The sequence below is a fragment of the Athene noctua genome, chromosome 6, assembly GCF_965140245.1.
Source record: "Athene noctua chromosome 6, bAthNoc1.hap1.1, whole genome shotgun sequence".
Classification (NCBI taxonomy): Eukaryota; Metazoa; Chordata; class Aves; order Strigiformes; family Strigidae; genus Athene; species Athene noctua.
The window spans coordinates 13,193,014-13,337,192 of NC_134042.1; the positions used below are offsets into that span (position 1 = coordinate 13,193,014).

Consider the following 144,179-nt stretch of genomic DNA (forward strand, 5'->3'; position numbering starts at 1 on the left):
AAACAATCATGTAATTAAATTAGCATATTAGAATCCTATCTCCATGTTTAGTATTTAACCTCAGTAAGTTAAAATACTACTAAGATCGATGTCACATTAGGTCCCAAGTCTCACTTTTAGAGGAGGTATTAGCTCCTAGTTGCAAAAACTATTTCTATTTCTAAAACACTTCATCATATCACACCTCAGAACTAGATCGAAATTAAGAAATCCACATATTCTGGCACAGTTTTATGGCCCTGCACTGGACTTGCTCCACTAAGTTCCATCTTTCTTGTACTGGGGAGCCCAGAATTGGAGATAACACTCCAGATGTGACCTAACTGGTGCTGAGCAGAGGAACGATCAGCTGCCTTGGCCTGCTGGCAACACTCCTCCTGATGCAGCCCAGGATGCTGCTGACATTCTTTGCTGTAAGGTTGCACTGCTGGCTCATGGTCAGCTTGCTGTCCACTAGGACCCCAAGGTTCTTCTCAGCAGAGCTGCTTTCCAGCTGGTCAGACCCAGCATGTACTGCTGCCTGAGGTTACTCCTACTCTGGCACAGGGCTTTGTGTTTTCCCTTGTTAAACTTCATGAGATTCCTTTCTGCCCAGTTCTCCAGCCTGCCAAGGTTCCTCTAAATGGTTGCACAGTCATCTGGTCTATCAGCCACTCCTTCCATTTTTGTGTCACCTGCAAAGCTGCTGAGAGTCCACTGCAGTCTGTCATCAAGATCATTAATAAAGAAGTAGCACAGCGCCGACCCCAGTGGTACCCCACTAGTGACTTGCCTCCAGCTGGACTTTGTGCTGCTGGGTCCAAGCACTGTGCCAGTTTCCAGTCCATCTCACTGTCCACTTGTCTAACCCATAACTTTGTCTGCTTGTCTACAATGATGTTATGGGAGATGGTGTGAAAAGTCGAAGTAAACAACACCGACTGCTCTCCCCTCATCCAGCAAGCCAGTCACCTCACTGTAGAAGGCAATGAGATTGGTCAAGCATGGATTTCCCCTTCATAAATCCATGGTAGTTACCCCCAGTCATCCTCTTGAGCTTCATGTATTTGGAAGTGCTTTCTAGGATGATTTTCTCTGTCGACTTCCCAGGGACTGAGGTGTGGCTGACTGGTCTGTACCTCCCCAATTCTTCTTTCCTGCTCTTTTTGAAGGTAAGAGTGAAATTTGCTCTCCTCCAGTCTGCAGGAACCTCTCCCAACTGCTACAACCATTCAAAGACAATGACATGAGCCAACTCCCTCAGCACTCATGGGTACAACCTGTCAGGCCTCAGAGACTTAAGTATGTTCAGTTTGTTTCCATGCTCCCTAACCTGGCTTCTTCCACCAAGGTAAAGTCTACCTTGTTTCAGACTTTCCCTCTGGTCTTGCGGGTATGGGATTCCTTAAGGCTACTCGTACCAATAAAGACTGAGACAAGAAAGGCAACAAGTATCTCAGCCTTCTCCATACCACTTGTCACAGGTTCCCCATTTCCATTCAGCGCTGGTGGGCACACCTTTTTTCCCTGTCTTCCTTTTGCTGTTACAGTGTTGCAGAATCCTTTCTTCTTGCCCCTGAAATCCCTTCCCTTGGCTTCCCTAACTCTATCCCTGCAAGTTCAGAAAGCAACTGTGCTCCTTTTGGGTCATTTGCCCCTGCTTCCACCTCCCCTTCACTTCCTGTCAGAGTTCAGCCAGGAGCTCCTTGCCCATCCATGCAGGCCTCTTACCACCTGTGCTTCACTTTCTGCTTGTCAGGATGGACCCTTCTTCAGGTCTTCCCCACGCAGAGACAAGGCAATCCCCCAAAGAAACATCTTCAATAGCAGTCAGTCAACTCAGACAAATTTGAACTTTGCAGTAAATACTCCAAAACAACAACAAAAAAATGCTGCCAGGGAAAAGCTCTTCTGCAATCATATTGATACAAAATCAGCACCGACATAACAATATACAGTACTGTTCATGAAGTGTTTTCTTTCTGAGCATCTGTGTATTTTTCCTGGGTAACACTGATCTTTGTTGTGCCAGCTGGTGTTTCAATACAATCTCGTATCATTTTTTCATGCCTTAATTATGCCTTACATGTGCTTTTGCAACAGGCTTTGACCAACTCTTTAAATGAGCACAAAAAGTAACTTTTAGAAGAAAGTAATTCTACAGAAATCAGTCTGAAGCTCTTATGCTGGGAAATAAAGCAGCTACTCAAGACAAGAATCTTACCCATTAAATGTTGAATAAAAATAGCTACAGTGTTTAGGCCTCCAACAACTTTTAAGTATAAAATAATATAGTAAAGGCAGGATAAGTCAGGACCCATGCAACTTTTATTTTAATAATTAGACAAATACAGGAAAATTTGCAATAATCTATCAAAAACGTATCTTATCAAGAACCAGAAAGGTGTTTTAAAAAACATTCACATTCAATTCAGGTTATGTACAAACCAGTGTTTGTAAAAAAGAAAACAGCAAATGCTTTGAGTGTAAAAGAATTCTGTTCTACTTCACGTTTAGGCGTTCCCAATGACCAAGTTACCACTGAGATGCAATCACAGTGAAGACATGTTCCACAGTCTACTAAACTCGTTTCAACAGCATCATTGCCAAAAGTAATTTTTTTTTAATAAAGCATTTTGAGAAGTTTCCTCATACAGTACCGTTCATCGAAAATGTACTTCTGCATATTTAATTCTTGACTGCGCTAATGGCAGAACAGTTGTCATCTACAGGCCCAGAGTACATATAATATATATCTACATCTCAACAGGTACAGATATATATGTAGAGATCCAAAAAATACCAGTCTTCTATGCCTGAAATAGTCAGGTTCTGCTTTGTACATTGAGGAGATTAGCCATTTTTAGTGGAGCACAGCCCTTGATTATTTGGCTCAAAGAAGTCATCATCTGCCCAGCCAGAAGTATTCTGAATGTGTTGCAATATCATGTGCGTACCTTCAAGACTCACCTCACGAAGAAGACATTTGAACTTGAGTGCCACCATAACAGCCATACACAGATATGACAGCATCATACACCTCTCCTATAAGACCGGCTTCAAGGCCTTTTTTTTTTCTCTCTGGATTAAATCCCCCAACAGAAAAAAATATAAATAAAAAAAGATAAATGAAAGTTACTGGGTTTTAGGCAAATCTATAACTCGGTACTATGTTTTCTCATTTATTTATGTGAAGCTTAGCCAAACAAGGAAACTAACCATTGATGTAAACTGAAAGGGGAGAGAACGCTCTCCTAACACCCAGTTTCAAAGTATGAACACTGAAACAGTTACACAACAGTTACCAGTCAGTCTGCCTGGACACAAAAAAGATTGATCTAGCTACTAGGGTTACACAATAGTTCTTTAGATAGAACTACAGTCTAATGTGCGGTCATTAACGTATTAATTTAACGATAACAAAAACTCTCTCAAAAATGCAGACTACATACCAGAAGTCTTTCAGTTATACTAAGCTAACCAAGATGAAACGGTTCACGATCTCAAATTAGACTGGTGTTTCAAGACAAAGAGAAAGTTGACACAATCTTCACGCTTATGCAATGCAAACAAAAACCACTGTCAACTGAACCTTATGGTCCCAAGTACTGAGATGATCTTTAGTTGCAAGATCTCATTTGGAACATAAGCTACCATGACTTGGCAGAAGAGGGCAAATCTAGAAAATGTCATCTGGTTTTTGAAGGTATAGGTAAGACTTGGTAATAAGCACTGTACCTTAACATATATTGGTCTGGACTTGAAAAGTAATTTCCCCTCCAAATTTATTTTGACATTCAAATACACAAACTTGAACAGTTTCTGTGAATATAAATTTTATAGTCTCCACCACTGTACTCCACACTAGCTTACAAATTAAAACTTCGGGATAACAGAAGCAGCTCTGGGGAGTGGAAGACTGGCAATTTAGTGTTTGAAAATTCTGAGCTCTTCCTTGGGTTGCACATCTAACACCCATTCAAGTATGTGGAAAGGCTTTTGTGCATTTCTATAGATTCTAAAGCAACTCTTAATGGAGCTAGAGCTTCCATGGTGCATATTTAAGCCAAAAAACAAACAATAAAGATGACTGCTGCATTTAAGTAACAATTCTTAACCAAGAGTCAGCTCAGATATGCAGACAGATGCTAGTAATGCCAACTCTTAGCAAACCTGTTCTACACAATGAAACAATAGTTAGGATGCCCAATAAAACACACGGGAATTTTCTTAGATACAATGCTCAGGAAAGGGACAAGTTACAATAGTATAAAAAACCCGCTCCAAACAAACAAAAAAGCCCCTTAACACCTGTTTTAAGTCAGGCTTCATTGCAGCAAAATATAGAATAGTGATTTAAGCTAGAAAACACAAGCAAGTTTGACTTGAAAAGTCAGTGTAAGCAATTTTGATATGGTTAGTTTATTAATGCTATCCACGACGAATCAGCACACAAATGAGATGACTAAAAGTATTTTAGAGGAGACAAGACAATATATTTTATGAAAATGTAAATGCTAACACTGCAGTTAGCAAGTCATACCGGAAAAAAGACAGACATTTCCAAGGACAATCAAAGTAAGCCTTTCTTGGTTTTAAAGCAGATTTATACATCACAGCTTTCTTTCCCTTATTTGGGCAATGGTTGGTGAGCATCTGTGATGTCTCAGTCCTCTGAATCTATAGGCACTGAAACAAAGCCCCAGAAAAAAGGTAAAAGGAGCTTGCGTCAGGATTTTGACAGTTGTTCTACTTGGCAAGGACTCCAGTATCAAGATGCAAGTAAAAAGGAATGCCCATCAATAGTATCCACTCCCTACGCTTCCTTCAGAAAAAAAATTAATTGTACAGAGTAAGAGCCTACGGCAAAAACGACTTCATCTCACACAAGTCTCATTTCCAAGCAATTATTCATAAACGAGTTCTTTCAAATGAAGAAAGCAGAGTTTAGCAGTTTTAAGGTTTGAATCGAATCTTTTTCTTGTAAGATGTTCAAAATCTCGTATCTTCTTTTCAGTGATTTTGAGTTTCATTTCTCCAGTCTTCGGTTCCTCATGGGAGAGGTAATTAAAGTGAAGAGGCCCACAAATTCTGCTCCTTGGTAGCAATAAGTATGTCTTACCTCACATAAGTATCCTCACCAGTAAAGATACTGTACAAAAAAAAAAAATCCCGGCCCAATCTGAGGTGTTGGATAGTTGAAAGACCAGTTCTTCAGGTTAACAGAACTGGAAACCACATTTCTGAAGAGGAAAAAATTTAGTGATGCATTAGAAGTGCTACTAATAGCACTTTGGCCTCTAGATCTGGCAAACTAAACTCCATCTGGGATTGCTGCAAATGTCTACTTGTTTCGTAAGAATTTCAATAGAAGGAACATACACCAGCAATGCAGTCCGTGCTGTCAGTGACTATTCTCAAACAAAGGGTTTGAAATGGTGTTCTAGCAAAATGATTTGCAAGAGCACAAAGAGTAAGTCCTGAAATAGCTTTTTAATGTAGTTTATTAACCTTTCAGAATCTAAGATCCAAATTAGGACCTTATGATCCACTAATGCCAAATAATTCAGTTCAAGTCTAAATAGCTACATAAACTGGAGCACGTGTACAGAAGGTGCACTCCATGCTTGAGTATACAAAGTATTAAAACTGAGAAGAGACTCTAGTTCCAGTGTGGAAAAAAGAAAAGCTTTTAAATTTACTAAACCAAGCACGCTCAGGCACAGAGGCTATGAAGTGGTGGAGCACTCTTAGAGTGACAGTACTTTCTCCCTTTGTTGAATTGCTACAAAGTCCTTTCTCATTACACAAAGCAGAGTCAGGACTCCACTGTCAAAAAATCACTGCTGAAGAAGTTTGAATTGGGTTCTCTCTCTTCAAGCGGTTACAGGGACAAGTTCCGTGTGATTTGTCAGCTTCCTCTGTTAACATCAAGGAAGTCCTGAGCACCCTTAATGCTGTGAAAATAATCAACCTGTGGTAAGAGATCACATTGCTGGTGGAAGCATTAGCAATTTTCACACAAGGTGGTCCTTACCAGAGATATGTATATCAGATTACCTCTGATATAATAGCACCTGGTTTAGACCGGCCATCAGGAAGAAGTCACTTTCACACAGGAAAATTCATATGGTGCCCAGTGCAGCAGTTGTCTCAGGAAAAAACAGAACAAAACAAACCACCATCAGAGGAAGTTGTAATGATTCAGGCTTGGAATCTTGAGTATTAAACTTCAGTCTCACTTGAGAACTGAGGGGAAAACATTTTTCCTCCTCCCAGATTTGCTACAAATATCCACAGAATATCAGCATCAAGTGTGCTAGATATAAAACTGATGGAATGCTAGCTGGTCCATAAAGGGTTGCACCAAGTTATCTGTAGCAAAGTAAAAAACTAGCCCAAAGGTTATGGAGATTGGAAGAGCTGGTAAGGCCTTCTTAAAGATGGCAAGAAGCAGAAGTGTAAGGCACAGACCCTGAGGGGAAGAAAACAAACAGACAAACAAACAAACAAAAAACATAGGGAGAAATTAGGGAACTCTGACAAGCAAAAGACTATATATATATATAAAAATAAATTCCACAAAAATACAAGATATAGTTCATGCCTTCCTAAACGAAAGGCTTAAGTGACAGATGTACAACCAATGAAGACCACAGCTAAAGCCCTCATCAGTTTTCAGTCTGGCCACCAAGTAAACAAATTCCAAAGAAAAAAATGCAGCAGTTATGACTTTGTTCCTCCTGATGGACGATAGAAAATATCCCTGTTACAATATTACATTATACTCACAATTAATATGGCTACAAAACACGCTAAAGTTGTATTCCAGTCCCCGCTTGCTGTTGCAGAGGCTTTGCCAACAAGGACACTGTAGAAAATGAAGTCTCCTAAACCTAGCTTCACTCCTCCTGCAAAAGTGAATATATGGCAGCATTAAGTATCAGACCGCCTACTAATATTACATATATATATATAATTGTCAGAGAATAATATAGATTTACATTAAGTATCAACAAGACTGGCACCAATCTCAAATCAGTGATAAGCCATCTTGTTTCACAAGAGTTTAGGAACATTATACCACTCGATTCATTCATCCTAAAATTAGATTTTTTCTATATTCCTAGTCAGCTGTACATACAAATGCAATACATACAAACTCAGATACTTGTATTTGTTGGGGGGGTGTCCACTTTTGGTTCTCATGTCATATTCAACAGAATACTGAAGTACAATTCCTTTAAGATGGCTGAGGGAGGGGAAAACAAGTAAGTCCCTTTCAGATGATATTTTATTTGCCAGCTCGAAACCTATACCTAGCAAAATATTCCACTGCACTTCCAATTTTCCTACAGAATTCTTACTAAGGTAGTTCTAAAAAGCACTTGTGTAATTACAGAGCGTATTACAGAGGCAAAAACCCAACATACTTCGTCCAAGATGTGAAGTTCAGGAAAACTCATGAGTTAATGTCTTATTCTTTTAAATAGCAATTACCACCTTAGCAATAACTCCAGGAGCAGAATACTCAATTACTTCTGCAAACAAAATAATTAAGATTTCCTAAAAGCCAGTTCACTTTCTGAGCTTTTAGTCCAAGATACTGAGTCAACATCAGGTCACCAGCTGTTTTAATCTGGTGTACTGTTTCCTTTGTCACCTGATTATAGCCCGGACCAAAACTCACTTTAGAAATCTCAGAGGAACTCAGAGCATCAAAACAGAGGTGTATGCCTGGTTGATCAATGGGAAAGAAAAATAAAGGAAAAAGGGAAAAAAAACCCCCAAAGAGGCATCTTTCAGCAGGCCTCCAATATATGGTCTAGAACAGTGCATTAGTGAAAAGCTCCTGAGAACTAAAACACCCTTTAACTGCTCAAAGTTGGATGCTTGGATGCTTGTTTTCAGCGTGACGGGACAATAAGCAAAAGGCAACTGCTAGATAACTCCTTCCACACAGGAAAACTCTCCAAATTTCTAATAAGCCACTCCAAACTCCTAGTAAACTAATGCTGGCTGACAATTCTGACTGGATCACCGCATACCTGTCATTGCTATTTGCTACAGGAATACAGGAAGGAGAAAATTAATAGTCGGTTTTACAGTTAACTAACTAAAATAGCCCAACTGCGAAAATTTTTACATCTTAATGTTATTTTTCTAAGCTCTATAAATGAAAATGGATTTGCAACACACTCTGAATTTGGAGTTTTGGGGACAAAATAAACTCTAAAATTGTTCTTAAAGTAGAATTCTCTGTATTTTTAAACAGAGGAGCACCTGAGAATCAGAGGAAACAGTTGCACCTGCTAAATATGGCAGCATCACATGGGCAGAGCAGTTTATTAGACAGGCAGACCCTAATTTATTTAGAGCTTTGCAAATCTAATAGCAGCTTAAACTCTGACTGGAAATCATGAGTCTGTTAAAGCAGATATCTGAATATTGATGTCATATGCTCTCCAAAGCTACTGCAACTCAGCAAGATGCTGGAGAGCATGCAAGCCCACAGCATTCTGCATTCATTTCAGTCTCCAATTAGGTTTTAAACACTGCTTTCTACAGAGCGGACTACACCAGTTTTATCTTGAGGCAAAAAAACATTAATGACTGCATTTATTGGGCCTAAAATACAAAAGAGGTGATATACAGCAGAACACTGTGTGAAAAAGATCACAGCAAATGTAACTGACTGTATAATGGTCTGAAAGCCGCTTGTGCTATTAAAGGTTTGATTCTGTTATCAAACTGAAGACTAATTTGGCCAATACTACTCACTCCTGCAGCAAAACCAAAAGCCACCAAAAAGCAACTCTAAAATCTATTTCTATGAGACATGTCAGTATTGATCACGAGCAAGAGCAGCTCTTCAGCTTGCTATTAGCTCACAGCATACTGATTCTGTGCAGTCAGGGTGACTGAGACTGAGGCTAACTAGCTTCAGATTCACTAAGTCTTTCAGACACAGTACACCATACTCACGTTCTTCAGGGTCTTCGCTTGTTTGAGAGTTACTGGGTAGAGCCTGAACAGCAGCACGCGATTCAGGTGTTGACTCAATGGGTCCTATTCTATTGTCCCTTTGTTGCTGCCATTCCTGACTAAAGCCACCATCATCTGCTTCACCATCTTCATTCTGAGTCTGGTTTGCGGGAGCTCAAAGGAAGAAAGGCATTTAGATCTCTTTCAAAAATGTGCTTTCTAAAACATGACAGTCTCCCCACATGTAAGATCATGGAAAAATGAGGGAAAAAAGAGGTATTCCATAATATTTAGTAACATCTAACACTGGCACACACCATTACAAGACATTCTCACTTAGAATTTTAACACTTATTTAAACAATTAGGAGTCAACGTGCACTCTGCAGTCACAGCATCTACATGTCACACTCAAGTCCTAGTATTCAGGAGTACTTCAAGATAACAGAGGGGGATTTCTGTGGTGACCTAATTTAAAGATCACTTTTTAAGGAATAAACTCTCACCTAATATTTCATTAGCTTCTTTAGTCAACACTGACAGCTTAATTTTCCAGTAAATTAGAAAACTTAACTGAAAATTACATACACCCCTTTAAACATGTTAAATTCAGATACTCTGCTCTGCTTTAGTAATATGTGTAAACAAACAAACCCCATGTTTTTAAACACTAGCTGTATAGCCAAGAGGTCTAGACACACTTCTGTTTAATGCAAACATAAATGAGTTAGCATTATACTATATCATCCCAATTTGACAAGCAATTGAGCTCAGTCAATAGCTGTCTATTGAGAGTTATTTCACCACCAACATCCTTGATCCCAGAAAAATAAATGCAAGAACATTAACCGCAAAATAAGTAAACAATTTCTGAAGTCTTGACAGTTTCATGATTCCTAATAAGGCCCCCATGCTTTCACTCTTCTACAGCAACCAGGCCACTTAAAAAGCTGAAAAACAAGTCTCCATAAACATGTATACCAATAAAATGACAACTATAAAGGCTTGTCAAAGAAAAACTCACCTTGTTTATCATAAGTGGAGTTTTTGGAAGCTTTCCGTTGGGCTTCTGGATCTTCCTCAGCCATGTTCACTAGCCATATCATTGTTGCTATTAAGAGAAAAACAAACAACAAAACCCCCTCTGCATAGCTAATCATATCTTCAGATGTATGCAATTCTGAGATAGCATTGGCATCAATCCTTCTTTTTTTTGGATACAAGTATCTTTTGCAACAGGCTATTTTACTCTCATTAAAGCACAGTAATAGTTGGAACACAGCCAGTACCAGCTACAACATGCATTTACAGAATTGGCGAATAAAAGTTTTATTCTTACTAGATGTTGAAAAAAATGGCAACGCTGTTGCCAGAGAAATTACTTCTATATATGGGGCACACTTTGAAAATCTGAATCAATGAATTCTTTACTTTTTTCTATTAATCAGTTCTTTTATCTGCAAGTATAAAGGTCTATTAAGACTGGTACTGAGGTACCTCAATTCAGAGGCAGTATCTGCATCAAAGTTAATTGTTCTCTGGCCCCACCATCACAATGAATTCTCCAATGTGAAGGTAATGAAATACTGTCACACATAAAATGGTATATTTTAATTCAAGTTTGTGGTTTTTCAGTGTTAGCCTCTCCTCCCACAAAACAGAACAAGGGGCAGCTATGAGTAGTGTCAGTAAAACACAGCAAGAGTGACAGATATTTTAAAAAAACCCTTCTTCTCCACCGTAAACTTGCCCCTGGTCTGCCTACAGCACACTTCCAGCTTCCAAACACAGGCCTTTCCTGAGCACCAGTGGCATAATGATTTATGACTAATCTATTTCACTGTTTAGACATACCGTTATGACTAGCAACATGGAACTTCAGGAACAGTGGAACTATGTACTAATTGACACACAGGTCATAACAGCAATTTGCAGCTGCAGGGAGAAACGACCCATCGAAAAAAAAAACAAGCCCTGGAGAAAATAGTTCTGTAAACGAATCTCTTCCTGGCAATTTCTCCCTTTCCTTCTAGTAACACACAGGTTATTTAAGCACTGAAAGCTGATAAATATTTTCTGAAAACAAGTACTCCTTGTGAATAGGCTTAATTCACAGCCTACTGACATACTACTTTGGCCAAACCAAAGTGTATTACCATTTTTCCTGTTCGAATTGTGTAAGAAAACATGCTGGTTTTAATCTTGAAAGATCTTAGCCAGAAGATGTTGCACATTTTTGAGTCAGCAGTGAAAGGAAAACTAAGGCCCAAGTGAACAGGCTAAAAATTCCAGCTGACATGTTAAAACACAGAAAAATGAGAAAATCACTGCAGCTGAGTGATTGTAAGTGTAAAATATTTAATGAAATTTACTTACAGGAGTAAATAAGTGCTGGGAAGAGAGTTTCATTTCTCTCTTGAGCTGTTTCAACCAGCATACGAAGAGGACCTTTAGGACACAGGACAGCAACCAAATCTGAAAGGAAGAGTGAACAGATCTTATTATCACTGCAGACATACTTACAAGAAGGTTTTTCTGTAACACCTGCAGAGACCGTTAAAAAGATAAAATGCTACCCTGAGCACAGACTTATAAAAGCGCCATTGGCCACAAGTCAGTATCCTACAGGAACACTTTTTAATATTCTCCATTTACAATCTATTTTACATATTACTGTAATAATGTATACAAATTTAAAAAATGTGATGTTCCTCACTGAAGATATTATGCAACTGCAAATGCATCTGTGTCTGTATGTTAACTTACAAGTTGAAAGCACATAATTCACAAAAGCTACTATTGAACTAACATCTTGGAAATACCCAATCTTGCTTTCTATTATCAAAGTTTTTCTTAACCAAAGTTTAATGCTAAAACAAATTTTAAGACAACAGGTAAGGCTTATATAAGTTCTATGAAGTAGTCATGACTGCCAATTTATCCCCACTTAAAGAGGAAAAAAGTGAATGTGCACGTGAAGACGTAAAAAGATACAGATTTACTAAGCATTGTGGAAAAATGCTGTGTTTGCATAGATTTGAGAGGTGTTCAAAGCATATTTAGCGTAAGAAAGGAACAACAGTTTCTTGTTGCTTCTCTCAATTCTTGTTCATGGGACTGAAACTAGGTGAACAAGTAAAAATTAACTAAAAAGCCATCATTTACAGAATAGGATGACTGTAAAAGTTACAGATCACAGAAGAGTATTAAGGAAATCTGATCTATCAGATGCTCCATCTGCTTTCTCACCTGAACGTTGATGGTTTGTTTGTTAATGAAATCTGCTACTTCACAGACAACACCTCAGCTGCTTTTCCCTTGTCTTGCACATTTGGACAGAAAGCTGTAAAGGTTAATAGTATTAACCTTGCTACTACCTTTTGCAGCTGTCCACTCACTGTATGTCTTTCAAGGAATTTAAAAAAATTTGACACCAAAAGGAACAGCTTCACTGTCAGGAGCTGTATGCTGCACAGAGCAGGCCTTCTGCACCTGAGCTAACTGCCCTAGCAGCACTACTGGTCCCGCTCAAGTAAAGGACTCTTAGTGTGCTGTCACAGGCTTTGAAACTTACCTCCCCTTTACTCAAAGCCACTGCATTATGGTCTTGGAATGTGAGCTGAAGAGTGATTTCATTTTGCAATCACTGAATGAAGACTGAATGCTTGGAATACTCAGATTTGTTCCAGTCATATGAAGGGTGGCAGTGGGGAGGCAGGATGGGAAGGTTTTCTTAATGTGCTTTATGATCCATGAGCATACACACAAAGGAGATTTTTCTTCCCGCTGAAGAAAGAGGACACCTAAGGAGTACACTGACCTACCAGAGCCAATCAAATCTTATTAACCCTTGCACTTCTATAACTGGACAGATTCTCAGTCTTGATCATTATCAGTGACTTTCGGGTCACTAAGTGTGACATTCATCACACTTACATGGCTCCAAAAAAATTCAAGTTATGAGCATATCTTCATGGATAAACGTAGCTGTAATGTTCTAATTATGTCTAAGTAACTGGATTATAGTCTTGCCTACAACAGTATCTGAGATATACAGTGATCTTCTTACCAAGTGTCCAGTGCCCTCTAAAGCCTTATGAAAAAACTACATCTGGGTATCTCTGTCATCATTCTGAAAAAGTCTAATATGTGATAATTCAAATGAATTTTTTTTTTAATTTAAAAAAAAATAAAATCAAGGAAACAGACCTCACAAGTATATCCTTCTAAACATAAAGTAACTTTGATCAATGAAAACTGCCTTTAATTCTTCCTTGCTTCTTTCTCATTATATTACTAGGCATGGATTAGGGTGTTGTTTCTATGTCCATAGATTTGAGCAATTCACAGGTTGGGCAGATTTATACCTTTATGGGACTGTACTCAAACAACAAGCTCCTAAATTCTGAACACGCAATAGTTTTCCAAGAGTTCTTGTGGAAAATGAGAAGCCTCCACCTACACAGATGAGATCAAAATGGCAACACAGATCTCTGATCTCCTCCTCTCTTGAATTACTTCAATTCTCCTCCCCAAAGACTCCAGGAAGTCCAGAAAACACAAAGGAAGATGGCATCACACAGCCACACAAAGCCCTTAGCTGGGCTAAAAGGGACCAATCTCAGTTTAGATCATGATCTTATTTCTGAAGTTTGTAATCACCTTTGGATGATACCTCGCCACACACACACTTTTTCTTTTTTTAAGGTCCAGTCAGACAAACAAGAGAATCAGGGAATAGAAGAAATTGACACCATAATACCCGTTATTATGCCTCGCCCCAGACCTTACCATACACTGAAATGACAGCCAGGATAAGCCACGCAGTCCATTCAGGAAGATATTTAATGAACACCAAGGCCATGAGAGCACTTATCATAATGAGATACGCCTGCTGGAGCCGAAGTGGACCCTTCCAATGAATACAAATCATTCCCACAACACCGAAGTTCCAGATCATGAGTGCCACCGTAATGTAGTCCATGGCAACGTTATATGTCTTAAAAACCTCACTAAAAAAAAAAAAAAAAGAAAAAAGAGAATATGGACTGCATTTGCTCAAAACAATGGAAACAAGTTACAGATTTAAGCTTCAGAATATTATTTTTTTAAAAGAAAAATTTATTCAATGTAGTGGCACAAATGTAAAATTCTATCTCCAATTAGTATTAAACTATTCTTCACAAAAGGGATAATTTTACCACAGTTTTCTTCATACCAACTCTGTCACTTTTCTGAAAATTTTCCTTAATTTTCTATTTCCTTCTCAATCAAAGCAGAAGTTGACAGAAAAGGACACTACTGCAAAACAGTCATTTTGATTATGTTCATGATTTTTAGAAATCTGAAGAGTAAGAACTTGTGAGGTTATAATGGATCTCTAAAGGCAGGCAAACGGATCTCCCCCTACTTACCTGCTGCTTGTGGAATGGAAACACTTTACTAACTTAAAAGAAAGATATACATGGCTATTCTATTCTATTCTTCACCACAAACACTAAAGTAAAAAGCTATCTTTTTGGATATACAGTGTTATTCTGTCATACCAAATACTATAAACTACTTAAGACCCTCAGTAAGTAAAACCAAGATAGACAAATACATTGTCACCAAGTCACAGATGATTTCCATTGACCCAGGGAGAAATGGTTGTGATGCCTTTTTGCAGATTCTGCTGCTACCAACTCATCAAGCCACTAAGAATGTTATAATCTACATGATATGTTCCTCCAGGAAATTTTGTCTTCCATAGTTGCTCTCTGGCCTCTGAGATGTACAATGTTAACAGGATGTCCCTTACCACCGTTGTGTATAATTGGTCTACAAACTCCCTCCTCACTCACTGGACCTCCACAAAAGGAAACCAGCATGGCTGTAAGGCAGCAGGGCCAGGTGAACGGAAGCAGACTGTCAGGAAAGCCTTCAGTCTTTCTACCCACACATACTGATGGAAGACTGCCAGCTTCAACCCAAACCCGAAGAAGTGAGCCTGGCAACTTGTCTCCACCCAGCCTGCATGACACTTGTGCAGCACACACTGCCCTGTATTTCAAAAATCATTATTAAAGTTAAGAGAAAATAACTGACCAAAATAGGCATCACAGATCACTTTTGGCAAAAAACAGTGAAGGAACACTATTTTCTCCCCCTAGAGACCAAATTAAGTAAGCTTCTTCAAAGAGAAGTTACCTGTCATTAAGTGGTACAAAAATATACACAGTGTAATAATTTCATGGTATGACTCTTAATTACAAACTCTGATCAGGTCACTCATTTTAGAGAATACCGAGTATTGTGGACAACTTTTCTTGATGTTTGGATAAAGGCATGTTTCCAAAATTGAAAAGAAAAACATTTAATATATTCTGGTGAGAGAGTAGATTCTTTTTAGCTGATTTTTTTCTCCCACTACCATGCAAACAGCTTTTGCATATACATCCCACCACCAAATCCATGATGTAAACAACTTCCCTTGAGTCATATAGCTATGAAGAATTAAGTTATAAAAGGTATGCTAGCAGACTAAGCCACCCTGTGGAAGATACCTTATTATGGTGAAGCATGTGATGGACAGCTTCTGTACAATATCCGATGCACTATAAACCCATAAATATCTCTTTTATGTGTACTCTATGAATCTACATGAAACTAAAAATTTTATTGCAATAGCTTACTTGCTATCATTCTTCTCAAGATTCAAGAGCTAGTTTCAAAATAAATATACACATGAAAAATAGCATATTCATGCTTTAGTTCACTTACCCCAGGTAGATGAACGAGAAAAAGAAAAGCAGCAAAAGAGAAGAAATGATAAGCCAGCCATGGATCACCTAGAAAAAAAAAAAAAAAGATAATACAGATTTTGTTAAGATTTGTTATTTTAAAGGTAGTATCTACTTAAAAATGGTTTTAAGGTTATTTCCCCTTTTGAGCAAAGAAAATGATATTCAGATATCTCTCTCTTTGGTTATTACTAAATTCACATTTAGGCTATACACATTATTGTATTTCAATTTGCACTTAGGAATTTTAAGTGCTTTGTGGTCTTTCAATAGAGGTTCTCTACAATGTACTGTTTATATATTTTTAGGTCATTTTGATAACAGTGGCGTTATAACATAGCAGAAATATCCAGCATTAACACAGATGGAAAACATGATTCATTTTTGCACAATTAAGAAGCCTGCTCTGATTCTGGATCTTTTTTGTAATGCAGTTATAGAATTAAATGCCAGGACACTGAAAAACCTTCAGTGCTTAGCTGTTGGAATTCAGAATTAGCATGTCATTGATGAATGGCTATATAAGGATTCCTATATTATGTATCAATCATCTATAGACGTAATCCCTCATTTTTGATAAGAGAGCAGATACACATGCCCAATGATTTAACAAAAACCAGTTCAGGGCTGTTCTCAGCAGAGACACGCATAGATTTAAACTTGGAAATGACAGGTGCTCAGACTCTGCACTGACGAAAGTGCATACCATTCTTGTATATTACTGTGAAAAATTAAGATTGAAGAGCCCCATACCTGAGAACGAAACATACTTGTCATTTGTCAAATTCCTAGCACAGAATCTTTCACATAAAACCAGACCCAACATTTCAAGCAGGTAACCAGTCAGAAGCAATAATCTAGAAATTCAAGCTGCATAAGAAATCCTGCTTCAGACAGACACGCTCAGTGGGAAATCAACTGGTTAAATTAGCTATATATGTACACCAGATCAAAGTATTCAGAAACTGTTCAGAAATTGTGTTATCTATTTCTCTTCTGAAAGATGTATAGTAGAATGCACCTTACGTTATAGTTTTGAAATATTTTGCAAAAGTTAATTTAAAAGTAAGGCCCATACACACACAGACTAAAGGAATCAACACTTACATGAAGCAAACAGGACTCTGCAGCAAATTAAGAATCTAGCTATTACAATTAGTAATTTAGTGCATTTAGTCTAATACTAAATTGTCCATAAGCGTTTTTAGAATGCTCAGCAATTTTTGAAACATTCTTTTTTCTCATTCACACTCCCTGTCTTTCAAAACAGGTTCAAATTTAACCTTCAACCTAATAAAACCTGTCATTTAATTTGCTAATCTAACAGATTGGCTTTCCATATTTGCTAAGTGTAGTCTCAAAAAGACTTAAGAATTTCCCACATGTAATAAGCATGGTGCCTGTAAAGATGCTGCAGGAAAACTGCCAAAGTATGTGTCTCAGCCCATCAAACTGTCACCACTCACAGCAAGTGGGGAAAAAAAAATAAAATACTAAAGCTGAAGACTGATAAGTACCTGAAACAGAAAGCAAATTTCAAACAACTCAGATATACAAGTAGTTTTACAAGTAGTGACCTAACAAGAGTAATTTTATTTCTCTGTAAAACTATTTGAAACCATTTTAAGAAAATGGCAAAGAAAGTGGTGTCATTTCTTTTAGTAATAACATGACTTCTATCTCTAGTTCTTCTATTTGCAGTATAAGCTATTAAACTTTCTTACCACTTAAGAAAATAATGAGAATAGTAATGTTTCCTTCCATTAAAGAATATTAACAATGTCAAACACCAAGGCCACAGTCCAGCAAATGTTTACACGCACTCTGCATAACTACTGTCAACAGTACTAAAGGAGGTAGTTTCAAGAGTTGACGTAAATAGGTATTTTACACACAGATGTTTGTTTTATCCTCAGTATGTATCTCATTTGCTATAGCATTTTCCAGATCACCAGCCTCTTTTCATACAAGTAATTTTTCCAAAGTAGTTCTTGTAAATTCTGGCTAGTGTTTTCCTAGCAGAATACTGTGACAGGTTTGTTGCCTTCTAATTAAAGAATTTTCATTCTTCATTTGACAACAGCTTCAACGCTAATTGACTGTGGCACAGAGTTGGCTTTCTTGCCACAACTTGAACAAAAACTAAGGATTGCAGAATGCAGAGAATTAAAATGCACTACATCAGCCAGATTTTGGTTTGGCAGACTAAAACAATAAAGAAGATAAAGAATAATAAAATATGTTAAAAAGAAAAGATAGTCAAATACAATCACCCTCAAAGATGCTGTTTCTGTTTAGATTTAGGAGTTAGAATCAGGACCATGCTTAACTTACCACGTACAGAAGAAACACAGGAAACTAACAGCGGTTAAGCTGAAAGACTGTCTCCTTTCTTCAAAAATTTTCAGATAAAAATCTTGTGAAGATAACCAAATTATCACTACCGACTGGAGGCCTAACATTCTTTCATTCTAAGTTCCATCCCTTACAATCTACATGTACATTCTACATACAGAATCGCATGTAAAATAGAATTCAGTGGACAGGTTAAGTACAGCATTGTGGTATAGCAGCACAGAAATACTCTGTTAATAAACTGAAAAAAAAGTATTTCTTTTAATTAGCATAAAATGTAACTACAGGAAATTTCTGTCGTCTAATCATTCTAATTTTTCAGTCTCACCATTATTTTTGTAAGAAGAATGTGCAGTGCTTTGAAAGGTCAAGTGGGAAGCCAAAAATGTGAAAAGCTTAGTAAAAACTAGTTGGTGCCTTCAGCACCTGAGGAGAACCTATTGGCTGCCAAGGAACCTAGCTGAAGTACATCAGTTATTTGACTTAACTGGAATAAACAGAATTGACAGCTTAAAAAGATAACTTTGTTGGTTCAGATTTAACATCACACTGTGATAAAAGAGAAGGTCCATACTTTAAAAAACAGTATTCCAAGCTGTATCAGATCCAAGCAAAAAATCATCTCCCCAGTCGCTCCACAGATACTTCTGTAAAAGGGGTTTCACCCACAGCCATGAAGACCAAAACCATTTTTCACCTCTTAAAAACAAAATAAAGTAGAGCAAAGCTTTGTGTCAGCGCATGGATCCTCCTCCCTGTTCTACAACTATGAAACAGATTCAAGGTTCTGGCTGCATACTGGGAAGTTTTATTAGGCCGAGCCTTGTTAAATGGGTCATTAAGACCGAAAGACAACCAGGAATTTTCATGAATAACTCCTCCCAGACAGGTGACATTACAATTATTTATGCTAAGCCTGGACTTGCCTAGATTACATCACTATATGATTGCAGTCTTTCACAAAAGAGCCTTAGAGTCTCTGTGTTTGCTATAAGGATATTGCCTGGCGTGTACAGCCACACACACATCACACTGTTGGAAGACTTTTATATTGGGGACAGGGTGGGGAGAGGGGAGTCCTTGAAAAGCCCTCTGAAGTCCTGAATAGATTTCAAGTTGTAGGACCAGGTCTGTAATCTGTAGTTCTTGACCACCGGAAGACTTCAGTACATGATACATTTCACAGAACAGGAAGCAATGCCACCCTAATTCTGACTGACAAAACAGCCAGCAGTGTTAGCACTGGGCCTTTGCCTCCCTGCTGTATCAAAGGAACAGAAGCCTCAAAATCAAAACAGTGAATTGAATCACCAATTCTGCTACTTTTGCTCATTCATCCTTGATAACCCTTTATTTTGTTCCATCCTCTATAATCTGTACTAATAAATAAAACTAGAACAATTACTCGAGTCAATTATATTTATACTCACCTTGTAGCACCTGTATTTGTAAAGCACAACCAGGAGTATGGTCATGACAATGATAACGCTGATCATGATAGCTGCGTTGAGAATTGAATTCAGGGCTCTCTGTCCTACTGTCTCTGTCTCCTCTGTGAAAGGAGTGTAGATGCTACAACAACAAAGAGTCAACTGAAATATCCGAAACATCTGTGCATTCAGTGACATGTGAAGCCAACAGCAAATGAAATCGCAGTAATCTTTCAATTCAGAGCTGTAAAGGCAACAGCTGTTGTCTTTTGAAAGGTAGCATAGTATCATATTAGGCAAATTTTAATTTAAAAAAATAAGTTAATTAGAAGACCTGCCTTTCCTACATTCTTGGATTATTACTATTTTTTACTATGTCAAATAAAAACAAAAAACTGAACTCCACACTCTTTGATACAATTACTGACACTCTATGAATCGTCAGGCAATCGTCAGAGCTAGACCTCTCTAAGCACACCATCTAGTGGATTTACAATGAACGGTCCCCCAGTGATTTCAACAAAACAATGATGGGCTCATCCTGGCGAAAAAACTACTTAATTTGGGGTGGGGGGGCAGTGGTGGGGGAGAATAAATAAAATCTCAAGAAAAATAATGCTTTGATCAACAACTTTGAACAGTGAAAAATAATTTTGACATTCCTATATTATACAACCATTCAAAAGCCAAACACACTTTGAGTCATTTTATTTAAACATTTTCACAGTGCAACATTTAGACTGATTTGCTGCAGGTTCTAACAGGCTCAGTGTTCTTCCCTTGTCTCCTTTCTCTCAAATCAGCTTTCACTGAAATTGGGGTTTTTTTGGACAATATTAATATTTTGCAAAAAATAAAGAAAATAATATCCATACAGGAAACCTGCCTGGAAAGTTTCTGTAACTGCAACAGAGGTGAACCTCATAAAGCTACCTTCCTCTTGCATTTGAATTTCTTCACCAAACAGCACAGGCAAATCAGAACTTGGCATATATGCTACTTTATTTAAATGAGTAGCTTTTTTCAATTTCCAAAATCTTTGTATTCTAGCAGAGTACAACTGAAATGGCTTTGGCTCAGGATGGAGTTAATTTTATAAATACCACAGAGCACAATAAAGTATTAAAACGAGGATTAGGATCTGAACCAAACAGCAACAGCCAAGATGTTATCCCAACTGGTCACCAGACAGGCAACAAATGTCAATAGTATCACGAATATAGAATCTGGTTTTGGGAAGGAATAAAACAAAATTATCTTCAGGTTGATGGCAGGGAAAAGGGAGGCAAGAGAGAGTTCACTGCTTGAATTAGACTCCTGAAGAAATGGAGATTAAAGGAAACTATCTAAGTAAGTCCACTGAAAAGGGGAAAAAATTGATACATACAGCTGTCCATCCTTGCGTGTATAAAAGCTGACAGACTTGATGGTTGCAACAACGACCACCATGCAAAGTGTGACAGGTACAAACAACATAATCACATGTTTTGCTCCATATTTCAGTGTCAGCTCCTCATCTTCTTCTTCGTCTTGTTCCACCACTTGCTGAATGTTGTTTTGTGGCTGCCCATTGGTCTCGGAATCAGGATTGTCATTTCTTCTGCGCTCACTATTATCATGGCGACGTCTTTCGCTGTTGTCATTCTGCAATACACAAAAAACAGTTTCCTCAGCAACCATCCACAATCATATTCTCGTACACTAAGCTAAAGGGAAATATGTAAGGTAATATTTGCTGTCAAAAACACTTGCTGCAGCAAGGACTTAAACAGTAGTAATTAATTGCATCATGTAGTTATCAAAGAATGGGAGCACAGGACTATGTTAGAAGCATTTATATTAAAAACGGCAACAGCTGAAAGTAGACTGGTTGCATCTAACAGCCTATGAGACCCTTCCTTTGAACAGAATTAAAAAAGCTGAATTAAGACAGCTTCTGCCCTTGGTTCAAGCTACATCTGACACAAGGAGGCATGACAGTAGATTGCTCATAGCTTGACAAGAATTAACTGTATCTGTTCCTAGAAATAATGCCAAACAGACATTTATGACCCTAACTCCATGAAAATCCCAAGAAAATGTCTACTTTCCTTACCATGTTACTCTTACTACAGTGCACTAATTAGAATATATATTAAACTGGAGTTTCATGAGGTATTGTGTTTCCACATTTTTAGTGAGAAGAATGACACAGATCACACTCTGGTAATGCTCAGGTAATTCTCCGTCTTTATACTGAGGTCTGATCCAAAAGTTTCAGCATGATGAGCTACTACTCCACATCCTTTCACTGACATTGATGAAATTTCACCACTCTCGTCAACAAATATGAAAGAGCCTCTTAGCCTTTCTGATACTGCGACAAGAACCATCAAGGGTGTAATTTAAACACAGGGACAGAGGTAAACTTCCAATGGAATTAAGATTAACCGCAAGCAAAAACACAAACTGGGAACACCACCCACAAGTAAATGATCAGGCCTGCACTCCTGGTGTCACAGACTTTGGTCCCTCTCCAAGAAGCCCTGTCAGCAGGGGGCATTCAGCCTTCTATATGTTGTGTGCACATACAGAGAACACAACAGGAGAGTGAGCTGTTTCACCTGTTTTGGACTATAAAGAAACAAAACCATTTTATGTTCACCAGTTGCTCTAAACAAGCCCTAACATGCAACAGTTTACACAGACTACTATTTTTTTTTCTGTATTACCATGTCCAAAGTCAATGCTGTACTGTTCCCACTCCTCCCACTCAAGAGTTTTAACATAAAAGATGTACCACAAAGATTTTTGATTCCTTGCAAAATTAATTTCTTCAGAACTACTTAATTTACACAGTTCAATTTGAGTAAGTGCACTAAGGCAGCCTCAGATTAAAACATACAATAGACTGAAGGAAGATACCTTTTGCAACACCTTTAGAACATCACTCAGTTTTAGTAAAATTGCTCTAGACGTAAGATAGGGCATTGAAAATAACCTAATAAATTTCTGCTTAAGTACTCTTGTGCAGGTAATTTCTTCCTTCATCATGCAATGTTAAAGTCTCATTACCTGTTCTTAACAGCATTTCCCAACATAACTGCTGACTTTTATCTCATTAACTCACTGGAGTTTTTCGATAAATCAATAGTAATTTTGCAGATTCTTTATACAGAATTTTCCCAGCCCCACCCTCAGGAAAGTTAAGAAGTTACGTATACACTCAGGAACTCACAGTGGAGTTTTTAAAAGCACTTAAGTGACTAAGGAGTACAACTCCCTGGACTTTGAACGGCAAACACTGACACTGCTAAAACCTTTGTTGAAACTTTACACTTCCCCAACTCATGAAAAATTTGCTTTTACAAAACGTTACAAAGTAACAATACACACCAAACACTTTGCCTATTTACTCCTTTTCTGTAGTATCCTCAGGATCAAGCTCAGCAGGGTTTCAAGAACTGTCCTCTAAGAAAAATGGCTTTATTTTTCAAAAAGGAAATGATATAAGGGGAAAAAAAAGTCTTAATTAAACAATTAAAACTAGCAGACAACCAGATTTTTAAAATTAAAGTTTTAACCTTAATTTGAATTTAGTATCATTAACTTTAGGTATGTCCTGAAAAAGATTATGGGTTCAGTATTATTTCTAACTAAATGAAAGATGCATTATAAATCACTTGGCATTTTGCATAAAGTTCTTACATACAATTATTGAAAGTCAGATAGAAAAAAGAATATGGGAGAATGCCAATAAAGAGATCATGTTTAATTATTCTGAAATGCTGGCTGCAACTGAACCCCTTCCTGAACAGTTCAAATGTAATTATTTGTCACTTTGATACTAAGTCAACCACAAGACAACTATAAGCTTACCTGTCTAAAACTGCCTAAGACGATCATAACTAATACTATGTTGGAGACAATCAGAGCCCTGGAACATTTCACAAGTAAAGCAGACCTAGGTTTCTGCACACTTGCAGAATAAATTGCTCATTCTCTGTTGTAACAGCAGTCTTGCATGTGGGAGCACTTACCCCTATCTTAGGCACAGAAGTACAAAAAAAGAAAATAAAAATCCACAGCTTTGCAAAGCAAACATAAGAACAGTCAAAGGAAAAGCCTGATTAACTAGCACATCACTACAGAACAATGCAAAATCAAACATAAAGAGAAAAAATGAAGAAATTAGACCAAGCTGTGCCATTTTATTCCCTTCACTAGTTAGCAACAAAGACACAATCACAAAATGCCTTTACATACACAGTGCATGAAAACCAGCAGTTTTAAGACTTATCATCAAATAACCGGAGTTATAAGAGCTATTCTCTCATTCACTGTCAAAACTGGAAAAAAGTTGTCTTTCAGGCAAGTGTGCTGCTGAATGTGACATGCGCATGTCCCACTGCTTAAAAGAACAAAGTACACTCATATCCTACCTGATCAGTATTAAACAGAGCAGAGGCCAGGGACTCTTGCTGAAGTGGAAGCAAAGGAACAGACTCTTCACTTTCCTCAGACATAGTTAAAAGTGAAAATTCTGAAGCTAAAAAGTCAGTAACACCTGTTGTGATACCATAAGCAAACGTAAGTTATGAACTACGCGCTTTCAGGTGAATAAACAGTATCAAAAGCAAATGATAGTTTTTGGTTTGGTTTTTTTTTTTCCTATCAGGAAATTAGTTAATAGCAAACCCAGAGCAATGCCCTGGAACCAAGAGATAAAAAATTAGCATACTTGATTAACATTTTTTATTTATTAAATCCAGATTTATACATTGCAGCAAAACGCCATGCCTGATGGTGGGCACAGGCTTTACTAGGTCTCACATACATAATTTATGTTTAAAGGTCATTATACAGGGACAGATATTGAAGACTAGGCTGAACTCTTGGTGTGTGACTGGAAGAAGAAACGGCAAATTTAGCACTTAGTGATTTCACATGCTGACTGTTAGCCACAGAAGCTAGATAAACTGAAGCAGGAAAGGATTTTTGTACGTATGTACAAAACAAAAGCGGATGTGTGTAGGGGAGAAGAATAATTATAACTGTTGAAACTACACCTAGAGTCACACTTAAACATGGAAAGAAAAAAGCGCAAATAGTAGTTATTCATCAGTACAGTTTGTCAGTGAGAAGTAAATAGAACCACCCGTCTCCAATTGCTGGGAAGGAGCTGTTGTGTTAAAGAGTAATTTGGAAGAAAATAAACCCCCTTGCATCCCATCTTATCTTCAGATGTCAGAAGGGCTGGGGGCGTCTAGGTTCAGATTCTGAGCAATATCCAGTCTGTCACTATTAGTCCAGTCACGTTCAACTTACTGAACTATCATGACTAGGGATGCACTAACAGTGCACTCCACTTTCACCTTAGTCACGCTCCATGGGCTCACACGGCCAGACGAGTTTGGCAGCGGTCAGTGAGAAACTTTTACGGGTAGCTTAACAAACAGTGCAGTTTATTAAGGCAACAGAAGTACAGGTTCTTACGGATTGCCAGTGATAAATATACTGTCTGCAAAAGCACGTGCAAATATTGAGATTACAAATAATACAACATGTAAAATTTAAAAATGACTCTAAATAGAGAGATTTCCAAGTTTTCCGAGCAAGCACTCAGGATAGTCCAGTTCTTACCCAAAGGCGTCCCTGTGCGGGGGAGAAAGAGAGCTTCAGCCCATCGATTGATCCCAGGAGTCACAGGCAGTATCTTCCCTGACTTGTTCATGATGATACCTTCCCCCAACATTCCTCCTTTCTCAGGTTATTTTAATGCAACTTTTTATCTTCAAGGTGGAGCTTAAGTGATTCTAGTCATACATACCTTTAATATGATTCTCTCTGTAAGATTCTCTCGCTTCACTTTTAAAGGTATAGATTAACAAAAACTCAGGGCACAAGCTCAGTGAGGGGTGGTCACACTTTGGAGGCAGGTAGCCTTTGGGATGGAGATGTGTTTTGGTATTATAATGACATTATAATGAGCAAAGTTCACACAAAGGACAGCACTTTGTCAGAATATGACAGACTACTGGCCCGGGGTGGCAAATAGGCAGCTTATCAGTACTATAGTACACTGAAGTTCTCATCTCTGCTGTGATTCACAGAGCCTGGCCATGAAGCCTTCGGTCTGCTTCACCCTTCATGCTATTTTGCTGGCAGAGTTGTCCAGGGAACCCCTGTGGAACAGATTCCTTGCACACCAGTTGTGCTGCACCCTGGAAGCTTCTTTGATGTCATATCTTCCCTCAGTGTGTGAACGCTGTCGTGCCTTTAATACAGGTTTGATTTCTAAGTCAGCTCCAGTAATTATTCCACAGGAGCATCACCAAGTTTTCTGTAAGCATGGTGAGCCCACAAGTTTATTGCTGAGCTCTGCCTTTTTAATCTGCCAGAAGTGTTCAATGAAAGTTAATCTCCCACCTGTCCAAGATGAAAACAAACCTTTTTCACTCCCTCTGAAGTAAAAGCACAAAGTTCCACTTTCCTATTTTTAGTAACAGCTTCCATAATCAGTAAGGTCTTAAGTCAGACTGACTTCTTAATTTAAAATAAATTTTCATGGTTTATATTTTCGCTGCTACGGCAGGATGCTGATCTGAGATAAAGACAAGGATTTTTCAAAATTCTACTTAAACTGCTGGATTGTATAGAAGAGCTAGAGCAGGATCAAAATATTCTTTTGAATCACTGCCATAAACATCACTACAAGTGGCCCAGCTCACAAGAGTATTTCTGTGTCACATGGAAACCTGATATTCAAGAGCTATAGCAGGAACAAAGAACTGAGCATGACAAACCCAAGAGCCTGAGCACCACACCCAAGCAGATCACCTAAACTCGGTTTCACCCAAGCACATGCAGTATGAGTACAGTTTTTGTGACAATTATGTGTGGAAGTTTTTCAAAGTAATCATGTAAAACTTTATGGTTTGTGTTCCCCCTCCACCTCACCCCCCCAAAACTTCAAGAACTCTGAGAGGACCGCGTCAATTATTCACAAGTAAGACAAGGCAGTGTTGCTCTTTCTGCAGAGGAGTTGTCCTCCAGCCACAGCAACAACAAAACCCAGGCTTCAAGCTCTACCTAGACTAAAATTAACTCTATGACTGAGACACGTGTGAATCAAGCAGACCACAGCCAGGCTAGATCAAAAGAGCTCACTTAATCCTCTAAAGGTCAGTGTTTGACACGGGAGCACCCCTTCCCATTTTCTTATTTTTCTTAAGGGCTTGGTCACTCCAACATGACTTTATACTGGGGGAACTCTTATCTGTATGTAAAAACGTGCTTAGAACATCAAATATTTTACAGAATATTTCTTTCAGCACTGCTTATCACAACAGTCCAGATAAAGAAAAGTACTCCCAACAAACAGATATCTAGAGTTCGGAATTCTATTTTCACCCACACTCATTATTCGTCCTGATTTAACTGCTACCAGGTAATAAAATTGTTTGTTACATACGGTGTTGCTGAGGTGGTTATCAGGGAAGTTTTCTGTCAGCTGCCCATGCTGAAACTGGGGTAAATGTGCAGACAGTTCTGTCATTGGGGCTGTCCTCTGGAAATCACTTATTTCTACACAAAACGGATCTTTCCTCTTGAAATGCTGAAAGGAAAAACATGTGTAAAAAGCCTTTGTTCTTACATGACCAGGTTCTCCATACCCTCCCTACCCCATTTTTTAGAGTTCACACAGACCAAAGACAACTGCTTTCTCTCTATGATACCCAACGGTATCACATCTTCTAAGAGATCATAATAGGGATTTTCCAGTATAAAAATAAGAACATCTAGGCATTATCAAATTAGTTCATCAGCCACGGAAGTAAGCCAGCAACAAACTAATCATTTAAAACAGTTCGCCATTCTTTCTTGTGCAATAGATGAGAAGCACTGCATGTCTGTTCACAGCACAACATGTATATTTTTATCTCGGCAGAGTACAATTGCTCCAAGTTGTTTGGTTTTGGATTGCTGATAAGCTCAAGGGGAATCTTCAAGTAAAGATGACTGAGTTACACTTGATCATTTAAAATGTGGATATATCTTTAATACTGTAATGCCCTAAGAGTGACCTAGAGCTACACAAAATGGTATTTCAGCTGAGCCTCAAGAACCAGTGTGTATTCCTTTCCTCTAGTGGTAGGTTTTCTGTATCAGCTAAATGTACATAAACGTGTCATGTGCTTATAACAGCATTATACATTCTTCCATAGAAAAGTTACATGCTAACATTTTCCTATGCAAACATGAACGTGCTCCATAACAAAGGAAAATGAAGCGATGAAGCTCCAATAAAACGTGCTCCATAACAAAGGAGAATGAAGCGATACAGGGGAAAGAGGAAGAAGGGTGATGTAACTACGTAAGTTTTAGAAAAAATATAATTTTACAAAACAATGAGTAAGCCTAAATAAATCACTGGCTCGGTTACTCAAAACACAAGGAAGTGAATAAACCACTGCCTCAAGGGTGGAGTGCCAGTCCCCATTTCCATCCCAAGTGGCTCCTGCTCCTACCTTGTGCCAACTCCAGCACTCATCAGCCCTCTTTACAGTAGATCTTACTCACTAAAATGGAAGAAAACAAATCCAGGAAACGAAAGCAATAATATTTTTCTGCTGATTTATATACTCAGCTAATGTACAGAGGGATCTCAAAAAAACTCACACAAGGGAGGTCATCACAAAGAAAGGCCTCTCACTTTTGGCAGCAGCAAGCCACCAGTGCTGAAAGACAGCATCTTACTTAAAGAGACAGTTAAGCCTGTTTTAATCCATACTAAGGTACAGAAGGTGGTTTTTTACTTACAAATAAATACAGATCTTACAAGACTAGTGCATAGTGCTTATTAACTTCAGCAGGGATGTAGCTTGCTCTAAAGAGCCATTAGGAAGCAACACCAACTTAACACGTCTAATGGGAGCATACAAACAGTTTGCAACGTAGTATTCACTAGAATGTCTCTCTTCTATGTTTGTAATTAAAAATAAAGCGTATCTAATTTAAAAATATAATGAGATGTAAGATTAGATGAAAATAAATAGGCATTACATTGCTTTTTAAAGCTTTAATTTTGGGTTGGGCTAGAGAATATAAAAAATGTTGTTTTAAGGCTGCTATTGTTAAAAATTTCCAGTGACAGGGCCACCACAAAGGAAAAAGGAGAAGTATTTTTATCCAAATGTGGAGTATCAGAATGAGATTTTTCACATAGGAGCATATCAAAATTGTAGTTAAAATACAGAAGGGAAAAAACCCCCCACAAAACCAAAACACCAACCCAGAAAATCCTATTTAAAGACTGGTAAAGAAAGCCACCACAAGCTCACCAAACAGAAAAACAGCTACTGAGGAGCAGAGAGAAACGGAAGACAGGGAGGAGTAACTGACAGAAGAGTCACACCAAAGCTTGAATGCCAGTGTCTTAAAAAGGCCTCAAAGCTTACGGTCATTTAAAACAACCCCTTTTGAAAACTCAAGAGCTCAGAGAATGGACTCGGGTCATCTTCCCAAACAACTTTATTTTCTATTTTTAAATAAAAGAACACTCCCAAGTTTGAAAATTAACTATGAATGAAATAAATCTAGAAAAGAACTGCGCATAAACACACACAAACTTAATTTTTACTTGTTTTACCTGAAAAGGGACTATTTTTTTTTCTAGTGCAACTGTCCATATTAAAATAGCCTGTCTGAAACAGTTCTTCCTTACTTCCTTTGGCTTTCCTTCGCAAGAACAGCAGGAGTTACAACTGTAGTGTTCACGCACTTACAAGTAGCCTAACAAGTAGAGGTAACACGCAGGTAAGCTCTCCACTCGGAAGGGAAAGCGAAGGGAGTATCGACCAGCCGCAGGAGACGCGGGCCGGCCGGTTAACCCGTGTTTTCTCTCAGACAAGCAACAAGCGGCGGCCCCTGCCCCCCTGGGGCACGCCGAACGCCCGCCGGAGCTCGCCCTCAGCCCTGCAGCCGCAGCAGCTCGCCGCAGCCCGGGGCCCCGCTCTCCCTCGGCCCCCGGCCAGCCCGCACAAAGGCCGCGAGGGCGAGGGGGCCGCCGCCGCGGGCGAGGGTCAGGCCGCCGCCGCAGCCCCAGCCCGCTCGGCGTCCCCAGCTCCCCGGGCCCAGCGCAGCCCGACCGGCCGCACCGCGGGACCCCGCCCCGGCCCGCGGCGCAGAGCTCTCACAAACGCGGCCCCCGGCCGGCCCCGAAGGCTCCTGGCGGCCCCGCCGCCCGCCCGCGGGGCGCCCCCGGCCCGGCTCCGGGTGGCGCAGCGCGCCCGCCCCCCCGCGCCCCGCACGCTGCCCGGCCCGGCGGGTCCTTGCGCTCGCCCCGAGATGGCGGCGGCGGCGGCGTGCCCGGGGCTGCCCCGGCCCCCCGCAGGCGCGGCCGCTGACAAACGGACCTGCACGGCGCCCCTCCCGCGGGCTCCGGCCCCGGCTCCTCGCCGCCCCGCAGCCCGGCCCCGCTCGCTTCCGGCCCGCGCCCCGCCCGCCGCCGCGACCTCACTTCCGACGGCGGCGGCCGCGAAACGCCAGCCCGGGGGCGGGCGAGGGGCCGCGGGGAGGCGGCGGGACGCCGGCCGCCCGGCCCGGAGCAACGGCCACAGCGGCGGCTGTGCGGGCTTGGGGCAGCCCAGGCCCGGCGCCAGGCCCCAGGAGCTGCTGGAGGAGCAGGCCGAGAGGCGGCCCCGCAGCGAAAGCGCCAAGTAGCCGCCCCAGGGCCAGGTTAGGACCAGGCGGGCTGGGGCTCCCGGAACTTGAGCCAGGACTAGTCGTGCAAGGGAAGGGGGTGTTACCAGGGAAGGAGGGGGATTAGGAGAAAATACACTTCGTGGGTGTTTTGAATTCAAATTACATATAAACTAGCAATCCTGTTTCAAAATGGCCCCACAAAAAAGCATTACGAAAATAACTGGAAGGGATTTTTGCATTTTAAAATAAAAATATTAAAACTTAAGTGGCGCCTTTTCGGGAAGCTTCAAGTGGATCTGCAGCTCATTTGCAGAAGAAACAACAGCTATTTCAAACTTGAAACTTACCTTGCTATCCATGGTATTGGAAGAATGATCCAGAACGCCTTTTTGAAAGTGCATAACCTAACTGGGCTTCTAGTGTATAGGAAATTCTATGATACATGTGATCATTCTAAATATTAAGACAGTATAATCTGAGGGACCATGCCATTCTTTATGTTTGAAACAGACGTCGTATTTCACTATTCGACTACACTCCAGGAAGAGCTATGGGAAAACAAAGCAGCACAGAAGTATCACACGTAAAAGTTAGGTTTTACATAAGCATTTTGACACAAATACTGAGTTTCAGTAGGTCGTATGCATATGAAGTGCATTTTAAAACAAGCCATTTTTAGACCGAAAGTGCTGCCTAACCATTAACCAAATCAAACTGTTATTTTAAGAGGGGAACCAAACCAAAAACCCAACATGGACATACAGCTGTACCAGACTATTCTCTATTTATTACTGATGTCAGTTTGATCTACTATGAAATGCCTGTTAACAACAGCTTACACTGCTCACACTGCATGGCTGTGTACTGATTTATAAGTCTGCATGTACCACATCCAATGCTACTACACAGGAAAATGTACAGAACGTGAAAAATTGTGACCTTATTGTAACATAAAAGCCAAAAGCTTCCAGTTCTCAGTGTATCCACTTTCTAAACTACTACTCCTGCAGGCAGCTATCTAGGTCTAATACTTCCCTCTCAGTAATAGGAAAGTATTACTAGTAAGAAATAGGAATTCAGTAAGAAACTAAACTTACTGTTTGGGGCCTTCCCCTTGACCACATTTAGGGCCACAGTGATCTAGCTAGATGGTTATTTTTAGTGCAGGCTCCTGCTTAAAAAGAGAAGGGAGGAAGAAAACACCCAGAATTAGAAAGACCAAATCAGCATGTGAACAGGTTAAATACTCGAAGAACAAAAAAAGTCTTTTAGCAAATTAATGGGAACATAAGAAAATTTATCATTCTTGGTAATGGATCTTACTTGTTCATGGTTTCCCATTTCTTTTCAGTGAATATTAATGAAAACAATACTATGTATTTTGTACTCACATATTCCAAATAACACTGAATGGCAGTTACACAGAATCATTACCAGGAGACTAAGGGCAAGTTAGGTTAATGTGTAAAGCCTCATGCCACAGTAAAGTCCAGATCACTGACTAGTATATCCAGTTCTGTTGTATAAATATTGGTATTTTTTCCCCTCTATGCACTATGTGTAATTTTTGAAGTACCTTTCCATCACAGAATGGATCATACTATGGTATGCTGCACTGAATAGCCAGTGGCAACATACATACTTTGCTAATGGATCTCCTTGGTATACTCTGAATCTGTGCATTCACTAATGTAACTCACAGTGTGTATTAAATCACATATTCAGACAGTAAAGCGTTGTAACGTTGGCAAAAAGTCTTTTTCTACCCCAGATTTTCCAAGTTTATCTTGAAATCATTCTGCATGTTGAAAGGAAAAGTTAATGAAGGAAGGCTACTTTTTATATTAAGAACCCCTCAGCAATACGTAATTTGTGTTCTACCCCCCAGCATCACAGACACAAAACATATTGTCAATCACTGAGAATTAGTAACACTAATCTGAGTAAGAGGTAAACACTAGAAGTGACTTTATAAAGCAACATTTTGCATTCTGAAAGAGGAAAAATTGCCAAAGAACTTGCATAAGCCAAGCCAGAGATGCTATAATGAACATTCCTTCCTCCTTTCACTACTGAAAAAAACCTCAACTTCAACAAAATTATTTTTCTTAATATGTTACAGTTGCTTCCAAATACTTATTTACCTGGATATTTAACACTCCATCTTAAATTTTGTTTTCCTCACCCAGATGCCTTCAGTCTCCTTAGGAAAGGAGGAGTACAAGCTTATGTCCAATGTATAAATAATAGATGAATATACAGCTTTAGTTTTAAGGCAGAAGAAAATAAGATGAAGTTTCACAACTTGAGCTTTCACTGAAGAATCTCAACAATTATGTTAGGCAATGTGTCACATAGTGGCATTACAATGCATTTGTCACATCTGGCTTTACTACTACTACTGACAGAAAGAGAATGCCATATTAACAGGACAAAAAGCACTCAAAGTTCACTCTCCCTCTTCTCTGTATTTACTGCAAACACAGCAAGTTGTGGATTTATTTAGGATTTGGAGAATTTTTGGTAAATGCTGATGCAAAATCATAGGGGAAGAATGGGGAAGTAATTTCTTAGGGTTACATCAAGTTGCAGAAGAAAGAGGAAGGCTTTAGCATAGAAGTATGTAAAACAAAACAATGTCATGCAAACTCAAGCATAACATAAAAATAACATCTGAGCATTACACTTCAAGTTAGAAAAATAATGTTTTGTGGTGTGTAGTATTACAGGAATGAGAAAGAACATACTGGGATCACATCTGTATTTGCAGGCTTCTAGTCACCTGACAAAGCAGGAGGTAGTTTTAAAAAACCCCAACCCCTAATTTGGGAACACTTGTTGATTCAGAAAGCAGTGTTAAATATAATTAGCATGCTGCACAAGACTCCAAAAGAATGTCAGCCCTTAAATCAAATATATACATTTTTAATATCTGAAATATTTACATGGTGGAACCTTTACACGATCCCGTTTGTTAAGAACAGTGTTTTCAAGTGTCCTCTCCAGATACAAAGAACTAGTAACTCAAGGTCACAGTTATGTTTTCTGAACAGGTCAACCTGTATCCTTCAGTTAAATACAATATAGAGATACTGGAACACCTTTACTTAAATTGTTTTCTATTAAGAATTGTGTTTAAAAATTAAAAATGTTTTTGAGACAGTTTGCTCCCTGGAACACAGTCCTCCTGCAGTCAAAACAGTTCATAGCACATTATCGATTTGTCTTCTTACCCAGGTATGAGATAAAAATGCAGTTTACAGTACATCTCATCATTTATACCATATCAGCCTATTTATAAAAACCCATACAAACAAGGCAGGAAAATATCACCCTCTTTTTGTGGACAATAAACTGCTTACAGTAGAAAACAAAAGTAGGGGCCAGTTTAACAATATGGATAAAAACAAGACTTCTGCTTTGTTTGAAATCTTACAGTTTAGTTTTTGTCAACTGCTATGGTCAGTTACATCCAAACAGTTTTTTTTTTTCTAAATACTAAAAAAATGTTTTTAAAAATAATTTCTTTAAAAAAAAATGCATCTGATTGTTTTGAAGACAGAAGGGATAGTAGGGAAGGGCTAAAGTGAAATTGAGCAGAAGATACCCTAGGTTTTTATTTTTTAAAAAATTACTGAATCGAAGTCCTGCTCTTGTTTTAACTGAGCAAAGAATAAAAAAATTCCTGCAATTTGCACTTTCTAGGAAAGAAGCAGAGCATCTGCAAGAGAAGTTCCCAGCTTCATTAGTAATTCTAAATGGGCAACAATGTACCAAGACTACTGCTGGTTCACATCAGAATGAAAAATCTGAGGGAACTCCCTTTCCAGAGTCAGATGAGGGCACCAAATAACACAAAGCTGTTCTATGAAAGCAGCTCAAGTCACTTGTTTTTAAACTGTATTCTGATCATTCCTTAAATAAAAAGGGAGGGAGAGTATGCAAAAAACAAAAAGCACTTATAAATTTGCAGTAAAACAATTAGTCTTCATCTGTAATTGATATAGTTCCACATTAAGTGCAAATGTTTTGCAAAACAGGGGCTTTTTTTTTTTTCCTTAGTATTTACAAGAATCAGAGTAACATAACAAAGTTACCAGAGAGTGTGTACAGTAGCTGCAGCTTATAAAACATACCGGTAATTGTACCTTGTGAATTATAAAGAGAACCAATGCAGGATTCAGATAACTAACTGAGAAGGGTAAAGGGGGCCTCAGAGCAGAGGACAAAAAAAATTCACATTTTCTACATAAAAAAATACAGGTCTCAAGTCTCTGAGAACAGAGAAAATTCGAAGTCTTTGAGTGATGGGGGAAAAAAAAAAAAACCAACAAAATTGAAATGGAACCCTAGAAGCAAGGAGAGTGCTTTACTTCACTAGACCAATCTTCTTCGCTTCTGTCTCGTATATCAACAACCTCCACATTTTGACTATGAAAACTTCAGCTTCTTCATCTAGTACCTGTAGGAAATACACATTTTATCGATTATTTTTTAGATTAGGCATTCCAGCTATAAAGACTAATTCTAGATACATCAGAACCACAAAGTGGAGGTAGTGTAATCCAAGTTAAGCCTTTGAGGGAGGCACTGGATAAAACTTAAGTGAATTTGTCCATTCTGCATTTATCACCTGACTTGACTAGGCTCTGATTATATACTTGTATAATGCAGCTGTTGAGCACTAAGGATATCAATATCCTAGTCTCCAAAAGTGGCTTGGGAAGAGGCAGAGAAATGGCAAGCTTGGGAAGAATGTGAGAACAAACACATGTGGTACTTTCCCTTAGTTCTCTCCTAGTGTCTGCTCATTTTCAGCATGGAACTTCTTCGGATATTTACTAGATAATCTCTCAGTGCATTTCTCTTCCTTGAACTTATTATCCAGGCTTTTAATGAATCCATGCAAACTTTTAGCATGCACAACATCTCTTAGGAAGTTCCCCAAGTCACCTACTACTCACACCAAGAACAACCTACTAATTTTGGCTATAAATCTGGCTCCTCCCAACTTTGCCTCCAAGTTTCCTTATTGGAAGAGAGTCAATAATCAGTTTTAATTCACCTTTCAGTGTATGAAAACATAGTGAAACATTATTTCATAAAATTTCTCTTTTCCAACACCAGGCAAAAAAGAGCTTTTACTCTTCTAGAGAAAATTATGCTTTGCTCATCAATTAAACAGACCCATTAAACCACTAATTATAAAAATCTAGTTACAAGAATAAGAAGGGATAAAAGTTTATATTTCTGATGCAGTTCTGTTATTGTTGATTCTTACCTCTACTGTGAGGGACAGAATCTTTGTTCCACATTTCTGAATACTGAGAAATTCTGAACAGGGATCAGTAATTTCTACCTAGATGCTGTAACTGCAACATCATGCCTGTGCTAGCATGATCTGTTTAACCAAAACAGGTTTCATATCTAATGCATGTTTTCTATATATGTTCTATGAATGCCAAATATTTCTGTTACGGACTCCTACTGTTTCTCAGAATTGACTATTAGCTTCAGTATAATGTAGAAGGTGTATCAGTTACACAATTTCTGCTTACCATGGCAACATCATCCAATATGCTCTGTGGTGAGCTGTGAGCCATAACCTGAAAGAAACAAATGTTTTTAGACTGAAAACTTGAAGTAAACCATATAAACATATTTGGACAAAACCCAGTTACTTCTCAACGATTTGGAATGTTTTGCACATGCAAAAAGTATTTGCAGTTCATTAGTTCCCAGTATTAGCCAGGGCAATAATTAGTATTAAACCACATGAGATTCCATCATAGTGAGTGTGGTTTACAGCTAGTTACTGAGGAACAAATTCCAGGAAGCTCCAGAGATTCAACAGGTCTTGTATTTGCTGGTTATTTTTGCATCTCCAATTAAGCTCTCCTAATTTAAGGAATAAGGTCCCCTTCCTTCAACAATGAATTCCTAAAGAAGACAAAGGCAAAATTCTCCCTGTATCACTCTTCATAACTGAATTTTCTATGTGCCTGTTAAGTTTCCAATTCTTTTCAGGACCAGAAAATGTCATTTTAAAAAAAAAAATAAAATTTAAACTTAATAAATATTCAACCTCTGTTTTTCACTTTCTACTAACCACCTGTGCCACAAAACTATCACTTGCTTTGCTTCTCCTACAGTAGCCCTAAAAGATAAAATGAGAATAGCCATTATGAATGCAAGTACCATGAAAGCTAAAAAGTTTTTGAAATTCCCTATTGATGAAAAGCCATAGAGTTGTCATGACAGATTTAAAAAGGCAAGTTATTAGAATTTAGTTTGTAAGATGGAAGAAGCTACAAAGAGTTTAGTTTAAAGAAGTCATGCAACAGCTAAAAGGTACAGCATTAGAAGTCATTCTGCTAACTCTAAAACCTTGGTATTTGCTTACCACTAAAGAAACAACAACATCTAAAAAGCTTCTTAAGAAGTTAATCTAGTTAATCCAAAGACATACATAAAAATCAAGCTACTGGCTTTTTTTCCTGAAATCACACAAATCCTGTTTTTCAATTAAAATTGTTAATGGCCAATGAGATATTAACTCTGAAATCTAACGATAAAACTATCAGATAAAACAGCTGCTCTTTCCAACTGCTCATTTCTTTATCCAGTTCCACGTGTTTATCTAACAGATAACAGAGAGCATCTACCATGCACATATTGTGCATAAGCATGAAAGGAAGTAACTTGTAAAACATCAGAATACATATTGATTCCAAGTACACCAACTGTCTCGGATGATCAATATAACAGATTACAGAGAAGCTAAGAACAGACTGCCTTCAAATACAGATACTGCAGTCATTGCTGCAGCTTAGATAGGGATCAAAACCCAGACTTCACAAAGGAAGTGGAAGATATTAACCTTAGAACAAACAAAGTCAACTAGCGTGGCTTCTTCTTCACCAATATATTCTATTATTTTCTTGTTGATCCATGGTCTAATTCGACGTTCCATTAGTGTCTAGAAAAAGAAAAAAAAAACACAACACCATAATTTCCATAAATTTTACTGTCTTGAAACAATACTGCCAGATAGGCAGCTAGAAGACCCAAACAACTATTTAGCAGAAGATACATTTTGCTATCAATGAGATAACCCATAGCGATTTGGCAACTCCAAGTATTTCTGACTGCCATTCCAATGTGTTTCTACAGGATCTTTTTTTCCCCCTTCCATACAACTGCTAAACAATTTGTAGCAACAATTCAGGAGAGATCAAACAAAAATAAGCACGCATATTTCAGAGTAAGTACTAGATATGGACAAGGAATACAGTACTCAGGTTTGATTCCGTTTGACGATGATGCTCCAATTCACTGAGGTTCCAGGAACATTGTTTTTCTATTCTACTAGAAAAATCATGCTTTTGTGTGAATGGTTAAAAGAAATCAACTTACTGAATCCACAATTGACCAATCAAGAGGATAAGCAAAGAGCTCTGGTTTCGCTGTGGGAATCTTCTCAATGAGACTCTTAATATGTTTGCGTTTTTCTTCTGTATTGACACTGCCTTTGATATTGCTTTTATCTTCTTCTCCATAATCCAGGGGAACAAGTTTCCTTTTCCGGGGCACATCATCACTGTCTTCGTCATCAAATTTATTGAAAACACTATCCACTGCAAGCTTCTTCCTTTTTACAGCATTGGGCTGATTAGGACTATTGCAGGCACCTACAACCCAAAAGGCAGAATAACATATTCATAAACGGCAATGGAAACTAGTTTGCTCTTCACATGTTTCTTGAGAAGTACCAGTCTGTATGTTACATAAGTGTCTGTGAATGCCTAGCATTAGTGTTTTAATCTCTCAAACTCTGTTATAAAAATGGCTAAACAGGTGAAGATCTCAGAGTTTGTTCAAGATTTTTGAAAAATAGGCTTGTCTTTCTCTGCCCTGAAACCAGTTAGCACCTTGCTGAGGGAGGACTATAACATGAGTTCATACCTTAGCAGAGGCAGAGCACAGGAGTGAAAGGCTGCAATGAATCTAGTTGTAGAAAAAGCATTAATCAGTTAGTCTAACACCATACAGCCTTTCTTCATACAAAATCTAACACAGTGTGAGTTCAAACTGCAGCCCCAGTATAATTTAATCAAAATAGTAAATAACAAATGCACAAACCTTCTGGAATACAAATACCCTTAGTGCTGCTGCTCAGAAAAAAGTTTTTTTTAAAAACACCACGAAATAAGTACTGAGGATCTCTACACTCATGTTCCATTCACAATTGTCATCAATTCATTGTGTTATTCTAAGAGGAAAGAAAAATATTCTAATTTTCAGTTTTCCTCTTTTAAAAGAGTCTTTGTAAATAAACCTAAGAACTATCTACGGCTTAAATCTAACATATACTTACATCAATGAAAAGCAGCAATGAGCTTTAAAAGAGATATTTAGAGATTATTAAGATGAAAAAGCATGTGGAAATAACTAATTCCAGCTCAGAGCATTCCTAAAAAAATTAAGCCTTGAGGATGCCAAACCTTCTGTCCCTTTTTCCCCCTCCAGATTTTGGAAGAAGAGAGATCTACAAAAAAAATTATCATCTGGATAGGAGAATCAAGCACAGCATCTGGATAACAAGTGCTTGACATAAGTATGTCAAAACATACAATATATTTGGTAAACTGCATGGCTACTCAGCTTGGCATTTTTTCAGCTCATCCCATATGGAACATTAAAAAGAAAATGTAAACTTGCCCAATTTGAGGCTAAGTCCTATTTTGGGCCGATGCTCCTCCGGCTGCTGTTGATCAGGTGAATTTTCATGAGGGATAATAATGCCACAGGGAGATTCATCACCGGGTGTGTTAGGAGTTGCATTTCCACTAGCAGAAGAAACAGATGGGGCAGAACTGATGGGTCGTAAAGTTGGTTTAAGGCAGGGCTTTTGTTCAGGCTCCTCCTCCTCTTCCTCTGGCTCTTCTCTTTTTTCCTCTTTTTCTGCCTTTTCTTCCTCTTCCTCCTCAGACTCTGGCTCTTGTTTTATTTGTGGCTGCCTACGCCGCTCAGCCTCCTGCTCCATCTACATGAAACAGGCAATTAGCAAAAAAGAAGCTTTTTCAAAACCAGCACTGTTTGAAAAGAATATAAAGATCCTCTGTTTCCTAAAGAAGTCTCTTAGTCAAGAATAAATACATGAAACTACTGCCATTATAATCAGAAATACCGATTAATTCAAATTAATTTTCAAACTCCATCCAAACATAGATCTGGAAAGTTACTTTTTGTTTCCAGTGTTCTTACTGCATATCTGGACTTCTTTTTAAGAAAAAGTCAACAGAGCAAATATTAACTATCAAATCTCTTACACAGTTTTGCTCAGTACCACCAGAATACCAAAGGCTCTTTTTCCCGTCAGACCAAGAGCTACTTACCCTCTGGAGTTCTGCGTCTGGATCTGGGTGTCCTTCTGCCAGAAGGCGCTGCCTAATTTCTTCTAATTCTTCCTTCTCCCTTTTCCTATCCCGTTCATCTGCTTCCATCTCTTTCTCCCTGTCTCGTAGCCTCTTCTGAAGAGCACTACCCCTATAAAACATACGGATTTTGTACTTCAAAGAATGTTCCAATGAGAACCTTGTACCACAATACAAGAGATACCTGATCTGTATCAGGTATCTTCCACTAAATGAAAATAAAATTTGTAAGAGCATCTGGTGTCCTCTAGTTTTGTAACAGAAGAATCTAAGATACCAGTTCTCAACCTTACTATACAGAATCTTCCCCAGAACATTAAAAAAACGTAGACAACATGACTGCCAATCTTTTTAGAAAAAGAATCAAATTATTTCATAGGTTTTTACTTGACAAGAACCAGTTTTGCTAAACCAGTTTGATGCAAATTTTAATTAGTCTCATGCTGAAGGATCTTTCCCATCCTTTACAGAGTTAACAAGCTCGTTCTTCATGCAATTTAGAGCTTCCTTGTAGTGAACTGTTTACAGGCATGCTTGATCCCTTCTCCCTGCCTCCACCACCTTATTTTGGCATTACACTGACATCTGCTCCACCTCACCCACAAGATAAGTGATAGGAAGGAGCAGCTACTCCCAAGTATTAACCAAGTAGCAGTAAGGAGTTTCCCTTTTCCCTCTTGCACTTACTTATCAAGTGACACCAAAATAATTTAGATAATTATATAACCCTCACATCGATACATAATCAGTCAAAGAAACTCCATCAGCCTCTGCCAACAAACCCCACAATTGTGTTAAAATTAACAATGACAATTTTATTGTTAGGAATCAATACAAAGACATACCTGTAATATTTTGGATCATCTCTGTCATCATCATAATCTTCTAAGAACTCTTTTAACCGTTTGGCTTCTTTTGCCTGCAAGAAATTGAAATATAAGTGATGTTATGATTTCTGGTTTTCTTTCCAATAATTTAAAATTTAGTAATATTATTAGTAAGTTAATTTTCTACCGTGCTTCAAACTGAAAATATGGAGTTTCCTAGACAGAAATTGGTAAGGTTTTGGAATTGTATCAACTTCCAGGGATCTGTCACATGTTCAACACCAGATACTACATCCATTAGGTCCACTGGGATCATGTCTCTGATTTGCAGCCTACTGTTCCATTATTAGCATTTCAAAGTGTTTTTAAATGTTACACACACCCCTTTTTTTTTTTTTTTTTTCTCCTTACATCACAAAAGAAGAGGACCAAAGTTCCCGTTCTTCAAATCTATAAGTCTGGCACTGGATATTTTAACATGGCATCTTAAGCGTATTTTATCAGTACTGTTTTGTTTCAAGAGCTGTGCTTTTTAAAAAAGATTTAGTTAATGCACAGAAACAAATTTACTGGATACTTCCAGGATAAGCACTCTCCTGCTGTGTTACTAATCCAAACCACGTGGCACCGTATTAATGCACAGGTCTAAAACTGAAGGGGGTGAGGGTGATAAAGAGGACTAAAATGAAAAATTAAAAAAGAAAGCAGTTCTTTAAGGAGAATATAAATTAGGACATTCTAACCTGTATCAAAACAGTATCTTTAAACCAACAGTAAGATACTTCTATGCTAATGACAAGAAACAAATTACGATTATGGTTGTAAATGCACCATGAAATAACACTGCTCTCTGTAACCGTCATCTATAGCCAGCATCCAGGATCATGAATAGAAAATATCCTTGAGTTAAACATCTCCCTCAAGCATTTAGGGAAAATTAGATTTCACATAAACAATGTATTTTCTAATTATCTTCCTTTTTTTTTTTTTTTTTTTTCTTTCCTGCATCTCTTTGCATATTTTGTTTTGAAGCAATTCCCAATGCATCTCCTGCCTAGAACTCTCTAGCATCTTCTCTCCCTTCTCTGGGAGAATTATGAAGTGATCATAATTTAAAATAACTTTTTTGACTTCAGCACAAAAATATGATATTACAGAAGACTCTATCTTTCAAATGTGTCTTTTCAGACAAAACTTCAAAGTGTTACATTGACAACTGTGGTAATTTCACAACTAATGAACTAAATACACATTTACGAAGTGCTAGATATATTATAGAATACCGTATTACATATTATAGGAGGTTCAGACACATGAGCCAGTTAGAGGTAAAAAGACTGGTCTAGTTCCACCTGTATGACATAGAACATGTTGTAGGTTTTGCTACAAACCTGACACAAACACAGGTAACAGATATAATAGTGCACGACCAAACCACAGTATTTTGCAACTGCCTCCTACTTCTTTCGCCTTCACAAAACCAAGACACTAGGCTTTGTTTTCCAGACTCTCAATAGTACTCCCACTTATTAGACATCATCTATTTCAAGTCTATTAACTTTTTTTTTTTTAATAAAAACATACATGGTGTTTATACAAAATGAGAGCTCTACCACTATCCATAAAGAGAGCAGTAGAATGTTCCATTCTAAATTGGAACCAAAGAACAAGCAGGAAAAATTACAAGCCTTACCATTTCCCTCCTCCTTTCTTCTTCCCTTTCAGCCTCCTTTTCATATTCTCGACTCTTTTTCCGTTCCCTGATTTCCCAGTTCTTAAGACGCTACAACAGAAGAAAAAAAACACATACTCCAATCTCAGGAACGTTAAGAACAGTGCTACTACTCTGAAGTTAGTTTGGATTATTGTTTAAAATCAAGTGCATTAAAACTAAGCAAATTATTTGTTTATAATTTAAAACACTGGAATAAGAAGTCCAAAGTTTTTCTGACAGCGACTTAAATATTCTGCTCCAACTGATGTAGGGAAAGGATTAAGAAAAGGAGAGGGAGAAGGAATGATGTATTTTATAGAAGACTTATCACCCCTCAGAAACAATTTTCTCCTTAAGGAACCCTAGAAATCCCAACCCACCTCTTGATATGCAGCTTCTTTTTCCCGCAGTTTCCTCTCTAGTTTTCGGCGTTCATAGGCTTCTTCTTCATCTTCTTCTCGGTCTCTCTTCTTATCCTTCTCCCGTTCCCGTTCCCGCTCGCGTTCTCTTTCCCTCTCCCGCTCGCGTTCTCTTTCCCTCTCCCGCTCGCGTTCTCTTTCCCTCTCCCGCTCGCGTTCCCTGTCTCTGCTTTTTTCTCTGAAGGAAGAAAAAAGTCCAAAGTTAATTACAGAGGCTTCCTCTCCACTCAAAATGATTTAACTTCAAATGCATAATGCAGTATTTATACCATCTTGCAAGTTATTCTTCTGCAATGGTACAAGATCATTAGCTAATCTAGCAATGGACATAAATCAGTATGTCTAATATATTCAAAAACCCATTTACCTAAAAGTAGTTGTTTGAGTACTAAACATTATATAGTGGTATCTACAGAAGAAGCATGAGCACATGGCAATTCTTATCAGGCTGTGTTAGGAGCTCTCCATGTATAAATGAAAGCTAAAAAGCCCACAAATAAAGGGTATACTTAATAAATTCTTCAAGTTTACATGGCTTACAGACATCATGAACTCTACTGACAAGATGATTTAAAGTGAAACAGCTCCTTTTTTCTATGGTGAAGACGGAAAAAGCAGCAGCTAGAGGCCGACATGATTACTCACAGTTTAAGACTGAAAGAGGAATCCCCTTGCTTTTCCTTAAAAAAATCCACCCAAACAAACAAAAACCCACAACAAAAAGGATACCACAGACATAAGAGAACCTCAAGTAGGAATAAAGCTACCCATGAAAAAGTAAGAGAGATTTGAGCTAAAACCAGCATGCTTAAGTCATGCATGGGTGGCTGCTTACTGCATATTGCAGTCCTTACATCCCTGTGCTGTGGAGGGAATCAAGTATTCTTCCAATTTGTGCAAATACAACATTTTCTAAAATTTTTATTTCCTTTTTACTCTGATCTTCCAAAAGGACCATTCTCTTTCAAATGGCAGCTGATCTGCTGAACTATACACACTTAGTAAACAGCACTAGGAAAAACTGAAAAAAATTGCAACTCAAGTCCATTTACCTTGATCTGCTGCGATCCTTGTTGCGATCTGAACTCCTTTCACGATCTCTGTCACGATCTCGGTCTCGTTCGCGGTCTCTGTCTCGGTCCTTAGTTCGGTCTCGATCCCTATCTCGCTCTCGTTCACGCTCCCGTTCCTTCTCCTTCTCTCGTTCACGCTCCCTCTCTCTTTCACGCTCCCTCCTTTCTCGTTCACGCTCCCGTTCCCTTTCTCTTTCTCTGCGTTCTTTTTCAATTTCCTGTCTTTCTTTCTCCTTTTTGCCTTTTTCCTCCTCCAGTTTCTAAAAACCAACAAGAGAACTTTCATAGTTAATTCTGTAGTTATAGGAACTGGATATTCCCGGCGCAACACACAAGGCTGGTAATGGAAATACCAAAACCGCCATTGATTTTAAAATATTAAATAGGGTTTGGTGGGTATTTTTTGGAACTCATAAGTATGAAATCAAAATGCAGCAATCACAAGACTAAGTTTCGTGCAAAAGCATAGATCTACACAGACCAGCAATCTCCAACCTTAGCAGAGTAGGGCTGGCCTCGTATTGTAAGCTGACTAAACTGCACATACACAGTGCACTGCCAGTCATGATTCGGGTGGGCCACAAATTCCACTGACCCTATAAACCGCTTGAGTACAAGCAAAGCGAACTTCTAGCTGATAGAATTCTGTTCAACTAGGAAAATATATTTCAATGGAATGCTTACTGGGACAGTGAGTTGTTTCCCAAAAAGTCTTGGCAGACCAAAACCATCCTATATGAAAGCTTGGGTAAAGAAATTTATCCACTTACACGTGGTGCATGTGGTTAAACAGTGAAGAGAGCTGCACCCTTTCCCCTTTTCCCTCCCTAAAAAAGTTCTAACAATTAATTGGCAAGAACTGGACTCTGCAGAATGGAATCCTTAATTTCCACCACTGCAAGATGGAGAGAGTTAAAAAAAGGTTGGAAATAGCTCTTTTGAAACACAGAAACTAAAGGGTTACCTGCTACAGTTTTACTAAAAATTGTACAAAATTGCCACTTTTTTTTCAATAAGAAACAGTTCCTATGACCAGAATTCCTATAAGACAATAGAAAATACATCAACAGAATGATAGATAAATCCATCCTTGGAAGCAATTGTTATGTGTTAACTTACAGATGCTGTGCTAGGACATGGACCGCCAACACTGGATTAACCTTGCCTATAAGCTATGTTTCTGGGAGGAAGAGCAAGTACACGGTTCACAAATATACCAAATAACAACCAAATACACCAAATTTCAACCTGATGGATGCCAAAATACCACTTTTTTGAACAAATATTGAGCAGAATAAACAGATTTATCCCCTTTGGCTCCACGTTTACCACCACTGAAATGAAATTAAAAACTGGAACAATGAAACAGCATTTTCTCTGGTTTGCTTTTTTTTTTTTTTTTCTTTTCTTTTAAACAAAGCATTTAAGACAACTTTAAAAAGCAATCTTACCTGATAAATGTTGTTCTGCCACAGGCACAGGGACCAGAGAACCGACAAAGGATTACAGAAATAAAGCTAATTCACTAGTGATTAATGTATCCAGTGAAACTACACTGCATTGATAGCACAATACAGGCAAACCAGTGTTGGATACATTGAAATCACAAAAGGAAAAAGGGACTAAAAATGGTAGGAATTGGTAGAAAACTGGTATGAAAAAACAAAACTTAGATTCTACAATATACACTGGGCTGGAAACCAATTTCTAAAGGACTGTATTTTACAGGAGCTTTACAGTATTAAACCTCAGTACGGTCAGATGTTAAAATAGGCTGCCAACTTCCAAAATCCAACTTACCTCAAATTTCATATACTTTTAAAGAAAAGTTTACATACTGAAGTGGTTGATACTTACAGGTTATCTTAGATGTTCCAATAGAAATTTCTTTGGTTGAACTCCTGCTTTTTTGCCACTCTCAAAAACTTTGCTTGTGGTGAGATTTCTCAAGAGTGGGTTTGTTTTTGTTTTTTAATATATTCATACAAATTTAAATACACATACACACAAGTCTTGGTGTATTAGAATCCATTTTGTAGGACCAATTTCTTAAAATCCAATTGAAAAAATAAAGTGGTCTCTTTCATAATCAAGATCTGACCTCATCAACTTCTATCAGCCTAAATAAGAGGATCTGAAAGGGTAATGGGATGGGAACGCTATCAGATAAACTGAAGTAATGAACAGAAATGAACAGGTAGAATAATTATAAATCTTACCTTGAGCTCTCTTCAGACTCGTCCGTGCTGTAAATGGACGCCCCCTGCAATGCTGATACCCTGACAGTCTGTGGTTATTTTTTTATAAACTCATACCAAAAACATGCAAAGGTTCACTGTGCTCACTAGCCAGCTGCTAAAGATTCAACAGCCCCTTTTAAACATATCCAATATACACAATGAGTAGTTTCAGTTGATTTTTAATGTTAAGAAACCCAAAATAGCCCCCCCAATAATACAGATTAAAGGCAGTAAAATGCCCAACAGCTTCTGAAACAATGAAGCATGATTTTTGTTTGGTTGTTTTGTTGGTTGTTTTTTTGAAAAAAACTTATTACTTGTTTGCATCTTAGTACCAGTGACGACTTGGGGCTTGGAATTACACACAATTCTACTGAAGTTTCACCACTGACCAGTTTCACATTCAATTGCTGAGCTTCTCCAGATGATTTCTTCTAGAATTTTTCCCCAGGTTTTTATCTCCAACAACTTCAGTCAAGAGAAAAACTAAGTATGTGTACATACAACAATGTGTAGTCACTTGTGTTTACACTGATACAGTTGCGTGAAAACACGGTACCATCCCCAGTGACTGCATGTGGCAAAGCTGAATAACACGGGCATACTTCACCTTGCTGTATCTTCAACATTTTCTTTAACTTTGATTTGGGGGTATTTTGAAATAAAAGTGTGTGCTCAAAAGAGGAGCTTGCTGATGCTTCCCTAGGCCAAGGGCCAATCCAGTCTTATTGGGGAAAAAATAATACCAACATTAAAATAAGAACATCACATGCATAGCTGTGCTTTACTATCCGCAAGTATCACCTTCCAAAGCAGAGACATTCACAGATGCACTAGCATTAGTGGAAACTTCTGTAAGTGGGAACCCTGAGGTGGGACTTACTGTGCACAAACATTTCCAAGCCAGTTACCCCTTTGCATATTTTTCTGAGGGGGCATCCATAAGTATAATAAAAAACAGAAGCTCATACTTACATCCTATTCCATGTTACTTTCCAAGCTGTGAGTTTCATCTTGCATTAGTCACCATATGATCTCTATCATAATGGTGGGGGTCAATGAATAGATTAGCTTTATGGGAATTTACAGTTCTTCCATGCATCTAAAGTTTGGTAAGTCTGGTAACCACTGACCTAGTTTTAATCTTCCCCCACTCTTAACTTAGAACTATTAAAATAAAAGACTTAAATTTAATTCAAGTTTCAACTCTTCATAAAATCTTGGATTATGTTACAAATCTACCTACAGAAACACACTCAAGTGTATGTCTTATACTGCAGCCCCGTTTAGCCTTTAGTTATAAATATCTTGACTTAATGTATGTGTAGAAACTTAAGTTGTCTTTATTCATGTTAAAGTGAGAAGACTGCAAAATACTCAGTAGCAATCAAAGTCTTAGCATAAAGATGTCAAGGGCCACTTTAACGTGGTAGTTGTCTTTTTTTGACTTGTAAAGAACTACATGTATATTAAACCTCACATAAACATAATTTTAAGTGATACTGCAATGTACTGCTAAATTTTATAATAGTGGTTTTTTTGGATTTTGAAAAAGCCTAATTTGTATCAAGTGCAAAAACAAGAATACTACCTTGTGTGTGTCTCTGAATTTACTGATCTCTCTTGATATCAGGTCTCTTTTGTCTTCCTCCATTTCTATAGCATTTATATCCTCCTAAAAAACAAGGGGGACAGGAGGAAAAGCATTAAGAGCCATCTGTACAGACATAGGAGAACAAGAGAAAAGCTGAAGGTTAGAAGTTTTCAACCAGTCTTGCAAGAGATAAATAAAGTCCTTCTGCAGTACCAAACCTGACAGTCTGATGTTAATGAGTGAAAAAAAAAAAAAAAAAATCAGATGGACAAGAGTCACAAATCTGGCAACTAGCAGTAAACATAGTCATTGTCAAAGCCTACAATGTAAACGAACCTTGGTGATGAGTGGATAAGGTATCAGTGGGGCCACTGGAAATCTGCGGAAAATCTGCGGAAAAATCCACGGAGATTTTTTTTTTTAAAAATAGATTGCACACTACTCTGAAAAACAATGTTTTGTATGTTTGCACTACAAAGCAATATTGTATTGCTGTGATCTCATTTCTTTGATCCAACAAAATTACAGAAGAACCTCGCTAATTCTCCCTTCTCTGAACTACTTAAAATATATAGTGAGGCCTCATATTAGTAAGACCTCACTGAATTACAAGTGTACTACAGGATATTAGTATGCTATGATAGCATCATAAACAAGACTAAGCTACACTTGCCAATATAAACAATCGGTATATTTGCAGTGGGTATATCTTGATTTTATTTACTCGCTAATTCGCAAAATTTGTGAGATTGCACCTACTAATAGTTAGTGCGAATTAGCGAGGTTCCCCCGTGCTTGAAATTGAAAACCAGATTCCACTCACTCTCAGTTCCCCACACACATTTTCAACTCCCCCACATCAGTCATGCTTCATCCAGAACTAACAGATTCTGCTGCTAAAACCAGCGGGAGTCTTCTTCACACCGAGCTCTTCAGGGGACAACAGCCCCAAAGCTGGTGAGTCCACCCCACCCATCCCCCCCGCCAACCATATATCTGCATTCATCTTCCCTTTCCCCCCACCCTCCACAGTCCTTCTCTCCCCTCTCCTTTAAGGACAAGAGAGCAACGAGCTAGGACCATCTCTTCACTCCCACCTCTATTCACACAGGCCAAAAATGGCAACTTCCAAGCTTCTTCTCCTCCTTCCCAGTACGGGAGGGATGATGGGGTGTTAATTTCAACCCACGAGTGCTATGTATTTGAAGAGCTTGTTTGTCTACTTGACTAGCTCAGATTAGCCAAATTCTACGTCATACAGAGCTAGCAGAATATCCCTCTGTCCCAGGGACATATTCAGCATCCAGCTCTTTCAAGACTGCAATGGTCTCTTACAATGTTTAACTACCTGGCATTATTCATGGCCATATATATATATATATCTCTGTATGTACCCACAGGACAATACACATTGTAACAATGCTTGTAACAAAAAAAAATACAGCTGACAGCATTAGACAGTGACTCAATTGTAAATTCTCATCCAAGACAGCATCTTCTCCCAAAGGGAGGGAGAGGAAAGAAAAACAAATTCTCAGCTCAGCACTCTTATACCTCAGGTCAGCCATGGCTAACAATGTTGCGGGGAAGATATACTCACTCCCTGAGGGAGATGTTGCTTCTTGCACCACACTTATACTCCGTAAGCATTTGAAACTGCATTATTGCCTTGGAATAGGTACTTTGCAGAAGACTTAAGGGGGTAAAAATCTTGGTCAAACAATTTTCCAATCTCTTTCATATTAGGTGCAGAATGGTAGGCGTGAAAGCCCGTTTTCCCATGGTTAGAAACTTGGCTGGAAATGCCAAGTCTGAGTTTGCTCATTCTTATTCCCCCTTCTCCAGTTTCTTTTAATCCATAAAAAGGTCATCCACAGAAGCAGGTCTAAACCAGAACATTCATTCCTGCTTAACAGGGTTTTTTGCATTACACAATATATGAAAAACAGCTGATCAAATCCAGCCAAATTGACACATGAGTGTAAAAGTGATTTTGTAAGGCAGGAAGATTACTATATGCCTTTCATCCCTGAAGGATCCCTCCAAGGTATGTGAGGTATACATATACACAATTAATGAAGCGCTTCCATATCTGGGGAGACAGCTGCAACCAGTTGGATGAAGGTGCACTACAAGAATGCATACTTTAAGCAGAGAAGAATAATTTTGTCAAAAACTACCAGAGCAAATTCCTGCCATTACAAAAGCGCCCTGGCATCTTTCAAAGGAAATAAGACAGTATGCAGGAATTCTTTACAGTTGTTTTTTAAGTTCTCATCTGACAAACCCTACATGCACATAAAGATTAAACTGCACTAAACTCAGTATTTCCACCTTCAGAGGGATGAAAGGTCAGTTCAATCCTGCCCAGATTCAAACCTGTTGTGCCAAGAAGTCTAGGTGCTTAGATGCCTAAACCATCCTGAAGTGATGGTGTCTGTAACTGACTAGCTTTCAATGAAACTGCTGCTGACATCAATGCTTGTTGATTTGTTTTCTCATCAGAAGTTTAGGTTTAAAGTATTTGCACAAGGTTTGGCCATTATATAAAGGTGAGTTGAAGAAAAATCTGTTTTGTCCAAAATCAAAACACATACGTCCTCCTTCTTTTCCTTTTTCTTCTTCCTGGGGTGAGAGTCAGATTCCTGGGAGGGGGCATTGAGCTCGCTGGAATATTCTCGTATTAAGACTTCAATGGCCCCTTTAATTATCTGATCTCTTCTCTTCGTTTCCTCATCCAGTGCTTCATCGTCATCATTTGTCGTCTCCGGTCTGGAGTTCTAAGGAAAAATGGCAAAGTAACCGGAATCAACAAATGGACAATAATATCAGAAGTTCACCTTTGATCATCACATTCATGCCCTACAGCATTTACTAAAAACAAGAAAAAAACCAAACCAAAAAACCACAGAAACCAAACCACCTACAAGTAGTTATCAACTGCATTATTTTAGTCAGATCTTTTCACACCAGCAATACCATAGGGATCACAGTTTTACATGTGGAATGGCTGCAGAAAGCAAGTGTGGGATTGCATAATAAAATAGAACAGATAAATGGAGATTAAGGTGGTAGACAGGAAAAGAGAAAGCACACACACGCTCACAGAAAGGCAGTCACTATAGTCCAGCTCTTGGTCAAAAGTTTCTGCCTTGTATCCTCCAGAACTTCAAGTGATTTCAACAGCAGTTCCTCAAAGCCTTAAACTTTAAGTGCCATGCAATACAAATGTCTACCTACATCTTTCAAGCTCCAACTTATAATGTGACAACTATATTAAAGAAACATTGTTAGGGAAAACATTCCTTGCACAGCAAACATTTTCTTATTATTGTTGACCAATTACTTCAGAGTTCTTCATCTTTTTGCCCTCTTCCCCCTTGTAGGGAGGAAAGAGAACACAGACAAAGAAGTGCATCTCACTAAACGTTATATGAAAGGGTAGAATAAAGATCTGCATACTGAGCAAGGTAGCCCACCTCTTGATCCCCTGAATCGTTTAGAAAAATGGAATCTCACCTGAGAATCCAGCTGGGTATCCCGTCCAGCGATAGGTGGTGGGTGGAGTGAGGGGGAGGGAAGGGTCTGATGGAGCAGCAGCTAAGAATGAGGGGGAAGGGAGGATTCAGTTGGAGCTGGAGAGGCTGCCAGGCCAAGGAGGAGCAGGCTGGAAAGAGCTAGAAGGCAGTGACAGGGAGTGGAATTGAAGAGGTCCAGGGAGAAGACGTGATCAGGGAAAGGAGCTAATTAGATAAAGGTTTGCTTGGTGTGTCTCTATAAGAAATTGTGTTGTAGTGTACATGTCTGATTTCTTAATTAAAACAGATTAAAAAGTTGCAACTTTTGGATCTGAGTGGCACAGCACACCAATGATGGTATGAAAGGACTCGCAAGCAGTATGATTACAATACTCTTCATCAATACTCCTTGGCAATTCACAGCCTTTCTTTGCACCACCACAAACAAAAAACCCCCAAACCACTGGGAGTTAATCTCACTCTACAGTTCAATGGAATTATCACATACTGTTGTCTTCACCAAAGCCACAAACAGTACCCTCTGCTTTATTACAATCAATCCCCCAGGACTGACTGTAACCCCCAGGAGCTCACAGTAAACAAAATTCATGAGAGGTACAAGAACCCCACTGATATTTTAAACTTGTTTACAGTATCAGCTGTGAAGCACAGTATTACAGCTGATTCCATACTTCCTTGTTTCCTGTTGGCATGGAAGGGGCAATCAAATCAAACTCATACCTTGGTTAACAGCTAGTACATTACTCCATTCATAACCATTGAAGTTAATCTGCTTTACTGAGCCATTGTATTTAATCCCATACACTGGGTACGCAGTCAAAAATGCATCAAGTACTTCAAATCATCATTATGCTTCTAGTTCTAATTAAATAACATGAAATAAAAGTATTTATGTTCCCACTGTATTTTACACAACCATAAGAACAATTCCAAATTGGAATTTTAAAAATTTACCTGCTACCGTGTGACTACTGTTTTTAATTTTCTGAACAAGAGCCTCTTCTCTTTCATTTAACAGAAAATAGTTTGAAGTACTATCTTAAGGCATATGCAGAACTTTAAAATAGTCACAGACCAAGCCCAACAACTTGATTGTGATGTGAAATATATTATTTTAGCAAAGAAATATATAAAATTCACTTTAACGCAAGTTTGTAAGTTAAGTACCTTTGTATCTCACAAGAATTCAACATATCAAATATCTGCAATTATTACAGAACAGATCCTTAGCTCTAGAAAGGGATGGTACAAAACCAATTTTGCTATCTACTAAACGTCTGTAAGCTACTCACTGCCTGATAACTGCATCATCTATTGAATAATCTACTTCCTTTTCATCAGTTTGTTCTAGAAGATCATCAGTGGAGGGGAAAGAAACTCCAATTCTCCGGAGACAGCTGATTTACAGATTCCAACAATTACTTCTAGAGTTTATATACTTTCAAGAGTTTCTGAACAAAATGAAGCAACAGAATCGTAAGGTATAGCATGTATTCCTATATTTTTAAATGAATTACAGAATTCTAGAGATTCAGTTGTAGCTGACACATAAGTTTGAATGCTGGTGAATTCATAGCTTATACTTCACTGCCTTTCAACATATCTTCACACTCATTAATGTGATTCTGGCAAAACCCTAAACAATTAAAGGCAGAGACAAGAATAGAAACTACGACACACACTCACAATTTGATCTAGCAAGTATGTTACATTGCCCTCCTGCCGAAGTAACACAAGTTGCACATTATACACGTACCCCATTAGAAGCCTTTTTCTTTGCTTTCCATTCATCTAGCTGAGCCTTTGTCTTTGCATCAACTTTGACTAGCAGCTTCTTCTCTCCAATCTGGAGGTCATGGAGTAGTCTCAGTGCTCGCAGTGTGGATTCTGGTTCTTTGTACTCACAAAATCCAAAGGCTGAAATGGATGATTGAAATGAAAAGCAAAAGTGTTAAAGCTCTTCAGGTAATTTCCTTTGTATATAAAAAAAGTGTTTTGAATCAATAAACTGAAACATAAGCACTTTTTTTTTTTAAACTAGGAGTACACATCATAAGAAGTCATAAAGATCACTCACTGCATTAGTCTTTGATGTAACTAACAGCCCAATGAATAAGGTGAAAGCAATACATACACTGTAGATGCCCCACCCCTACAAACATTCAAGGCTGGGCTGGACAGGGCTCTGAGCAACCTGATCTAATTGAAGACATCCCTGCTCACTGCAACGGAGTTGGACTAGATGGCCTTTAAAAGTCCCTTCCAACCCAAACTATTCTGTGATTCTGTGACTGTGTTTGTAAAGCTTTTGACATGTCTGTCTTAACTACCGAATACAGTCTATATGAAGACACATCTCAGGTGGATTTGCAATTGTCTGAAAACCAACAACAGTAATAGACAGCTCATTGTTAACCTGAAGGGAGGGGTATTTCAAACTCGGTTCTGCACAACAGTTACAGAAAGTTGTACATGAGAAAAACACATTATGAGAGCAAAATAAACAGCTTGATCTATAAGAAAGCTGAAGAAACTGAGTTACATCTTAAAAAAAACAGTAAAAAAAAAAGTAAAAAAACCAACCCAGGGAAGATATGAAAATACTAACAGCAAAATTAGTAACCAAAATTGTTTCCTGTATCCGCTGGAGAAAGGTCACACAAAGAAATAAATCAGTTCAATTTGATGATAGGGAAGGAAGATACATTTTACATCAGGAAAACTTCCTTAAGAGAGAAGGGTAATACACAGTAATGGAAGAGACTATTAACAGTGTTGCAGATATGCTCCTTTGTAGGCTATAGTCCAAACTGGCAAACCTTTCTCAGGGATGGTCTATAAACAACTGATTAAGTCTCAGAACAGAAAAGCAAGTAAAATTAGGCCTCCAAGACATCTTCCCCTTTAATCTTTCTCCATTTTATTTTTTTTTCGTTCTGTCTCAATTCCAAGGACAGAAAACACTAGTCCTTTACTAGGAAGTATTTAGCAGTTAAGTATCATATACAGTATCTTGAAAAATAAATGTATCAAGAACAACAATGCATCAGACATTTTAAAAACTGCCAGGTAGTAAATACAAGAGTCTGACTAGAGATTTTGAAAAGTATGAACAATTACCTTGAAGTTTTCCAGATGCCCCTTGTACTCTCTTCCAACTCAAAACCAAGCCACATTTCTGCATTAAAGGGAAATATTAAATAAATATTATTTCAGAACATTACAAAAACTTAACCACTTTTTGCAAAAGATAACATGTAAAAAGGGTAAACACTACTAAAAATAAAAATACATCTATGTTCACTGACATCTACAGCTTAAAAAAGCTGTACTCTTCAATTCCTGCCCTTAAAGTCAAGCATAATGCTATTCCAGTGAGTGGGACTAACTCTGCTTTCGGTTTCAGTCCACTCTTTGTGGGTCATAACTTCATTCATCAGCTAGAGATTAAATTTAACAAGGAGTCCACTCTACTTACTGCTAGAAGCTGCCGTATGAGCATGTCCGAGGCCTTCTCAGAAATGTTGCCTACAAAGACAGTGGTAGTGGGACCGCTGTTTTCATCATTTTCTTTGTTCTTTAAGCCAGGATGTTCTTTTCTGGCTCCTAAATGTTTTCCAACCATAGACACTGTGGTAGGAACTAATACCTAGAAAGAGGGGGAGAGGGTGTAAAATAAGAGTGTTGGGTTGTTTGGTTTTTTTTACGTAAATCCATAAGATGAAAGAGTTGGGGATGCACATGCATTTAAAAATTAAATTTTCATATGAAACTTAGGCTTATGGAGGAAGACACCAATATATGGTTCAGGCTTTAACACAGAAAAGACTGCCATTTGCTGGCAAAGATAGACAGAAAAAAAAAGGTGTACTTGAACATGGCTACTGGAAGATCTCAAGGTGAGCACAGTAACATTAGATATTATTTCTTCTACAAATAACTAATTTGCAGCATTTGAGTCACTGGAACTTAAACTACCTTACCTAACAGTGTAAAAAGGAAGCTGCAAATAGAAGAGTAACTCTGACTCAAAAGGCTTCAATGAACACATGGCAGGTCTTGGAGCGTTCACAGAGTGAACACTACTGCTTTATTTAATTAACACGCAGCCCAAAGCCTCTTTGGGTTAAGGAGCAAACATTTGTAAAATAAACTGTACAGAGACAGGCACTATCATCTTGCTGCACCCCTCTCCTTCCACACTAAATTTAATGCTATATATGCACTGAATCCCCCTTCTCAAAACACCCTTCTAAAAGTGTCACTTAATAAAAATTATCTTAATCAGAGAACTGAATAATGCATTTGTTCAGGTATCTTTGTCTTAAATGCACTGATTTCCGTGACCATATCCTTCTGTAACAGATAATACAAGCTGTCAAGAAATTCAGTATTTTGGGGAGATTTCACTTGTGCAAAATTGCAGAATGGTAATTCACCTTGACTCCAAGAAGTAACCTTTGTATTTTAAAGAGCACTTTCTTTTGCCCCATAAATCATAAAACTTCCTTCAAACTAGAAATTAGTAAGACAAACAAAGAGACCTTTCTCTCATATGCTCTTCCACATACGCATCTTAGATGCAACTATTCCTTCCCCTGCAACATGGGGAAAGAAAGCTCGTTGGTAAGCTTGTCAACACACATCTTTCTGGCTAACTCAGCAGTGCTGCATGACAGCCTTATAAACCTGGATGAGGTGATACCTCCAGAGCACTCTTGTTAGGTCACCAAAATCAAAAGCAAGAGACCTGAAACCTAACTGATCTAACTGTACTGTGTAGGAAAACCATGTGTGACCCAAAGGCAAAGCCTAAATCATTGTATTTCAGAGAAGTACATCTTCTTGCAAGAACAGTAATTGCTTCACCTTTGCAGCTAGCACCTCCAGACATTACTTCAAATTTTGTCTAGGTCAGAAATTAACATAATATTTGCTTAACAGTTGCATTCAAAGTGAAGCATTTCCTTTCATAGTATGAACTCTGATGGAATAGAGCAAACAAAAAATACTGTTGACATCTACTAAATTTTCCTCTCCATTTTATTTTGCTATCATCTCATCCCCACTGTAATACTTACGGTCGGAGCAGGAGCCATAATGCCCATTGGTACAGGAATCATAGGGGTCCCTAAGAAAGACAAGACATTAATATTAGTCTGCCCTGTTGAGATTGGTTTATTTGTATTCATCAGTAATCACAGACATGCCTTCCAAACCAGACAGCAATTTTTGGTCAAATAAGAATTTCACAGTGTTGATTCCCAGTAATCTCTTAAGTATTCAAGCACAGCCCAAGTACACTAACATACCATGTGCATCCTGGTCACTTTTAACACACTACCATTTCAACTTTGATCATCACAAACAAGTCTATTTTCAAAGCACATTCAAACCACTGTACTGTTCTAGAAGATGGCTGCATGATGATTGAGGCAGGGAATTCCAAAAACAGAGCAAAAGCAGATGAAGTCCTACTGATGATAATCTCATTCCTGACTTGCTCAGTTCTCATAGAACAATCGATTCTGCATACAGATTAGGGATGCAGTTCCATGGAGGATGCCACTAGGCCTCATGCTACTATTTATGGAATAGCATAATAAAGGTGGCATAGAAAACATCAATCCAGAAGCTCCCTACCTGCTAATACTTGATTTGGCAGTCTCTAAAATTTAACTTACAATATTTAATCAAGTGAAACTATGTAATACCCTCTTTCCCACTACGAAATCCACTGACAGCTTTAAGTACTACCATGTGAACCAATTATCTGATCATAATAAAAGCTGTTTGTCTTTCCACGTCAGCTGCTAAAGGAAGTTAAAGATATTAAGTGAATGGATTTCAAAACTATTTGCTGGCCAGTAAAGACATTGAGACTCAAGAACTACAAATGAAGTGTATCTCATATTCTTCAGAGAAATACCCTCTAGGGATTCTAGATCTCTGTTTTTCATTTTACAAAAAACTTTCTTCATCTTTCACTCTCAATCCTCCTCTTTTGATCCTTCCCTTCTCCATCTCTCTTTCTGCTGTTTTCATAAAATCCTAACCAAGCTTCTGCAACCCACTGTTCCTGGACTTGTTCTCTCACTTTCTCCAGTGCTTAGTCCTGAAACAACACTACTTCTCAGACACCCTCTCCAGCCTTCTCTTCATCCACTCTGGTTTTGCTTTGATTCCATCATTTTTTTTCTCCAACACTCAGTCCTCTTCCTCAGTCCCTTCATATTAAAGTCATTATTACCTCCTATCCTTCCAAACCATTCAGAGAATCAGAAGGTGTATTGCTCTCCCATGCTCTCAGTTTTAATGCACCATGGCAACTGATAGACTGAAGGAACTATTCCAAGACAAGAAAGGCCTTGGTTGTGCAGCCCTATAACTATTGTAACTGTATTTACCATGATGCTGAAATTGGATTTTAAAGTTACAACTCAGTAAAGATACTTGTGTTATCACTAACAGTTCTCTGAAACTACCAGCCCAATGCTTAGAAGCCAAAAAAAAACCCCAAAAGTCCACTAAAACGCTGGGCATCATCAGCAAACATACTGATGGATCAAGACCACAGGCATCATTCAGCTGCTGTACAAAAACCTGGTGCGACTGTGCCTTGGCTACTGCTTACAGACCTGATCTCTGCCAGCCAAGAACTACACACAGCCTTGGAGAAGAACAACTACATGACTTAAGTGTTGAAGCAGCTGCTTTACTAGGAAAGACTCTATGCTCTGAGACTCTTCAAGTGTGTAGGTTTGCAAGGCAGGTGTATAAAACCACAAGACACAACTTGCCCAACTCCCACATCAGAACCGGGGCAGTAGGGAAATGCTAAGTAGGCAATGAGTTTGAAGACAGATATAAGAAAGTAGCACTTTAAATAGCAGTCAATGAACTTCTTAAATTTGGCACAAAAGGTGACAGTGGAGATGGACAGTATCGTCAGGTTCAAAAAATAATATCAAAATGTTCATGAATAACAGGTCCGGAAAAAGATAAAGGAAAAATGAAAGATCATACTCTTAATATCCCTAACACTACATCTGTATGAGGAACAGAGAGCAGATAGGTGTACACGTCCACCCTAAATACCATCTTGTATTCCCACTGCCCAGACAATGCATCAGGCTATACGGACTGCTCGTCTGAACCACTACACCATTTCTTACACAGGAACCATAATTTTTTACATCTTAATGGCATCCAATAATATTCAGAGATGACAAGAGATATCAGAATCACCTCCTTATCAAATCTTCCACACTCAGAGATGGAAATGCTAGAACTTCTTTATTTTAAACAGCCATATTTTTAAGCAAAGTGAAACACTTTTCATAACTTCATTCTTACACAAGCAAACTGCTCTAGCTGAACCTTTTCCAAAAATTATAGGATGAGTAAGATAACTAGAACATGAAATTTTGGCCAAACAGCTGAAGATATTATTATTAGCCACTAAAACTGTTATCTTACCTATGGAGTAACTTCAGAGTAGACTTTCATAAAGCCACTGTGGCATTTTCAACTCTACTGATATACTTGTGCTAAGAAATGAGAGACTCATATCCTCTACATGTCGAAATACGTTATCTGCACAGGTAAGTAAATCGTGTTCTAGTGTGCAGAGGAAAATTTAAATCTTGACTAATACCAGACTCCTCCACTCTACATACTGTTTGGATTACTAATACTGAAACAAGACTAGTTATATAAAAAGTCAAACACAGCAAGAGAACAGAAAGGTCTTTGGCGCACACACTAAGAAGCAAACGTTCAGAGCAGAAACTTGTATCAGACATTTTAAAACATTCTTCAGAAAGCTATTTTTAAAAGCATCTGGTGTTTTTCATACCAGTGTATATAAACTGGAGCCAGTAATGATAAAGAGGTATGGTTTTAAAATTTAACCTGAGATTTTTTGATGGCAGAATGCTACCTAATCAAGAACTCTGCCTTTAGCAGAAAACAGGTAACACCCCATGGATCTCAGGGAAAAAAGTTCAGAAAAATTAATGCAAGTAAGGATTAGCCTGATGAATGGATGTGTACAAACCATTCCTGAGTTCAGTCATCTGGTTTCTGAATACCTTAATTTTCTACAAAACACTTGGGCACAACACAGCTTAAGACCATATAGACAGATTTTCTGCAGCCCTTGTCATGAATTTCAGAGAGGTAATTCTCTGATGCATTTCTCATTCCCACTTGCTCTATGGTTTCCTGCCTTCAGTCACTGTTATCTATGCTGGGAATGTACAAAAAGAAGGCAGTTCCAAACCAATTAAAGTCTCAACTCAAAAAGACAGAGGTTGATCTTACAGATGAACAAAGGGAAGAAAGATGGGATTCATTTGGGGAAGATCAGAAAGAAAGAGGAACGTAACAGTAAGTTCGCAAGATGTGTGGAGGAAAGTAAGAAGCAGAATAAAAGTGGAACTAATTAAAAAGTGGAGAACAACAATGCAAACTGTTGGAGCTTCTCTGAAAGTTACTCCTATATTTTTACACCACACGTACTCAGTGTACCCAACTGTATCCGAAGGTACTACTACAATGGCTTATTTGAAAGGAATTGAAAATCATTAAGTCTGCTGTCAAAACAGTGGCTCTTAGAATACCTAACATTAACAAAAATCATCACCTAGCTTCAGCATTGGAAAAAAGGTCCAAGACAAAGTCTGGTATTGTCTCTAATGGTTTGATTTCTGGTCAGAAGTAAGCAGCTTTTGGAAGACCAAAAGGAGCTTGCTCACATGACATGATCTGTGGGTAAACTACACACTCAACTGCAATGTACACGGACCAGTTACTGAAATAAGACACAGTAACTTTTGTAAACAATACAATTCAGAATAATAAATGGAAATTTACTTCTACAACACTTACATATACTAACATAACTTACCAGGAGGTACAGGTGGAGGAAAGCCAGGAAACTGTGGAGGTGGGATCCCAGGGGGAAGCGTTGGGATTCCCATAGGAGGGCGATTCAAATGAGGTGGAAAAGACATTCTTCCAGTCACAATCTGTCAAACAGATAGAAAAGGAAGCTTGTACTAATCAGTTCCCAAACGTGATATTACAAAGGCAATGCAAATAAGTGTCCAAAATGATTTTAGATCTTTGTACAGACACATAACTACAAACTAAAAATATTTTTAATTCTTTTTCTTCAGGTACTCATTAAGTCACAAAGTAGTAGAAGTCTTCTTTCACAATGAAAAACAGCACTTCCAGGAAAGTGTTTCAGAATAAAGTGAAAAACAAAACTGTATCTGGCTCCTCGTACCAATGGTTTACAAGCAGTGTGACTTAAACAGCATTTAACAGTTTGTCTGGTTTCTTTAAAATAAACTTATCTTTGCAGCATCTAAAAACAGAAGTAATCTTGTAATATATTTTCCATAAAGCAAATAGTTCTCTTGTACCATAAATGATCACACACAATACAAATGTGGAACAAGATGAGAGAAAGAACTGGGACATCCCAATGCTCAGCATTAACTGGAATCGTATTTAAGATGACACTTGGGGAGTCTCCAAATTCCACCAGAGACAGTTAAAAGTTTGGAAGAGGGTTCTCTGAACTTTTTTTAACTTCCCAGTTCACACATCTTCTAGAGCTCAACTTGAGACGATAGCCTGTAAGCTGAGAGTCAGTATTCTACCATGAAACGATTGTTTTAATATCATTTGCTATTCAGATTATTATGATGTGTGTATTATTGACCCTGTAACAGACACAACCCAATAATAAAAAACTCAAAATCACTCTTAACACAACTAACAAGGCATGTCTTCTTGCGTCCAATGTTATCTCAGCAACCTTACATGGTCAAGTCTTCAAAAAAAAGTTGGCCCTCAGTTGCTATAAAAACAAAACAGGTCACCAGTATTACTGCTGAGCATATAGGTACATTTGCACGGAAGCACTAGAAGAACTTAAAACACACTGGATCGTGTGAATATGCATCACAAAGGCACAATGTCACAAGCGACAGGAGCCCAGGTAGCTGTCTGTGCAAGCATCTGCATTTCTCAATGACCGTACAGCCTGCTTTACAACCTACAGTACCAGGTCTTCACTGCAATTGTTTTCCAAGCAGGCAACCGCAAGTCAAAACCGAAGCAGGCAGCCTTAAGAAAAAGAGTTCTGGTAAGCAAAATTCCGATACGTACAACAGACCCGTAGATTATAAAATGCTTTCCCCAGCTTCCTGGCACTGAACGCTTAAGAAAGAGGAAAGGAGCTTTGCTGGAGACAGAAGTGCCTCCCATACAAGAGCAGGCAGTTAATGACAGTCTGAAATACTAGAAGTAAGAGCTAATATCAATACTCTCCCACAATACATTTGAAAGAGCTAAAAAATTATAATAAGAGAATCATGTAGCAAAACTTTATTCCCACAAAGACTGGAAACAACTATGAGAGATAGATAGCGGACTGGAGAGCATGAAAGGGAAACCCAAACGCATTTGGTAGTACCTCTGAACATCAGAACTTACTTACTCGGTTAAGAACACTTATGTGACCCTATAGCATAATTCACTCAAAGTCACATTTACAGCTACATCACTTACAAGAGGTTTGTGATAATGACATTCATTAATTGGCCCCAAAGGGCACTCATCAACATCTCACCAGGAGAAAAGATAAAATGCTCCTGTGACACAAGGTCTAAGATGGTAAAAGAAGCAAGAAAGCAAATGCAAGCACTCCTTCAACAGTTCAGTAAGATTATTTTATGCAATATAAGAAACATTAATCCTTATTTTCTTCCCCCTTAGAATCCATATGCCTAAAAACACACTTCCTCTCTATCATTCTTCAATTTTTAAAATGGAACAGGCAAAGAAAAGCAGCAAAAGTGTACTGATAAAACATCTTGGGTGGAAGAATATGGTTTATTGTCTCTTCAGACTACATGCACATCCGCTGACATTCCTCTAGAACGTGGAACTTAAATGGTGTGGAAGGGAACAGAACTCCCTTATCCGCCTTGGCATCACTATTTCAAACTTTTTCCACCAAAAAAATCAGTCAACAGTCCCAGGTAAGGCAGGAAACTAAGATCTTTGAAGCTCTCAGACAACTGGACAAAATTTAAAGCTGTTTTGTAGCACGATGGTAGAGTAATAAGCTATTGGGTTTGAGATGGTTCTAAACAGGCTACAACAGTGTTACACCATCTGAGGTCCCAAAGACATTATGGAATGGTCTGTTAAACAAAAAAGAACAACTGGGAAAGTAATTTTCCAGGCTGCCTGTAGGTGCAGTCCCTTCTCTTGCTCTGATAAGCACTTTACCTGAGACAGCATTTTGGAGAAGCTAAAAAAAGGGCCTGGGGACTAAGAGGTGAAACAGTTGTTTGAATTAAAAGATACTGAAACATGCTGTACTCAATGGATGTTGCATATGCACACAGGCAAATCTGTTGTTTTTGGTTTGTTCTGTTTTTTTGTTTTTAATTTAAATTTAAAAAGCAAAGATTTAGCAGACATTGAAGTAATTGTTACTACATAAAAGGAACAAGGCAGTTAAGAAGGGATCAAATTTAGTCTTTCAATCTTCTAGTCATGATGTGAAACACACCGTCATCTGTAAGGCTCCAACAAACCATTTTACTTGAAGCACTCTGGTCTTATTTTTTTTCGTGTTTGTACAGTTATTTTCACAGCAGCTAGAAAGCTGCTCTGTTACTGACTTAATTCTCGCATGGACTGATCCTAGCACCTCTGCCGTCTGTGCCACTGAAGAGCAACACTAGAATTAAAGGAAGTATTTGTCTCTTTCTTGCTACTATATGTAACTATCAGTGTGAAACTGGCAGAGAGAACAGCTTAGTTCTGTTTCTGTTATGAAAACTGTGAGGATCAACAGATACCAAAATTGAAACTGCTCGCTGGAGAAGTGAGAGATCTGGACAAGAGAGGAAGACACACCCAGTTCGTTACTGGAGACAAGATGCTATAATCAAGGGAACTGCGTAGCACACTTTTTCTGTCAGCAGCTAGAGAACACAGAAGAAACATACATACTTTTCCAACAGTCAAGAGGGGCCTCTGACATCAAATTTATAAGAAACTACAAAGCAAGGGTTAGGTATGGAAAGTTACAAGATGCTAAGCTGGGTCTAAGTAGAATACAGTTGTAGAAGTCTCAGGAACAGCATCTTGAATTTCTCTGTAGACTGTCCTACTACCCTGCCAGTACAGTTCAGTGATCAGTATTTGCTGTGGTCTCTGTATTGTATACGGTGATCTTCAAATTTCCCCAATATATTCAAATGTGTAATTAAGGAACTAAAGAGTCCTGAGATATTTTTAAAAACTTAGTTGACTTATTAAAGTAGCACCTCAAGTGAAATTGGATGTAAGCAGCATTCTTGACAGCTGCACTTCAGCTAGCAGCTCTTTAAGTGGAATTAAGTTTGTGAATGTTATAGTGATCACAAAGATATAGGGGTAAGAAAAGCAGTGAGCATCTCGCCTGAAATATTGAGATAACGACATCTTCAGTCCCCAAAATGATGGATTTATGTCAGGTCTCTGACTCAAAGTGTAGACAATTTAGGCCATGTCCATGCCAGCAAGCAGGGCAGTACAACGGGAGCATGTCTGTTAAACAAAACAGATGGAGCTGAGACCCTAATGTCCACACTACACGTTTTGGGGAGGCTCACCCCACTGGAACAAATGCCTGTTTGCAGGTAGGAGTGCATTTTCTGATATATTTTCATCCAAAAGGAATACAGTTCCTCCACTGGAATAGTGCAAACCAGTATGAAAAAAAGGTTTCCCAGGTAAGGACAACTGCAAGGCTTCCTTCAAAAGCACACTCCTGATCCAAGTTAACACAGGAATGTAAGTGCATACTTTCCTGGCCTTAGGCAATTTTTGTAAGCTGCAGATTAATAATGTCATGAGTGGCAAAACATCTAAGCTTACTCTAAGCAGACCCAGCTCAAATCCAGCCCAAGTTATTAACTACAACAAGTGCTGCACAAACACAGCTATAACATTCCAGGTTCAACTTTGGCCTAGAAGGAGTTCAGTTGCTTTCATACGCTGCTTTTCTGAGTTAATAAGTCCTGGTGGAACCTAACGCCATGTAGAGCCAGCTGCACCAATCTTCTGAAACTCTGAGAGGGTACAGGGATACCCATACTGCTCTTAAGGTTTGGCAAAATCCACCGAGACTTGTTAATTCTGACTCAGTGCTATCCCTGCTGGGACACAGCTCTGTCCATTAGAGGCACGATGGCAAATGCACAGGGCTGGCCTGAGGGCATGCTGGACTCTAGTGTCTGAGACCACGCAGAATTACTATGAAACAAGGGTCACAATCACTCAGACATCGCTGCCCCACGCTTCTTTATTATCTTTGAATCCCAGAAGTCCCAACAAGAGGGGACTGACTATGTGAGAAGATTGTATTGGTCTGGCTGTACTGTATTTTTTTAAAAACCATAGTATTCTTTAAACTTTTTTTATTTACCTGATTTTTTTAATAGAGGGGTGAAGAGATGTGTCATAAACAGAAGGTAGTTTCATAAAATGGTATCCAATATATTTTAAACTGACAATTTTATCACCTACTCAGGGCAGCACCATAATTCTACCAGTGTCACAGGATTTAATTTCCTTACTATCTCTTCACACTTTTATTTAAAAATCCAGAAAACATTTTAACCATTTTAAAAACAGCTAAGTTCCCCATGAAACAGTTACAACACTTACTGTTGAGCTGCTGTTATACTAAACAAAGTTAACTGTAAAAATCCTGAAGTCTTAATGCATAAACAAACAATGTGTTTTCAGAATACGTACAGGTAGTGTCATAACAGCAGTGACAGTATGGCTGATACAGCTTGATTTCATTTTGCCTGATTTTAACTTCTCTTCAACATTTTCCCAATACAATTCTTCTGTACCACAAAAAATCTGAACACTTAGTCTAAAATAACTAAGTTGCACGAAATAGCTTGACAAGCTAGTCCCCAAAATAAGGGAGCAGTTAAGCGCAAAACTTGTTTGGAATTTTTTTCTTTTTTAATGAACTACAATCCAGCTTTGATTATAATCTTAACATTCAGAGTATTACAAGAGCACCTTACAAAATCCAAACGCCTGCTAAGTGTGTAACACTATGATATCCAGTAACGCCCTGGTTAAACAGATGTTATACCAAGACATTTGATTTGTATATCCATGCTTCACTGAAATGTCCCTATAGAAAAGCTTTCAAACATAAACATGTTTTTAATGCTTTTTAAGAATTAGAGTAATTCTTAATAAGAATCGTAAAATGTTTTGGCATTTAATTCTAATGTCAATACTGAGGCAGCAACAGAGATGAATAATAATTTCCTCTCATTTATGACTAAGTATTGTATACATTTTGTGTCATATGATGGGTGCAGCTGAGCAACAGACATATTTTCAGAAGCAACTGGAGAAAACATATGCAGTAAACCAACCTATTCAAATTAGTACTGTTACATAGGCTTTTACATCAGCCTCTACATGATTTTTACAGGATTTTTAAGCCATTCCATTACAAAAATAACCTCATAGTTTGTCAGTCATTGAAGATACTGTTTATATTATTGCTTCACACCAAAAAAAACCTTCTCTGTAAGAAAAATCTTTTATTTCAAGCCAACTCAGTGAAAATGTCTACTTTCTCATATAGCCCTACAGTTTTCTCCAAAATTGCCTGCAAGCTAAGCAAGGCATCAATGTCAAACAGACATGGGAAGAGATAAAACAGATTAGGATTTTCTAAGTGTGTTTATTTCTGAATAAGCAAAACTAGTATTTGCTCAAGTCGGTTATTCAGAGGTGATCTAGAAAGCGTACACTAGCCACAAGGAAATAAATTGTATCCCAAACTATTACTATGAAGCAACAAAGAAGCAACACACCCAAACAAAAGCCTCAGTCCGAAAGCCCTTTAACTAGGGCTCCATTAAGCATGTCACCAGAACTTTAACATCTTTGATTTAGTTCCTAATTCTGTGCCTCTGCACCCATATGAAGCCCTAGTCAGTCAAATAAGTGATTCTTCACTAACTTTGCTATTAACTCTTTCCAAAACACAAACGTGGCTGTGGTATTACAACATTTATGTGAATGGGCACTCGAAAGACAGAAGCAAAGAAACGTGAAGCGCTGTATACGGTGCCACTCCTTTACTGGGATAGTAAAAAACTGTCCTGTTCTTCCTTCTTTGAATTTATTCTGGACCACCTTCCATAAATGCTGATGCAGTATCTGAAGCAATGCTTTCCCACCTCACAAAAAATTACTAAAAATCCGTGTGCATGCATTTTTAATCTGAATAGACTGAGAACTCTACAACTTTAAACCCACGTAAGACCCGCTACCAAAAAAAAGTTAGTTGCGTTCGGGATGCTCCCTGTATTTAAACAAACCCCCTTTTTTTCTTTCAGGCAAAAGTCTTTTTCTATAATGGAGAAAGACATGATGAGAAAAACATGCCAATATGCACATCACAACTGCTACCGACCCGGATGATTCACTCGGATTCTTTCACGAACAAGCTACTAACACGTGTTTTAGGATGACCACCCCACTCCGCACTAAACACATTAACTTCCCCGCCGCGATCCGCTGGAAACACGTTTCCTCGCACGACCCGCTTCCCCGACATCGACAAGCAAAACCCCAGCGGCCATCGGAGGCGGCCTGGCCCAGGCCGGGGACCAGTTTCGGGCGCCGGCAAAGGTCCGCCACGGGCTCGTCCGCTCGCACCTGAGAGACGCAGGGCCTCGTCCCGGGCGTGCGATGGGCTCCTCTCGCCTTCCGCGGCGCCGCCCGCCGCCCCGCCCGCCGGGGCCGGCTCCCCGCCGCGCCTCCGGGAGGCGGAAGGGACACCCCCGCCTCCTGGGCGGGAGAGGAAGCCGAAGGCCCCTGCCGCCCGCCGCCACCCTCCCGCCAGCACCTCCCCGAGGCCGCTCACCCATTCCTCCTCGCCACTAGGCCCAGGCCGCCTCCCCGCCGCGAGGCCGCCGGCGTCGCCACGGCCCAGGGTGCGGGGGCGCGGCAGAGCGGCCTCGGCCCAGCCCCGGCCGCGCCTCCTCTCAGCGGGCGGCCGAAGCGCCGCCGCCGCCGCCTCCGCCTTCCCTCCCCCTCCCGTCCCCCCTCACTTCTCACCCCTTCGCTGCGGAGCAGGAGCCGCGTCCGGAGCGTCGCCGCAGCCCCTCCGCGCCGCGCGGGTCGGGGATGGGGTCGGGGGACGCCGCTGGGCCGCCTGAGGCCCGGCTGGGAAGCCCCGGGGCGCCACTAGGCCGCGAACACACCGCGCCGAGCCGCCGCCGCCGCGCTGCGCGGGGTCATGTGACCCGCCCCTTCCGTCGGCGGCCCGACCTGCACCGCGCCGCACGATCATAGAGGCGGCCGTGCCAGAGCGCCCTCCCGCGCCGCAGCCAGACAATGGCGCCCAACCATAGAGCGGCGGCGGCTAGAAGGGCATAGAGGGAGAAGAAAGGCGTCCGGGCTGCCGCCATCTTTGCTGGGGGCAGGTGATGCGGCGCTTTGACCCTGTTCGGAGCGTCGCCATCTTGAGGTCAAACACCGTCGCTCGGGGGCTGATGGCCCTGGGAAGCTTCCCGCTGTGGGTTAGCACCGGCTGCTGGCGTGCGCCCCTCGCCCTCCCGCACCGGCTCGGTTAGTGCGGGGTGCCATTTCCTGCTGCCGCCCTCTCGGGCCAGGCTTAGCTGCGACCCAGCCGTGACAGGGGTAGGTGCAGGCTGTACCCGCAACCGGAGCCGTGGGGGAAATGCGCCTATTGCTCTTAACAGGCTATTAGTAAGGAGAGAACACGTGTTTTAGCTGTGTTTAGCAAATTTTTAAGGACCTAGAAAGCTAAAACTAAAAGCAGTCTTATGGTCAGTGTGTGTAAAGATACATAATCATAGAATGGTTTGAGTTGGAAGAGACCTTTAAAGGTCATCTAGTCCAACCCCCCTGCCACGGGCTGGGACACCTTCCACTAGATCAGGTTGCTCAAAGCCCCGTCGAGCCTGGCCTTGAACACTGCCAGGGAGGGGGCAGCCACAGCTTCTCTGAGGAACCCGTGCCAGTGTCTCACCACCCTCACAGTGAAGAATTTCTTCCTTATATCTAATCTGAATCTACCCTCTTTCAGTTTAAAGCCATTACCCCTTGTCCTATCCATACACCCCCTGATCAAGAGTCCCTCCCCAGCTTTCCTGTAGCTCCCTTTAAGTACTGGAAGGCCACTCACTGTAAGTTTTACCCAGAGCCTTCTCCTCTCCATGCTGAACACCCCCAACTCTCTCAGTCTGTCCTCACAGGGGAGGTGCTCCAGCCCCTGATCATCTTTGCGGCCTTCTCTAGACCTGATTCAGAGGTCCATGTCCTTCTTATATTGGGGGCCCCAGAGCTGGACACAGCACTGCAGGGGTGGTGGGGTGTCTCACCAGAACGGAGTAGAGGGGCAGAACCACCTCCCTTGACCTGCTAGCCATGCTGCTTTTGGTGCTTAGGATATGGCTGGCTTTCATGGAAGGCAGTATCTCTGCTAGAAAAAAACCTAAAGACTTACTCTGTAAGTAAAAAGAGCAGGCACCAGCATCTTAGGCAGCCATATGTTCAGCAAAAAGATGTCACTGTTCTATATAAAGCAGGTGGGCCTAGCCATGGTCTACAACTAGTATCTTCCCTGACCCACTTCCAGCATTTAGATTACCTTAAGAGACAATTTAAAATGTACAATTCCCCCTGACATTACATGTGAGACCGTAGTTGCTGTAGTTACCACAATGATGGCAAGCAATTGCAAATGGAATGAGGAAGTGACTGTGAATGGAAAGAAGGTGGTCTTACAGACAATACTGAGGTAGACCACAACATGAGCATATGTGCACATTTTGGATCAGCTAGGGGGAAAAAAAAATAATCTTACTCTCTCTATATTACATTTTCCACAGTTCACATACACTGTTGAAGGAAAAGCGCTCAAAAGACAAGAGTCTAATAGCACTCCCCTCCACCTGTAATGGCAAGAAAAGCATTGGAACTGTTGAATTCTTCAGTACAAAGAAGATTAAATCTATCTGACTGATGTCACATGTGCTACTGAACAGTTAACAACGGAGCTGGAACTAAGGTCGTGTTCATCACCTTGCTTTAGAGGATGATGTAAAAGGGTAAATATTTTAGCAGTAACAGATTTAGGAAATAGTTTGAGATTGAATGCAATTCCTTCCCCCATCAGAAAGAGCATTTTTACTTTCTGTTAATTACAACTCATTCCATGCAGCCTGCATATCTCCCTTCCACTAATAAAAGTTTAGTAACTGCAGTACTGAATGTTAATATTTCAAATAATTTATAAACATACTAGGTAAGTAAAAATAATAGTCATTTTGCAGCTTGCAGCAAAACCAAGGAAAAGAGAAAGGCTGTCCGAGTTTCCTGCTTCTATGTTCTTGTCTCAGATCGAAACTGTTACCTGCTTAAAAAAAAGTGAAATCCAAACTCACTTGTACTGCTGTAACAAGGTTTTATTTACAGGAAACATTGCAAAGGCTTTCCTAATATGTTCATCTGCTTTGTTTAGCCAAAGAAATAGACCATTTTGCATTTACTCTCCTTGTACAAATTATGAACTTCAGCCTCTAATATCCTTCCTAATCAAGGAAGAATAGCATCAGAAGCATCCGGTAAAAATAACTACTTCCGCATCTCTACTCTTTCTGCTATTGAATTTTAGCATTACCTACACCTAAACCTATCCATGTTATCTTTTTACCCTTCAGCTGTCAAACTGAGGTCCCACTTTCCAGATACTGATCACAGGTCACTTTATTCAGTTCCTTGCTGCAGACTCTGGAGTTTCATGCTCAAGCTAATCAGGAAGAGTGCAAAAGATGGATTTTAATATTAAGGCCAAAATTAAAAGAGGTGCTTTTTATGTCTGCAGATTGTTTTGCATTTCAAGCGTGAGAGGTCGTTCCAAACATGCTAGGCAGCATCTCAGGGTACAGGGGTCAGATTGTTTCTAGGCTGTGCAACATTTTAAATGTTTTAAGGGTGGAACAGAGTTCCAGTCCACAGCTCCAGAATCACTGGCTGAAAACTATCTACTACAGTGGTGAAAGAGTATGGTCTTTATAAAAATGTGACTAATCACTGGGATCCTGGATTCTTATGGCTCATCTGCTCCAACCAATGCAAGTTCCTCTCTTTCTTCAGTATATGCTATGTTACTCCCATGGAAAACAGTAAAACTTGTTTTCAAGGAGCAGCTGGAATTGATTTTTGACATAAAACAAAACCAAATTTATGGTTATAAGTAGGACATTTAAAAGAGGAAATTAAATTTACGCTTCCTATTCCAGGAGCAGCAGTGCTGCACTTTCTCTAAGAGAAGTAGGAAACAGTGGGGGATGAAAGTTTATGCTTTATGCAGAAAATAGTAACTAGCACAACTTTGTATGTTTTGTAATATTTTAAATAAGAGTAGCCTTCAGGTATTTTTTTTTTTTAACACCACAGAATGAATAATTACATCTTGTTTTTTCTTCCTCATACCCTTTAATCACTCCCTCTCTCACATTACCAGCCTAAATACAGCCACTTAGAGGCAGATAGATCCCTTAGATACCAAACTCTCATTGATTTATTCCTTGGCTCCCCATGAATAGTACTGTGATATTTAAAAGTTTCTACCTTGTTTGTATTAAACATATACACTATCCAGGATTTTTTTCACTGTGAAGGCATTTGGTTCAGCAAAAGTTTATTCCTATAGATGTCAGTCTACTTAGTTAATATTTCCTGCAAAATACTGAATGAAAATACATAATTGTAATAGTATGAAAGAGAACAGGGAAGGCAGTTATTTGCCAATCTTCAGTCATTCATCATCACTAAACGACATACAAGATAAATAGATAAACATACACAAATACACAAAAAAATATACACAAATATATATACTAGAAGAAAAGTCCTTCAGCAATACACCCGATTTCAGACAGGGCCTCGGTCACTCCTAGTGTTAGGAACTTCCCTGATGCCTTATTTCTGTGGTAATTGGTCCTGCTGACTCAGTTTTGTGAACCTGTGATACTTGATGATCACTGCTGTCTACATGGATATCCAGCTACGTAATTTGGCTCCCTCTCAAAATTCTTTGTACACAACCAAACCAGGGTACCAAACAACAGGGCACGTTGTGCTGCCTGTCTATGGCCATCAACATGCAAAGTCCACTGAAGCGAAACAGTGCGTCTCCTTCCTCCAACGAGGTAACTATTAGCATTTGATCCAAGCATCCAGCCCTAAACTCTGGTTACTCTAGAAGAGAAATTGCTTCTGGCAACGTGCGCTGGCTGTACTACAACAAAAATATTTTTGCATGTTACCTAAATCACATACTTTTGAAAACATGTACAGCCAATGAAACATAACTTGTCCTTTCCTTGTAGTACCCTGCCTTTTCAAGCCAGTACCACGAGCCAAAATCTCCCCGGAGCCGTTGCTGCCCGAGGTTGCTTCCTCACCCACCGTGCAGCTTCTTTGCCTCTCTCTGCATCCCCTGCCTGTTCCCATAGCTCCAGCTTCTGACCGCGAACCCGCCATTTTTTTGGCAGGTGTGGGCCTCTGTTTCAGGTCTGCAGTCTCTGGAGGACTAAATAAAGGGCAGCAGTTCACCCACTGCCTGTAGCTACCGTCACGAAAAGGGAAAAAGGGCGGTAGCAGCAGCGACCCGTGGCGCTCCTTGCCGAGGCTGGGTTTGGAAGCGAGCTGGGCGCCCAGCTCTCTCGGGCGGGCACCATGACCCACTTGCTCGCCAGGCCGGGGAGCGGCCACTTGGTCGCTCTCCAGGTGGTGAAAGGGAAGCGCTTCGCTGCGAATTTCATCCCCCGAGCACCTGCTGGCGGCTATTTACGCTCCCGCAGCTCCGCCCGCCCGGGCCCGCGGGGCAGAAAAAAAGCAAAGAGAAAAAGAAAAACCTGAGGGGACAGTGAAAGGGCCGGGAGCGCTGCGGCCCCCCCAGGGCTGCCCTCGGGGCCGGAGCGCCGCCTCACGGCACGGCCACCGGGACGGCGCCCTCCGCCGCCCCGGTAACGTCCCTGCTCCGTCCCGGGAGCCGCGCGCGGGGCCCCGCCGCCCCTTCCAGCCCCGGGAACTACACCTCCCGGCGGGCGCCACGGCGGGGCCCCGCGGCGCCGTGCGCTCCGCCGGCGGCTCTCCGTCAGGCAGCGCCGCGCCCCCGGACTACAGCTCCCGGCGTGCCAGCGCAGCGCCGCCTCCCGCCCGCCCGCCGCCTTCCCGTCTCCGCGGTGAGAAAATAACCCTGAAGTTCCCCGCGATCAGCTGATCCCGGCTGGCGACCAGGGGAGCGGGCGGAGGGGGTGCGGGTCCTGCCCTCCCCTCCCGGGCGCCTCGCCTGCATGGTCGGGCCGCCGCCCCGGCCCCTGGGGGAGGAGAACTGGGACACCCGCCCTCCCCCCCCGGGCCCGGAGGGAAGGAGGAAGCCGCGGCCGGGACCCGACTCCTTAGTCACCGGGTGCCGGCGGGAGGAAGGGGAAGAAAGGTGGCCGCCGGCTCGTAAACAATAGCCCGGCTCGCGGCGCCCCGTGCCGCGCCGCCTTTGTTCCCGGCCTCCGCCGCTCCCCGCCTGCTGCCGCCGCTCGGCGGGAGGACACCGGGGAGCTTCTCCCCTTCCTCCCTCCCCGGCCGCCGCTGAGGACGAGGCGGCGCCGCGCTGGGCGCAGCCCCAGGTAGGTGCGGGGCGCCGGCCGGCACCGGCGTTACGTAAGGCCGGGGGGCCGCCCCCGCCGCCCGGCCCGGGAGTGCCACAAGTGCCGCCCGCCGCGGGGCACCGCTCCCGGGGCTGCCCGGCCGCTCCCTCCCTCCCTCCCCGCCGGGTCTGCGAAGCGAGCCGGGCAGAGGGGGTGCGGCGGGGGCCAGCGGCTCGGGGAGGGGAGGGGAGGCGGGCGAGGGCCGGTGCGGGCCGGTGCGGGGAGGCAGGGCCCGGGGCCCCGCGGCCGGGAGGCAGCGGGTCGAGACAAAGGCGGGTGGGTGCGCAGCCCGCCCTGAGCGGTGCGGGGCAGCTCGGGGGGCAGAGGGGCGAAATCCGCCGTCTGGCAGCGGTAGCGGCCGTCGTTACCCAGCGTTACTAGAAGGAGTGCACAAAAGCGGATTTTTGTTTATCCGGCGAAGCACATCAGGAAATTCCCAGCAAATAAATGCTGTGAACTCTGAAGGAGGAGCTTAGCTGGGAAGTGAAAGCAGAGAATTTTCTAGTATTGACACAGTCTTCTCGGTGTGTGTGTGTCCATGTATGTGCACTTGTGCGTTTCTAACGCCTTTCTTGCCTCTCTGTTACCAGTTGCCTCCCTCCAGTCTCTGCTTCAGCGAAATACTTGCCCAATCTGCTGAAGTACACCAGACTGGGTTTTTTTTCCTCATCACTGAAAATACTAAGCAGAGAAAAAAATGTATACCGGCACTTGGGTGTAACAACACGTGAAACCAGCCACATTGTTTAAGTTTATTTTGAAGAAAGAAAACTTCATCTGTGCTTAGCAAGGCTCTTCCTGGGAGGCAGGTCGCTGTATGAGTCTTACAGAAGCATCTATTAATGATTTGAAATTAAGCACGGACAGCATTCCCGTTGAGTTTCTTTTTCCCCTGTGAAAATACTAATTCTGCAACTGACTTTTACACATACTGTTGTTCAAAAGAGAACAGGAGGGAAAAACATTGCTTTAAAGAAATCTGAAGATGAGCGCCCACACACAAACTGCAGAGAAAGGACAGAACACGACACTCCTGTGCCAGGAAAGCTATGTTTGCAGTGGGACAGATGAAGCAATCTTTGAGTGTGACGAGTGCAGGAGCCTACAGTGCCAGCGTTGTGAAGAAGAGCTGCATCAGCCAGAAAGGTTACGGAACCACGAACGGACCCGTATAAGACCCGGCCATGTCCCGTACTGTGACTCCTGCAAAGGTGCCAATGGGAACATAATGCATGCCAGTATGACGGGCTCGAGGCAGATAGCAGCAGTGAGGTGCCAGGTGTGCAAAATCAACCTCTGCGTGGAGTGTCAGAAGAGAACGCATGCTGGGGGGAACAGAAGGAAGCATCCCATCACTGTGTACCATGCTGGCAAAGCCCAGGAGCCAGAAGAGGAGGAGGCGATGGATGAGGAGACCAGGAGAAGGAAGATGACAGAGAAAGTTGTGAGTTTCCTCTTGGTGGATGAAACTGAGGAGATTCAGGTAAGAACTGCTGTGGTTTGTTTGAACGGGTGAGATCCTTTAGTTTCTGTCTTAGTCTGACAGGCTGTTGTGATGCATGATGAATACTTGAAGTGTAACTGGCAGCAACGGTAACAAAATGAGGACAGCCGGTTAAGTGGCACTAAGTGAGTATCTTGGGCCAAAAAGACACAGTGCCTTGGAGTGGCCTCGCTCACGGGTTTTTCAAAAGGTCAAGTTCATTAAAACCTTATGTGTGGCAAGAGCCTCCTCTAAGAGGCTTGGTAAGCGAAGCTGGTGAGAGAATTGACTCTGTACTGAGACACACAGAACTAAGATAAGAGCTCTCTCTGCAGGATGCTGATCATTCCTGAACAAAAATGAACTGAGAGTATTGCAGTAGATATCCTGCAAATGGGAGTACTGGCAGCCAATCTCCTACCATATGACTATGACTCTACCAAGCAGTGCTAGTGCAAGACTACAGCCCCCTGCTAGCCACCTTTAGCACCAGTACATTCATCTGATTCTTAGGAACAGATAAAGTAGAAATATGGGTCCAAAGTGTGCCATTATGGTGAATCCGTATTGCTTGTCACAAATATGATTCCATGTTAGCCTCGCTGAAAGAGGAGGAAATTGGCCACCAATGTGTGGTAGGCCTGCTGGTAATGATAGAAATACTAGTCGACTAGGAACAACTTCTCGGGAGGCGTTATTTTAAAGAGTCTAGCATTCAGCATACGCAGTTAATGAACTCTTCTGTTGGCCCTTACATTTGGTGAACGTAAGCACCTTACAATGTAAAAATACAAATGTAAAAACAGTGGTGTGTGAAAGTCACAGAGCAGGTTAGTTACACAACTAAAAATTCAGCTTTGTCTTCTGGCTTCCAGTTTGTATCCTTCGTGTCAAACCTTGTTCAAGAGAGACTGCAAGAAAATGCGTAGTCACCTGAAGACTCAGTATCTGGTTGCTCTAATTGAACAAATTCATGATACCAGCAGTAAAAAGAATTGTGATGATATTCTGTTGGTAGATTAGTTAATTTGTATCCCTCATAGTAACAGTCAACGAGTCTGCCATGCATTGCAAGGAGATGTGACTTGAGTATCTCCTATCTATTCTATACTATAGAAGAGTGTGTATATATGTACACTGTAATTATACCACAGTATAGATGTAAGATACTTGGGTCACATTTTGGTCATTTCATGTGTACCGATTGACAAATTCTTGTGGATTTTGGATGGGAAAGGGAGGAAAGAATGACAGTCCTTATGAGGTGCTGACATAGAAAACACACTGTGCAGGACACCAGTGACTGTAAACTGAATGATTGAGTTTCAGGTCCTAAGTTTGTACGCCTCCCCTAAGCACACACACGTTTCCTGGTAATGCATGGCAGATGCAAATATTGCTTTACGATGCAGACTTTTCAATAATCTTCATCTAGCCACTAGAGCAAGCTCTGAAATGCCTTAGAACAGGGCTGTTCTGGAAAGCTGCTCACAAGCTGTGGCTATGTGCGGCTATACCAGTTTAAGTTATCTTTATAGTAGTGAATCTGTAAGCCTTACTGAGGTAGACTTTTCCCTGCCTCTTGCAAGCAACTGCATTGCTGTTTAAATGTCATGGGCAATAAAGCCAGCTTCCTGATTGGGATGGCCATGGTCCTTTATCAGATCATAGCAATTTGATCAGAACAGGGTTGAAAAAGCTCTCCAAAAATGATCTTGCTACACTATCAAGATATGGAATCAGAGCTCTTCCATCTGGAGTGACCCTCTCTTCCTCATAGCTGAGTATTTGTGTGACATCTCACCGCCAGTGTCAAAGCAGTTTGGGAGTTTTCAACTAAAATATTTTCTGGCAGCTGGAACTTAGAGTGCTTGCTATTATAGTCATGTTTCTGCTAGTGAACATGAGGACCTTTATTTAGAGAGGGCTGTCAGATGACTAGCTAGCTCTGCAGACATCTTCTGTAGCATCTTTTGCTCTTGGTAATGCCAAACAGCCAATATGTATAGGAAAGTGATCCTCAGTATTTTCTTTTGTGCTTGTCCTTAGCAAGATTATTGCTCATTACTTGGGGAGAAATCCTTAGAATGCTTTTTATTTAAACCAACTTTTTGTCCAAAAATGCCAACATAGCAATAACTTGAAATGTGGAGATTCAGGGTTTGAGGGTGTATGGCTTTTTAAGCTTGAGCAGACAGGAGAAGGATTTATCAGAATTACGGAGTCTAGCTATCTTTAACTGTCTGTTTTCTGACCTTTGGAACTTGAAGATTGTTGCATTAGTTAGGAAATAAGAGAGGAAACTGCTGATGTGCTATCAGTGGTAGATTCTGCCATAGCAATGTTAAATGCTAGTCCTACAAAATTAGGCAGAACTAGTTATGCTGCTGAGCAAACACGATGGATCAAGATACTTGCTGATGTATACATGTTTACAGACCTCTAACTTGAAAGTGGCTCAATGAGATGGGAACACAAGGTAAAGAAATTTCTTTTTTTTAGTATCCTTTGGAACTTGGAGTTGTTAAGCTCAAGTGATTGTATTTTATCTTATTGTTCCTGTTGGCTTTTTGGAGGTGGCAGCTCTTAAGCTGAAAGACCTTCATAGCACGTAAGCAATGACTGAGCTAGATCCAGAAGCAATGCAGATTGATTTGTAAAGATGTGTGCCTGAGCAAATTAGTTTAGCTGAGAGGTGGAGATTCTCAGTTTGGGCTCAGCACTGCACTGACACAGCTATGATAATTCTGAGATCTGCATAATTGTCTTTGTGCCATGTTGCACAGATGTGCTGGCCTCTTCAAAGCTAGTTTGGAGCTTTTTGCGCTTTGCAGACATAACCATAAGCTCAGAAAGTTGAGGACTTCTTGTGCTTGTTTCAAATCCGCTTAGTCAGGAAAGGTCCCATTTTAAACCACTGCTTTGAAGCAGTTGCTTGTAGAAAACTCATGGTAGCTTAAGTTCATATCTGTGAAATGCAAACTTCTCTGTGATGTTCATCATAGCAGCACTATATCTGAGCACCTCAGATACAGGTTGGTTATCTCATCTTAAGAAGATGCCATTAAAGGTTAAATCCAAGCTCCCTCTGCAAGTCTGTGGAAGAACCAGAGAGAGATTGTTTCCCATGGAGTCCAACTCCAGCTGTCTCTCACACCACACAGCATGCTGCTTTGTGACTTTTGTCCCTTGCTATCCTGACCTACACCATAAATTTTCCTTTCCTTCTTCCAGGACTTATTGCCCCTCGTAAGACCTTACTGACAACTTCTATCAGAAAACAAATCTAGTCCATGTTTTACAAATTGGCATCACCTGCAGTTTACACCCCATTCTAGGTCTTTTTTCTCAGGCTGTTTCTCTTTCTGCGGTATTAAACCTTTGGCCTTATCTATCGCATATCTAAAGCTGATACTTCACTCAAATTCTTCTTGATAACTGCAGCATCTGTTTGTTAATTGGCTCTGACATAGTCTATCTTCCTTGCTCATCTCCACTCAGAATGATACTGTGGGGATTATTTCCTCAGTCAGTTGCTTTGGTCTTGTCACTGCTCTCATTACATCTTCCACATCTCCTCTTTGCTGTGTTAGACTCAAACTGTGTGCCTTCCTTTTTGTGTGTAAATCCCCCAGCTGAATCTCTGGATCTGCTCTGAATTTACAGACAACCTTCATTGTGCTGTCACTAGTCTGCCCCTTGCACCTGGGAGGGACTGACTGCCCTTAACTTACAGAGTCAATTAATTGATTTTTTTAAAAACTCCCCTATACTCGTGGATCTATTAGGAAAAACACAACAGTAAAAACATGACATGGGTTAGAATAGTTGTTTCAAGTCCTGATACTGCCTCTTGAACTTTTCCACTCATTTGTCTCTTGTGCTTACGTTTATGCAGTTTTTGGAAGAGTATCCATTTTTTGCTTTGTCTTTATGCGCACCTTTGCAGTAGAGCTCTTTAACATAAAGCAGAGAGTTATCTATCAGTTGTACAGTGAACTCTATTACTACTTCTGAGGTAGGGGAGAAAAAGCGCTTAACAACACATAACAGGAATTTGATATTTTTATCTTGGGGAACAGATGTTGATAGTTCTTGCCACAGGATCAGAACTTGGTTGTAGTGTCACTAGTGGCTTCTGTGATAACACTTTGTCCAAAGCCCTAATTAAGGACTCAGCACGTACACCTTACAGAAGTAGAGAAAGTCTTTCATTGACCCCCAAAGATAGGGGACATGCTTGATCATTATTAGTCTGCCTGAAAGAGTTCACTGATCTTTGACCAGAAACTAGCTCTGTCACAAGAAATTACCCAATCTCTAGGTTGCAATGAAAAATAAAAGGTACTGACTTTGTAGCCTGTCTTACTAGGGAGACAGGAAGAAAGTTTTTCCTCTAGCCAGTCAGAAAAATAATGTATCCAGCAGTATAATTTTATTTGGGGAGAGGAGCATACACTTAATTACTGAGTCTCCCCTGCGATAGCCACTATGAGCTCCCTTTCCTCAATTAGCAGGCTCATCTTGTTTTGCCAATAGATGTCTCAGTTCCCTAAATCCAGCCCCATTCCTTGAGTTCTTTTTATTCCTGCTACCAGAGTTAGACACCTGAAGGATTAAGCTCTTTCCCTCAGCAAATACTGAGCAGGATCTATATAATGCTTTGAAGTCAGTTTAGATGACGCAGAATGACCCATAGCCCTTATTTAAATGCAGACCAATTTATACAATCATCAAATAGCCAGCCTCTAAAAGTGTAACAGTCCATGTGTCCTCCTCTGTCCCCTTGTTAAAAAGATATACGTCCAGAGTGATAACTCTTTATGGATGCTAGCTGCTTTGTTTTTCTCACTCCCACTGTAAGCCTGATGAAAGTAACTGTGATTTTTCCTTACTATCTGCTGATTTGAGCCTGGCCAAAGTCTAGGGATGAAAAAATGGAGAGACTCCATTAGAAGTCTCTGTTAGGAATGCTTTTACTAGTCAAGTATTCTTTGTCAGTCCATGGAAGTTAATGTGTATCTTCTCTCCTAAAAGAAGATCACAATCTTTTAAGTCTTATTATTTGCCTCTGTAGCAGAAAAACATTTGTCTAGCAAATGGTGCTAGTTCCTATGACACTCTTTGATTTGCTATTGGGAGAATGTGTGCATGGGGTTTTTTTGTTGGGTTTTTGTTTGGGGTTTTTTTTGTGCTTTAGTGTAGCACAGTCAGTTGTAAGTTTCTGAGAATTTCAGTCCATATCCTGTAAACTGAAGAGTCACAGCTGGTGTATTTGCCATGGATGTAAAGGAAGAAGAAGAAATGCAGAAAGATCCAAGTTTTGTGGGTCAGTGTAATCTCTTGGATCACAATATGTAATTTCTGTCCCTCATTGCTGGTTCTGTACTACTGATGAGTTTTCCTCCTCTTTGTGCTTCAGAGAGGTTTTCTTGCCAAAGTTATTTTTGGGAGTCTGCTGTCCTATATGAAATTTTTTCTTACTACTTTATTTTTCAGTATTCCAGTCTGTTATCAGTTTTGCAGTTCCCTCTCCTACACTGAAGTGATCTGTTTTTCTGTCCTTGGAATATAGTAGAAAAACTACTTAGCAATTGCTGGTCAGAAGTGTTCTTTCTTCCACTGGATATATACCAGTATTTTGACGAGTATTTTTAGAAGGTTGGAGAGGAGCCATCCATTCAACAAATGCACAGCTCCTTTAACAATCTTATGCTGACTCCTAGCTATTTTGAACATTGCCACTTACAAATACTGCTTTTCCCTGGAACTGCTCTTCCACCTTCTTCATGATGTAGTTCTCCTGGGCCATAATTAAAGTCAAATCTCTTGCTTGTTTCCTGTCTCCTGTCCATATGCTGAAATGAGTGCAGGTGTGAAAGCTAAGGAGAGCATGTCACAAGTGAGAGAAGCTGGTAGCAAGCCACTCTGGAATTATCCACTGCTTCATTCGAGGTGTTCCTGAACTTAAATTAACTTCCTGATCTAAACAGAGTTGGTGGGTGAAAGGGGGTGTTCTAGTGCTTCATCTGCTGTACCCCTCCTTGCGTATCCAGTGAATCCTTTTGTGCTCCTGGGTGCTGCCAGCAGGAGCAGGATGTGAGTGCTTTGAGGTACATTCAAGAAAGGAAAGGGAACTGGCAGCTTGCTGTCCTCCAGCCCTTCTGTCCTTTCCACCTCCTCCACTTTCTGACTTCTGCAGGGGTAATGGGGAAGCAGATGTTGGTGCAGTATACCTGTTACTTTTTTTACCTGGGTTGTTAACGCCTTGCTGTAGGATTGCATAAAGGCAGAAGTTTCACAGCCCTTTGGCCCACCTGTCAAAACACACTGCATTTGGGAAAATAACCAGAGTAACTTTTCTAGGAAGAGTGGAACTGTAATACAAGTAAGTTTGTAAATGCCCCTCTTAACAAGGACAGTGGTATAAAGTAGTGTCCACTCAGGTAATCTAGTTACCCTTAGTGTTGAGGAAGACCAGTAGTTACAGCATGAACTCGCTCACAGACTTACTGTCTTCTGGGCAAGTCTCTTCACCTGGATGTGATCTCTGCTGCTGTGGCTGTGACACTGGGGTGGTGATTGGTAGATGTGTGGCCAAAATAACATAAGGGCAAACTTGAAAGGTACTTAGGATACAAAATAATGATTTCTGCTTCATTGTTTACTGTTCTCTTTGAGTTAGATGACACTCTTAAATTTGTGCGATTTATGCAGCAGTTGCATTTATGCTGAAGTCTATTAGTTTTAGTTCTTGAAAAATAGTTTTTCAGCTAGCACACAGGTTAGTGGACTGTCTAGTCTTCCTTCTGCTTTCAGAAGTTTCATATAACTCAGCTGTCATCTGCAAGGGTAACTTCTCACATAATATCAATATTTCAGTCAATATTGCTTCTTGCATTAGGGAGGAGTCCAATCAGATTAGACTACCTCCTATCCCCTTATGTTTTTTCCACCACTGTCTTAAAACCTTTGAAATAGGGTCTCTCTCTTTGGGTGGAGTTGTTAAATAGGATTTAACTCTTATCTCTTTGTCCCTTTCAGGAAAGAGTCCTGTAATAGGTAGACATGGGCTTCAGACATGGGCAGCCTCCAACCTTCATTACAGGGACCTGTAGGTCCTCTTGAGACTCATTTGGTTAAGCTCTGTACAAACCCATGAAAATACTGTCCCTGAATTCCTTTGCAAGGGCTGTGGGAAGGAACAGGATAGCTTTCATCTGAAAAAGATACTTAGTTCAGGGACGCTATTTTCAAGGGTGTGTACAGAGCCTAATAGAACAATCTCAACAGAACCCATAGGGGGGTACTGCAGTGAAGGCAGGTACAGAAAACTTAGAAAGCTTAGAAAACAACTCCTAATACAGATGCTTTCCTTTGGTTGAGCCAGACCTGCACCCAGCATAGGGAATAAGATCAAAACTAGCTGAAGCTGAGGAGGAGTGTTGGAATCTAATCTTAAATCCTCAGGGTGTATCTGCCCCCTCCTTTGTTTTGCCCTCCCCACATCTGGTGTCAGGTCACTCAATTTGGGCTTGAGGCTCTGTAGGGCTCTGATCCTGAAAATGCTGATGTCCACTGTCAGCTTGGCCGAAGTCTAGAAGATTACTGAGGACAATAATGATAAATGTATTTAAGTGTTTGCTGGGTCAATGGTTAATAACTTATCCTGAATACCAGATTGTATCTGTTGTTATGACATACACAATTTTATAAGCTAGTCCACTGACACAGCCCTTCTGGGAAAACTCTCCCAAGCTACCATAAAATGTTTACATAGTAACAAGTAACTCTTTGAGCAGTAGAATTCATGAAGTCTACTTCTGAGATGTCTGCCCTCCCTTATGCAATGCTTGTCCACATCTTTTGGGTAAGAAACAGTATGTGTGCTATCATGTACCAACCAGCACGCTTACCAGCTAGAAAGTATGGGCATGACTGCTCAGCTTACTGCTGTATCTTGGTGGCTGTGTGGAGTGGACAAGAGACAGGCTTTTTCCTCAGAAAAGTTGTTAGAGTCTTTTTCTACTCTGCTGTTTATTTTCATCAAACTTTTAGGAAATGTGTATCTTAGAGACACTCCTCTATCAAATAGGTCTGTGTAATTGGATTATGGATTTTAAATTATATGTGGAAGACTTGAGTAATGGCATAAATGGCATTCTTCATGGGAAGTCATGCAGAAGAAAAGGTATAGGAGACAAACTAAGGTAGGAAACTAGAGCTGCTTGGACTTATGGGTCAGCCTTGATTGTTCTTGAGCACCTGCTTATGATCAAAATCTTCTCCCTTGTTTGGAGGCCTCTAAAAGCTGGGAGGGCGTAATGACCTTCTGAGGTCCCTTTCAGACTGAATTAACCTGTGACCTTAGCAGAATCAGAGTTTGAATATGATAGTCTAGGGCCCCTCTCACAGCTCTACTGATGGCATGGGTTTTATAGCAGAGAGTTTATCTTCCTTACAGGGATTTACCCAATCCTTTTTCTCGCTTGGTAGCAGGAAACATTTGGGAATATCAACAAAAGTTTCTCCTGGGACAAAAGCAGGGAGTTTCCAGCTGCTTTTTTAATACCCTGTTGCACTTGAGTTGCTGGGGTGCACTACTTTGCATTCATTCACTATCTTTCTGGGAATGATTGTGAAGAGCTCTGCAGCGGTGTGAATTTTGGTGGCAGCACTCTACTGTGGTTCAGGTTAGTCTTAGATATGTCTTAAAGGCTGTAGTTAAAGGAAGAAATCTGCTTTATAGATTTCTCTCCTGTTTGTTTTCAATGTACATTGAAATGCTGATCTAATGACTTAATGGGCCCTGGGCTTTAGGCATGCACCCTTAAGACTTGTGTGAATCTGCCTCTGGACAGGACCTCAGATTGTTAAAGCTCAACTGCCAAAACTTAGAAGCTGTGTCATAAAGAAGGGGTCTATGTTGAGGTGAGCAGATCTGACAGATCTGTTCTGTTTCCAGGTTTAGTGATTGATATGATATTCTGTCCTTAAGATCAATTACCTAAGATTGTCTCAGTTTTGTGTTTTAGAAGTTCAGGACTGCTTGAAAGGTTGCAGACCTTGTTTTAGCTTGCTTTGCAGTTTGTCTCTCTGATTTCAGATTTTAGTTTGAATTCTTAAGCCTTATCTTTTAAAATGTTTTTCTAAACTGTGAGCAGAATTGCTTGTATTCTCAGCGTTAAGTAATGCTTTAAGGGAAATACTGGTTTGGGTTGTTGTTTTTTTTTTTCCCACTTGATTGTTTTGACCACTTGTACTTGAAGACTGATTTGTTTCAGATGTTTTCAATTTTATGCTGGTATATAGTTGGATGTGCTGTTACAAATCTTGTAACTTATTTTTCCATTCCTTAAAAAATTTGTATCCTCTTTATTGATTTAGTGGCTGTGTATCGGAAGATACTGTTGTGTGCTGGTTGTCAGACAAATCTAATGACTCATAAATTTAATTGTTTGTATGATGGTATCTTGATTGCAGAAAATATGTTTTAGTTATTAAGAATGCTCTGTTAAAATCAGGTCAAGCACAGAGTACGATTTCAAAACGCAGCAACAGAAGTACCAATGTAAGTCAAAATGACAGTGTAAGACTAGCAAATGAGGGCGCTCTGATGAATGCTATGCCAAGCACTCTTGATTTTTTTGTTTTGAGCTATTGTATCGTCAGCACAGCTCTGGCTTTGTGCACCAGTTCCATGAGTATTAGCAAGCCTTAAAGGGTTCATAAGGAGTTTTAAAAGGAGAAAACTGTGGTAAAAATGTCTGATTCTCTCAATGTGTGTGTTTTGCCTGGAGACAGATTTAAAGCTGTATGAGTACAGGTCACTGGAAACTCTGTTCTATTTTATGGGTTTTGTTCCTAAGCTTTTAACGTGTTTTTGTTTTAATAACATTGTTTCCAAGAAATTCATAGGCAGGAATGTCATTTTAGCAGTTCTTCTTTCGTATCTCCTCCTAAATAATTCTACTTTTATTGTGGCTCAGATCTAGGAAACTTGTTGTGTTAGATATAATAGATTTCCAAGTATGGGTGGCATGGAGGCTTCAGATCTAAATGTGTTCCATGGCAGCGTGGTATGAGGTTATGTGCTCTCCTTAAAGAAGAAGAGCTGTAAAGTTCTCTGTTTTTCCTGATGAAGACCTTCACCTTCAGTTCAACTTGGGTGGAATGACTTGCATGAGAGGCTGGATGACAGTTGTAACAGAAATGTAGTTAAAACTATAAAAGAAGGCTAAACGGGATTCTAACCCATGATGGAGTAAAAACTATTCATTCTAGAATAAATAGCTCTTCTAAGAGCTCTATAGCTCTTCTTCGAAGCATAAAAAAAAGTGTGAATGAGTCTCTGATACTAGAAATGGCAAAACAGAGAGGGGGCCGGAGAGTTATGTTTCTTGTCTTAGGGTCAACATACAAAGTTTTAATTCTTAGTTGACATTGCTGTGCAATTTAAGGAAGGTTTCATGTTTACCATCTGCTGTTCATGTCAGGGATGTGGAGCTCTCGGGCAACGTGAGAGTGGACACAGCTATGGAAACATGAGTCCTTTGCACATGCAGCAGAAGGTTGTACCATGCAAATTTCTCTAGAGATAAGAAGCAAAACAGAGAAGTGGGACCTGAGCCAATGGGGATTAGTACTTCCACAATTATTACACCCACTCTGACTTTAAATGTCTCAAAGGAACTTGCTCAAGGGAAGTAAATTTGACTACTGATAAGGGGATTGTTGTGGATGGTTCTTTGAGAGTATCATCCCTGTGCTCGGCAGTGGTTAAAGACGACAGGTGCACAAGGACAAGGAACACCCAATGACATACAAGCATATTCAACAAAAGGAAGTGGGTTTTTTGGTTTTGTTTCTTCCCTCCCCCACATGGAATTTATTATAACAGGATGTTGCAGGATCTGAAACTGTGACTAGGTTCACAATGGGATTAGACAACCTCCTAGAGGATAGGTCCACTGGTTCTCTACTAAACATGAGTGTCTAGATGCAACTACTGCTCAGGAAGTCCTTTGACATCTAACTACTGAGAGCTGGTAAAGCATGATAGAAAACATTTACTCTTTTCATGTCTAAGTTCTTTCTCACCCATTACTGAGTCCTGTGAGACACAACATTGGACCAGGTGGACTTCAGTGCACTCCTGTGCTCCTGGATGACTTGCTTGTCCAAATCACTTCTGAGTTCTGTCCTGCAAGGGAGTCTGAAAGAGCATAGAGCCTTAGAAGGGGGTAACAGCTCAGTGCTTTGGGTAGCTGATTTGATATTCAGCATAACTTTTCTACTGGAGTGATCTGGATTATTGATCTGGTACTAACTTTTCTTCTGTCTGGCTCATCAATCCAGCTCTCCTTCCCACAGTAAGTTGTCCTGTTATCAGCAGTTGTTAAAGTACATTGAAATAGAAAGAAGGCTGTTGGTGTGGACCTTTGCATTAGCTCAGCTTGGGACAATTTCAGCTGCAGCAGAGTTTGTGTGAGTTGACTCCTGTTTCTTACTGGTGGGAATGCATTGCAGAGCTACCTTTATCCCTGTGGTCCCTATTGTCCGTTGTGTCTTCTGACATTACTGACTCAGGCCTTACCACAAACTCTCCCAAACTGTTACTGGAATAATAACCAGTGCTGCCTGAAAGACCTTAGTTATTAGTTGTCCTGCCAATACTTAAGCAGCTGTTTGAAGACCGGTATTTCTTTGTGATGTCCAGGGAGTGCATAACTACTGACTGGCAAAAAGAGGGTCAGCCACCCTTGTGGTAAGAAGTTTGGGAGAGCAGGAGTTAAACAAAACAATCTGGAGAAGAAATTATCATATTCTTGTTTGCTTACAAACACATAACATTATTATATTATTAAATCTGTGAATGTTTTTAGGAGCTATCCCATGAACCAAGAACTTCCTTTCATCCAGAGAGACATCTCCAGAGACACTAAGAGAAACTGCATTTGTCATCTAAACTACCTTCCTGATGACAGGCTAATAATCACAGCTACGAAAAAAGCAGACGCTTTCTTATGCACCTGTAACTTGAATGTATCTCAATGGTATCCCACAGACACCAAAAAAGAATCTGTTGAAAGCATTTGATTTTTCCATTTCCTGTTTTCTTCCACAGTGTGAGGCTATCTTGAATGCTTTGAGTCTGTGAGAAGCTACTGCAGTCCCACAGTCCACAGTTTTTCTTTCTGAACGCTGTTCCCAACCACAATCTGGCATGCTGGTTATTTTTTATTTTTTGGCACACTGGCTGTTTTTTCTTTTCCTTCAATGTCTAGATGATGCTGATAGATTTGACCAGAGCAAATGGGGCTGGCTGAGCCTTAAACTAATTTGCTGTTCTAAGAATAAACTTGTTCAAAGAAAGCATTTATTACTTCATGGCCTCTGTGTATCATGTATCATGAGACCTTTGAACTGTGCTTGCAGGGGGGAGATAGCCAAGGAGCTTCCAGAGCTTCATAGGCAGGTGAGAGGGGATGGAAGCCCTGCTCCTTTCAGCTAACAGGGATTCCTTGAGGGAATTGTGACAGAGGAGGTGAATTTAATCTTTCTCAAAAAGTGCCTCTGTCATCCCTGTGGATAAGACCTTTTAGAAGAAAAAAACCCCACAAGTGATAAACAACCATAGCCAAAAGCATGAAACCTTTGAAAGCCAAGGCCATATTCTGCAACAAAACCAAGGCAGGCTCGCATACAAACCCCCAAGCTGTTTCATTGCTTGTTTATCTGTCCCCTGTGACTCTAGTATCTGTGCAGAAAATGCTCTATTCTCTAACCTAAATAGCATGATGCTTGTCACTTAATCTATGTGACGACAAAGAGAAGTTACCTGTTAAAGGCTCTCTACTCTCTTTTGGTTTTGTGTGTGTGTTTTGGTTTGGTTTTTAAATGAACTCACCATACAGAAAATTATGAAGTGGATCATTGAGGTGGTTGTGGCACTGCTTCGACCACCTGATTCCAGTGCACAACTTCACTTTCTTCTCTGCTTCTCCTTCCAGCTGAAGGATCTATCAGCTGAAGGATCTATCAGCTGGAGAGCTGTGGGAGCAGGACAGGTACAAGAGGTTTCACTGGACAGGCAGTCACAGTGAGTCCTCACTTCCAAAACAGATACATGATGGAACAACCTAAATCCCATTGATGTACACATGTTACAAAACTGCTTTCTAGTATTTTGTTTTGGACTTCTTGGTGCTTCAGAAACTTATGGTGAATTCTGAACAGAAAGTAATTATACTCGTTGATCTTATGAAACGTGAAACCAGCTGTGGTTTTGGTGTTGTCTACTCCAATTGCATAGATATATATATAATTTTTTTTTTTTTTTAAGGTAAGGAACGAAGAAGACTTTATTAAGAAACTGGACTGCAGTCCTGACCAGCATCTAAAGGTAGTGTCCATCTTTGGGAACACGGGGGATGGCAAGTCTCACACCCTTAACCACACTTTCTTCTATGGCCGGGAAGTCTTCAAGACGTCTCCAGCCCAAGAGTCTTGCACAGTTGGAGTCTGGGCAGCCTATGACCCTGTCCGCAAAGTGGTGGTAATTGATACAGAGGGCCTTCTGGGGGCCACTGTGAACCTGAGCCAGAGAACACGGCTGCTGCTGAAGGTCCTGGCCATCTCTGACCTTGTCATCTACCGTACTCGTGCTGACAGGCTCCACAATGATCTCTTCAAATTCCTTGGTGATGCCTCGGAGGCTTATTTAAAACATTTTACCAAGGAGCTAAAAGCTACCACAGCCCGCTGTGGCCTAGATGTTCCTCTGTCAACTTTGGGTCCAGGTGTCATCATCTTTCACGAGACTGTGTACACCAAGCTACTGGGCTCTGGTGAGTAGGCAGTAAGAAACTGAATTGCAATGTGCTAAACACTATCTATAAATTATCAGGTTGCATTGAATATTCAGTGTTTCATGTAAAAGATGTGGTTTGGGTTTTGCTCTCACTTGTTCCAGTCTGGGAGCCAGGCTATGGAAATAGCAGAGCACTCCCTGATGGTGATCTGACTGCCCCAGATCAGCTAGAATAATCCTCTTAGCCAGCTGGACATCAGCACTGACTAGTCATGATAAGAGTTCTGCCAGCTGTAGGAGGGGTCATCAAGGTGAAAACTGAGACACCCTGGGATTTTGGCAGGGATATGGAGTATCCTGTTGCAAAAACTAAAATAAAACTAAAATAGAAAGTAGGATGAGCAAGAATAACGAAACTGATGAACTTCAATACATACGGTACTCTCGCTTTACTTTTTTTAATTCTGTGGACCAACATCATTCAGAGGTTGTGGTGGCACAGACCTGATTGACTGACACCGTTTTTCACTGTGCAAGTACCTGATATGGCCAAAGCAGCAGGTGTGGCACACTATTATTCCCATCACTTTCAGTGTTCTTCACCAGTACTTTTGAATTGGCTTGTGTCATACTGCACTATGCATATTTAAATTGTGTATTTTATTTGTGTGTCTGAGTGAAATTCACTGTCCTATGGAATTCATGGCATGTTTTGGTTTTGACTATGCAGGGAACTAAATTTCTTCTCCTGGCCTGATTGTTTCAAAAGGCACGATGAAACCTTTCTTCATTCTGTCCATTTCTGATGCTTTGATGAGGAAGAGCCCTAATGAATTGGTCTGCAGCAGCTGAGGCTCAGTCCTGCTGTCTGTGAACATCTGGAGGTCTTCTGTTTTGTAGTACCACAGCAGCTCCCTACTGGCCCAATTCTCATTTTGTCTTTTCTAACCAGTGAGGTCTTGAGCTAGTAGAACAACTTGGCATTTTTTCTGGTTATTATTAGAGTGGCTTTTTAATGACTTTTAACTTATCTGCCGAGGCAGAAAAAAGTTCTTACATACAAATTTGTTGATTAACAATGCAGAATTTCATATAGTTGTTGAAATTTGCTGTTTCAGCAGGTCAGATTTAGTGACCCATAATGATAGTTGCACCTGTGTGCAAAGTCAGGGTAGCAAAAAAATTTTATTTTTATGATCATGGTAGGGATAGGAAAGAAACCTCTTACCATGTGGATTTGCAGCAAGCTGTAACCATCAGTCTTGATGGATAATTGAGATAAGTGTGTTTATGTAGTTTTATGGCAGGGAAGAAGAGGTCTGCCTTATTCTGAAATGTGAAGCTGGTAGTTGGAAGCAGGCAGAAGAATGTGGTCGGTTTTGTGGAGTCTGACCTGATGTGGCCAGTTCTGAAGTGCTTCACTGTGTACAAAGGGCTGATAGAGGCTTGGTCTTGGTCTTCTACTCCAGTGCTATCTTGGAGTATAATCAGCCCATGTGAGGTTCATGTCCTTCACTTACCAGGCACTAGGATTAGCTATACCAGGTTATAGTCTGGTGAGAAGAGCTAACAAGTGTGCTGACATGGAATTTCCTTGTATTATGTCATAAATTGCCTATTATTCTGGATATCTGTGTTTCCAAACCTAGATGTTTCTGATTTTACCTGTGGAACTTGGTCTTAGAATCTAAAGCTATGTATCAAAACACAGAGACTGCTTTTGGAAACACTTTGTTTCTTTTCCTCCTTGTAAAATATAATGATAACTGCATTCCAGATGTATTAGAAGGTTTAATCAGGAAAACTAGCACTGTGTTGCATATGAAAGCACTGTGCAATTTAAATATTATTTTAAACAGTTGTTTATATACTTGCTGATATTCTTATATATAGATCATCCTTCTGAGGTTCCTGAGAAGCTCATTCAGGATCGGTTTCGGAAGCTAAGCTGTTTTCCTGAGGCTTTCAGCTCAATACACTATAAGGGAACAAGGACCTACAATCCTCCAACAGATTTCTCTGGACTCAGGCGAGCTGTGGAGCAGCAGCTGGAGAACAATACCACTCGATCACCTAGACAGCCTGGAGTTATCTACAAAGCACTAAAAGTAAGTAGTTCGTCAAAATCTTTATTTGTATCACTGTGGCTAGTAACTCTCAGTTGCAGCTAATAAAGGTAGAGCACCTGAACCAGTGACGCAGACTTGCAGATGTCTGGAGATAAAGCAAGTCTTCCATGAAAATGATGATTTCTGTGTAACAGCTATGTAGGCTGGATTGTTTTTTTACTTTAAAACCTTAGCAAAGTGCCTGAAAGGTCAAGATGTTGAAGACCAACACAGAGCAAAATCAGAAAACTGAGCTGGGAAGAAAAAATAACTGATGTTGTGAGTGACAAGCACTTAATGACAGTCATTTACAAAGAGGATGCCCAAAAGGAGTTATTGGTAAAATTCCTAAAGATGGCCTCAGCACAAGGGGAGGGAATGCAAGAGACTTGGAGGGAGTTAATGGTTGACGAAACCTAGCACTGAGGGTTAGGAGGCAAAAAGAGGGAAGGAGATCTGTTGGTAGCTAGGAAACAGATGGGATCAAGCCAAATGATGTATCATTTCAGAGGTGCAGCATCAAATCAGAAGGCTGATGAAAAGGAATTAGGGAGAGCAGCTGGTGATTTTCTTAGAAGGTTCACCTTGCTAGGATGTCAGAGGGATTTTTGGGTCTTCAAATTTGCTATCTGTCCTACAAGTTTCTGCACATTGCTACCACTACCTGATTAGCATTGTATTTTCATGGGCCTGAAGAGCACCGCTGTCATCAGGCAGGGGCAGACAGAACTGGGGCAGAAACAGGTAGTGTTAGCAGTCTTTTCTGGTGTTAGTCACAGCTGTTGGAACAGATAATCCAGCTGCTCTGTATTTGGGGTAGCTGAAGTACAGAGGGAAGTATCAGGGTGGCATGAACACAGTTCCTTGCATTAGGGAGCAGACAGACAGCAAGGGGACAACAGCTGGAGTGGTTAATTCCAGTTTAATTTCTAGGACCTTATTGCAATAATGAAGTAATCCAGTTTCAGATACAGCTGCTAGTATACTTAAATTCATGTTCAGTAAAGGGGTTGCTGTGTTCAGATCAGTACTGACTATAAATTAACTTTTATTGCTTCACTTCCTGAGGACACAAGGTTTGCTAGAGATTATGTCCACCTCCTCTAGCTCTTGAATCCATTGGCCAGAATCTGTCAAGCTTTAAAGAGATCTTAAAGCTAACTTCCTTGAAACTCTGTGAAATCAGATGTCTATATAGATACCTTATCTGAGAGAAGCTGTGGTGAGAGATATACGCATGTCTACGTGTCTGTGTGGTCAACCCTTGCTAGAGAGCAGAGATGCTTCCCCCCCACACTCCCTGGGAGGAGTGGGGGAGGAAGAGAAAGTCAGACAGCCACTATAGTAACCTCAGCTGTAGGAAGAGTTTCAGTTAAACCTTATGCCTTCAGAGATCTCTATCAAGAAAAACCCTAACCATCTGCTTTGTTCCAGTGCTTGCTTTTTTTTTTTTTAAGCATAACACTCAAAAAGAACTGAAAAAGTTAAGTGTGCCAAGGCTAAGGACTGACTTAATCTGAGAACAGATGCTCCCAAGAAAGGGAGAAAAACCCTTTGTCTCAGTCCTGCAGTTTCACCAGAGAAGAGCAATTGTTCAAGGGGCCAGAGGAAAGTTTAGGGTGGCACTCTCTGAGCTGAGGGGCAAAAAAACGTGTCCTTATGTACTGTGAGAAATGACCCTCCGAGTTTCCTTCTGGGGATTTCCAGAATGCAAAGCCCTTTTAGCAAGCACGCTGCTATTTTGGGCATGGATTGTTTGCACAGAGGTGGATACGATCTTCTACCACCCATTTCTACTATAAAATTCGAAGTAGGGGCAGAAGGAGAGGAGAAGAGTAAGTATCTTACAAGCATCCAGGTCACTTCCTTACAAGTGCAAGGTTGTCTTCTTGCTTGGTTTCTAATTCTGGTCTTGGTTTCCAGGTTAGTGAGACATTATTTGTTAGCTGTGTACTCTCTGTCTCTGACGCTCCCTCCAGTAGAGGAACCCATGCTTCTGCTTGCAAAAGCTTTCATAAAATGTCTGCATTGCTCTCAGCCCCTTACCACTTCATTCTTTTCTGTTTGACAGGCTCTAAGTGACCGGTTCAGTGGGGAGATCCCCGATGACCAGATGGCTCACAGCTCTTTCTTTCCAGATGAGTATTTCACATGCTCCTCTGTGTGCCTCAGCTGTGGGTAAGTAGATGAGAAATGCACCCTCATCTTTCTAGAAGCTAGTCCTGCCCTGGTCTGCAGCCATAGAACATAAAGTTGCTGTGACATCTTGACACCTGACATCACCTGTCATCAGCTAGTACTTCCAGGCAGAATTAGCTTGAAATTCAACTCTTATGTGGATTGGATGGCTCTTATTGCTGCATCCCAGCTGGATGCATGGTCTTTGCCTACTCTATTTTTGTGTATGGCTACAAACCTGTTTCTGTCCATATCTTTTTCCCAGGGCACACAGGGCAGGAAGAAAGGAGTGTCTAAAGAAATCCCCTGAAATTTCCTATGATGATTTTTCCTGCCATTTTTATTACCTATACAATATAAAAAAAAAAAAACAAAAACAACCTAAAGCACACATCATAGACCTGGCCTGTGTTCTGTGACTAGATCTAAGTGGAGCCCCAGGTTTGATAAGAGCTTGGCTTGTAGCTCTCTGGGAAGAGCCCAGAGATTGAGCCTGGCAGGGCAGTAGATGGCAGTCAGTGTTCCAAGTCTGTGAGGTACTACAGCAGCATGATGTTATGGCTGATTATGCTTCTGGAAACATTTCCTTTCAAATGTGATATAGTGCTATGTTCCTGTTCTTTTATGCTCAGAGAATTTCTAGCAGCAACTTGCAAAGGCTGCAGTGTTAACTCTGTCCAGATCAATTTCCATACTTGGTTAGTCCTTCCTGAAATCCTCTGTGAAACTTAAATTGGCTACAGCGATCATTTCCTGCGCCAAACTGCTGTGTGGTGCTGCTTTGTACTGTGAAACAGTTGCTACACCTCCTTCCAAAGAGCCCGCCTTTCAATGATAAATGATGTCATTGCTGTATGTACGGCTGTGAAAATTGTTTGGGGTTACAACATCTACAAATGCAAGATAGTAACATAAATGAACCCTTGGTAATGTCTATCTTGTATCTAACAATATCAGCTCGTGGTTTGCTTTTGCATACTCAGATGTGGCTGTAAGAAGAGCATGAACCACGCAAAGGAGGGAGTCCCTCATGAATCCAAAAGTCGATGCAGATATTCTCACCAGTATGATAACAGAGTCTACACTTGCAAGGTGAGTAGCAACACAAGGTCTGAAGAATGAAGGGAAGAATGGCCCAATGAATGGAAGAATATCACAGGCATATGCCTGTTTTCTTGCATTTTTTCAAATGGGACAGGTGCTCATAGCCTTGACAAGAAAATTGATCCCTGCTGAACTTGTATTTTTGCTTGGAGAGGTCATTACCTCTGCACGCTATGTGTCATTTGCTAGCTAACTTGTGAACCCAGCTGCTCTCAGCCTGGGTGATGTTGACCTTTTACATACTTGATGTGGTTACTCTTCTTATTTGCTTATGCCCATTGCTTGGTATTAGCCAATTTTTCTGAAGGATGTGTGCAGGAGACAGGAAAATTTTCGGCTGCTGTCACAGTTTCTATTGTTGTAGAAACATTTCCCTGATGCCATTACTAATAGTGGGTTTTGTTTTGTTTTTAAATCAGTTCTGATGAGTGTTCTCCTTTGCTGTGGAGACCACTGTATGCCAGTTATATGCTTTATGTGGCTAAACAGCTGCATGACCTGGAGTCTGGGATTCCCAAGAATGCAGTTTTAATTGAGCCTTTGACTTACAGGCCTGTTATGAACGAGGGATGGAGGTCAGCGTGGTGCCAAAAACCTCTGCTTCCACTGACTCCCCTTGGCTGGGCCTTGCCAAGTACGCCTGGTCAGGGTGAGTACTGCAGCTAAGATGTCTCTGCTGTCTCTTGCCTCTACACTGCCTGGTGCACTGGTCTTCCAGTATCTCACTGAGGTAACCTGTCTTCCTCTTCTGCAGATACGTGATTGAGTGTCCCAACTGTGGGGTGGTGTACCGCAGCCGGCAGTACTGGTTTGGCAACCAAGATCCTGTGAACACTGTAGTGAGGACAGAAATTGAGCATGTCTGGCCAGGGGTAAGTCTGGTTGCTGGATAGTCTTTGTGTATGTGTGCAGCCATGTACATGTTTATGTTGGTTCTTCTGGATGTTGATGGAGAAAATGGATTTGCTTTCATTACAGCTGGCTGTTTAAAAGAACCTTTGCAAGGGCCTTCAGTCATCTTTTGGCTATCTTGACATGGCTAAGTTGCCAGTTTATGAACATTTTGTGTGAACAGTACACCATTAAAACCTACTCCTGTGTTTCAGTGCAGGGCTAGTGATTTTTTTTCTCCTGTTTTGTCCCCCAGTTTAAAAGGAGCACTGGTTCACAGAGCCATCTACATCTAAATAAAAGAGGCTTGCCTGGTTTTATTCTCAAATGAATATCCATTTCATTCCAGACTGATGGATTTCTGAAAGACAACAACAATGCAGCCCAGCGTTTGTTGGATGGGATGAATTTCATGGCACAATCAGTATCTGAACTTAGCCTGGGACCCACAAAAGCTGTGACCTCCTGGTTGACAGACCAGATTGCCCCAGCTTACTGGAGACCCAACTCTCAGATCCTGGTAAATAGCAGCTGCTGTAGAGAAAAGCTTTGCATAGCTAAAACCTCTTTTCCTCATCACTTAAGTAATACAGTATTTTGCAGATTCCAAATGCTGCTTGTTTTATTGCAGCAAGCCCTTCTCCTACATTTCTGAGAAAACTGAAATGCTTTCAGCTCTTCCCATTCTTGACTTAGCCAGAGAAACTATGAACAGAGACTCTGCCCAGCTCTGCTAAAAAGACTGTTTCTCCCTACTTTTCGTGAGCTCCTCTCCTGGGGAGAGGATCCTCTCTTGGGGAGAGGATCACAGAAAATCCTGGCTTGCATGAACTTGCTCTTCAAAGCAAAGAATCAACATCTTAAATCTGGCTACTGCAGTTGATAGCACTATTTTTGTAGGTGTAGAGTTTAAACTCTGGTTTCACACCACATGCAAAAAGCTGGACCCAACAATACAACTAGGAAAGGATTCCCTGTGTATTGCAGGAAACAAATCGTTCTTCGGTGAAAACTGCCTTCTGCATTCTTATGCCCCACAAAGATCAAATACTCAGCATTCTGCCCTACATGACGTGGCTGTAATTATTTGTGATTGTGAATGACGGGATCATAGCAATCTGTTGGCTTAACCACTGTACATCTACCTGGCTGAATCACTTCCTTAGGGTAAAGTTATGGGGCTGGTAGCACTCAAGTCTTGGGTGTAACTGTATTTTTCACAATTTCAGTCTAAGTCTTGCCACCTGGGATTCTGTTCTCTATTTTTCTATTAAGAAAGATCAAACTAACAGTTTTTCTTTCTATGCTGTTCTGATTAGAGTTGTAATAAGTGCAACACGCCTTTTAAAGATAACGACACTAAACATCACTGCCGGGCCTGTGGAGAGGGCTTCTGTGATGGCTGTTCTTCCAAGACCCGTCCAGTGCCTGAGCGAGGCTGGGGACCAGCACCAGTGCGCGTGTGTGACAACTGCTATGAAAACAGAGGCATCCAGTTAGGTAATTTTGAGTTGGTTGTGACAGAATGATCCCTGTACAATAGTTAGTCTGAAGTCTTTGTCTCTGACTTCTGGATCACAACCATTCCTGTTGGGTGTAGACAGTGTTGTTCAAACTGGGCTTTGGCATAGATTTTTTAGTCAGGAAGCTCAAGAGCTTAATATTTTTGGCAGGAAGATGACCCTTGCAATGACCTACCAGATATCTGACCCCCTGATGAAATTATCTTTTAATTGGATCTTTGTTTTTTCGGTACCTGCTAATGGTGTGGAGCTAGCATGAGAGCAGGGATGCTGCTGTTTCATCTGACTATATATTTTGTCCATTATTGCTGAAATCAGAGTGAAAACTCTGCAATGCAAGATTTGGGATGTGGGATAAAGGCTGAGGAGAGGCTCTAAGCTGCCTTTTAGATTTGCTGCTGGTTTTTACTAACGTAAGTTAACTGAAACTTGGCAGAAATTGTGTTGGACTTGGGTGTTGAGCCCTTTACTCTTGTGTCACGCAGATGTGGCTGAGCTGCCTTCAGATGAGGAAGGGGGGACACTTATTGCCAGGAAGGTGGGGGAAGCTGTGCAGAACACTCTTGGAGCAGTGGTGACAGCCATGGACATTCCCTTAGGTGAGCTCGGTTCTCTTGTGATGAATTTTTTTGTGGAGAGGCATTTTTGTTTTCACAGAGCAGAACGTCTGATTAAACTTCAAGAGTTTATGTGACAGGCTGGCACCTCTGCTATGATACCACTGTTGGTTGAGAGTGCTACAGCCCCCTGCACCTCACTTGCTTGATGTTTCCTCTTGGCTTTCAGCACGCTGTTTCTGCAGTTCGTACCTTGTCTTTTCTCCCTGTTACGTAAATCTATGTGCACCAAGCTGTGAGTAATTTATGCTCCTCTGATGCATCACTGCAGTGACCTGCTAGCTGGAGTTCCCTAAAGACTGGCCAATTAGGAAGCATTTTATCAGGTTTGGCTTTCTTCCAGGGATGCTGAGTGCCTTTTAAGTGTGTTCGTGGATACTGCTGGCACTTGGTACTTCTGCAAGGGAGGGCTGAGAATCTGAAGCTGCCCAGCTTTGTAATGGGAAAGTAATCAGTAAATGTGAGCTTAGCACAGCGAACACTTGCTGCTCTTTCATGTGCTGGGTAGCAGTTCACTTTGCATTTGAATCTTCTGTTGTTGGACCTGACTTTCTACTCATTGCGCAGATCATCGTTCCACTGCTTTGCCTACAGCACGTCCTGCCATCACCATTGTGGGTGTTTGTTGTCTGACTCGATGAAAGGCAGAATAAATCCTTTTCTCAGTTCAGACAGTACATGCATTCTGAATGTTTGGTTTGGTGGCTCTCGTGGTTTTTTGGCCACAGCTGAAACTGAAGGGAGGAAAAAAGCAAGTGTTTCAACCTCTGGAAGAGTCTGAGTAAGGGAAGATGCCACCATTTATAGAGAAACAATCTATCCCTTTGGAGAGAGGCAGAATGTGGGAGAATGGCACTATGGCCTAAATGGCTATCTGTTGTGCTGAAGTATTCTGTCAGTAGGTCTTCTTCCCTTAATGGCAGCGGTATATGACTTGGAGTGTGTGAGTACTTCCACTGGAGTACATTCTTGACACGGTTACGTTCACAGATTATTTTCTTCTCCCTCTTTCTCATTCCCTGCACCTCACTTCCTCCATAGGTCTGGTAAAAGATGCCGCCCGACCTGCATACTGGGTACCAGACCATGAAATCCTGCACTGCCACAACTGCCGGAAGGAATTCAGTATCAAACTCTCCAAACACCACTGTCGGGCCTGTGGCCAGGGATTCTGTGACGAATGCTCACACGACCGCAGAGCGGTTCCCTCTCGTGGATGGGATCACCCAGTCCGAGTTTGCTTTAACTGCAATAAAAAGCCTGGTGACCTTTAACCCCAGGCTCTTCTCCAGATCTTTGCAATTCCTTATGTTCTCAGGGTTACAAATGAAAATATCTGGTCTCCCTTTCACCTCAACCTGTTGCAGCCAGAGTGCATGTTTCCAGTTTCTGGCCTCCTCTTGTGTTATATCCATCTTGGAACGCTGGGAATGAGCTTATGTTCAGCCTCTAGGTTTTAATTTCAAATTAACTGGGGAAGGGAGGGAGCTCCCTTGGAGCAAACCAAAATCCAGTGTATTTTATTCCAATTAAAAAGAAAAAAAAAAATCTATCTATGTATAATTTAGTATATTAAGAATACAGTTGGCTAATGAAGCTTTGAGTATTCCTAGTTCAAATGATGGATGGTGTTGTTCCTTACCATATTGGATCAGACTTAGGGCCTTCTGATTCTTCTTTTTGGAACGTCTTGCTGATCGCGATGTCCTGTGAGGAAGGTTTGGACTCTGTGCCGCCAGGAAGTCTCCAGTGTTGATGCACAAGTTACACCTGGTAATTCAACCAACCCTACATCTGGAGGTGCCGTACTTCTGGCCATGGAAGATTAAACCCAGATTCAGTAGCAAGTTTGTTTGAACTGTGATATGAGCAGTGGTCTTGCAGTGCAAGAGGTATCATGTTGAAACGGACCCCCTGGTAGAGACCAGTAGAGCTCTGAAAGGTAAAGCAAATCATATGGCACAAGGCAAAGCATTCTGATTTTTCCGATTCAACTTCAGTACCAGATCAAAAGGTAGCAGGGTCTTGCTCTCCCTGACAATGTTCTCATGTACTCAGGTTTTCTTCAGGTTTCTCTGCCAGCTTGTTGCAGTTAAAAGTTTTGTCCAGAGCAGAACAAGAGAACAAGTCATGTAGGCAATTCTGAAATATGAAGTTTGAATTGTTTGGGTTGTGATGACTTTTCTTTTCCCCCACTTTTTAAGTGATCCCGGAGTCTCTGGAGCTTCTGTGTTATCAGATGTGGTTGAATAGAAACTGCACAGATTTGACTTACCTTTTTTCTAATAATATGAACTTATAAATTCGCCTGGAAAATGGAAACCTTTCTTCTTTGCTCCTAGCAGCTGGGACTCACTGGACTTCATCCTTTTATTAAAGGACTGCAATGAATTCACTGATTTTATTATCAAAAGCACCACTTAACCTAACTAATACTGTCTTGTACTGTGGATTTGTGGTTCCAGTTATAAGAAGTAAGAGACCATTGTGGATTAAACTGCCTAAAATTCTCCCTTCTTGGCTTATGTAGACAAGAATTCTTCCACCACGTGAGAGTGTCTCCTCTTGGAGTGGCTGGAGTTTGATGCAATGTCCTGGAACTGTGGTATTTTTTCCCCAGCTTGTTAAATGTGCTCTTGTGTAGATGAGTGCCCAGCACCCTGTTTTAGGACTGTATTATTAAATTAACTGCTATAAAAGACTCTATCTTCTGAACAAGCGTATTGACGTTTTCCTTGTAACAAGAGGTTCTCACTTTGTCTCTGAAAGAACATACAAAGTGATTGCCCCTTCGCAACTACATCCAGCCTACACACAGGAGTAGACTTGGAAGACGTTCCAGGACATCATCGGTACTGCCTGAGTTTATAGGGGACTGTCTCAAGTTTTTGTAGGTCAAGTCCGCCATAAACTGACAGCTGCCCAAGGGAGGGCACAAGCAGGTAAAAATCCTCTCTTAAAAGACATTTTGCACATCCAGCATAATTCTGTGCTTCAAAGTATTTTTATTTTTTTAATGGGTGAGCAACGTGTTCTTGGTTTGTAGGCTGTGCCCTGTGTGCTGTTTACGCATGTAGCTTTACTACCATGTTAATGCACAAAGAGAAAGCAGCCATGACATTCCTTGTATAAAATCTTTGGCATCTGTTTCAACAACTTGTCTGATTTATTTTTTTTTTCCTTGTCACAGACAGAATTACTACTCAGAGAAAATATTGTCTAAATGTTTTTAGTATATAGGCGATCGTAGTAACTTAGCAACCTGTCAATATGCAGAGTCCGTTGTTGATTGATGTCCTGGAGCTGAATCTTTTATGCTTTTGCTCAACAAAGCAAAATCTCACGTGATGCTTAAACTGCAGCAGGCTTGGTGTTACTTTCTGGACAATGTTGAAAGGATTATTTGGGTTCTTTGTTTTCCAAAATGAAAAAATATCTGTAAGGTTTAAGGTCACTGCTGTTTTCTGTACACAAGAGCTTTTTTTTTTTTTTCTGATAGTATTGAGTGGTGTGAGTATGCAGCATATAGAATATGGTTATTAAATGGATTAGCTATTGAAAGGGGATAGATGCATCTTTCAACAGAGCCAAGTGCTATTTGGTATTGACACATTAGGATTCAGGGAACAGAAGGACTCTAAATGATGTCTGTGGACAGAAAGCCCTACAGGAAACTCAAATGAAGGAAATAGAAATCCTGAAAAAAAAAATCACTAAAGCAAGTAACATGGGAGCATCTTGTGCTTGGGGTGGGACCGTCAGCCTGAAGACAAGGATTAATCCTAGCAGTAGAAACTTGAGAGTTTTATTCCTAAACTCTTAGGAGAGATGTTCCACGTGCAGAGGTATTGGTAGCATTTAAGCAGAACGAGTCTTTGCAAAACCTGCCAGCAGTTAAGGGCAACCTCGATGGAACTCTGCAAAAGCCCAAGCTGTGACTCCTTCATAACAGTACTATGAGACAGGTCTGACACTCTGATGCAACTCCTGTGTTGAAAAAGTCTTGTTTATTTACAAGGGCAGGGAGAGGAAATTTCCAGAAGTTCATGATGTATGTTTTACTAAAGACAAATTAATTGCTTGCAGTTGGTCAAGATGATAATGTGTCGTTTGGATCAACTGTCATGTTAATATTTCAGTAGTTAAAATCAGCACACTGTCTTGGTGAGATATTGAATTCAGTTGGTCTGAGACATGGCATGATAAAAGCATGTGCTGAGTTACAGAATGAAGTTGACTAATGTAAATGATGCCAGAAAAATGATGTCAGATTGATTATTGGCAGCAGCCTCTGCACCTCTCCGATTAGGAAGTGCTGTGAAAAACATCAAGTAAAATAAGAATCGTGTGAATTACCTGATGTGCAAAGATGTGCCCCAGTGAAAAACTAATTCCTCACCCAAAGCACCACAAAACAAGCCTAGATTTGTAGAGTAAAAAACATCTGCTACGATTGCTCTATTCTGATGGTTTTATTTACATTGTGGGTACCTATGCCAGTTCAGCATAAAGATTCATTTTCAAATGGGTGATGTGGGTTTTCCTCTCCTTCTGTGAAGCAGGTAGATGTGAGCTTTTTATAGGTGTGCACACTCTTAGTCAGGACTCCCTACCCAAAGACTTTAGGCCAAGCATGGCCTATATCTATACCAGGTGCAGATACCACCTGAGACTCTCAGTGAGGGAAGCAGATGTCAGAAGAGCATGGCTGTAAGGTGTCGCAATTGTCAGGGTAGCAGCAGGCTTGTAGCTACTTGCACAAGAAAAACTGCTTTGTCTTTCACTTGCCTACCCCCACGTTGGTTTTCCGGCTCATTCATCCCCCTGCCTGGTTCCTCACAGGTGAAGTTGCACTCACCGAAGTTGGCCAGGGTATCCTGTATGTTCCTGTCTGTGCCACTTGTGAACTGGACCTTTAGTTGTGTTCTAGAAGACATGAGAACCCTCGCTAGCTTTTGATGTCAACAAGAATTTATTTGTTGAAATAAACACCATGTTAGATCTGTCTTGCATTTATATTAGGTGTCTTGTCTGCTGTGGCTGTGCTGAGACATTCACAAATGCCCCTGTTGCTTTGGGTAGCCTGAATTTTAACATTGCAGGAATCTGGCTTCCCACCTGGTCATACGGACTTTGTTCTTCATCTATTTTTGCTTCCAGCATTACCAGCCCAATGAGGTTTAAGTACTACTCTCTCACTCTATTTTGCAGCCTCTCATGTTCCTGTTTCATTGTCAACTAACATCAGTCACCGTAACTCCACATCTTGTGGCATTGTCCTTGCATTTGATTTATTGCTGATGGCTGTAATATAATTTGGCACCAACAGATATGTATTTGCCTGCCAGTAATTTGAGAACAGAGTGTGATTTGGACAAGCGATAGAACTGTCTGGTTTTTTTCATCCGTGTCTCATCCCCACCCCCTCCTTTAGCTGAGCACTCTTTCTTGGTAGAGCAATGTTGATATGTATATTCTCTCAGTCACAGCATATAGTATGTCACAAAATGTTTTTGTTAGTGGTGCAGGCACATCAACAATGAAATCAGGACAATGCCAAAATAAATAAAAACTTACTACAGAGCTTTCAAAATCAACAGTATGAGGTGACAAAGACAAAGCTAAACTAGCATGGCAGTTGGTTATCTTAAGCCAAAATTAAAGTGCATTCAGCTTTTTAACTTCATTTTTATTGGATATAACTCCAGTAAAAAATAAAGCAATACAGGTACAAGTTTTATATGCATGTATGTATGTGTATATATATGTAAAAAAAAGTCCTCACATAGGAAACGTCTCAATTGCAGCATTACAAAAATTCTAATGTCAAGAATGCCTGGAGATTCTGAAATGCTGGTTTCTGACACTTTGAAAAGCTGGCTAAATCTTTCTGCTTCTGGTTAAAAGGCAGTTTTACAGCAGCACTGGAGAGAAGCAGTAGTTGTATGTATGACAATGTACAGACAGTGACTTGTCAGGAAGGCAGCAGAGTGCTTCACAGCTACCATGATATTAATAGAACTCCAGGTAGGAAAGAAGTTGTTTGAACAAGAAAAGGCAGGTGATCTTCATTATATTTTCAGACATTACCTAAAATGGTTTATCAGCTTGGTGCCTTGGCTGTCACATGAAACTAATTCGTGAAGTGCTTTAAACACTTGTATTGATCATCTTTCAACCCCCAGCCCCTCTCCCCAGAACTGCCTAAGAATTACTTTGGGTTGATACTGACTGCTTGATTCAGCTCACAGTGTATGTAGTATATGCCAGCAGTCACCAGCAACTGAAGGTTTGGCAGCCAAAGTTGAATTATGCACTGCCAGATTATAACATTTCTGAAAGCAGAAAAGTTTTACTGTAAGGGGACATCTTGAGGTTATGTATGCATTTGGGTTTGAATTTTCACTTCCTCACAACAAATGCTTAATTTTCTAGTGCTGTTAGAATAGGTACCTATTAAGATCAAAAATGTAAAAATGCCAGAGTGAAGTTATGACTAGTAAACTGTTGGGGTTTTTTTTACCTCTTGGTTTCTGTATTTATCTGGATAATAGAGGAAGAATGACCATGAAGCCCTGTACTGCGGTAAATCGGGGCCAACACAAAGACATGACCCCACCACCACCACAGAAGACCCAAAAGCAAATCCTCTCCCTGCTTTAGACCCTTCAAGTTAAAACTGTAGAAGTTTGTTTCTACCTGTTTATGTCTAAGAACCTTACATGACCTAAATGTGTTTATGTAGAAGGAGCCTTTTTAATCAGGGTTGAGAGATGACTAATAGAAGCAGGGTATATGGAACAGAGCAATGGTGAGAGACTGTGGCTGATGAAAGAGTCATGTTGATGGGAGGAACTGGCAGTTTGGTCAGTGAGCAGAGCCTGGTGTTATGCTCTGAGCCTTGCACTAGCGAGTAAAAGGGACTAAAATTGCGTTTGCTGGATGAGGGATGCTGCAACCTATCTTGGGAGTGCAGGTTTGGCCTTTCTGAAGTTGCCCACTAGTTCAGTAATTGCTGAGAAGCTGATGCAAAGAAATACAGTATTTTGATACCATAGCAGAGAGGAAGAGTGCTGCAGTTCCTTACTCTTTAACTGCCTTAGGGTCCTAGCTAGTGCTGCATAATGAAATAGTTGATTTAATATACTTCAGCTACTGCCTGCAGGCTGCTTGCTGTTTGTCACCGAAGCCAAATTGCTTCTCTTCTTGCCCTGCTTCCCCTCTCCTTTCATAGTGCTTTTGCAGGCTTAATTAAAAGTGTTGGCTGCAAAAGCTCTAGTTGGGTGAATGCATTTGCAGGGACATGTGTGTGTGTTTGGCTCCTGGAAATAACAGAAAGCAAATGAGTATCCTTTGTTTTATAAGTTTTGCCTAAAAGGGAACAAAGAAAAAAATCTTCAGTTATGCAAGATGCCTTTCTGCCACGATTTCTAGTTTGCGTTTCCCACGGTAACCAGGCACAATTGTTGCATGGTCTTGTTCTTGCAGAACAGGCATTACTGGAGTTGAGCACTAAAAAGAGTTTAAATTTTGGAATTAGTTTTGATTCAAGAGAGTTTGTGATCCTTGTAGTTTTCTACCTGCAAATGTTTGAACCACACGATTACTAGCAAGAATATCAATCTAAAGTATGTTCCAACTCAACACTGAGTTAATTATCGGATGTAACATGAGGAGTTTCCAGTGGGATGGGGTTAGGTGTATTTCTATTTCCTGAACAGATGTTTAGGTGCAGCATGCATTAACTAAGTCAATGCAGATGCTTTTGAAAATTGTACTGCATGCATTAATCACTGTGCATGCAACAGAAAATGTCCCAAATTAAGATAACTAATCAAGACAAACTGCAGGCTATTTTCTCAAATTGAAAAGAATATCAAGGCAGGAGTCAGAACTCTTGGTTATCCAAGGGCAGTAGAGGGAATGGGAAGAGCCTATAAGACTGACATCCTCTGAGGAGAACAGGGGACCCTTGGTCTACAGAAAAGGTCCCCAAGGTCTGTAGAAAGAAGGGGCAGCATAGAGTATGCTGTGAACAGCATCCACTCTGCTCTGTGTGAGAAAGCAGGCCCTGCAGAGGAACGCTGAAGTCAGATGTGTCAGGGGAGCCATAGTTGCAAGGAATTCACAGCTTTATCTGCCTACAGGGAAATGGGAGTTGGCTGTTAAGAGCATACAAGAAAGACTTGGAGGTTTTGAATGTAGGTCTGTTCCCTCAGACAGGGAAGAAGCAGTTCTGAATATTTGCTGGGATTCATCTTTCATCTTGACTACCTTTGCAATAGCTATTTAATACAGAATATATTCACACGGTAAAGTTATTACACTGCTCCCAGGAGGAGAGTTTTCCTGCTCTATTGTCTTCTATATAGATTAACTTGTAAAAGAAATACAAAGGGAGCTGATCACCACACATAACACCGGAGTGCGCTGAGCAATAAGAGCTGCTGAGAAGTTTCCTAGAACAGCTCATTGCTTAGGCCTGAAGGTTGTGAGAGGATAGGAGAAATGAGTGTGGAGCCCTGCAGGACAGAGAAGATTTTTAGTAGGGCCCACCTTTATTTGAGACATTCCCTCTTATCTGAAGTCACTTGAAAAAAGGCAGGGGAGAGGAGTACATTGTTAACAAACGAAAAACACAGGATATGCTCCGGTTTGCACTGAGCTTGTGAAGGGACTCTCTATTGGACTTGCAGTATAGGGCACTTGTGATGCTTCTTTTGGAGGAGGCCAAGCCAGAGACACACTCACAAAGTGCTGGAGGAGCTCAGGCCGCTAGCAGGGATGCAAAGGGATGGATTGGCCTCAACACCAAGTCCTTGATGATCTCTTAGAGAGCTCATGCTGCAACCTTGAGTGCCTCATCCCTATTAACAGTGCTGTGCTCATGCCGCAGCTCCCCCTCTCCTCTGAACAGTTTTGCCAGCCACCTTGTTTAACTGCAAACACTCCTGTGCTGCTACAGCCCAAGAGGTTTCCCTGCAGATGCACCAGTGTGAGGGGGAGTGGAGCTGATGGCCCATCATGATGAAGGCAGTGGGATGCAATCCCTCCATAAGTAGGTTGCTCTGGCCAAAAGCTTTAGGCACAAAAGAATGGTATCTTCCAAGAAATTAAGAGAGCTAGAAACCTTTGTAGCGTGCCTAGGAAAGGAGAGGTTTTCTCTGAGGGCAGGCACAGGACTGCTTGGTACCTTGCTGTGCCTGATTAACCAACAGAGCATCCCACACCTCCTTTGGGCTGTAACAGTACTAGAACAGCTCTTCAGCATACCTACAACCGTTACCCGTACCTATGTCCTGCCTCTGTCTATACACAGAGAGCAGATACCCTGCTGGAGTATGGCTGCTCTACTGCTGCTGCTGGAAAATGTGTTTCTGATACTTGATGCCTTCCCTGCCCCTTTGAGCAGGCCGGGTGGCCCTGAAGCCTGGAAGGGTTTCAGAGAGCACACTACAGGCCCATAACCACACACAGCAAAGTCAGGAAGGGCCTTGGAAAACAAATTAATTATACCTGCTCAAAAGATATAGTGGAGTGAATGGGGTAAGCAGCCAAGAAACAGGTATTAGCCCCATATTTTATTCCTAGAATGCAATTTAGTGAAGTAAAAAAAGCTTTGCTGGGAATTTACAAGCCCCTTCCTTCCCAGGATGCTGAGCACTGTTGCACCCTGCTGCAGTGAAGGCACAGACGGTACCCCAGGTGTGAGCACTGTGCTGGGTGCTCCCAACTACAGGTCACACCTACAGTCACCAGCAACATTTATCTTTGTGCGCACATGCAGCCCATACCCGATTTCAGAAGGCACTTGGAATGCTGACAGCCAGCCTCCCCCCCAGACACGGCCATCCCCCTGAGCCAGCCGGACACAGCCACCATCTTAACACGCTGTGCAGCGGGGGCGCAATCACGACGTGTCTGCACGCTCACCTGCGGGCCTGGCACGACCCCAGGGGAAGTGGCATCTCTGGTGACACAGTTGTACATGTGAACGCTCCAAATGGATCCCAGGATGAAAAGGCAGTTCCTGCATTCCTTTTCTAACAATTCTGGGAAATTTGAGGGCAGCATGCTTTTCCTGTGAAGCCCATTAGTAGCCCTACCTAGTTCATAAGGGTCCTTAACTCCTCTAGGCTCCTGATCCTTATGCTTCCTACATATACTAGCTGCAGTATACTGCTTTATACTACTCTCACCCAACCCAGAATGGTTGCCAGGAATGAGCACGGGAGAATTGTTCTCAGATACAGTGTCATCCAATTACTGTGAGCTGGTGCTACAACTTCACAGGTAAGGGCCCGGTGGCACCTCTGTACGTGAAGGCCCTGACTCTGCGAGGTGACCTTCTGTCTCAAAGAGGATGTGGTCTGCCCAGACTGGGCTTGGCTCCTGCTCCAGCTACATGAGCAAGCCTGCCATTCCAGACTGCTGACCAAACTCCAAGTTTGGTGTGGACTTGGTTAGGAAAGACTATGACAAATTAACAGGGACATTCAGCCTTGCTCCTAGACCAGGAAAGGCGCTGTGTTCTACCCATGCTGCCTTTTAAGGGGAATGGTGGTGGCAGGGCAGTGACACACTGCCATCATCTGAAAAGGACAAAGTTTAGCATGGCACAGCTGAAAGGACTGACTGTGAGTGGGGAAACAGCTGCTCCTTGGACCACTTCCACCCACAGATGTAGTAGAGACACTCGACGGAGGGACTCAGACCAAAGCTACTCCAGACAAAGCCCCAGAACACCTGTAGTGTCAGCTTCTCTACACCAGCTGCTTCACTCTGTTAATCCACCCTGTTGCACCAGCCTCCTTGCCAACACTGATGTAACCAGAGCTAAGTGGTGGCTGACTGAGTCAGAGAAGCCTTTTGACAACAAACTCAGCTAGAGCCAGGCCCTTGTCAAAAGTTACCAGCTTTTCAAAGCTTATAGTTAGATTTCAAAGAGGCTGAATACTGCTGAAGGAGTTCTCAAGCATTCAGCTTTTATTTACAAGATGTCTGAGATGTATGCAGCGAGATTTACTGAACCTGCTGAAGAAGGTTCAGAATTTCATGGGTAAAGCAGATGCAACAGCAGCACATAGTGACTCAACAGCGTGGTGACTGGTGCAAAAATTTTCAAGTTGTGTATAGGCTGGCAGCTTTGCAGACCAGGTCTGAGGAGAATATTGTGTCAGTTATAGGAGAAGTGGTAGAGATCCTGTTTGACAGCCATGAGTAAGCCAGGAACTCCTTGGCTACCCCCAAGTCTTGAAGAAAACACCACACTAGGAATGGCATCTTTGGAGGATGGGTGGGGAGAAGGGATAGTTCTAAGCAGGTGGGCATCTTGGAGACTCCAAATTCTGGTGTAGCAATCCTGACCAACTGGAAAGGAAAGGAGACCAGAATTCAACATTACACAGTAAGCACTTCACACAGCTCTGCAAGATTATCACAGAAGCAGAAGGTCTATGGGGAAAAAATCCTGACCCTTTCTACACACACTAGAGGCAATGTGCTTAGCAATACTCTATAAAATAAACATTCTACACCGAATACTGCAAAGGCAGGAAAAATGTGCATTAGGCAATAAGTTATGATACGTCAGTAGTTAGGTTGCTTTCCTCATTATCAATCTCCTAAGCCAAAAAAGGGGAGAAAAACTCACTGTCAAATTAACAAGAATTCTTCTCATTATTCTGTCACCTATTGACAAATCCAAGGAGAGCAAGGTCACTATGTTTACAGTGACAATGTGAAACTTGGCTAATACTATGAGGGTTTAGGGATTTTGCTTCATTTATTGTTACCTTTCCAACCCCAACCACAAATAAAACTTAAAAAAAAATAAAATCTCAGACTGTAGCCAAGTATATTCAAAATGAACCTGAGTGGTATAGACAGTTTACAAGGAGTTATGCTTACACGCCAGTGCTTCAGTCCATCACCACCCTACCCACTTAAGCACCAAACAAACGTAGACACGGTCTTTAGTCTCTATATAAAGTTATCACCAAATCTCCAGTTTACAGGTTGTTTCCCTGAATTTCAAAATCAAGTGTTTTCTGCTCTACTCTCAAGATACCCTGTGGAAAGCATAATGGGACTTTTGCAGGACACAGCAGATAAAGCTGTTAAGCGCTACATAGGAGTGATTACAGTAGGTGTGCATCCGTTAACATTATTTCTTAATTTTCACAGTGTATTACAGTATGTTTAAGGCTAAATTTCTTCTGAATTTTAAAGAATTAACAGCTTTACAGCTTCCAAGAGCTGTAGCTAAGAAACACTCCTCAGGTGTAAGAGGATCACTGCCATGCAGTCTACAAGTAGAGGGGAAAAAGTCAACCCACCTGCTGTAAGAAGCCCTTCCTCCTCATTTACATGCAAAGGGAGAATAGCATACTCATTGTGATGACCTTTGTACTCTTTCACACACTTTGCTGTTCTCAGGTCCCACAGTTTTATCTGCAAGTTGAAGTAGTTGTTTGAAAGAAGATATATTAACAAAGCAGAGAGTACCTGACGGTTGATAAATAAGTGGATCTGGAAGAGGACCCACATACGGAACCCACCCAGTTCCATACCACCCCCCAAAGAACAGGCATCCACCCTCAGGACTGGGAGAAGTACCCAGATACAAAAAGGACCAGAATATCCTAAACGCAACAAAACTATACCTTTCCAGCCATATCTGCTGCCATAAGATAATGTTCATCCTCAAGAAGGCGAATAGATGTAACTGCTGAGTCATGGAAGAAACGAATTGCTTTCCAGCTCTGGCCCTTCCGGTTGCGTTGACGCACATCAATGCTAAAAATCTCACCGGAACGGCAGCCATTGTACAGCATTGGGGTCTGGAAGAATCCAAGAGGAAGCAGCATACTACGTAACATCTCAAATGATCTTACAAGCTACACAGACAGAATCCACGTCAAGCTTGTGAGCCTTCTGGTGCAGCTGTCAAATTATTTTATTAACATAGGCATTAAAACCAGAATTTTTTTTTTTTTTTTTACACACTGCAACATTTTTCAGCCAACTCATTAGTTCCATTCAAACCTCAACGCTTTACTTTAGCTGTAAGAGTTCAGCTAGGTAAATTGGAACTTAGTCTAATGTAACAGCAAAACAGGAACTGGAATTCTCATATTCTGATTTTACCTTTCCCACTAAATCTTTGTGAACAAGTCCATTAATATTTTATAGGTGTCCCCTCCATCTTGATGGAGACAATATACTGAGCGTTAACAAAATTAGGTCATTTGTCAAAACCCAAACAATTTTACAACGCATTATTACTGTGCTCTTTGTACTGCCTTCATTTCCGTTTCACCTCTGTACAATTAACAAAAATTAATAACTCTGTGTTGCCACAGAGTTTGAAAACAGTTCATCTTTTTTGATGCTATTTGATTGTGTGCGAGCATCAGACCACATCAGCTCTGTTGTGGAACAGCTATCTGACATTAATTGTAATCACAACCTTATGTACAGCATGATGAGTCCCATCACAAACAGAACAAAACTCCGACCAATGAGGCACCGCTCTGAAAAAACGAAGGGTGTATGGTGGTTCTTACCTGTGTGGCAAACTGTTGTGCCAAGACATCACTACTGGTTCCAAATGTCTGTCGATGCCCTGTCACTACATTGGTCACAAGCACTCGTCTTGTCAGGCCTAAGGAAGACAGATTATATTTGTTTAGCTGTAACCTGGGTAGCTGCTGGGAGATTAATTCAGGAAGTCTTTCACACAGAGATAGGAGGGGCTGCGAGCCTTGTGGATCACCTGTGCTGAAGCAGTTGTCTGCCTGGGGATTCAGGCACCAAGCACAGGACCAGGCAGTGGATATCTTGAAACTGCACAGCATTCCAGGTCGGTCTCCTAGGAGAGGAGCAACACATGAAATATCCATAAAATGTTAGGACAGGATGGTAACTCAGAAAGCTTCTCTCTACTTCTTTCAACTTTTCAATCTGAAGCAGAGAAAACATTACACAATTAGTGTCCCTGTGCTGCTCAAGAGACGGGAAACAGAAATGGGACTTCATGACTAAGCTGAAGACTTATAGTCTGTGAGAGACTGTGAAATTTATTCAGTAGTCAGAGGAATGAACATGGCAGGGAAGAGAAAAATAACACTTGCCTTACAAGATGAAAGTTAATTTTGCCTTACAGTAAACCACCTTGTTTTAGACAGGTTAAGTTCTACTTTGCTCTCAGCATCTACTTAGCAAGGTTCCCTCAAACCAACAATTTAGGAGAGTGAAGTCAGTCAAAAAACTTGGAAATACCTAAAACAGTCAATAGAAAATACTAGACAGGAGGACTTTGGTGAAACTCAGGGCATCTGATTATGGTGAAGGGCTCAAAATGCTATATAGAGCAACTGGGCATGCTGGCCTAGTAGTCATCCATCTTCAGTGACTCTTCAGGTTCATGGCAACTCAATGCATTTTTTTTTTTAATGGCTACATAAATGATATTTAACATAGGTCCATAACTCTTTTTTATCAATCACAGATTTCCTCTATATAAACTTAACTGATCATGTCTGAATGGAAACCGGGTTAAAGGACTACTGTGTGACTTGAAGAAGCATTGTTCTGACATCTATCAAGAAAGTTCAATTAATAAAGTCCTGCCCCAAGATACAGCTACAGCCATCAGACTTAAGGCATAGGGTTCTCCAAGTCAATCACGCTTATACACAACTGAGCATGAGCTTGTACAAGGAGGTATGGGCTGAGACATGTACCAGCTTTCCCCCTTTGATTAATCCACTGAGCTCACCTGAGTAGCTACCGTGAGAAGGGATTCTGCAGTGATTCTTGGTAGTCTAGGAGGAAATTTTAGTACTTATTGCATGTAGCTTCTGAGTATTACTTACAGGCCAAGCTACTCATGAAAAAATCTCAAATGTTTATAAGTGAGGTGTTTTCCTGCCAAAGTCAAGTACTACATCAGCAGCAGCTAAAAAGAAAACTAGTGCTTTGAATACTGCTTGTCAATTAATTCTTAAGGCAAGTTCTTTCATCTGTTCACTTGTTACACTGTTTCAGACTTTCTAAGTTTTAAAAGAATACAACAGTCTCACCAGCTACTGAAGGAAGCGCGGAAATAATCTTTCCTTTGTGCTCGTTTCATACCATAACTGCTACTGAAAATTGGAGAAAAAAACACCCAACAAAAACACCCTACCTGGGTTAGTGCTGCTGAATAACGATGCTGGAAGCAGACTGGCACAGCCTGGTGTTTCTGCAATTCCCATGAGACACAGCTTGCTGAAGTGAGTTAAGGAAAACAAAGATTTCTCCCTAGAATGCAACAGGTTGCCTAAAATCTATAGCTGGGGAAAGCAAGACACACCCACAGATCTTAAAGGGAAAGTACGGTGATCTTTGATGTGTCTTAGAGTTTACAATTAAGTCTTGACTTTTCATTTCTTTCATAGGAAAGAGCTAGAAAGAACTCAAATTCTTGCTTGTGTATTTTCACTTCCAGAAAGACAAAGAGGAATACTAAGGTATCTTACTAGCCATAGAGAAAAAAATGCATGGCCTACATAAATCATTCTTATCTTTACATGCTGATGACACTGCATTAATATAGATGTTTTTCATGGAGATAAGCCGGAAAAAAGGGGAGCACACACTGGGGAGGCAAAGAAGACTCCCTTTAGTTTACATTAAAATACTTTCCAATGATTTTACCAGGTTTAAATAGGATTTGAAAACTGCATTTCAAGTTCAGTGGAGTAAATCTGACATGACTAGAGGAAAGCACGAAACAACCAAACCAAACAATCCCCAACTCCTACCCAGCTGTGAGCAAGCCTGATTAACTTCTGCCACCTTCTGGATCAGTCCTGAATTGCTTGGCTTTTCCCATGAGCCATAATTTCCTATTTTGGCACTTCAACAGCACTTCTGTTGCCTGCCACCTCCCACGTTAAAATCCCCTTTACTTCCTCTCCTCTGTGCTCTGCACTGTCCACTACTGCTTGCTCTACTATACTATCAACCTTCCTCTTCTCCTGAGACAGATCTGCAGAACATGCTTTAAAAGTTGCAGAGCATGATGCCAATGGCTTGCTCCCATTCTCCTCTTGCCCCAACCAATATGGGGATGGTTTACAACAGAAACTAACCAACCCACTTTCAAAGAGCTCCACCTCAAAGAGAAAGTGAGTTGCCTTAATCCTCTTCTCTTGTTCTTTTGCCCCAGCCAATTTCTAAACATCAATGTGGATATGGCATTGACACTATTAATGAAGCAGGAAGTCCCCAGGGCAGGAAACATGGTCTTTCACCTACAATTACACTGGAACAATTCTACATATACCTATAACATAACCACACACCTGTTTTTACTAGCTCCAACACATTTCATTTTTTTATAACTTCCTCCATTTTGCAGAAAACTTAAGTTTCTGGGGTAACTACACGAGACGTCTTCCTGGAAGTGAGTTGGCTCTATGGAGCATGATAAAGACTTGTGAAAGCTGAACTGAGATTTTGCTTTTTTTAAAAGGATATAAAACATGAGAATCTGGATGAGTCAATGATGCCCAGCACACAGAATTCACCTTCAGACAGAAGACAACATACTATTTTTGTGATCTTTCATTCAATTCATGAGAGGGTATTTCCACAAAAAATGACATAAAACTATGGGCTGTGCTCACTAAATAGTCCAGTAACATGGCACGAGCATTTTAGCCTCATACTCCTCTTAAATGTAAGAGACAGAGCAGCACTGAGAAGTCTGTCCAAACACAGACTGAGGCACCGAGCACATCCTATTTAAGAGATCATCCTTAAAATAATCTGAGCATGAAAAGATTATGAAAGCTTGTTTTAAATATGCTTCATGTTCAAGGATAAACACATTTTCCCAAAACTACTTGTAAGAAGCATGCAAATCTTAGTAGCTTCTGGCCCTCAACATCAATTTTGTCATGTACGGCCAAGCGCAACTCTGAAGTAAGCGCTATCCTTTGAAGCAGATACTTCTACATAGTCTTCCATTGCAACTACAGCATAACATTCCTGAGAACTAACATTTGTACTGAGGACTTTCACAAACAAGTTCACTGTGATTCTGCATTTATCCAATCTTCATATTGCTAGATTCTTCCATTCTCTGCTCCTAACCCCTTCCCCAACCCTCATGCATTTCCAGCTGTGCCTCCCAGGAACAGCGTTCTGGGAATGCTACAACCGAAGGAAGCAGGAACAAAACACAGTACTTTGCGGTTTGTGAAGTAGAGGTTGTCATACATCTCCACAGTGAGAGACTCCTTCCCCAAACCACTGAGGTTGATGATACCGTATTTACATCCTCCATGTTCTACGTCGTTCACAGTGAATATCCGTTCACAAGCAACATCTGCCTGTAAAAGAAAAGCTTACTGGTCACACTTACTGAAACCTTACAGGAAAAAATAGCTTGAGGGAGGTCTAAAATGAAACAACACATTGATTCTCATCCCTTTAACACCATCTGCTTTCCATTCATCTCTAAAACCAGTGGCCAACTCCCTTTTTTTTGTATGCGTGCACAGGAAAAACCTGAATAAGAAAAGGATTTAGTCCTTGAGTAACAATAAAGACTCTTTCCAATTATATCACTTCTAGACACTTATTCTAGCTGATTAGTAAGCACAGATTGGTATTGGTAGAGGACTCGAAAATTTAAACCTTATCAAAAATCAGTGTGCAATTCTCCTGCTGTTAGATCACAGCAAAAAGGCTGGTGCCACATTTCAACTTTTCCTCTGTGACATTAAGTTTCTGACTCCCTTCTGGCTTCAGCTACCTATGCAGTACTCTGTTTACAAGGCCAGGAGCTGATCCTGGAGAGCTTCCTACATAGACTATGGAAGATATTTGCTCCGGAGACCTCTCCTGCACATACAGTACTATCAAAACCAGAGGAAACTGCTTTCAGATCATGAGATGTAACATGATTACTGATGTTTACATAGATTCGCTGGACCACAAACCACTCCCAAACGCTTCTCTTCCATTTTGTTTTTCTTTCTCTTAATCCTCTCCACTCCCCCTTCCCAGCCCCACACTAATTATCCACTCAACACCTGTTTGTTTTTTCCAGGAGAACGTGTTGATAAGCTTCAAAAAAACACCAAATGCAAACAGTTTTATATCCAGCCTTTCATCATTTTCCTTTCTAGAAAAGGAACAGCCCCTTCCTACCTGTTTAAAATTACCAAGCAGTTTTTGAGAACTGACACAATAGGAATAACGCACCTTTGAATGCAAAATTTGACTTATGGGATTTGATTACAGGATCCTGAATTTTTCACTAAAGATTGGCTCTCTTTATCCTGAAGACTTAACAGTTCTCATAACATACCACAATTATTTTAAAGTTGTTGGTTCCAGCAACTGAGGAATCTGGACTGTGAATTTCTATCTTCCTCCTCTGCATGCAGTTCACTTTCAGTTCATGGACCAGCCTGTAAAAGCAGGTGGGGGGGCAAGGGGGGAGAGAAGAATTGGGGTAAGCCTTAGTTTAATGCCAATAAGAATAATTCTAGATAGGATATCCAGAACTGCTTCTCAATCACAAAAGATAAAATGGCTGAACCACCAGCATGTTGCTGTTTCACTTCCATAACCCATGAATATGTGCATCTTCCACACTCACAGAATTTCACCCTGTTATTTTGAACCCTGGCACATCTTCAGCAGCAGAAACAACAATACAGCAAGCCACTAACTTGCCTTCTGTGCTGTTACTGAATCTGAGCTATCTTATGCAGGCAAGGGGAACGGTCATGTCAGTTGAAGAGCATTCATCCAAAGAAAAGCTGCACTGCATTCACAAAGCACAACGTGGCAAACCAGCATATATAGGGAAAAAAAAGGAAGTTTTAAACTCCATTTATCTGAAATTGGGAAACCTCTTCTTCATTTGAATTCTCATCACTTTAGTAATCTGATTATAAACGCATATAACTATTTTTTATTATAAGTAATATGTTCTTCTTTGTCCTAAGTGAAACAGTGAGAAATGCAAAAAACCTGATAGGAACTGTTGCACTAATGGCAGAACTTGGTGTTGCAAAGAAAAGGCAAATCAAGTCATTGTACCTGCAATAATTTGTGGAACTGAGCAAACCCAGCTGCCTTTTCTGTAACAGCATAGATGAGTTCAGTCCAGCCCTGGTTGTTTTCTGGAAGAGAATAATATGAAACCCTACTCAGTTATTCGCTTGTTTATGATTCAGACATGGCTGTGGGTCTTAGATGTTTGGGATATTTAGATAACTTTCTCCTCTAGCCTACATACATTAGAATTTTCAGAGCATCTATAAGACACATTACAGCACCATCTCCCTTGTCTACTACAGGAGACCAGTATATAAGTAGACAAGAAGATATGCCTGCAAGATGTGGGGTATTTCTATAAATACAAAAACTGGAGGAAAAAAAACCACAAACCAAACCCAACAGCCATTGTTTTTGCTTGACATAATCAGTAGTATCACCTTAAGGTGTGAGGTTATCTTCTGGTGTCATTAGTAATACCTTGAATTCTTTTTATACATCAAAATTTCTATCACAACAAGACTGCTATTAACTATGCAGTCTTACTGCTGCACTAAACTACTTTTCCAATCATGATTTTTTTTTCATTTCATGCAAACACTTTCTGGGGAGACTGAAGAGCTGCCAGTCAGAGGGGGACCTGGGGGTGTTGATTGACAGCCGGCTGAACAGGAGCCAGCAGTGTGCCCAGGGGGCCAAAAAGGCCAAAGGCATCCTGGCTTGTGTCAGCAATAGCGTGGCCAGCAGGGACAGGGAAGGGATCTCACCCCTGTACTCGGCACTGCTGAGGCCGCCCCTCGATTCCTGTGTTCAGTTTTGGGCCCCTCACTACAAAAAGGACATTGAATGACTCGAGCGTGTCCAGAGAAGGGCAACGGAGCTGGTGCAGGATCTGGAGCACAGGTCGTACGGGGAGTGGCTGAGGGAACTGGGGGGGTTTAGTCTGGAGAAGAGGAGGCTGAGGGGAGACCTCATCGCCCTCTACAGCTCCCTGCAAGGAGGGTGCAGAGAGCTGGGGATGAGTCTCTTGAACCAAGTAACAAGGGATAGGACAAGAGGGAATGGCCTCAAGTTGCACCAGGGAAGGTTTAGACTGGCTATTAGGAAGCATTTATTTCCAGAAGGGGTTGTTGGGCGTTGGAATGGGCTGCCCGGGGAGGTGATGGAGTCCCCATCCCTGGAGGGGTTTAAGAGTCGGCGCTGAGGGATCTGGTGTAGTTGGGAACTGTCAGTGCTAGGTTAACACTTGGACTAGATGATCTTCAAGGTCCTTTCCAACCTAGCTGATTCTGTGAAGGATTGAGTACTTTGCAGAGTTATGGAGTAAAAAAATATTTTTGATAATGCTTAGACTAAACAAGTATTTAAGAATCAAAATGCTCTATCTGGGAGCCTAATTCAGATGTCGGATTCAATAGCCAGATTTTGAGAAGAGATGTATATCCACAATTCCCATTAACAGCAATGAGGCCAGCAGCTTTTTGGTATCTATGAAACCTAAACTGCTCATGGAAACAGCTAAAACAACAACAACAACAAAGCCAAAACCAAACCAGCAGCAGCACTTTTGCAGTGAATACTGAAGAGCTGAATAGCTGGCTGAAATGAGAACTTCACTACCTAAAGAAGAAAAACACTGCTTGCTTCTTCCAGATGAGAGCATATTTAAGATGAATTGTGATTTGTAAAGTTATAAGACACAGCTTTCAGGTAATTAAAACACATCCCTGTTGGGTATTTTACCCAGATTACAGATACGCAGCATCAGCAGTAACTCTGCCTTAACACTTTATGAAGAAAAGTGTACAGGTTTTCCAGGCATAAATGTTAAGCCCTGCCTTGATTTTACCTGTCCAAAGAAATCCTTCATAAAAAAGCTGTTTCCACAAAATATCAATACACTTGTTCCTTCAGGGTCCAGGAATATGATCAATACATTTATTAAACACGTGGAAAACTCAAAATCAAGACCCCACTTTGCCAATTCAAGGCAGGGATTTGAAAACTGGCATCCAATATTCCGACTCAAGTGTAACTGTTGGACAATCTGCAATTCTGAGCACAGTTCCTGCCTCTTCACGGGTTTTTTGTTTCTAATGACTTGCTTTCATTCCTGTGTGGAACAGCCAAACAAAAGGCTTCAAGGACTATAAATTCTCAGCAAAAAGAAATTTTTGTTTCTTCAGACAGCTTAGGGAACTGTATCACAGACAGAACTGAAAGGCTTTAGCTTATAATCTGTCCTGGGCCACAGCACAATAAAGCCTAATTGCAATCTTTTTCAGAATGTACCTTCTTTTGTTTTTCTTCCTCTTCTAAGAGTCTCAGTCTTTTGCATTCCATGGCCTTGTACTGAATGCTCTCCTTGGTGAGTGGGTTGTAGTTATTATGTCCAGGCAGTAGGCGAAAATAGCGATTCTTTTCTGAGTCATAGTAAAATCCCGGCAGTTCTTAGAGGAAAAGAAAAAAAAGTGGCAAAACCCAGGCAAAATCAGATGGATAACTAGATTTGTTTATTGCTCTTTGACATCCCACATCTTCATGGGAATGTCAGAGTTACGAGGCTCAAAGAAGCTCTTACTCCCAGCAGGTCCCAAGCATGGTACACAGACTAGAAACAGATGACAGCCACATAAAGGGAAAAAAAAAAAAAAAAAAAAAGATTATTTATAGTTTTCAAATGCAGTACCATTACAAGGTACAAAAGGGATGTCACCACTGGCCAAGATGAAATCCAGACAGATCAGAGAAGCAGAGAGGAAAGGTTTTGCTGCAGTACAAAAATTACTTTTCTTTATAAATCAATCATGAGGTGAGGGGACACTCTTGGTTGAAAGACGAAGTAAGGCAGTCCCAAACAAGAAAAAATTGACAATGAGGTATCATCCAGACCAAAATAAAGTGATTCACTCCCCCGAACAAGCCACTTCTTCCACACATAGAAGAGATTTAGATGCAATCAAGAGTACATTTGGACAACACACAGAGGCTCCTTCCAAAGATAAATTGGAATGAGAGAAATACTCAATTTTAGTGCTTCACCGCCCAAGTAAATTCAGAGGCAGACAGGTAAAATACTTTGACAGATACATAATGGTACATTGTCTCAAGACAAAGGATTTTATTCAGGAGAGGTGAGTGTTAACATTTAATTTCAAGAGTTTTTATTTAAACCTTTATCTACTACCAGAAATTTCATCTCAAGTCACATCTTTTTGCTGCTGTTTACAATTCAGCTCCTTGTCAGCATCTTTTAGGATGCAGCTTAGCAGAAGCAACCAAGATTTATTGAGGTCAACAAAAATATGAAGATAGTGAATGAATCAGTAAGGTTCATAAAAGTACACTGCATTTAGTATATAGGATCTAATTAAACAGCAATAAATGTTTTGCAGTATACATCTCCTAACACGCTCACAACTTCTTAAGCACAAAAGGGTGCTATACAAAAAAAAAAGTCTCTCTAAACTCTGGCTCTCTCTGCATTAAGAGGTTATAGAATCAGGGGTGTTTCAGGACTGTCCTGTTGTGGAAAAATACACGTTCCCAGAGGCTTAGCTTTTGCTAGGGTTATTTAATAAGTCAGGAAAGCAGAATGCAAATGGGACATCTTCCTCAATAGCACTGCCACTGAATCAAGTCTGGTTTCACCAGTCAACTCCCTGATAATGAACAAACATTTAGCCAGAGTGTATTTCTTACAGACTACAAAATACACTGAAGGCATAGAGAGAGATGTTCCCCCACCCCAGAAGTGGTGGATCGTTGTGTCTTACAAAAGACTAAATAACTGGATGCAAGTTATAATTTTTATATACTCTTTTATATTCTTTGCTTATTTAATATTTCTATTGAAAGATATATTTTATAACACCTTCAGCATGTATGAGAAAGGAAACAAAGTTAATTTTCTTCCCAAAGCAACATTTCTGGTGGGAGAAATAGAATTCTCCTTTTCCAGTTCACACCAGCTTGGCTAAGCACATTAAGTTTTCAAACATAAGAAGCACCTGTGGGCCTGAAAGTGCATTTGGCCCTGCTCTCTAGACCCTCATTTACTACATTTTTTTGTATCACCTGATGTTACTTTTCCCTACAGACTTTACTGCTTATATCCTTCCTGTAGCACCATACTATTAACGCAGCTACTACTACTTTTTTCATACAGTCAGCACACAATATAGACATTGGTGTTTGACCCACACACACATTCTCTTACCTGGTACTACAGAGTTCTGTGTTAAACTAGATGAAGAAGGATTTCCACTGCTGCTGGGGCCTGCATTCACTGGGGTCTGTGATTCCTCCTGTTCCAGCCTAAAAAACCAGCATTGCCTTCAAGACAGGTTTATAGTTGTCCTACACATCTCTCCCACAAAGAATCTAGAAAGCAGCTTGTTACTGACATTAATGGAGTACAATTTTGCAGGGCTGTGATAAGCACACTGTGCATATCACCATACACTAAACCATGAAAATGAAACAGTACAAATATTCAGCTTATAAACCTCTCAAGAACATTAGAGTCACCAACATCTCAAAAGCCTTAACTACTTGCTAAAATACTAGAGGTGGCTGCTTATTCTGCAAGTGCTTTTACCTTTCCAATAAAAGATTAATTCTGGGCATTTTACCATATCCCCAACTAAAAGAAAAGCCCAGCCTTGAAAGCATGTAAGTCTTCAGTGTAAAGTAAGAAACAGTGTGGGTTAAACACTGATATCAGGTCAAAAATATCTTGCTTTCTCTTCATGACAAGAATTTCATTGATGAGGTTCAGAAATATGCAAAATAAACAAAAGTTTAATGAAAACTCCAAGAAAGAAAACTCTTTGTTTTCATAATAAACATCACAGTCAACAGGGCAACTGCAGCTTTCTTCTTTCTGAAGCAATTTAAATGAACACATTCAGTACCGATGAGCAAAATTCCACTGGAATGTTTTCTGAATCACCCACACAAATCTTATTTTTTAAGCAGGTCTTATACCATGTCATCTTAAAAGCATTAGGCCAAGATGTTTTGCAAGAGCTATAATTTATTGAAAACAAGATGACAAGGAAATTCTAGTCCTAATACCAGCTCTATTCTCTATTGATTATAGAACTTTGAAAATAGCTAAAGAACATAACTTATCAAAAAGGGGAAAAAACCCCCCACAACAAACCTAAGCACTTCAGTTTAAAGCTTTTCAATAAAATTCTTTTACTTCTATATTCACTATATTAGGGCCTATTTGTATTTCTAACTTTTCTTACACAAATACTAGTAATGGGGCAACTTAAATATATATATGTATGTGTCATCTCCTCTAAAAATCTGTTAAAAAAAAAATGTTTAGAGCATTAAAGCAAAGGATTGGCCTCTTTTATTCCTTCCTGTAAGAGGCACTAAGGAAAGAACAGAGCAAAGAGCCATAAAAATAGCTCAAATACTGGCAAGAATAAGTTTAAAACATAGTTTTCTGAAAGAATCAGTTTTCAATTCAGTGGACTATTCCTGAGACCCTATTTCAGTTTCCTGATCTGCTAGATGTGCCACTGTTACCATGTTACTAGCATGCTTTCAAACTTTCAGGAAGATCCTTTAATGACAGTTTTTTACACTAGTAAACACTGAGGCATAAAACAAATGGGCAGGTGGAATGTAGTACTTACAAACAGTTTTCCTCCCTGAACTATCTTTGCATATTGATGAGGGGTTTATGGACAATCAGGCACATCTGAAAGAACCAGCTCATGGAACTACATCTCAGTTTAAAATCAATATACAGTTGTGAACATATGATAAATTTCCACCAATCAATGCAATTCCACTCCCACTAGGGATGACAGATATACCAGAAGTACTGTCTACTAGATTTTTAGATGGCAACCCTCCCAGTTCTAGATAGGCACCATTCTGCAAATTTAATTAGATATAACATCTATCAGCTTAACCCACGCTGAGCTGCACATACCTGCTTTCAGCATGGTTATTGTGACTGGGTCTTCTGTACCGACGGGGATGGTAGCTGTGCTTGCGATTGCTCCATCCATGTTTTTCTTTGCCTCTCCAGTAATTTCTCTTCATTTCTACCTATAAAGCAAACACACACACACATACTTCAATGCTACCTGCCTGGAAGGGTCCAACATACAAAACAGTCTCTTAACACAACCTCTTTTCAACCACTTTCAAATAGCTTGTTGTGGCCTAGGGATCAAAACCAAGGAGGCACGTTGAAGTAAGTAATTTGCTTTTAAAGAGAAACGCTTTCAAGCCTAAAAAGCATCAGGTCTTAAAGTAAAGCAAGGCAGAGCAGCACTGTCGGCCGGAGGCCGGAACACCCCCGGTACGGTGGCGACCGCAGGCAGCGCTGACAAACACCTCCCAGCTCGGCTCTCCTGTGCGCAGCCCCACTGAAGCCGGGCGTTAGCAAGGGCCAGCTTCCTCCGGAGCACCGCGGCGCCAAACCGAAGCCACCACCGGCGGCCGGCCCGCCCGCCTCCCGCACCGGGCCCAGGCGCCGCCCTGCTCCCGCGGGGACGCGGCGGTATGAGCAGGCGGCCGGGAGCAGCGTAGCCGGAGAGCCCGGGCCTGGCCTCGCCTCCCCACAGCGGCCGCACCGGGCCGGCATCCCCGGCCGCGGCCTTGTCAGCGACCAGGCCCACCCACCGCCCGTGCCACAGGCGCTTCCTCACGCCTACCGACCTCCCTGCCGGGCCGGGCCCAGCTCCGCGGCTCGGCTCACCCAGCCGCGCTGAAACCAAAAGCCCCTGAGGCCGAGGCCGAGGCGCGACCGCGGGCAGGCGCTGGGCCGCCCTGCCCTGCCCTGCCCTGCCCTGCCCTGCCCTGCCCTGCCCTGCCCTACCAGCGCTGTCACCGCCGCGCCCCCGCCGCCAGACCTCGCTACCTCCACCCTGCCGCCAAAGCTCCGCCCGTACCCCGACGGGCGCTCCCGACTGGCCCTCATCCGCGCCCCCCACTTGATGGACAGCTCACTCACCAAACAGAAGAAGGCCAAACCAGCGCGTGCGCCCCGCGGTGGGGCGGGGCCACAGCGGCGGCAGGCTGGGGCGGGCCCCGGAGGTGCGGGCGGGCCCTGCAAATAAAACCAGAGCGGGGGAGAGTGGGGCGGGTGTTTTTGGTGGCGAGAGGGTGTTTATCGCGGTGGGGAGGCGGCAGCGTTCGGGTGGCTGAGGGCCGGGCGGCTGAGGGCCGGGCGTGCGTGTGCGAGCCTGGAAGGAGCTGCCGGCCAGCGCTTAGGGCCGTGTTTCTGTGTGAGGGGTAGCGTTGTGCATCGCTTATGGCGGGCGGGAGCTCTGCGGTGAGGGGATGAGCTGGCGAGGCCTTACCGCCGCTGCGGGTCGGGCTGTGGGGAGTTGGGGGCCTGTGTGGGGGAGCCCCCCAGCGGGGCGAGTCAAGAGCTCAGCTCTGCGAGGGGAAGCACTGGCTTCCTCCGCGAGTTGGCGTTGAAGGCGGAAAGGAAGGAGGCACGGAGGTGTGTTTCTGAGGGGTGAGGTCACTGGAAGGGCACCGCCGCTGCCTTCTCTGCGTCCCTAGCTGGATAAAGGCCATGCTTTGGGGAGCTAGAAGCCGTTACAACCTCTCTAAGCTTCTCAAGGATTTAGAAAAGAGAGTGGTGGCTCTAAAGTGACCCTTCCACCTGAGGCCTCTTGATGCTTAAAGTTTGAGCCTTCTGCTGCTGGGCGACAGATGGGTGATACTGAGGCATTAGTACTAGACTAGGTGGGAGGAAAAAAAACTCGGGGCTGCGGTAATCAGCAGCAGGAAGAGCTCAGCACTCCTCAGGTAGTCAGCAAAAGCTGGAAGAGCAACAAAAGGATGTAGTGGTAACTGCCATCTATTAGCAGTTACTGTAAGAAATCCCTTCTCTTATTAATTTTTCACTGAAGGTGTCCTTAAGCTCATTTTGTACAGTGGCTTTTCTCCTCCCCTTCCTGCTTATAGATCATCTAGGAGTTAAAAAAAATGAAAACCAGTATGGTAAAAATGTTTATTCATCTAAGGATGATTAAAGTTACAGCAAAACATAAGCTATAGTTCACAAAAAACCGTGGAAAACCAGGGGTTTAGCCTTTCTCCTTCTGAAAAGTTAGGGTTTTTTTGTCACTTAAAGAACTTTAAATAAGAAAATGCCAGTACTGGGAAAATAGGCAACAGTTTTCTACTTGTTCCTCTGAATGTTTAGACCTTGCACAAATTGGTCAGGGTTACTTGGCAGGAGAGTAATATTGGGGAGATAGTTTTTTGTTCTGTCTTTCACTTGGTGTGTGTTTTAAGTTCAAAATGCATAGAGTTAAATATAGTCCACAAAAGTATGTCTTTAAAGGTATGAACAGCTGGAGCATTCACCTGCAGCTTGTATAGTCTGTGAACTCTGTTTCTTTATCTTTATGAGGCAGACCACCAGAATGACCTAATTCTAAGGCATTTTTCATTGATTAGACCTGCTTCTCTTAGTGGTTTAGTGATACTAATCTTTAGTTTCCACAAGATAATTTAGAATTTTAATACAGTAACAGAAGAGTAAAAGTGCCTGTAGAAAGCTGCAAGAGCAGCCCTTGCTGTGAATTGTTCATCACTGGTGTAGACTGGATTCAAAATGCTGGTTTATATGGTAGTCGTACTTGGTGATCGGTATGTATATTTGATGCTGATACACCTATGGGCAGGGTTGTAGGGAATATATTTTTTCCTGTTTGCTGGCTTGTGGGTAGTAATTCAGAATGTCTAAGAAGTAATTTTATACTCTGCTTCTTTTGTTGACTTTGTTTCATCTTTTTAAATTTCTGATGCCAGTGGGCAATGTTTCAGGTTCTGTGACCAATATGCTGCTTGTAAGCTGTGGGTTTGTCCCCACTGAAATAGCATTACCATCGGTGAAAAAGTATGTTAAATTATTTGTCTTCTCACTTGTGTTGCATGTACTTACTATGGAAATTCATAGACAAGAACAGACTGGAAGTTATTTCAGAGATCACTGGTTTTTCTGTGTATGTATTAAATAAAATCTAGAAATAAAATACACCACCTCTTTATTGTTCCTTAGCAGTTGGTTGTCTAACCTCTTCTTAAAGCCTTTTGGTTTGGTTTATTCGGATTATTTTATTTTTCACTAAAAGATTTTTCTAGTATGTTACCTGAATGCTTATTGCTGCAATTTAAAATCATTACTGCTGTTCCCTCTGCCTTCTGTGGATAAAGAAAACAATTTATTACCTTGTTCATTGCAACCGTATTTGAAAATTGGTAATGCTGTCCCACTTGAGTCTTTTTTTCTAGATGAAAGAGTGGCTAAAGAATGCCAATTCACTTGGATATTACAGATGGCAACTTCTAGCTTTGATCATTCTTGCTTCGTTTTTGGACCCTTTCCATGGGGAATACATCTTTCCTTTGAAGCATGTTCCCAAAAACTGGATATACCACTACTACTCAGCTGAGGCCTTCCTAGTGCCGAGTGTGTGTTTCAGGCTGTACTCGCGTTTCAGAGTTATATGATGTTTTACAGTTGCACAACAGTGTTAACTTTCATGAAGCTTATGGTCAAAAGGGATGCGGGCGCTTCAGTTTGAGAACTGCTATGAGATCAGTTGTTTTCAGTCTGGGTTTGTGGAATTGTCTGTGCTTGGGCTGGTCTCAGTTGAATGCTGCTCTTCTTGGGCCAGTTTTTGGACTGGTCAAGGCCATCCTGGCCTGCAGAGTGGGCTCTGCTATTGAGTTGTGTCCTCCATTTGCTCTGGCTGTTTTTCTACTTATTTGACCTGAGGAACTGGTTTTATACCTATGTAGTCCATTAAATACAGGCTAAATATTCAGGCTATATTTACTTAGTTTATTAGTTAAATTTAAAGTGTAATTGCAAATTTCATTAAAACCTTCTGTAAAGTCAAAACTTTGTTAATAACATTAGAATTTATGGTTTGAATGTAGGTTTAGGATTATTGCAGTTTAGTGAGTTGCCTTTCAGCTGAGCTGCTGTACCTGAATCTGTGTTCATTCTTAGCAGTCACGTCTGAAAACTATAATTAGTTTGCTTAAACCCTCCTTGTGCTGAGGCTTAAGCTGTGTATTTTATCTTATGCTTGTTGGGGACTAAAACTGTGCATTCTGCCAGTTAAAGCTTAGCTTACATAAGGTGACTCATTAATCTTTGGTAAATGGGAGGTGTACCTGGACCTGTGAATTACCCTGGGCTTGTGCAGGGTAATCAAAAGCAGGATTTCATCCAACAGTAAAATTTACTCATGTTCTAATGCCACTGAAATCAAAGTAATTGCATTAAGAGCCTACTTAACTTCATATGCTTACTCTTTGCATTATGAGCCGCAGTAGCCCTGCGGTAATAATGTCAAAGCTTTTAGGTGTGCTTGAATGTGAAAGTTGCTGTTTGACTTTTTATCTTGGTTCTCAGAATATTCTGCTGCCCCGCAGGCTGCTGTTGTTGCTGAAAATCACTTTTTGGTTCTCCTGCATCAGGTCATGGAGGAAGGAACGAACTGCTGTATCATTTTTACGGTGATGAATTACCACCGCTCGTATATTGCTCAGTAACTTGCTGCGTTTACTCCGGACGTGCGTGTGGCTTGCTTTTTTAAACTTTTTTGTTTCTTTCCAATCTGGATGTCCCAAAGCAGCCCAGGTATTCTCGGCGGTGCAGCTCTCCGGGGCGGCTGGCTGGTGTCAGTGCGGCCGCAGCTCTGATCCGCCCCAGGAGAGGGCAGTACTGCACTTGCGCAAAACTGCTGTCTCTTGGCTCCGTAGGGTATTTCTCTTGGATCTCTGTTGTACCAAGTATCGAATTCCTATAAAAATCAATTTAAAAAGCAGAAGTACACCAACGAATCCCTTTGCAACACTACTTAAAGTGTATTTATTTGTATTTATAGATTTAAGGTCCAGGGGCACTGGTGTTACATATTTTAACCAGGCTTCTCTCCAAGTAAGAAGGTGAAGCTTCCTTCTCCTGATGTATCAGCTTTGTCTCACCTGCAGGTCAGAGGTCATGACAAAAATGAAAAGTTGGCAAAGGAAACTGAACTTTCAGAGTTCATATCATTACATTAGCTAAGAGGTTTTTTAAAAGCCAGTACTTCTGGCTGTTAATATGACAAGGACTACTTGTATGCTAGTAAGTAACTCAGAGATTTTGTGGTAGGTTCTGTATATATCACATCTTAGTATTATATATATATGTATTTTTTAAGTTAATCAGCTGATATAAATTCAAACTGTGCTCTGAGACTACATCTGCAGTCTCTTTCCTTTCAAGTATCCTTAGCAGTGAGAAATATTTTGGTCAAACCTTGCCTTCTCTTCAGTACTGTTGTCCTTAATGGAAGTATTCAGATATAATTTACTGAATATTCTGCTGCTTAATGATTTTTTTTTTTCCTGTGGGATCAAAAGAAATAAAAATTCTCAACAATCTGTATGTAAAATGTACCAGAATTAAGTCCCATTTTAAAATTATTTTGGTGCTTAGAAAGATTTCACTAAAAGACAGTAACAAAGATGATTAGGTTATACTTTTGCTGGTGCTGTTGGAGGGACTTTATGGCTTCTGCTTATAATCAGAAGACTGACAGCAGAATATTCTGGCATAAGTGGGTGCCAGCAATTTCTGTGGCTTGTATATTGGTAGGAATGGAGCTGTGGTGTTATGGGTCTCATAGGCTGGCACATTCCAGGAGATAGTCTTTGGTAAAAATCTATCTCTGAGACCTTCTGCTTGTCATTGTCTACTCTCTCCCAGGGGAGGCACAGATGCCTGAGCTGTGTTTGCTACCTCAGTGACTGCATGCCACCCCTGTGACTGCAGTAGCCCAGTGCAGAGCGTGTTGCTGCTGCTGCCACTTGGAACTGACTGCAGGAAACAAAACAAACAAACAAAATCCCCAAACCACAACTGCAACAAAACAAAAAGCCCAAACCCGAATCCTGTTGGATGTTAAGGGAACAGTTGCAGCGAGCCTCCTGATCCATGTAGCACCAACATAGTGAGTACAGAATGGCAGGTCTGGTGGCTGCTGTTGCCATTTTGTTAGAGAAAAGCAAGTGTTTATCACAGGTTAGTGTTTCTGGCTCTAGTTTCTATGGGTATTACAACCCAAGAATCCAAGGTATATTATGACTAGGCTGCTATACTTGTGCATGGAATCTGTTATTGTAGGACAGGTGTGGTCTTAGATGTACAGTAAAGGTGTGCTCATGCTTGCTAATATCAACAGATTGGCTCTATTGTGTGTAGTCCAAGTCAAATTACTGAAGTGATATGTCTGCTAAGTTACTTTCTAGAGTGAAAAAACAGACTAAGATTAAAATTCGGAAGATAAGGTTCTCTACTGTGACAGTAACTCACTTCCATTGTGCATATGTGGATTTATATTTGAAATCTCTCTCCCTGGAAAGACAAGCTGAAATCCAGACTGGTGCTAAATTTTACGCAGGTTACTGTGTATATCTTAATGTAGCTCCTGTTGTCTCTGATTCTGGAGGGATGTTTAAAGTCCTTTAGTTTTTGCTGTAAAAAGAAGGGTTTACTTTGCCATGTTGGTTCAGACTTGCTACTACTGTGATGTAGCTCAGGCTTCTGTGCACCAGCCAGTTTCTGCAAGTTGCTGTTCCAGAAATGGCTGCACTTCAATACTATATTTGTCTTTCAAAATAGCATGCTGTCTTTCAGATGTCAAAGTGCTTGATATCTGTGAAGTCCTCTTGAATATTTTTGATGTTTTAGCTCAATATCCTAAATATTATTTAGGTGCAGTAAGAACAGCTACGTAACACTTTAAAATGTCTTTTGTTTTTTGACTTCTGTCACTATTACTTGTGGGCCCAATCTAAGAATTATTAAATAATGTAACAATATTCACCTCTCCTGCTGGTGGCATAGGTATATGTAAGTTGTGGGTGCGTTTATACACATAGATGAACATATCTCAGTGTACAAAACCAGGACTTAATTACCACATATTTCTGTGTATGGGTGGAGGGAATGCTAAGTTGAAGCATAGCTTGCAAATTATTTTGACCACAGAGGTGTCTGTTCTCTGCCATGTTTCCTGTGCTGCTGTAGGTCTGACATATGTCAGTTCAAAACAAAAACTGGCCCCTTTGTTAATAATTTTAGTGCTTTTGTGGCATCTTCTTTTGGTAGAAGATCATGTCTGCAGATGGCAAAATGACCTGTCAGGTAGGTAGGGATGGTAATGAGCTTTTACATGCCGGAACACAAAACTGGAACTGGGCCTTATACTCCTTGCAGAGCCATTGTAGATTAGAAAATCTTGCTGGTGTGTTCTGAAGAAACCTGTGCTGAATAATGCTGCCCTGCTTCTTCCTAGGAGGAAAACTTAGGATCTGCATTGGAAGGTTAAGTTCACATAATATGTATGTATATATATGTGTGTATATATATGTATGTATATATATAAAAGTATACATAATGCTGTCTTTAGGGTAGTGGCAGCTGGCAGCTTTTTCATTTTACCTCCAGACTCATTTGTTCAGCTTATGGGTCTCTAATACACTAAGTGCTTGCAGCTACAAGATTGATTTCTAGCCTTATATTGAAAAGTTGCCAGTGAAAAGAACTGGTCAGCCTCTCCAAGGTAGTGTTTTCTTTTGGGGTCAAAATCTTGTGTGCTGTTTCATATTCTCCCTTGTCTGCTTTGTATAAAAGTAGAACCTTACATCCAGAGAGAGGTGAACTGTTTCGCTTTTACACATCAATAGCAGATGTCAGGGCTCTGACAGTTGATTTCCCACTGGAAGAAAAATTTGTGACACAGACCATAGGAATCATCTTTTTAGTAGACTTTTATATTAAATAATACAAGGCTTTGAACAGATGGAGAGACCAATGATAATGCAGCAAAAAACCCTTCTCCAGAAATGTCAATCTAGAAATCAGTGTTTTGCTTTCAGAAAGCAACACTTTATCTTTGAAGTTTACAGCAACTTAACTAAAGACACAGTGTCACGGGGCTACTAAGACCTCATTTTTCAACGTCTATATCCTGCTCACATCCAAAGGAAAGTAATTTGTGAGACTTGTGTGCAAGAAGCATTATAATCCTGTGAATGTGGTTCTTGGAAACAAACAGTAAATGTACACAGTGCTGTCTTGGAGCATGAGCTTCCTCAGTTATCTTTGCATGGGCTGTGTGCTCTAGATGTACCCTTTGTAAAAGTACTGTTTGAATGATGCAAGAGTGACTCGCTTAGTCTCCCTCGCCCCTCCCTGGCTCTGTTGTCTTTGAAGATGTGTGATGGAATTTCTTGTTTCAAGTCGTCTTCTTTTTTTTTTTTAAAGAAAGGGGAATGAAAGTTTTATGAGATAAGAATTCTTCCTTCTGAATCTTCTCTCAGGGAGAACACAGCAGGAGGAGGAAGCTCAGCCCAGTGTATGCAGACTAGCGTGGGAGGCTTCCTGTTTTTGAGGTGTAAAGTATCAAGAGTAAAGTTTCTTTTGAGGTCTTTCAGGAGCACATCCTGAAGGAAGAAGGGTGGGAGGAGGGAAGGTTACCATGGGAAAGCAATCTCCATATATCAGCATCTTCTGTAGAGGGTATGTGTGGGTTCTTTAATTTCTTTGGTGGCAGGGGGAAAGGTTTGAAGGGAAGTTAAAGATACCAATCTACATAGTCTCATAATAATACTGTATGTTATCTACTTATGTTTTGGTTACTATTTATATGCTGTTTCATATTCTGGATACTTCCAGATGTATCGTTGTGGCCTCAGTCTTAAATTTTATTCTTAAACTACTGTTCCTTTGGTAATTCTAATTGCATGTGTATACTGATATTTATGATTGACCTTGGCATTGCCTTCAGTCTGCTGTAATGACTTGTTTCACATCTCATGGTCAGCTCCATAGATACTCTGCTTCTTGGAGTCCTACTAGGACCTGGTTTTCAGGCTGCTACTCTTTTGGGCACTGAATAGAAGCTTGGAACAGTGAACTGTGGTCAGTCATAATTACCAGCGTAGACATCAGCCTGCAAATTTCAGTACACGTGCCTAGTGTGGAAGTCTGCTCATGGCAGTAGCGCTGCAGCATCTGTCCTGTATCTACAAACTGATAAAATTAACTTTTTGCACAGTTTATGATCTGTCATTTCTGTGTCCCTGTGGGGGAAAAAAAATAAAAAGGCATTTTAGACCAAGATATAACACTTACATGAAAACAATGAACTCCTTCTGGAAAGAAATACTAGATAAATCACTAAATTAAAACTGCAGATAGGGTAGTCTTATTCTTAGCAGTATTTTGTAAGGAGGACTTCAGAAGTCTAAAGACAACTGAAAATGCTTGTGTGCTTTGTGGAGCTGAAGCAGTAATTGTTTCACATACAAGATATATCAGTTTGCAGATCAAAAAAAAAACCCCACCAAACCTCAACCAACAAAACTTTAGCTCTCAGCTTAATTGGATGGAGATCGAAAGAGGAGGTAGGATATAGAAGATGGTTTATGGGCTTCCTCGAGCTATCATTTCCCTGAGCAAAGCACTTTCTAATTGGGAGCTGGAAAGCTCTGCAGGTCCCAGGGAAAGAAGAATAGCTAAAGTAACTGGCTATAGGATAATATGAATTCTGTAGTAGAACCTTGTGGGAAATCAGGAAGGATGACAGAACTCTGTATGAAATGGTTAAGAGCTTCCAGAGGCTTTAAGAGGCTACCAGACCATGGGCTTTAAGCTGTATTAATTACCCAGCCAGATGTAATTGTGTGTGGTGTGTAATTTTTGTTTTGTGTTTTTTTTTTTCTTTTCCCTATGCAGGTAACAATTGAGTGTAAGTTGACGAATAGCATTTACTTGTTTTCTTTATAAAACATGCCTGCTTTCCTAAAGCTAACAGACAGTGCAATTATGTCAGCTGGTAGAGCATCTTCACCTTGAATACTGAACATATTTTATCGCCTCTGTTCAGAATGCCAAGTGTGAAAGAAAAGGAAAATACAGATGATCACCAAGTGTGTGTAAGGTCAAGGTCTAGGAGAACTTCTATGGGAGAAGTAACATAAAGGGTGAGCATTGTATGGTGATAAGTCAGTGAAGTAAAATTGCTCCCACAGGTTCTGGATAAAATTACAATAGCAGATGAATGTCTTTATACAGTGTAGCTCTGCATGTATACTGTGTCCAACAGCGAAGTACTTCTGACTTGAGGAGGTTGGCTCTAAATATTTCTTCTAGGAGGAATAAAAGTACTTAAGAACCTTTCTCACAGGTGGTTGCATCCATTCATGCAGTCATTGGTCTCAGCCATGTGAAGTGAGGGAGGATCCTTTTTTGGTAGAAAATTTAAGAACTGTTTTGACAAGTTTCTTTAAAAAAAAAAGTTAAATGGAGATTAAAGAAATAGTGAAAAATATTTTGAGGGTCATCTATATTTTGTTTTGGAATTTTTTGATCCATATAGAATTCAATCCAAAGAGTATGCTATGGGGCAGCCTCACCAAGGTATTGAAGAATATGTTCATTGATGGGAAATGCTTACTGTGCAGGTGTATACCATGGCAGGAGGCTAAAAAAGCTTATGTTGGGTGAATAACTGGAAGCAGGACTTTAGAGATAAAATAAGCATTGCAATCAGGTGTTGACCTGTTACTTTTTTTTTAATTGAGGACAGTGTATATACTGTATGTACTTGGAAATCTGAAGGTATAGATTGAGTAATGCGAGCAGTGACTGTACTGAAGGATAATGCCAATGTCATTTAAAAAAATCAGAAGGCCTTAGAAACTTTACTAAATAACCAAGCCCACAGTTGCCTAGCCAGGAAAAAAAGATAAAAACCAGTAAACACATACACCCCCACCCCCACCCCCCCCAAACCCTCACAGCCCCCCAAACCTCTGTCTGTGGACTATTTCAATTTGAAATTGATTAAATCAGTAGGTGGTGGGTTTTGCAGCAACAGCACCTTCTGACAAGGAATTCCGTAACTTAATTGTTAACTATGTGAAGAAATACCTCCTGTGTTAATTTTGAACCTACCTTTTAGAAATTTTGACACACAAAAATCCTTGTTTTGCAAATCCTATGCCCCTTCTGACAGTCATGACATTATAGACTTCTAATATAATCCACCTCAGCCACCTCTTCCAGCTGGAGAAGTCAACACTTTTTAAACTTCTGTTTGTACAATTTGACTGTACAGAAATTATTTTTATACCTTTGACCATCCTTGTCATCCTTCATTGTGTCTTTTTTAGCTCTAACAAACTGTACAGAGTATTGAGGAATTAGGCACACTATAGATTCTTATGTTGTGGTACAGTGCACAGTGTGCTGTCTTTGCCTTGTGGCTCAGTAGTGAGCTGTATTCAAATAATTCCTGCTTATACCCCAATACCTTGTTCTTGACTGATAAGAAGTAGTTCAGAGGCTGGAGTTGTACATGCAAAGTTAGGATTTTTAATGTATGTGACTGTCACACATTTTACCTGCCACTTAATATCTTACGAGTCAGTTTCTCCCCTGCCCCTTCCCCTCATCTTCTGAAAACCTCCAAAACAAAAAATAGGAAAGATGACTGCTAATGAGTTCAATTATGTGGGAAGAATAAAGTTCAGTTCCTAAGCTTCCCTGCAAGTCAGCTGGAACTTCTCACTGAGACCCTCTGCCACTTTGCGGTGCCCTTTCAGCAGGTGGACTGAGGGGAGCTTGCTTCCAGGGAGAGCTTGAAAAAAAATCCATTACTTCTAGATTCCCAATTCTAGTGCAGATGAAATAATTAGGAATGCACTAGAAATGTAATGTGACTGATATTAAATGATTACAGGCTTTCTGAATTAGTGCAAAATGGTTTGATGGAAAGAAAGTTTCACTGGAAAGAGGTTACTAAGTGGCCCTGATTTGTTTAACTGGTGCTGGTAATGGCAAACAGTGCTACAGGAACTGGAAAAGATGTTATTAAAAGTTTTGTATGCAGCACATCCACAAAGAATGTGGCTTTCTCTAAAGAGGATAAGAGCTTGGTACTTGCAGTTAAAAATAATTTATTCAGGTTTAGCTAATGCTGCAGAATCTGTGTGCCTGTTATGTTGCTGGCCTGTAGTGAGCTGTAGTATGCAAGGTGGGGTGTAGAAGAAATGTGTGGCTTTCTGACTGCTTGCTGAATGTGTGCCATGAATACATTCTATTAGTTGTGTTATAGTAGATATAATCTAAGGATATAAGCAATGCCATAAAGATATTGTTCTATCTAAACTGTACTAGTCTTAACATGTTAGATGTATCCTACCCATTAGGAGGAGTGAACTCATATGTGTTCCAATTTAAAATCACCTCTGTAGTATTTCTTAAAACATTATTAGCAGGCTATGCTGGCTTGTGAAACCAACTTTTTTCCTCTTTCATTTTCTAAGGTTGGAGATATGCCCAGCATTTATGTTTGCATGACAGCTTTGGGATGATGGCACCAGTGGAAGAGTAGCTAAGTCAGCATCAGCCTCTGGCTCCGTAACTAGCACTGCTGTACCTGCATGGAACAGTGCTGGAAAAAATACATCCTGTCTGATGGCCTAGCAGCTCCTTTCTTGTGCTGTGTTTTGTGCAGCTTTGTTCACCTGTAAAGCTTACAGGAAGCATGACTCTTGGCTAGTGTAGTTTGTTGTGGTAACTTACTCAGCTGGCCAACCAAACAAGAAGTAGACAGCTCCAGATCTGCTGTGCGTCATGGTGTAGCTAGTGAGTAGGCAAGACTGGCCATGGAGTTGGAAGACACACCCTGATAGACCTGATGCAAAGCCTATTTAATTCTCTAGAATTATTTTTATGGAATGTGGATTAGGTGCTAAATCCTGGAATGGCATTTAAAGGTTTCTTATCTAAGAACATTCAAATCTCCTGAGATGCAAAGTGCACCTCTTCAGTTCATTTTGCTGAGCCAAAACAAACCCATTGACTTAAAGTATCAACAAAAGGTGCATATTACAATTTTTGGTAACTTGTAAGTATTCTGGGTCAGACTTGTGATGTGACTACCTAAATTAATCTGAGGGATGAATCAGGCACTGTCTTGTTATTTTGGGGTGTAGTAACTTGACTATGTCCTTTAATATTCCTGATGTTAATGGACAAATTACAAGACTTCATTTATTTGGCTTTTCCACTGCATTTTGTTTCAACCTGCCATACCACCTGCTTTCCTGTAGGAGACTCTTTGCATGCACATTCCTTTTGATGGGTAGTGGTCTGGATTTGTCAGGCTGGGTGATAGTAGGATGCCATTCTGCCCTGCCACCCATCTGTGGCTGGCTGTGGTGTGAAGGGGTTGTGGAAAAACAGGAGTTTGCTCTGTATTGGTATGACAGCAGAAGTGTCCTGCCCAGCTTCCAACATGCTTGAGAGTACTGCCAAGTGTGTTAGTGCCAAGGCTGGTGACACTTTCACCACAGTATCCTTTTCACAGGGCCATCCTTCAAGCTATGTCCACTTCAGTAGAAGTTGGGCTAAGGGGAAGGACTCAATTCTTTAGCAGTCTAAAAATCTAATTCCCCCCCCCCCCCCCCCCCCCCCCCCCCGGAGACAATTGTTTGGGCTGCATGTCTTGTTTACTCTTTGTTCGTTAGGGCAAAGTTCTTTGTAGTCTGGAGACAAAAAAAATAAAGAAAAAAGCAGTAACTGTTGCTGTGGGGTTTTCTCCTGCTTTAAGAAGAGATCTGTCCATAATAAGCTGGAAACAGTACCATAATGTGTGGACTCTTAAAATAAGAAATTTCTGACCTTGAAATCGTAAGTTTGCATTTGTCAAGGATTTCCACTGGCTGATATTGTTGGTTTTAGCTTTTGGGGGGAGCGTTATAAACTGAGTGACTCTTTCTCATATTTACAAAAGAAATAGGTTTAAATGCTGTAACTGGCTTCTTTGTGATGTAAGACTTCAACTAAATAAATGTCTTGTATGCTTTTTTGGCTCTATAGGCTGTGACTAACAAGTCCCATGTTATGAGACATACATAGTAAATCCTGAGTGGCCCTAACTACAGGTTGTTAATATTATGGTGAAAAAAAATATTAAACTTTATAGAGATGTCATGCATGTTTTTCATCCTTCTCTTACCTGATTTCTCCTGACTAAAAGTTTTGGCATGAAAATGCTACTTTCTGTGTAGGTGTTCCTCTGATCCTTCTGTTTTGTTTTTTACCTGAAGCAGCATCATCAACCCTATAAAATCAGAGTTGGCTGCTCTATGAATAACTAGTTTTACAAACAGAGCTATGATTTTAAGTGAACAGAGCAAAAGCAGATAAAACACTTTAAAAAATTGGCTTTCAAGGAATATCTCTACGCTAGCACAGCAAAGTGAAAAGAAAAACTAATAATGCTGTGTATATAGCACTGATTTTTTTAAAAAGTTGTTTTAGATGTAGTTTTGAGATTGTCCCAAGGCTTCCAGCCTGACTTCAAAGGTTAAATGATACTCTGTAGATCTGTGTTCATGCTTGCACGTGCATGCCCAAATGCCAGAGAAGGACTCTGTGTGTGTACATACAAAGAATGGTCAAAATAGAAGTCTCAAGGTGTAACCTTTTTGTCCTAGTGCTAGTACGTGTATTCATTGTTCTGGGGAAAAGCTGAATGGTACACAGTAGTCTGTCACAGGTATATATAGATATAATACTGTATATATGATATTAAAAAATAAAGTAGCATAAGGTTGCAAGTCAAGCCCTCAAATGTAGGAGATACCAGAACAATGGTTTTCTTCAGAGTCTTAATTCATCTCCTTTATGTAGATTGCATTGCAATACAGTTTTCAGTTGCAGGGCTGAGTCCTTTCTCCCACTCTCCTCTGTGCTGCTGCCCTTGTACATCAGCAGAGAAAGCGGTGAGCAGGAGAGTGCTAGTCTTCCCTCCTGGTGCAACGGGAACTGCTGGGTGAGGAACAAATACTGCAGCAGTACAGATGGAATCCTTGGGAGTTTAGTTGCCACATCACAACAGGTTTCTGATGGTATTTTTCATGGCTTAGGCAATTGTGGGTGTTCTTTCCACAGAAAATTTGTAAAGCCACATACCTGACACCAAATCCACCGAGTTGTCTGAATTTCAAAGCCATGAAGGTGCGCAGTCGCTCCACCTTATTGTTAAACTGAAGATAACTTGTTTGCTCACTATTGAAAATGCTTCTATTGTTCAAATGCTGAAACTTTAAAACCTACTTTACCCTGTTTAGAAGACAACGGGATAAGCAGTTATCGCTTATAACAGGATAAAGTAGGCCTGTCCCCGCGGTGGGGAGAGGGGGACGTCTCCCGTGCACAGCTGTGCCTGTCGCAGCCTTGTGTTTGTGAACACGGGAACGCAGAGTACCTGCTCTGCCTGTGTCCTCAGCCGAGGAGTGCTGTACGTGCTCCGGCCGAGAGGGAGCTTTGCTGGGTGTGTGGGGCTTTTTATTTATTTGCTTTTTTCCTTTGGCTCCAAGCCTGAGGCGGCGCTTCCCCGCGCGCTGCTGCTGCCAGCCGCCAGGGGGCGCCAGGGCCCCGCCCCTCGCCCCGCCCCCGGCCACGCCCCCCGCGGCAGGTGAGCCGGGGCGGGCAGTGCCCGGTGAAAGAGCGGAGGGGGGATATACCCTGGAGAGGATTCGCCGAGACCTTAAACGGTTCACGTAGTCACTGCACGTAATCCACGTCAGGTTTTAATTCCGACATGCCCACTTGTGATGTATATTTGTGGAGCTGGCCGGTTGTTGTGTAGTAGGACAGAAGAACTACATGCTGCTGTGAGCAGACTTCTTTCAGAGTATCTTTTTTTGTTAAGACCATGCTTTCATAAAGAAATACCATATAAAGGCCGAATTCTGCGTTTATGGATGTAAAGAAATGCGAATTCTTTTCAGGTCAGGAACTCCAAACCCTGACCCTGACAACACCAATTTCTTTGCTGGGTTGGCTTTTTGAGAACAGTAGATGAAACTTGCACAGAAGACTTCAATGGCAGCATGCATATGTTTTAAAACTTCTATATAAACATAGATGATGTCCTGCTTTAGTTTACATCACTATAAATGCAGAATAAATCCTACTGGCAGTACAAACTGAATTTGATTGTGACAATATTGGACAACCCTTCTTCCTGCTGAAGCCAGCTTTGGCAGAACCAAGCCTTTAGGTTAGAATTGTGTATTACAAATGGGAGCAGAATCTGACTGGCAGGGATTTTTCTGTTTGTTTTTAGCATCTGTAGCCCAAACATTCAACCTTAAGGAGACTAAAATTAGGCCCCCGAATCTGATAACTCTGAGTTACCTAATAGGAAACACTAGACTCAGGGACCCATGTGGAGTTTAGGCTGTGTGAATCTAGGCTTACACAGCTATATTGCAGCATTCAATAATATTCCAGTGTGCTTTTTCAAGGTGTCCTATAGTTATGGGCTCTTAGCCCTTAGTGACTCTGTGTTAGCTATATAATCCTACTCTGATTCTAGATCCTTTCTTTACAAATTCCAAATCTCAGCAGCCCGTTGCTGCCTAAATTATTTTCCAGTCCCGTCTGATACCTGTGTTGCTTCCCTTTGCAGTCTTGTTTCCACAATAGTATAGCTCACATTTAGCAAATGAATGGTATTGATGATTATGCATAGAAAAATGTTTTAGTGCCTTGCAGAAATAGGGTTTAATTTTCTTGGTATGATTTTTGAAAACACCATAGGGCTTCCCTAAGCCTTTAAGCAGATGTATTAGGATATTTGTGTAAGAATATGGCTTGAAAACAAAGCTTTGCTGGTGGGTTAGAGTATATATTCATGGGGGAAAAAAAATTAAATTTGCAGTAACTGCAAAATGGATGCCTATTGTCCCAGCAATCTTGATGCTATGCTAACAAGTAGGCCAGACTTGGATATTCCCAGCACTCCAGTCTGGAATAGTGCCCAGCTTTGGAATATAACATGCTTACGTTTGTATCTGGAATACAAGTGAGATTCTCATGTTCAATAATCAGAAGGAGGGAGTGTGAGTGAGGGAAACAGCTGCATGTCTCTGGCACTAGACTTTGCATACTGACCCTTGTTGTGTAACCTCCGTGCTCCAGAATTTTGAATCCATTTCAGGAGGTGGGCATTTATTTAGCTGGGAAAAGTGTTAGCTAGTGAATTATTCCAAGTATATAAATAGAGTAAGGGAATCCATCGCTTGTCTGATAGGAGAGTGATCTTAAGCAACAAGCACCTCTCACCCACAGCAAATGCAAGTACATTTCAGACCATTCTGTGCTATCATTGCCCTTCCCCCGAGAGGATTTTGCCAATGCCTATGTCTAGAAGAATGATGAGAGCGGGTGGTCATGATTGCTGGGAGAAATTTTTGCTGTGTGGGGAGAGAAAAGGTTTTAATAAAAATAACTTGAAGAAGTGGCCAATTCAGGGCCAGAGGAGAGTAGAAAAGAACACAGGTCAGTTATGCTTGCTGATACCCTTTCTGAAGAGTTTTAAACTGGGTAAGGATCAATCGTAAGGCTTTATTTTGTGGGCATTGGCTGCATAGGGTTCCTGAAAGCTGGACTCCTGCTGCTTGCATTTTGTAGCAAGATGCTGATGCTTGCAGGAGCCAGGCAGGGAGAATCTCCCCTCAGAAAATAATTCGGTAAGCTATTTTACTTTGTGCGAGCTGGAGCATTGCAGCAGGAGCAGGAATATTGTTCTTTGTAGGTGTTTTTATTCCATCAAAATTGTTCTAATGCCTTTAAATCATATTTCATGAGGGCTTTAGCCATAGACACCAGATGGGAGGGAGCATCCTGCTATGTGTGAGATGGGCAAACCTTTTGGGTTTTGCAGGTGAGTGCAGAATTCAACGTATACAAGACACTATCCTTAGGTGACTGATCTTACACCTAGTCTTACAAAGTTTTGCTGAGTTGAAAAACTGTAGTGCTTGATCATTACTGAGCATGACAGGTGCCAAAACATTCTAAATGCTACAAGGTTTCCTCAGGCATGCTTGGTGGGAATTTTTCTGAAGTTGAAGATGCCTGTGCCTTCTTTTTTTTTTTTTTTTCCAAATGTCTGGCCTACTCCTAGCTGGTTGTTGACCTTTAAAACAAACAAAAACATCACAAGCAAGCACTGGTAGGAATAGCGAGTTAGGGAACTTGGATTTTCTGCATGTGGCACAGTTGGCATGATGGAGAGTGTAAGCTTTATGTGGTGATGTTGTATTTAGACTTGTATTTTGCTCTCAGCTCTTGAGTAGCAATCCTTTTTGTCCTGCCAGCCTGAGGTCTGAATATGGGTTAAATATGTAGTATATATGAGTGCTACTTGTAGCAATGTGGGGGAGAGAGTGTGGGGTTCATGGGCATACTGGTAAGGAAGCTTGAGCCTCTATAGCCTGCTTGAGTTCACTGCTAACAGCTCTTAACTGTGGGTTTTGGAATGATGCCTGTATAAACCTACTTTTGTGGATATTGGGGTAAATAGTAGCAGTAGTACTGCTAAAGTCAGTAGGCCTGTATTGGTAATACACATGAAAGGTGAGAATCTGGCTCTACGTATATGCCTGGTAAATCCTGCACAAGGGAGACTTTCTTAGAATATCACAAGGGCTCTCCAGGATAGTCCTAGAAATAGCCTAATAAGCAGCATCAGTGGTAGCAAAAATATGGGTCTTGCATCAAGCAGTATCCCATCAGCCTTTTTTTTTGCTTGGAATTTCATAATAAAGTTTGACAAGCTGCTCTTTGCCGCTTTCTGTTGAGGCAGCACAGAGTAACAGTGTCAGCAAAGGCCTGTCAACTCAAGCGAAAACCTGAGTAGACGACTTGACACAAGGGTTTAGATGTGGGAGAAGAATGGCTGGGGCAAGAGTTGTATGGCAGAGCTTCCTGCTGGAGAGGTGACTTCTGCATTAGAAGGAGGTGTCCTGGCAGCAAAGCTGCTCACCCTCGTTCAAAAAACCCAAACAAAACTCCCCAACATATAACACACTGCCCTTGGCAACACTGCTTCTGTGTAAGGGATTTTACCAGTGTGGCTATCTCTCTTAAAAGGTTACAGCAAAATTATTCTGAAGTGGAGAATTCTGGCCTGAGAACCTGTTTGGATTGGGAAAATTTGTATCAGATTAGCTCCACAGATGCAAATTTTTGGTGTGATCTGGGGGCAAGTAAACCAGCTTCACTGTGACTGCAATAACAATCTAATAGATTCCCAGGATCGATTGTGTCACACCAGTACCATGTGTGTCCACTGAAATCTGCAGTCATCAACTTTTTAAAGTTAGGCTTGACCTAAACTGGTATTTTAGGCAGGTCAGTCTGTACTTTTCTGTTGCTTCCCTCCTCTACCAAAGTAAAGTTGGATGGGAAATGGAAAAACAATTTTGTGACACTTTAAAGCTCTTTCTACTTAGCAGGATTTAAAGCATAGCTAAACAAAAGGAGTCTTATTTCCCCCTTACTTGTATTTTCCTCTGGTGTTTGGCCAATCAATGCAATAAAATGAGCTAGTGCCCTCTTATCCCCTCACTAATTCCAAACTGCTGTTTATGTGGATGGTTTTCTTTCCACCTTGACCACCTCATCAGGTTTTGTTTTTCTTACTCTGAACTTTTGTGAAGTGGAAGGTATTTTAAATTACAGATTGTTTTGAAAATAATGGAACAAAACTGAAGGAAAGAAAAGATTAAAAGCTGCAATACTGTAATTATTTGGTATTTATATGGAAGAGGGGGTGAAACCATTAAAGGTGTTATTAAAATAATAAAAAAATTTGAAAATATATTTCCCAAATAGTATTAAACTAAAAAAAAAGTTAGCAGGTGAGATGTTTTTCTGGCTAAATCTAATTTTTCAGTGGAGTTAAACAAAGGAGGAAAAAAAGACTGCTTTTGTTATAAACTGTATAACACCTGCATGTGCTACAAAAGTAGCCTACTTATTATAGTGTTTATTTCCTTGGCCTTATAAAAGCCCAAAATGCACTTTATAAACAAAGAATCTTGAATACTGAAAGAAAACAAGTTGTTACACTCAAACTGTGTCTGGACAGCTCAATTCTGCCTACACTATTAAAAAAAATTCTTCAGTGGAGTCAGTAGATAGTCACAGTGAAATACTCATTCCCTTCTTTGAGGTAGTCTCATCAGTAAGGAAGAAAAGATGAAGCTGTTCAAATCAACAGCAAAATTCAAAGTTAACACTCTCTGGATGAATGTGGCAGTTCATATTTTTCTCAGTTGTTAATTTTCTCTGATAGTGCCATTCATTATGCTCAATCCAAATGTTAAACCTGTCTTAGAATCGTAATTACAGTGTGTGCTCTGTGCTTATTAGAGATAAGATTGATTAGTAAGGTATTGCATTCTGTTTTCTACTCATGGGCAAGAGGAAGTCATGTTGCAGCACTCCTAGGCCACATTTGAAATATGTGGTTAAAACTGTAGGTAGGCAGAATCCCCAGACTCCATCCACAGTGGTAATGAGGAACTTTTTCTGAGGGTCAGATCTGTCCATGTAATTATGCCCTAATATACGATCTGTTCCCTTCAAGATTCGAGGCACTTCAGAAACTCCCTTTTAGCCCTGCACTAGGAATAGATGGGGACAGGAGACACAGCATTATCTCAGATGAATCAGGGTACCACCTCTATCCCACTGGTGGATGCAGGAATACTTTTCTCTACCTTTAATGCAGGGAAGAGTGAAAAGGGGTCCTAAAGGGTTCGCTTTTTTCTTTCCTTTTTCTGTTTTCACCAGCTAGTTACTTAAGAAATAATGGGGGAAGACCTGGATGTATGTAAATCTTGTTCTTTGTGTTGAGAACTCAGTTTTGTCCCATCTAAATTGTAACAATGATTCCCCTCATGGAAAGAACACCCATAGTTACTGTATGTGTGTTCTTCAGAGCATGTATCTATCTGCATTATTCCTTTTCCTATTATTACCGCAGCACTGCAGTGGCTACCATAAAGATTTGTATTCTCCTTTTGAGGCAGTTTGTTTGTAACATTATTTTCTATTATGGGGGAAACTTAAGAACCATCCATGATAACGTAAAAAATTTTCCAGCAACCACGCTAAATAGATTTTCAACAGTTTGTTAAACTGGGGACAGACTTGAACCACAATCTGGAACCTTAAACAACTTCTGTCTCCAAACTTTTGAAAGCTTCACATTGAGGCCTTGATGTACTTCTTAATATTAGAGACTCCTCTTTAGTGTTAAAATACATTTATTTTATTGGAACATCCCATTAAAAAAATAAAGGGGTTTGAGTCCAGACCTCTGCATAAATGTAATTCAGGTGTAATGTGATAGTAAATGGAATAGTGAATACAAACCTAAAACTCTGGGAGGTCAGAACCAGGCCTGAAATCAAGATAGCCTAAAGGCATCCAAAAATTGTTGCTATAGCTATGGAGGGGAAATTTTGCTTAAAATTTTTTTTAAAAAAATAATTGAGGTCACTTTTTAAGAATGCGATTCCCGAAGTTGCAAAGAATGAATTGTTGGCTCCAGTTTTTACGCTGTGTAGCTCCATAGTTATCTTTGTTATGCTGACTACGTAAAATTTTTGGTGATGTTTCTGTAGAGAGCTGGTGTTGAGTCTAACGTTGACACGCTGCTATCTTTCCCTCCTCTTTCAGCTAACCAACTATTGGTAAAGATCAAAGGAAGTGAGGAGGAGTACTGACAAGAAGCAGTGTATGAGAGATGCCTGCACAGCTTTAAATAAATAAAAAGGGGTTAAGACTTCAAATCTGTTGCAGGATGTCTGTGCATGTGGGGCCCTGTTTTGCTTTAACAAGCTATGTTATGGCATGCAGAGCATGCTGTCCCATTTAGACCTATATGAATCTGGTCCTTTATTTTCTTCAAATACATTAATATTCAAAGTTTTATATCACTGGAAATATCTGGGAATATTAAAGCTGAAGAAAAATGTGGCTTCTGGTAGACTAACAACTGCTTGTCTTATGTTTCCCTCCATAGCAAAATTAGATTTGTGGCTTTCAATGTCAGTGTCTATTTTGTTTCACTTTCCAATTCACAATGTATAAGTAAGGGAACATGTAAGTAAGAATCTAACTTTTCCTCCCTCCAGAAAAGAACAACTGTACATTAAAACTTAACAAGATAAAAAGGAAAGCAGGAGACCATAAATACAGGGTAAAAACTCTTTCACAGTGGAAGATTGTCAGCTAAAATAAGGCTTTGCAGGGTGAGCAGGAATATTTTTGACACCTCACAAAGTATCAATGCACTTGCATTATGCAAATAGTAAAAATGTTTGAAGTAGAGATGGATCAGGAGGGCAGCAGTGTGATCTACGAGACATGACACTTTCCAATACCATGAAAAGAAATGACACCGTTTTTCCTCTACTTGGGTAGAGATCAGCTGCCGTTCTGTATTGGGGTCTTGAGGTGAGGTGGTAGATCCTGCCTTCTAAAGCCCTGCTTGCTCTAACCCCATAGAGGCAGCATGCTTAGGCCTTGTTTTAATGCAATACTTTTTACCTCTGTAGTTTTATGTCAAAACTTACCTTCCTTTCTTAAA

The 144,179-nt window shown here is 40.8% G+C and overlaps 4 protein-coding genes and 1 long non-coding RNA gene across 9 annotated transcripts; 2 read left to right on the top strand and 3 right to left on the bottom strand.

The window, feature by feature from the left end:
* Window positions 1–2,289: 2,289 nt before the first annotated feature.
* On the bottom strand, window positions 2,290–29,995 carry PSEN1 (presenilin 1). 4 transcript variants are annotated; one of them, XM_074909633.1, is made up of 12 exons: window positions 29,928–29,995; window positions 26,984–27,127; window positions 23,952–23,990; window positions 20,918–21,174; window positions 19,531–19,672; window positions 15,726–15,793; window positions 13,755–13,975; window positions 11,340–11,438; window positions 9,988–10,074; window positions 8,965–9,138; window positions 6,772–6,890; window positions 2,290–6,454 (listed from the first exon to the last, which is right to left on the bottom strand). In XM_074909633.1, exons 2-12 carry the CDS (start codon window positions 27,065–27,067, stop codon window positions 6,299–6,301), a joined length of 1,446 nt encoding a protein of 481 aa, XP_074765734.1. In that variant the 5' UTR covers window positions 27,068–27,127; window positions 29,928–29,995; the 3' UTR covers window positions 2,290–6,298. The 4 variants fall into 4 exon arrangements, with proteins under 4 accessions (XP_074765734.1, XP_074765735.1, XP_074765736.1 ...); XM_074909634.1 differs by lacking the exon at window positions 29,928–29,995 and adding an exon at window positions 29,162–29,246; XM_074909635.1 differs by lacking the exon at window positions 23,952–23,990.
* Window positions 29,996–33,125: 3,130 nt separating this feature from the next.
* RBM25 (RNA binding motif protein 25) lies at window positions 33,126–67,427 on the bottom strand. 2 transcript variants are annotated; one of them, XM_074909637.1, is made up of 19 exons: window positions 67,245–67,427; window positions 59,971–60,091; window positions 56,141–56,190; window positions 54,538–54,708; window positions 54,180–54,237; window positions 52,816–52,976; window positions 50,118–50,300; window positions 47,857–47,910; window positions 47,518–47,601; window positions 43,666–43,946; window positions 42,575–42,791; window positions 42,174–42,263; window positions 40,499–40,572; window positions 39,615–39,765; window positions 38,938–39,262; window positions 37,633–37,907; window positions 37,097–37,195; window positions 35,775–35,822; window positions 33,126–34,678 (listed from the first exon to the last, which is right to left on the bottom strand). In XM_074909637.1, exons 2-19 carry the CDS (start codon window positions 60,074–60,076, stop codon window positions 34,586–34,588), a joined length of 2,520 nt encoding a protein of 839 aa, XP_074765738.1. In that variant the 5' UTR covers window positions 60,077–60,091; window positions 67,245–67,427; the 3' UTR covers window positions 33,126–34,585. The 2 variants fall into 2 exon arrangements, with proteins under 2 accessions (XP_074765738.1, XP_074765739.1); XM_074909638.1 differs by lacking the exon at window positions 47,857–47,910.
* A 185-nt stretch (window positions 67,428–67,612) lies between these two features.
* Window positions 67,613–69,989, top strand: LOC141961928 (uncharacterized). The gene is made up of 3 exons (XR_012633843.1): window positions 67,613–67,829; window positions 69,044–69,262; window positions 69,875–69,989. It is a non-coding gene; the product is annotated as an uncharacterized LOC141961928 (long non-coding RNA).
* Window positions 69,990–72,425: 2,436 nt separating this feature from the next.
* On the top strand, window positions 72,426–97,878 carry ZFYVE1 (zinc finger FYVE-type containing 1). Its single transcript, XM_074909639.1, has 12 exons — window positions 72,426–72,847; window positions 73,459–74,351; window positions 87,697–88,201; window positions 90,058–90,272; window positions 92,344–92,450; window positions 93,434–93,542; window positions 94,106–94,203; window positions 94,309–94,426; window positions 94,795–94,965; window positions 95,765–95,945; window positions 96,454–96,567; window positions 97,627–97,878. Exons 2-12 carry the CDS (start codon window positions 73,854–73,856, stop codon window positions 97,857–97,859), a joined length of 2,349 nt encoding a protein of 782 aa, XP_074765740.1. The 5' UTR covers window positions 72,426–72,847; window positions 73,459–73,853; the 3' UTR covers window positions 97,860–97,878.
* Window positions 97,879–107,531: 9,653 nt separating this feature from the next.
* Window positions 107,532–122,468, bottom strand: DCAF4 (DDB1 and CUL4 associated factor 4). Its single transcript, XM_074909640.1, has 14 exons — window positions 122,344–122,468; window positions 121,610–121,728; window positions 119,870–119,967; window positions 117,943–118,100; window positions 115,693–115,775; window positions 114,953–115,055; window positions 113,826–113,969; window positions 113,113–113,162; window positions 111,776–111,855; window positions 110,363–110,458; window positions 110,154–110,251; window positions 109,251–109,427; window positions 108,924–109,038; window positions 107,532–107,955 (listed from the first exon to the last, which is right to left on the bottom strand). The coding sequence occupies exons 2-14, from the start codon at window positions 121,720–121,722 to the stop codon at window positions 107,762–107,764; spliced, it is 1,509 nt and encodes a 502-aa protein (XP_074765741.1). The 5' UTR covers window positions 121,723–121,728; window positions 122,344–122,468; the 3' UTR covers window positions 107,532–107,761.
* Between the last annotated feature and the right edge of the window lie 21,711 nt (window positions 122,469–144,179).

Bases quoted from the DNA above. Each gene is read 5' to 3' on its own strand.
- PSEN1 (XM_074909633.1), bottom strand. From the start codon at position 27,067: ATGACAGAACTGTCTGCACATTTACCCCAGTTTCAGCATGGGCAGCTG. The intron at 11,439-13,754 runs GTAAGGTCTGGG...TCTTCCTTTCAG, and splicing joins GGCTGTCATTTCAGTGTATG to ATTTGGTTGCTGTCCTGTGT. The intron at 10,075-11,339 runs GTAAGTAAATTT...TTCTCTTAATAG, and splicing joins CCCAGCACTTATTTACTCCT to CAACAATGATATGGCTAGTG.
- RBM25 (XM_074909637.1), bottom strand. From the start codon at position 60,076: ATGTCTTTTCCACCTCATTTGAATCGCCCTCCTATGGGAATCCCAACG. The intron at 47,602-47,856 runs GTTCGTTTACAT...CTTGTTTTTTAG, and splicing joins CTTATCCACTCATCACCAAG to GAGGATATAAATGCTATAGA. The intron at 42,264-42,574 runs GTGGGTTGGGAT...CTTCTGTTGTAG, and splicing joins AAGAAGCTGCATATCAAGAG to CGTCTTAAGAACTGGGAAAT.
- ZFYVE1 (XM_074909639.1), top strand. From the start codon at position 73,854: ATGAGCGCCCACACACAAACTGCAGAGAAAGGACAGAACACGACACTC. The intron at 94,966-95,764 runs GTAAATAGCAGC...TGTTCTGATTAG, and splicing joins GACCCAACTCTCAGATCCTG to AGTTGTAATAAGTGCAACAC. The intron at 96,568-97,626 runs GTGAGCTCGGTT...CTTCCTCCATAG, and splicing joins AGCCATGGACATTCCCTTAG to GTCTGGTAAAAGATGCCGCC.
- DCAF4 (XM_074909640.1), bottom strand. From the start codon at position 121,722: ATGAAGAGAAATTACTGGAGAGGCAAAGAAAAACATGGATGGAGCAAT. The intron at 113,970-114,952 runs GTATGTTATGAG...TTTCTTTTACAG, and splicing joins ACAACTTTAAAATAATTGTG to GCAGATGTTGCTTGTGAACG. The intron at 113,163-113,825 runs GTACTGTGTTTT...TTCTGTCTGAAG, and splicing joins TCTACTTCACAAACCGCAAA to GTGAATTCTGTGTGCTGGGC.